General features: G+C 41.7%; 13 protein-coding genes and 1 pseudogene across 27 annotated transcripts; 8 read left to right on the plus strand and 6 right to left on the minus strand.

Annotated features, from left to right (window-relative positions):
* Nucleotides 1-1,100: 1,100 nt before the first annotated feature.
* LOC125767729 (protein SCAI) lies at nt 1,101-15,042 on the minus strand. Of its 4 annotated transcripts, none has more exons than XM_049434572.1 (11): nt 14,839-15,042; nt 12,289-12,596; nt 11,955-12,185; nt 11,748-11,870; nt 9,067-9,195; nt 8,848-8,984; nt 8,564-8,752; nt 8,300-8,498; nt 8,160-8,221; nt 7,884-8,084; nt 1,101-7,813 (listed from the first exon to the last, which is right to left on the minus strand). In XM_049434572.1, exons 2-11 carry the CDS (start codon nt 12,567-12,569, stop codon nt 7,569-7,571), a joined length of 1,797 nt encoding a protein of 598 aa, XP_049290529.1. In that variant the 5' UTR covers nt 12,570-12,596; nt 14,839-15,042; the 3' UTR covers nt 1,101-7,568. The 4 variants fall into 4 exon arrangements, with proteins under 4 accessions (XP_049290529.1, XP_049290526.1, XP_049290527.1 ...); XM_049434569.1 differs by having other exon boundaries at nt 9,067-9,210; XM_049434570.1 differs by lacking the exon at nt 14,839-15,042 and adding an exon at nt 14,449-14,817 and having other exon boundaries at nt 9,067-9,210.
* A 264-nt stretch (nt 15,043-15,306) lies between these two features.
* LOC125767741 (STING ER exit protein) lies at nt 15,307-16,239 on the plus strand. The gene is made up of 2 exons (XM_049434597.1): nt 15,307-15,540; nt 15,615-16,239. Exons 1-2 carry the CDS (start codon nt 15,420-15,422, stop codon nt 16,163-16,165), a joined length of 672 nt encoding a protein of 223 aa, XP_049290554.1. The 5' UTR covers nt 15,307-15,419; the 3' UTR covers nt 16,166-16,239.
* A 675-nt stretch (nt 16,240-16,914) lies between these two features.
* On the plus strand, nt 16,915-19,267 carry LOC125767727 (hexamerin-1.1-like). The gene is made up of 3 exons (XM_049434567.1): nt 16,915-17,055; nt 17,124-17,251; nt 17,330-19,267. Exons 1-3 carry the CDS (start codon nt 16,965-16,967, stop codon nt 19,187-19,189), a joined length of 2,079 nt encoding a protein of 692 aa, XP_049290524.1. The 5' UTR covers nt 16,915-16,964; the 3' UTR covers nt 19,190-19,267.
* A 4,422-nt stretch (nt 19,268-23,689) lies between these two features.
* Nucleotides 23,690-26,049, plus strand: LOC125767728 (hexamerin-1.1). The gene is made up of 3 exons (XM_049434568.1): nt 23,690-23,830; nt 23,899-24,026; nt 24,108-26,049. The coding sequence occupies exons 1-3, from the start codon at nt 23,740-23,742 to the stop codon at nt 25,965-25,967; spliced, it is 2,079 nt and encodes a 692-aa protein (XP_049290525.1). The 5' UTR covers nt 23,690-23,739; the 3' UTR covers nt 25,968-26,049.
* An 86-nt stretch (nt 26,050-26,135) lies between these two features.
* LOC125767722 (uncharacterized) lies at nt 26,136-41,176 on the minus strand. Of its 4 annotated transcripts, none has more exons than XM_049434554.1 (5): nt 40,793-41,176; nt 32,185-36,151; nt 31,968-32,096; nt 31,489-31,886; nt 26,136-31,421 (listed from the first exon to the last, which is right to left on the minus strand). In XM_049434554.1, the coding sequence occupies exons 2-5, from the start codon at nt 35,924-35,926 to the stop codon at nt 28,863-28,865; spliced, it is 6,828 nt and encodes a 2,275-aa protein (XP_049290511.1). In that variant the 5' UTR covers nt 35,927-36,151; nt 40,793-41,176; the 3' UTR covers nt 26,136-28,862. The 4 variants fall into 4 exon arrangements, with proteins under 4 accessions (XP_049290511.1, XP_049290514.1, XP_049290513.1 ...); XM_049434557.1 differs by lacking the exon at nt 40,793-41,176 and adding an exon at nt 36,653-38,010; XM_049434556.1 differs by lacking the exon at nt 40,793-41,176 and adding an exon at nt 36,532-38,010.
* A 275-nt stretch (nt 41,177-41,451) lies between these two features.
* LOC125767745 (dolichyl-diphosphooligosaccharide--protein glycosyltransferase subunit 4) lies at nt 41,452-42,923 on the plus strand. Its single transcript, XM_049434601.1, has 3 exons — nt 41,452-41,580; nt 42,293-42,409; nt 42,675-42,923. The coding sequence occupies exons 2-3, from the start codon at nt 42,309-42,311 to the stop codon at nt 42,706-42,708; spliced, it is 135 nt and encodes a 44-aa protein (XP_049290558.1). The 5' UTR covers nt 41,452-41,580; nt 42,293-42,308; the 3' UTR covers nt 42,709-42,923.
* A 3-nt stretch (nt 42,924-42,926) lies between these two features.
* On the minus strand, nt 42,927-68,675 carry LOC125767723 (tyrosine-protein kinase receptor torso). Of its 3 annotated transcripts, none has more exons than XM_049434559.1 (15): nt 68,366-68,675; nt 57,822-58,424; nt 56,946-57,551; nt 46,683-46,917; nt 46,501-46,580; nt 46,254-46,422; nt 46,006-46,187; nt 45,788-45,923; nt 45,572-45,714; nt 45,143-45,407; nt 44,254-45,065; nt 44,092-44,186; nt 43,762-44,019; nt 43,532-43,681; nt 42,927-43,236 (listed from the first exon to the last, which is right to left on the minus strand). In XM_049434559.1, the coding sequence occupies exons 2-15, from the start codon at nt 58,035-58,037 to the stop codon at nt 43,185-43,187; spliced, it is 3,399 nt and encodes a 1,132-aa protein (XP_049290516.1). In that variant the 5' UTR covers nt 58,038-58,424; nt 68,366-68,675; the 3' UTR covers nt 42,927-43,184. The 3 variants fall into 3 exon arrangements, with proteins under 3 accessions (XP_049290516.1, XP_049290517.1, XP_049290515.1); XM_049434560.1 differs by having other exon boundaries at nt 45,572-45,711; nt 66,775-68,675; XM_049434558.1 differs by having other exon boundaries at nt 66,775-68,675.
* Nucleotides 47,161-53,558, plus strand: LOC125767736 (transcription initiation factor TFIID subunit 11). Of its 7 annotated transcripts, none has more exons than XM_049434586.1 (4): nt 47,161-47,760; nt 48,085-48,293; nt 52,096-52,345; nt 52,425-53,558. In XM_049434586.1, the coding sequence occupies exons 2-4, from the start codon at nt 48,088-48,090 to the stop codon at nt 52,956-52,958; spliced, it is 990 nt and encodes a 329-aa protein (XP_049290543.1). In that variant the 5' UTR covers nt 47,161-47,760; nt 48,085-48,087; the 3' UTR covers nt 52,959-53,558. The 7 variants fall into 7 exon arrangements, with proteins under 7 accessions (XP_049290543.1, XP_049290542.1, XP_049290544.1 ...); XM_049434585.1 differs by having other exon boundaries at nt 47,163-47,760; nt 52,422-53,558; XM_049434587.1 differs by having other exon boundaries at nt 47,165-47,760; nt 52,111-52,345; nt 52,422-53,558.
* On the minus strand, nt 53,643-55,986 carry LOC125767730 (heparan-alpha-glucosaminide N-acetyltransferase). The gene is made up of 6 exons (XM_049434573.1): nt 55,654-55,986; nt 55,440-55,567; nt 55,232-55,356; nt 54,742-55,166; nt 54,392-54,675; nt 53,643-54,324 (listed from the first exon to the last, which is right to left on the minus strand). Exons 1-6 carry the CDS (start codon nt 55,792-55,794, stop codon nt 53,673-53,675), a joined length of 1,755 nt encoding a protein of 584 aa, XP_049290530.1. The 5' UTR covers nt 55,795-55,986; the 3' UTR covers nt 53,643-53,672.
* LOC125767746 (odorant receptor 4-like) lies at nt 58,424-65,774 on the plus strand (annotated as a pseudogene).
* A 3,843-nt stretch (nt 68,676-72,518) lies between the features above and the next one.
* LOC125771617 (uncharacterized) lies at nt 72,519-77,338 on the plus strand. Its single transcript, XM_049442408.1, has 3 exons — nt 72,519-72,959; nt 75,455-75,779; nt 76,130-77,338. Exons 1-3 carry the CDS (start codon nt 72,917-72,919, stop codon nt 77,112-77,114), a joined length of 1,353 nt encoding a protein of 450 aa, XP_049298365.1. The 5' UTR covers nt 72,519-72,916; the 3' UTR covers nt 77,115-77,338.
* A 67-nt stretch (nt 77,339-77,405) lies between these two features.
* Nucleotides 77,406-80,105, minus strand: LOC125771616 (esterase B1-like). The gene is made up of 5 exons (XM_049442407.1): nt 79,295-80,105; nt 79,083-79,210; nt 78,867-79,003; nt 77,908-78,508; nt 77,406-77,839 (listed from the first exon to the last, which is right to left on the minus strand). Exons 1-5 carry the CDS (start codon nt 79,907-79,909, stop codon nt 77,548-77,550), a joined length of 1,773 nt encoding a protein of 590 aa, XP_049298364.1. The 5' UTR covers nt 79,910-80,105; the 3' UTR covers nt 77,406-77,547.
* A 1,211-nt stretch (nt 80,106-81,316) lies between these two features.
* Nucleotides 81,317-87,205, minus strand: LOC125771618 (uncharacterized). The gene is made up of 9 exons (XM_049442409.1): nt 86,649-87,205; nt 86,073-86,554; nt 85,873-86,009; nt 85,059-85,807; nt 83,418-83,924; nt 83,200-83,327; nt 82,956-83,092; nt 81,796-82,387; nt 81,317-81,711 (listed from the first exon to the last, which is right to left on the minus strand). The coding sequence occupies exons 1-9, from the start codon at nt 86,874-86,876 to the stop codon at nt 81,420-81,422; spliced, it is 3,252 nt and encodes a 1,083-aa protein (XP_049298366.1). The 5' UTR covers nt 86,877-87,205; the 3' UTR covers nt 81,317-81,419.
* Nucleotides 87,206-92,800: 5,595 nt separating this feature from the next.
* LOC125771233 (DNA-binding protein D-ETS-3-like) lies at nt 92,801-98,889 on the plus strand. The gene is made up of 3 exons (XM_049441629.1): nt 92,801-95,049; nt 96,626-96,883; nt 96,963-98,889. The coding sequence occupies exons 1-3, from the start codon at nt 95,045-95,047 to the stop codon at nt 97,489-97,491; spliced, it is 792 nt and encodes a 263-aa protein (XP_049297586.1). The 5' UTR covers nt 92,801-95,044; the 3' UTR covers nt 97,492-98,889.
* Nucleotides 98,890-114,417: the final 15,528 nt, after the last annotated feature.

The raw sequence follows: 114,417 nt of genomic DNA on the forward strand, positions 1-114,417 counted from the left end.
CATTTCCACGGCCAAAATTCTCCATTTAGGTTTGCCGTTCGTCTGCTGATTCGTTCCCAAACTATCGTCCAGCTACATGTTATCTTCTTTTTCTTCTGATAGTGTTTCGATCAGGTTCAGTTTTGTGTTATATTTATATTCGAGCGGTTTCGTGTTTGTTTTTTATTAGGAATACAATTTTTCTTCCTTCCTATTCTCTCGATCGCGCTTTTTTGTCTCTTTCTGTTTTCTTCCTATCTTGAATGATGAACGTAACTGTGTTATGAGTTCATCTGTTTACAGCACAATGAACACTTAAAAGCGAAGAAAAACGGAAAACCGGAACACGGTTAACAAAAGAATAAAAACTAACATTCTAAACACGATAGTATTTTTTAAAAAGTACAACATATCAACATGCAAAATGACATTGGAAGTGATCTGATAGTGCAAACGGGTCTATAATGTATTGCACAAACACACACACAGACCACTAATTGTCCTTTTCACATTGCCTTACTTGTGCATGTGCTTTGTTCTATGTGTTTTGTGAATGTTTTTTTTCGTTTCTTTACTTCACTGTATTACTTTCTCCAAAGTTATACGTGATTTTTGCTCATTTTAGACTTTTTACTCTATGTTGTATCATTCGAATGCTTATTTGTTCACTGTTGTTGTCCCTTTTGCGGCAAACGATTCTTGCTATTAATCTATAATCGTTTGTTTTGCTTTCCGTTATCTGTGCGTTTGGTTGTTCTATCGCTTCCGTTGATCTTTTATACGTTATCCTAAGGGGGTTTCGAAGAAATTAGTCAACATTTCAATACCTTTCATTTTGTTTCTTGCGTTTTTCTTTTCTTCACAGTTGTCACTTTGCCACAGCGGTAGTATCGGAGTGGAGAGATGGTCGACCGGAGAGCCTGGCAAGCCCGGTTGTTGATTGATGTGATGAGAAACATTGGAATTGGACAAAAACAAACACAAAACCTCCCAAAAAAACCCCAACGTCCTGCTTTCGGTGGAGTGTAAACATAAAAAAAAAACTTCTTTTCTCAACTTGGCCGAAGTTGGCATTTCTCCCATTTGCTGCTAAACGTTCATCACAAATCACGCTTCTATCATTTGGATTCGTTTCAGGCGCCTTTTATTTTCCTTCGTTTTCTTTTTTTTGGTTCACTTATCGTTTTCGTGTTCGAGTTGAGCTGTTTGACAATTGTTTTTTGGTTTGTTTTTGGTTTTATAGCAATTTCGATTACGTATTTCGGCTGCTTTCGTTATAATCTTTTTTTTTATTATTGCAGACGATTTTCTTTTTTACTTTTGTTTTCTGCTAAGTCGCGTCTCGTTCTTTTCAGCATCTTCTTTGTGTGTTTCTCTTTTCTGTTCCGTTTTTTTTTTGTCAAATATTACGCACTATTCTAAATATGTGATTGTTGGTTTGGGTTTTTTTTTGTTTGTTTGTTTGTTTGTAATGTTTGGTTTTGCCTTCCGTTTTCGCTTGTCGCAACAAATTGTTTGTCTTTGCTGTTTTTTTTTCCTTCTCCCGGGTTAATGTTACCATTTTCGCTGACACTAAACACGGCAATAGAAAATAGGAATTTACTTTTGCTATTCTTCTCCTTTCTTTTTGTTTGTTTTTTGAATAAGGAGGGGATGGGGGGCAATATTTCTATAGTGAATGTTTTGTTTGTAGTTGAATCATTTACTGGCTGAAACCGTATCCTCCCTTGTGTTCAGGTGGGTTGCCATACGTCTCTTTCTTTGTTTCTGTATAATGTTTTTTTTCCTAGCGTTTTAAAGTAAACAAAACAAGAAAAAACATATTTTAAATTTCCTAGTAAAATCAATAAAACCATAGCTAACCAACTTTGGATCCCTGCATGCAACATCCTGGACCATCTCTCTCTCTCTCGCTCGCGCGCTCTTTCTTTCTCCATTGCGTGCGTATGTTTCTCGATGATCGTTCATGAGAAAATATGAGCATACCTTGGCATTATTAACCTGGAATTGTGCATCACTCTATGGTTGCTATGATACGATCACATACGTGAAAAAGTAAGAAACACTAGTGCTGCTTCGTTAGTATACAGGAGAGATGTTCTTTATCCGTGGAATGGCTATTTGCTGTTAGTGTTTGCGTACGGTTGTGTTTGTGTTTGTGATTTGTAGAAAAATCTACGCGACAAAAATCTCCGTTCCCATGCGTGTGTGTGTATGTATGCGCCTGTTTGATAAATTCATATCCTTCTAATTGGCGGTGAAGCTGTAATATTCATTGCTGCATTAGTTTCCCTCGTGCGCACGCACAGCAAAGAGCGACGGAAAACCAAGAATCACCTCTACAGTTACGTTAGTGAACGTTAACATTGTGTTAATGTTGTTTTCTTCTCCGACTTTTGTTACTATTTGTTACTCAGTTTACTTTTAAGTGAAACACTTAGGGCAGTGATATATTGATGTTTTTCAGTGTATTCGGGTTTCGTTCCGTAAATGACAGATAGTTGCGTGTGTGTGTGTGTTTTTGTGTGGGTGTAATGGTTTTCTTTTCTTCTTCTTTCGTTTGCTCCACACTTTGTTTGTTTGTTTGGTTTTGCTTGTTGATTTGATCGTTTTCTATGTTGTTTCCAGTTTTGCTTACAATGTAGTACATTCTTTTACTGCTGCTATTTAGCGCTTTTGTTTTGTTACCTTCTTTCATCATTTCTTCCTAACTCTTGAGTGTGTGGGTTTGTGTCATGTTTTGAATTACTTGTGTTTTGTTTTCGTTTTGTTCTGCTGCTGCTTGCTGCACAATTTCTTCCACTTTCTCTCTCTCGTGTTTTGCCTAGTTTTGTATATTCTCATTAAACACTTTGGTATCACCTTTAGGGTCGCTGTTACTGCATTTTTTGTTGTTGTTTGTTTTACGTTTGCGTTTGTATGTTTTGTTTTACTCGTACACTACACTTCTACGCTACGATGACTAGAGAGTACCGCTTAATCATGTGTTATCGCAATTTTTTGGTTTGTTTTTAGTTGTCTCTCCCGTTTCTTTTTTTTGTTTGCTCCTTTCGTTCATGCCCTGCTGTACAAACGGGTTCGGTTTTGGGGTTACATTGCGCGATATTTAGGCGAAACAATAAATATTACACACGGTTGGTATTCTTCTTCTTCTGCACATTAGCTACCATCTAACAGAAAATGAACAACGAACAACGATGAACGGACATTGCCCTGTCCTTACTCTGTTTGCGTGTGGGTGTGTGTGTGTCTGTATGGTTGGTTGAGTGAGTTCTGATCGATTGTGTGTCTATAAGTGAACGACTAATATTTTATGCTATACGGGGAAAAACGGGCATGAGGAGCCTTTTTTTTGGAGGACGAAGGATGTGTGGGCACGAGAGATGAATGGGGATTTTGCGCTGACGTTTTTTTGTTGTTGTTGCTTTCCATTATCTATATATCTGTTCTGTGTCTATGTGTCCTTTCTTCTTTCTCTGGAACAGAAATGAGGAATGATTTTTTTGCGTATGATTATTATGATATAACTCTGGCTTTGTGTGTTTACATTCAACATTCCGCGCATATAGTAACCTAGAAGCGTTTTATTTCTTATTGGTATTTATCTATTTTGTGATGAGGGGGGTGGAGTTTTGTTGTTGTCTTGTTTTGATGATGTGAGCTGAGCTGCTTACCGTAGCGCATTTTTGTTTTCTTATTGGTTTCATCTACAGTATATAGTTTTTGTTTTTTTCTTCTTCTGCTTTCTGCTTCTGCTTGATTGTTTGGCTTAGCAATCGATCTAGTGCATCCTGTTGCCTTTCCTCTACACTTTACATTCAAGTGGATCACTGTAAAGCGGGTTTTAATATCCCCTTTTTAAACGAACAATACCAGTCATCGGATAGTCGCCCGTGCATATAATACAATCAAACCCGGGAGGAACAAACAAAAAAACGACATCTTTCGTCAGGTTACAACGTGAGTATTCCTGGTACAAATAAAAAAAAGCGGAAAAACGCCTACATACGTATGTGTGCGATCTATTTAAGCGAATCCATCTAGCTGCTACTAGCCCTAATTGATCATACGTACGATCCTATCCAACATCAAAATCGGGTCATCTCAACTGCAATCGATAGAGGAGCGGCGAGCGCAGATGATCGCAAAAACTGGAACAACGCAAGGCACGAAAAAAAAAACGCAAAAACGAAACAACACGAACGATAGTCGACTATGGTTGCTAAGGGTGACAGGGATTACACTATCATCTGCTCTATCTATCTGCATATACTACCTAGCTGTGTATAAACACACGCACACACACACACACGGAGACATCCATCCATGACAAATACGACTAAATCTTGCCACTAGCATGAGGGATTTCCTACGTGCGCTTCGCCCGTGTGGCTGGAAGTGCAGCTTCCGGGCAAAAACAAAAAAATTTCGCTTACATGTTTAAAGTCACTATTATTGACTAAAAGGAGACAAGGATGCAAAATAGAGGAATGTTGTTCTTTGACATGTGGTCGTGTTTTTTTTTTCTATACTGCTCTCAGTTCAGTATACAAGCTCTCTGGGGCCAGCGATGATAATTTAAAATTTTGCAAAAAAAAAATTTTTTTGCTTCAAAATCTCACGCTTCATCGAAATGGAACCGCATTACCCGACAAATAAAAAAAAAAGGAAAGTTCCAAATGTTTTGCTTCTTTTCGCCCCATTTTCTTTTGCTATACTAACAGCTGAAGATAGTACTCAAATTAAGCTTCATTCAAAGCCAGTTTACCTCCTGTACGAATCGTAGCGATTGGTTTTTGGTTTTGTTCATTTATGCTAAATTATATTTCCCTACCTACACCTTTTTTTTTTTGCTAGCGTACCCTTTACATCTCTTCTTTCTGTTGCCAACTGTTTCGCTCGCCTTACGATCCATCCCAAAAAGCCGATGATGATAACCGTGGGATGCGGTCAAATCTACTACGCGGCGCATTATATATGTATATATGTATGTGTATATATATAGATGTATATGTGTATATACCTAAATAACCTTACAAGTTGTTGTCTACAGTAAAGTAAAAATAAATCTGGAAACTGAACAAACTTTTCCCGGTTCCGATCTGTGTGTGTGTGTGTGTTTGTGTGCATGAGTCAACACCGTCCGTCGCTGAAGAAGGTGACGAAAGCACGTGTCCCTCCCATTGTTTACACACAGCGAACGGAAGACCCAAACAAAACAGCAACAAAAAAATCTTTTACGCCTGCAATTGTGTTCTGTTATCTATTATGTATATGCGGCAAGGAGGGGTACTATTATTCCGTTGGTATGTAATCACCGGTATGCTTCTTCACCAAAAATTATACGTTTTCTGTTGTTTGCTTTTGTTTTCCCATCCTATGTGTTTTTGCGCTCTTTCCTTCCCTTTTTGCGTATCTCCTCAGACGTATCCTTGGTACCTCTCTTTTCCCCCGCGTTAAGTGGGGTTGTTGTTTCATTTTTGTTTGTTGTTGTTTTTTTTTTATGTTGTGTTTAAGTTGTTTATTTTGTTTGTTTTCTTGTTTCCTACTAATGAAGCGAAATAGCGGCAGTGATCACACGTTTATATATTGTCCAAATATCGGCTGGGTATCTTCTTAAGTAGATGTTTTTGTTTTTTGTTTGTTTTTTTTTTTATTTTACTTCGTCTTAAGTTTTCCAAAGTGTCCGTTTTGTTTGTTCGTAGTTCTCCTTTCTCCTGTGTTATGCATTGTACGCATACGCATTACGCAGGTAAGAATGCACAGTAAAGGGTTTAAGCGAAATGATACCAGCGTGCCTTCGGCCAGTGCCAGTTTTTATCATGTTGGCATCACAGTAAGAAGTGTGTGAGTGTTCCAGCGAGTAAATGAGCGAAATAAAAATAAAATCAAGCGCTTACAATGAATTGTACTCGTTCGCAAACGTAACTAGTGTAACACATAACGGCACAGGTTCACTAGAACTGATTTGATGACTAGAATGGTAAACCTTTAACAAAGTGAAAATGCTTTGGTTGGATAGGTTGGTAAATGGTGTGCACACAATGGGGCAAAGTAATTACAATGGAGAAGAAATCACATCAAAACCTCAAAACTTAAACAAAGCGGCGGAGTATAAGTACAGGTGTTTTGTTTTGTTTTTGTTTTTGCGTTTTCGGTCGTTCGGTCCTTTCTTTGTCATGTTTTTTTTAAATTTTCTATAATATACGTTTTTAAGCATATGTTTTCCGTTTCCCCTTTTCTTCACTGGCCTTTCAATAAGTATCGCGACTTTGCTACATTTTCTTCTTCTTCTGCTTCCTCCACCCGCTTTTTATCTCTGCCTCTATAAGTATTTTAGTTTCTCATTGCGCAAGCGGATGTGTGTTAATGTAGGTATATTTGTATTTATATATAAATATAAATATGTTTATATATAAATAGATAAACTTTGATATATCTATACTCTCTCACGAAGGTTTTCAACCGGTACCATGATACGCCATGGACCCGTCTGTCTGTGTGTGTAATGTGTGTGTGTGTGGGGAGGAGATAAGGGAAAGGGAGGAAGGGGAGATGGTTAGGAGACCGCTGCCGGTTCTTCTCTTACCACCCTTTTTTTGATCTACGAATCAATAAAAGAAAAATGAAAAACGATTCGAATCGTCACGACTAGGACTGGTCTTTAGCGGGTAAAGTGTTGCTGTGTTCGTTCCATGTTCTGTTTTTACGTTCCCAAATGGCTTTGCCAATGGTAATATTTGCTTTGTTTTTCATTTGCGTTTGTGAAGGTGGAAAATGCATCCGCTCTTACGAGTATCGCCTCACAACTCATAGTACATAGATGCATCATCATCTCCAGGTTTTTGGGAACTATATAAATATGGCCATACAAAAACGCGCGATCACCGTTGTCCCGCCTAACGCCATCCAGTTTCATGGCGCCAAACCGTGGAGAACCCATTCCTTCGCTTCGCATGGTCGTTTGGTTGTTTGGTTGGCCGTCCGAAGCCAAGCACATTCGATAGCCAATGTCGTATAAATAGTAACAAGTCGCGTAAAAAGCTACAAATATATGTTTTGACACCTACAAAAACCGAAATGTGTGTGTTTCCGTGTGTTTGGTTTGGTTTTTGTAATAAGGTAGAGCGAACACAAACGAAAGAGGGGAAATATTCCGAGCACACGCTAAGAAGACGGTTTTTGGAAAGCTGCAAGCTTTTAAACTAGCCATTCGAGTACGCATTACCGCGCTACGTTAATACTTATCGATCGTTGAGCGATCTGAACGTGTGGTGCAAACCGGAACGCGTGGTGCAACATTCCACGCAATCGGACAATAGTACTTTTGGAAGCGACGTACTGTGCCTTCGCTCTATCTGCACAAAGAACGGCGTACGAACAGGGTTGTATACGGCGATTGGACGCAGCACCGTTAAACGATCATGGACGATCGATGCGCTTTGCAGCATCTTCATTAGCAGCGTTAGCATGATGGCGGTCGCACACAGAAACACGTGGCAGCCTACCGTCAGCATGACGCGCTGGAACACGATTGAATCGTCGCTGCCGGCTCGGAACCGTGCGGTAAAGCTCGCACCGTACGTGCATCAATCGCCTTCAGGTCCCTCGACAAAGTGGCCCCTCACGTCGAGGGCTGTTGCCAACTGCAGTACGATGTGCGCCAGTGACGGATGTTCTAGCAGTTCCGGCCCGGGCAGTGGTGGTTCGCAACGGGGCCGCTGATGCCGTCCACGGAAGCCACGATGCAGTCGCAACGCGACATCACAAAACACGAACCGTAGAATGAGCGTTCGCAGGAAATCATCACCGAAGAACTGCACGTATGATGAATCTGACAAATTAAGAGTGGAAAATTTTAGTGTTTGGAAACAGTCGAACGGTGGATGGTGGATTTTCCTTACCTATGTACCCGATACCCTGTTCAATTTCGTCCATCCGGCAACGCGTCACTAGACGGGACGCTTCGGTAACGAACCGGTCCACATAACTTTGACACCGTTCCCAGTGATGTATCGGCACATCGCCGACATTGCAGATGTAGCACATGGCCGTCATTGGAGAATGCAGGAATAACGTAAACAGTGAACCGTGATGCTGCAAATCTGTAAAAAAAAATCCAAAAACGAATTGTAAACGAACGAGCTTATATTCAAGGTTGAAAGCAGCAAACCGCTTACCTTGGTAGCTGGCAGGAACATCCTGTGGTGACATGAGTATAACTAACGGTTGACCGAAATATCTACAATAGAAAGGCATATCTTGCATTAGTGGAGTCGGAGAGACACTTTGAGGAGCACTCTGGAACCACATCGCATACCTCGGTATGTGCTGGAACACGAATGAATTATCCGAATCGATTATGATGAAGAGAGGCCGCCGCGTGTAAGGATACAGATCGCCCGGATACAGACAGTGCGGTTCCTTGTAGCCGGCACTCGATTTCCCACGCACCGATAGTCCACTGTCTACTGCGTCGCGCTTTACACTCGTGGCCAATCCTCCCAGCTCGTACCCATCTGGAAGGAGGAACGTGCCACATAACGTACCAGAAACAATCTAATCGCAATTCGGTATCACTTACAATCTTGCGGATGCTTCGTAGTCGAGAAGCACCCGTCGGCGGACATGTACAGTAGTAGTGCACCACCCGGTGGCAGCTCCTTGAAGCCGCTGGATAAAAACACCATCAGCTGGCTGAGTGATGGTTTGTACAGCAAATACTTGTGTGGATTATCACGCATCGCCCGACGATCTCCATTTTCCACGTATCCTAAAAGTAGTAAAGAGTGAGAGAGAGCGAGAGAGAGATCACATTAGTATAAGGACCAAAAACATGTTGCCCCGAAGGAACCGAAGCCCGTATACCTTTGGAACCTGGTACACCGTACGGTGGCATACGACTCGCGGCTGGACTAGCATCGTGCGGACCACCGTGTGCCATCGGATGACCGATCATCGGGTGCATCGCATCGGTTGGTTCACGTTCCAGCGTTTGTAGCATCCTGGTGAAGTGGACAGTGCAATTGCAAATTTAGATCAATGTTAACTTCTACACCACAAAGCTCGATCGTTTATTATTCTTACCGAAACATGTCCATCGTTAGCTCGGAAAATTTGGCCTGCTCACAGGCGGAACCAACGATCAAAATCTCCTGCAGGCTGAGCGTCATGTGCGGTGTCCGTTCGCAGGGTGGCGTGGTGAGCGGACTTAACCTGGAACCAGAACCACTTCGATTCAACACGGGTGAAGTTACCTTATTCCGTACGGGGAACGACGAATGGCCCGTGCTTTCGACTACATTTGGTCACCCTTACTCGTGTTATTGTTTGTTGTTTGATGCGTGTGTGTGTGTGTGTGTTTTATTTATGTTGCATGTTTCAATTAGTGTGTTTCTGAGTGCAGGTGACCGTGTTTTTACAAATGACACTAGGTGCGCATGTATTGATGTATGTGTGCCCTGTACGACGTGAGTGAGTTTATGTTGATAGTGTTATGATTTTTTTTTTAAATTGTCTGATGAAAGATGTTAATTTTATGAAAGTAATGAAAGAACTGATCGATTGGAAGTTAAATCAATGATTGTTGCTTTATAATCGATTTCAAGATCATGTAAAAGGTGAATGAATGATTACGTTTCTGAATGACTTTTAATATGTTTTTAAAAGAAGATTTGTTTAAACGTCGTTTATCATTGATCTAGATATTGCATTTGCAAAACACACTACAACCAAAAATGGACAAGAAAATGATCGACTTACTGCATATTGGTTTGGTTGGTCACGGTTACTGTTCATTACCGTACGGTAATCTCTGCTCTTTACGACACTACGTACATAAATACATAACGACCGTTTCTCTCTCTCTCTCTCTCTCTGTCTTTGCGCTTTTTGTAACTTTAATTTGAAACCAAACAAATTAACTCTTTCTTGCACACGATTCCAATAATCACATGTTTCGATGGATTACCGTTAAACTTTAATTAGTTTTGTAGATGATTTGCAAACCACGTGATAGCACACCAGTTTATATGATAAAGCGATCAATGTGTTAGAAATGTGACGATTATGAATGGAAATGAAGCTTCGTCGAATGAAACGTCGTGCGCAAGGATGATCCAAAATGAAAGTGAACGGGCCAATATTCGTAAGATTGTTTTTTTTTGCTGTGTCGCTTATTTAAGGGGCTCATATCGTCTTATCAAATATTCAATATAAATCATCCAGTCAGTTTTATATCTTACTCATCTAGATTGAAGTAAGAGCAAAGCGTGGTATAAAATAATTTTGCGCAAATTCAATTAATTTTGAGCGACTACTAGTGTCGGCCGTAAGGTGAATGGTTTCGCCAAATCGTTTACCGAAAACAAAGCCAGAATAACATTGTAAAAAGGTACACCGATCGAACTGTTTGCTCTTACTGCCTTAAGATTAATTAACTTATTTGCTAGGGAATTTTTTCTTTGGTTTGTTTGTTAGCAGCAGTACAAAATCAAACTAAAACAAACATTTCGAATACAATTACGACAAAGAAAAAACCAATCGGAAAATGAAAACGAAATACAATTCGGTAAAGATAATAAAAAGTAGCGTTTAAAAGTGTTTTTTTTTTCGTTCAAACGTTTTGCAACCAGTACAGAGTATCAGAAAGAATCATAGCCAATAATGGAACGATAGAGATACATAGCCAATCAATCAGGAAGCCGGAACACGTAAGGAAGTAAGAACACACCAGCAGACGATTCGCAAATGCAATTAAACAGAACGCGGGATCGGATACAGTTATTGTACACATACGTCCACCTTTGAACGTGGAGGGAAAGAAGTACTTCAAATACAACACTTTGTGATAAGGATCGCATATACTAAGAGAAGAGTAATAACTAAGGAGGGGCAGCTGAATTTTTAGACTCACACCGGATGTGGGTTGGTTTACCATGTGAGATAAAGTTACGCTTGATACGTTTACTACAAGAGAAGAGTATTAATTATTTCATTAGCACAATTTTTGTTCCTTTTTTTCTTGGTAATAATGATGTGTACTGTAGTATAGGTTGAGCGGTATCTTATGTAAGTTTAAATGTGTTTTTCTCTTTCTTTTCACATGTGGTAAGCATTGTACTATTGGTTACGTTAAAGGGGTGGGTACAGAAAAATGGATAGATAGATTGAGAAACTGAAAGCTACCAGTTGGCAAAGCAAGGCGTAAAAAATTACTATCAATCTCATGTGGAACAGACTCTTAAAAAGCTTATTAAAACAAAAAATCCTAACTGAACGAAAAAGGACTATCCTGCTACTTCATGTATAGCACAAATTACCGATTGATTGAAGCTGTTTACGCAAATAAATATTTTAAACTTATTTCAATACTGTTCACATTGTTCAAGTTCACAGTAATTAACAACTTATTAACTGATTCTCCTTCATTTCTTCTGTAGCTACTATTATTCATTAATATATAACAAATATTCACGAAAGCTTTTTGCATTGTAAGACAATTTTTTAAAGGAAATATTTTCCTATGCGAAATAAAACTCCTCTAAAGCTGGAAACTTGTATTGTTATCGCATATAAACGAAAAACGAGTTTACACGAATAGCATATAACTAATGGTAAGAAGCGATTTCACATACATATCAAAACTAATAGCAAACATAAACAAAAGGAAATCAAGGAAAGGAGCTACACAAGAAGAAGTAGGTAATAATCGGAAAGCACGGGCCTAACACTAAGCTACACTACGCATTTATCGGTCAACAACTAACCTGTGCGATAGTACGATCGGATTGGTATCGGCATGCAGCACGGCGACGGCTGATTCTGCCTTAATAAATCCTTTAATTTCCTCCAGCACCAGTGACCACTCTAGCTGATCTTCTGGCTCGTACCTAAAACAAAAGATGCACGGTGTTTATTTTTAATTGTGTGGCAAACGAAGTTTCCTCTCCGTGGGAACCCGCCTATGTACTTACGTCGTGGTGTATTCCTGTATTTGTCGCTCCAATTCAATAACTAACTCTCTCACTAGCTTCATCTTCTTCAACAGTAAACAAACAACAATAAATCTAGCGTAGTAACGTAGTTTCTTAACCATGAGATCCGGTCGGTCCTCCTTGATTGCTCTAGAGTAGTAAGCGCGCCCTCTGATCGCAGCATAAAAAGAGTATGCTTCATTGAGATAATTTGTTTCACTCGTTCTAAGGCTAAAGAAAAGAAAAACACACGCAAAAAAATGAGAACAAATTAGTGTCTTTAGCGTATGAGTGTTGAGCGGATCGGTTAGATCGCTGTTGCATGGGTGCTTACTAATAATGATAATAGAGTTGTCCAATTTTGCTAGCTATTTCTCCGATTTGCCATCGCTTTAAACCATACTTAGAATCTAGGACTAGTCTATGTTGCTGCTGAAACTTCCACAGCTTGGTGTAAACGTCGAACGTTCGACCGAAGTACGCCTGCCACTGCCGATGCCCATACTGCGGCAGATCGCGAAGTCCGTTGAAGAGCTGTTTCGACTTCTCCAGCAAGTGGCAGAATTCTAGCACTATTTTCCTATCCTGTTCCTCCGTTGAAGCCATCTTAACCATGCCGCCAACTGTTCATTGGAAAGCTATCTGTGGGCGAAAGAGGGTAAAAATTATGTCCCTTGCGATTGTACAGCATTCCAAATACTGATTTCGAAGAAATATTAATTATAATGTTAATTGCACGTGTTTGGAAATGATTTCAACGATTATGCTTTATCCCAAATCGCAAAACGAACAAAACATTACAAAAGACTAGGCGCCTCCTTTGATCTAAGGCAGCGTGTTTCAGCTGTCAAAAAATCTTCATCCTTTAGTTTGCTTCATTTTTCATTCATAAATGTTTATAAACTTTAATCCGTTTACATTATTGTTCCACTTCTATTTACGGGGAAAACCTTATTTATACCTATGTTGAAATTTAAATTTTCTCATTCGGACCTTCCCGCGAAACGCACTTGTGTTAATCAAACAGTATGCTATGGGCGGGTTGGGGGGTTGCACATGCTGAGTTAAGCGATGTGGGGAGTTTACTACTATTCACACCACACACCACTACACGCAACACACACTAACGCATTACATGCATTGCCTTTTGGAGCGCATGCAAGATTAAACGACCACCACCAACACACACAAACCGTACACAGTTGTTTCTTCAATCGGATAGTAGTAGTAAATAGTACTACCAAGTAGGTGATCCACTTTGCGTAAAACACAAGAGAGAGAGAGAGAGAAAACACAACATTCCGTTCATACTCGGAATGCACCGAATCACCATTACCATTGAGCAAATGCATCTTAACAAAGACAATTTTTTTTATGCTATCGCAGATTCATCTCACGGTCCTTTCCCAACCTCGATCAAATCCTGGTTTCACATCACATCTCATCACATGGTTTCCTTCTCATACCCCCACCCAAAAGGGGGGTGGGTATGAAAAATTTACTCCAACTCCACGCCGTATCCATGCTTTGCCGCTTTGCCTTATTCTCAGCCATCATCCTACAGGATATGCACTAATGCATTACACGCTCTCGTTCGTATCCTTTTTACACCTTAAGGCCACACATATCAGTACACGTGTATGTGTGTGTGTGTATACACTCTGCTGCAATGGCAGCTGCATCACATGCGCCCTCTCTGATGGCTTTTCTTATCAGCAATAATATCCATCAGGCTCCCCGTATCACTCCATTTCCGTGTCACCGTGTGCGCTTCCTGTCCCTACACAACCCTACCCGGCCCAAACCACTTCCCAACCGAATCTTGCACGTTTCAGTGATTTGTTCTCTTCAGACACTGCGGAAGTTTGTGCCTCATCAACGTTTTCATCCGTCTCGCTTACGCGCGTGCTCACTCCTCTTCGCCCAACACAGCCCTTCTCACCCATCATCACCAATCATCAACATCATCATCATCATCATCACTATCATTGTCATCGTGGAGAACAGCAGCCACGAGCCTGGAAAGGATGTTGAAAGTTTGTGCAGCAAAAGCATTGTTGGGATTGTAGCAAACCATTGATTTTTATCACAAACACTATTTGTCGTACAGAACCATCTCGCCTGTTTCGGCACGTCTCACAACCGCACTACCAATCCACGTGACAGAGAAAGATGTTAAGGACATAGTACTGCCAACGCTGGTTTCGTCAACTATTTTTTCCGCCGTGTGATTCCTGGCATTTCGCCTTTTTTTTTTTTTACTTGTTCTTTTCGTTTTGGTTTTTCCGCAAAAGCCCACCATGAACCGCACCATGCGCGCAGGGGCACAATTCACGTGCGTCGAAACGGTGAGGGGTTGGTTAATGCGCCTCGCGGGACAACAGCCAGAATGAAATGGCACCATACATACTGCACACACACACACACATACGCACAAATACACATACACACAACCATATCGTGGTGCCTGCGAACCTCACAATACTTTACTCACAACTGCTGGTGACAATATGGTACGCTGACTGCCGTAGTAGGTAGCATCATCATCATCATCACCAACATAATCATCATCATGCTCACTATTTTTGCAAGGATTGTGTCTGAAAGTTTGTCCGTCCTATTGCACTTCTAGCCGCCCAGATACTTCATCTGTCTCACATATCCCTTCCAACACACAATTATTGTTTTGGACGATATTCCTTTTTCCTTTGCACAATTTATACACAAATCAGCTTCAGAAAGCGTATGGTGCGATTAAATTAAACGGATTCATACGGACTGCAATTGTGAAACACGGGGGCTGGTTGGAAAACACACCAAGGAGCCACACACAAGGCACACCACCAAGCCACCCGTTTTGAACAAATCTCGATGTTGTACTTACAGCGACCTAATTACTACGCGAATCACACTGCCGTTACTTCCGCGTTTGTGCTAGCGCTCGTTTACTGCCAATTAAGCTACTTTAAATATTATTTTTAAAGGTTTTCTGTGTAAGGCAAAATCTATGTGACTAGATTTGGAGTGAAAAAACTCGAAAACATTACACTGTGGATGGGTACGGCGACCATCCTGAATGACAGCTCGGGAAAACGAATGTCCTTGAAATATGGCCCGGTGCGTAAATTTTGACATGTTGACTGCTGCCAGCCTGAGCGCGATCGTTTTCAATACGCAGCGAAAGAAGTGATTTGTTGACGTTGTATGAACGAGCTTGCTTCTAATAAATTTCATCTAGCTATGAATTCTTAATTATTCATTTGGTTTTAGTCAGTCAGAATAGTTGTTCATATGTGATAATTTCTCTATTCAGCTGAATGTTCCTTAGCATACGTGTAGACGCTGCTTATGGAGACAGTGCTGAATGCGGGCAACTTGACAGCTTGTGTGAAGAAATAGGAATGTAAACAAAACAAATTTGTAGAGCGGAAGTAACTAAAATCGTTCCAGCGCTCCAGCTCAAAAATGCCGAAAGTAGTATCACGTAGTATTGTTTGTTCCGACTCAAAAGACAAGGAAGAGTACAATGAAACGGGCCCGCTTAATATATACTACTGTTTGTGCGGACAAATGAGTTTAATTTTAGGTAACATATGAACCAACTCTCCCATCCTCGGATCGTGTTACGTTTTACTTAAATGTTTTCCTTTTCCTTTGCAGATTGTACACTCGAAAAATTACCTCTCAGACAATTGGATGGTGCACGCGTAATCGACAGTGCGCGCCACGCAAACAAAGTGAACGCAGATCCGAGCGAAACCGTCTTCATCCAGCGGGAAGCGGGTATCGAGAAGCAGCATCGGCTGAAGTGCAAAAAGTGCGGTTTACCATTGTATTACCGGCACAGTAACGATCCGCAGGTGACGTTCGTCATACGCCGAGCACTGGTCAAATGTAAGAGTGAAGCTAAAATTTCAGAAATCATCAAAACGCCAAGCACCAGTCTCAATCCGACACTGGAACCGAAGAAGGTGATGGTCACCAAGCACACGAAGAACATGGGCAAGTTTAGCTCGGTGACCGTTTCCACTATCGATGAGGAAGAAGATGAAATCGAGGCTCGGGAAGTGGCGGACAGCTATGCGAATAATGCCCGTATAATCGAAAAACAACTGGAGCGAAAGGGCGGTAAAACGAACGAAGATGTGTTGAAGGAGAAAATAGAACCACCACCACCGAAAAAGACGCGCGGAACATTGCTCGATACATAGTTCAGATAACTAGCAGAACGAAATTACACTTAAAACCACAATAAGTTGATGGACAAATTGAATCTAAATTGAAATCAATCTATGCCTAGTTCAATACACAATATTATCAAAAGCATTTGAAAGATCTTCAGTCTTTCCTTCATTAACAATTCTGGTACTGTCTCTTGTTCCATCCAGCTTCAGTACAAACGTACCAAGACGACATCAGCTGGTAGGGCTTATCTGTCGAGTGCAGATGATTTAAACATGGCATGACATCATTCATGTGCAAGCGCAGATTAACTGCGCCCATAAAAAAAACTTTATGTTAATTAGGATATAAGTTTTGCCTATTCTACTGAATATCTAACGATTACCTAATAAATTAAAAGTATACTTTAATAAAATAAATGTACAACCAAACTAATTAAAATACGCGCTTCGTTGAGTATAAAGACTACTTTTAATTTTACATGTTCATGACTCTTTCATGACTTATATTTTTTACCTTACATACTTTTATATGCTACTGTAATAGTAATTCGTAGTTGAATTAAATTATTCAATCGAACAGAAAAAAATCGCATAGCGGTTGATAGTACAATCATCTCTGCTGGGATGCAACTCCGGTACCAGGACGATGACCTAAAGTCGAATAAATTTGATAATGCATTTTTGAACCGGATTGCTCCACGCATATTTGTTTCTATGTCTGACCAAGGGACTGATAAGCAAAGAAATGCATTGGAAGTATAAAAGCAATGCCTCCGCAGCCCAAAAAGTCAGTGTCGTGACTGTAGTCAAGCAGAAGCTGGACAAGATGAAGCTCATCATCGTGGCGGTAGCGATCTCCCTGGCAGTTCTTGCCAGTGGATCTTACGTTCCAAGCACCAAATACGAACCGAAATACGGTAAGTCTTCCTCTACTATCGCTTCTTGAACATACCTACAACACATTTACACTCGTCCTTCCCCACAGCGGACAAGGACTTCCTGTTCAAGCAAAAGTTCTTCTTCGAAGTGCTGCGTAACATTCATCTGCCACTGAAGTATGACGAGTATCTCCCGTACACCAAGACCTGGGTATCCGATGAATCTAAGTACAATGTAAGCAACAAAAGCAATCAGCTGCTGGTGTAGGAAGAAAACCATGCTCAATGTATCTCCTATATGTCTCCTTACCAGGACTTTGCTCAAGTGGTTGAGTTCTTTGATTGGTTCAAGACTGGTGCCTTCCTAGAGAAGGGCGAGATCTTCACCATCTACAATGAGCTGTACCTGCGCCAGACCTACTCGCTGTTTACCTTCCTGTACAACAGTGCCGACTGGGACACCTACTACAAGAATCTTATCTGGGCTCGTGACAACATCAACGAGGGCATGTTCATCTACGTCATCCATCTGACTGTGATGCACCGCTCCGATCTGCAGGGCATCGTCCTGCCAGCCATCTATGAGATCTACCCGTACTACTTCTTCAACACTGATGTGATCCGCTCTATCAGCTACAAGAAACTGTACGATCCCAAGTTCGGATTCTACGGCAACGGCAAATACAACGTCGTGTACGCCAACTACACTGCTTCCTACCCGGTGGATTACTACAACAACTTCTACACCGAGGAGTACCTGAACTACTACACCGAGGATATTGGTCTGAACTCCTACTACTACTACTTCATGATGGACTATCCCTACTTCCTCGGTGGAGATAAGTTCGGACTGATGAAGGATCGTCGTGGAGAGCTGTACTGGTACATGCACCAGATGCTGCTCGCCCGTTACAACCTGGAGCGTATGTCTAACTACATGGGCACGGTCAAGCCGCTGGTGTGGCGTTTCCCGCTCAAGACCGGATACTTCTCGCTGCTCAGCTACTGGAACGGAGTGCCGTTCAAGAGCCGTGACTACAACTACATGATCAGCGACGAGTTCTACTACAAGCTGGACTGGATCAACAGCTGGGAGATGAAGATCCGCAAGATCATTGAGGATGGATACTATTTCATGGAGGATGGATCTCGTATCAACCTGCGCCTGCCGGAATCGATCGGTTTCTTCGGAGACCTGCTCAACTCCAACGTGGATGGTGTCGATGCCAGCTACATAGGATTCATTGAGGTGTTCTCCCGTCTGTTGCTATCTGGAAACGACTACAATGCCTATAAGGTGTGGCCATCCGCACTGATGCAGTTCGAGACCAGTCTGCGTGATCCGGTCTTCTATCAGCTGTACGAGCGCTTCATGGATCTGTACTACTACTTCAAGCAGTTCCTGCCTAGCTACACCTACGACGAACTCAACTTCAACGGTGTCATCATCAAGGATGTCACCTTTGACAAGCTGACGACCTTCTTTGACTTCTTCGATTCGGATGTATCCAACGTGCTGCCGATGCCTTCTACCGACAAGTACTTCGACTTCGCCGTCTTCGCTCGCCAGCGTCGTCTTAACCACAAGCCATTCAGCTACACCATGAACGTCATGTCGGAATACACCGGAAAGGCCATCATTCGTATGTTCCTTGGACCGAAGTTCGATCGCTTCTTCGACCTGCAGTACTACAAGAAGTACTTCTTCGAGCTCGATCAGTACATGGTCGACTTCACCTCTGGCAAGAACACCTTCGTCCGTAACTCGCGCGACTTCTACTGGAGCGTCAAGGACCGCACCATGTACACCGATCTCTACAAGAAGATTATGCTCGGCTTCAATGGACAGGAGAAGTTCGCTCTTGACATGTCCGAGGCGCACTGCGGATTCCCGGATCGTCTAATCTTGCCTAAGGGCTGGACCAGCGGTATGCCGATGCAGTTCTACTTCATCATCACGCCGTACACTACCAAGACTTACGAGGAAGGCTACTTATACGACAAGACCTTCTCGTGTGGCGTTGGATCTGGTATGCGCTTCTACGACAGCCTCCCGTTGGGCTATCCGTTCGATCGCGTCATCAACTTCAACTACTTCTACACCAAGAACATGTACTTCAAGGACGTGTTCATCTACCACAACGACGAGTACAAAATGAATCAGACTTACTAAAGGACAACGCACCGTGTCAGATGTTACAGATGATCTAATAAATCAGCAACTCAGCAAATTGGGATAAAACTCACAAAACTAGTGTTACACGTTTCTGGTTAAGTGTTACCTACAATCAATTTCCATCATCACATGTACATCATTCTCCATCAACCGTTCATGTTTATGCTCCTGGCAAAACGCATTCTCAATCAATGTTTAATTTGGTTCTTTGCAAAGCTGTTTCGTTGAGTGTAAGTGATCAGTTTTACGATAACTTAAGTATCATACATACATGTGAATACTGTTGAAATACTCACAGTTTTGGTCATTACGACAGCAGTGCTGAATGTTAAAGTGGTCTATATCATTACTGAACTGTTACTGATGGACTACTTAGCTGTAGCTAGTGTTGGGTCAAGTAGCTCTTTTGCAAGAGCGGAGCGCACTGCTCTCGCTCTCTAAAGTGTGCGGTGCGCTTGAGGTAGCTCCACACGGAGCACTGCACACAGGAGCGATTGTGTGATGCGCTCCCAGGAGCGAATTTTCGCACCACAAGGAGCGCTGCACACAGGAGTGATTCCTGCGATACAGCTACCTCTTTTTCCCGTGGGGTGCGGGAGCTCGCACAATAAGATGACCGGATCGATTGAAATACCTCTTTCACTGTTGACCCACTGGCTATAGCCTTATGAAATTTTCAAATTTTTAGATTTTTTTTATTTTTTTATAATTTTTTATTCTTTTTTTAATTCAAAGCATTATATGAGCGAAAAGAAACTTATTGCAACAAATTTGCATTCAAATATAAAACATTTATAAATTTTGCTATATTGGTCAAAAATGAAGAAAATTTTACATTTTCTCAAACAGGGTATGGAACTTGGTTCCTCGAATAACTTCTGGCACAGACATCTGTGGGCATGGGTGTCCAAGAAGAAAATGTAGCCATTGGTGGCATCTATCGACCACAGGTTAAAGATTGGCCATCCGTTGGATACCGACCGAGTTATAGGCAAAACTTGGTGCAAAAATGAATCTTTTTAAAATTTCAAGTTTTTATAATTTTTAAATTTTTTTCTGATTATTTATTCTTTTTTTAATTTAAAGCATTATTTGAGTGAAAAGAAACTTATTTGAACCGATTGGCATTAAAATAAATCAATTTAATTTTTTTGAAAATTTTCTCAAAAAACCGTAAGGGGTAAGCCTTATGAAATTTTCGAGTTGAAAATTTTTTGTAAATTTTTTTCTGATTTTTTATTCTTTATTTAGCTTAACGCATTATTTGAGTGAAAAGAAACTTATTGCAGCAAATGCGCATTAAAATTTATCACATTTATACATTTTACTATATTGCTTAAAAATGAGGAAAATTTTACATTTCCTCAAACAGGGTATGGAACTTGGTTCCTCGAATAACTTCTGGCACAGACATCTGAGGGCATGGCTGTCCAAGAAGAAAATGTAGCCATTGGTGCCATCTATCGACCACAGGTTAAAGATTGGCGATCCGTTGGATACCGACCGAGTTATAGGCAAAATTTGGTCCAAAAATGAGCCTTAGGAAATTTTCATTTTTTTGAATTTTTTGATTTTTGTATTATTTTTCGCTCTTTTTTTAATTTAAAGCATTATTTGAGTGAAAAGAAACTTATTTGAACCGATTGGCATTAAAATAAAACAATTTAATTTTTTTTGCAAAATTTCTCAAAAAAAACGTAAGGGGTAATAAGCCTTATGAAATTTTCGAGTTAAAAATTTTTTTGAAATTTTTTTCTAATTTTTTATTCTTTTTTTAATTTAAAGCATTATTTAAGTGAAAAGAAACTTATTGCAACAAATTCCCATCAAAATATATCACATTTAAAATTTTTGCTACATTGCTCAAAAATGAGGAAAATTTTACATTTTCTCAAACAGGGTATGGAACTTGGTTCCTCGAATAACTTCTGGCACAGACATCTGAGGGCATGGCCGTGCAAAAAGAAAATGTAGCCATTGGTGCCATCTATCGACCACAGGTTAAAGTTTGGCGATCCGTTGGATACCGACCGAGTTATAGGCAAAACTTGGTGCAAAAATGAAGAAAATTTTACATTTTCTCAAACAGGGTATGGAACTTGGTTCCTCGAATAACTTCTGGCACAGACATCTGAGGGCATGGCCGTGCAAGAAGAAAATGTAGCCATTGGTGCCATCTATCGACCACAGGTTAAAGTTTGGCGATCCGTTGGATACCGACCGAGTTATAGGCAAAATTTGGTGCAAAAATGAGAAAAATTTTCATTTTTTTTTTAATTTTTCGATTGTTTTATTATTTTTCACTCTTTTTTTTATTTCAAGCATTACTTGAGTGTAAAGAAACTCATCGCAACCCATTGGCATTAAAATAAAACAATTTAATTTTTTTTGCAAAATTTCCTAAAAAAATCGTAAGGGGTAAGCCTTATGAAATTTTCGAGTGGAAAATTTTTTTGAAATTTTTTTCTGATTTTTTATTCTTTTTTTAATTTAAAGCACTATTTAAGTGAAAAGAAACTTATTGCAACAAATTCCCATCAAAATATATCACATTTAAAATTTTTGCTACATTGCTCAAAAATGAGGAAAATTTTACATTTTTTCAAACAGGGTATGGAACTTGGTTCCTCGAATAACTTCTGGCACAGACATCTGAGGGCATGGCTGTCCAAGAAGAAAATGTAGCCATTGGTGCCATCTATCGACCACAGGTTAAAGATTGGCCATCCGTTGGATACCGACCGAGTTATAGGCAAAACTTGGTGCAAAAATGAAGAAAATTTTACATTTTCTCAAACAGGGTTTGGAACTTGGTTCCTCGAATAACTTCTGGCACAGACATCTGAGGGCATGGCCGTGCAAAAAGAAAATGTAGCCATTGGTGTCATCTACCGACCACAGGTTAAAGATTGGCAATCCGTTGGATACGGACCGAGTTATAGACAAAACTTGGTGCAAAAATGACCCTTGGTTAATTTTAATTTTTTTGAATTTTTTGATTTTTTTATTATTTTTCACTCTTTTTTTTATTTAAAGCATTACTTGAGTGAAAAGAAACACATTGCAACCAATTGGCATTAAAATAAATCAATTTAATTTTCTTGCAAAATTTCCCAAAAAAAAAACGTAAGGGGTAAGCCTTATGAAATTTTCGAGTTGAAAAATTTTTGTAAATTTTTTTTCTGACTTTTTATTCTTTTTTTAAGTTAAAGCACTATTTAAGTGAAAAGAAACTTATTGCAACAAATTCCCATTAAAATATATCACATTTATAAAATTTTGCTAAATTTCCCAAAAAAAAGCCAAGTCTATAGCCTTAGGAAATTTGCAAATTTATAGAATTTTTGGGGGAGGTATTTTTGGAGACCTTAACTGAGAATGCTTTGGGCCCCTAAAACTCTGGTTCCGATGACGGTGGGGTGCTTGTTTGGGAGCCCTACAACCGACGCAAGAAAATAAGTAAAGTATTACATTATTGTAAGACATGTATTCAATAGCATAGTGGCCGCTTAGTTGGCGTAGTGGATGTTCCGCCTCTGAGCAGGATAATAAATATTATAAAAGTATCCCGTTTCATGTCCTTCAGACTAGCCCGCTTGTTCGCTTATGCAGGTTTGATAGTTAGGTAGAGCGAGCAGTATATTCATTTGGTTAGTTTGGGTGTTGTACACATGTATTCCGTTTCAACGGTGTATCAATGTGTATCAATCGTTTCGTTTCAACTCACGGCTTTACTCTTTTTGCAACTCGACTCACCATGGCTACATGCTTACACTCATGAGTGAGTACAATGACCGAACCTTAACTTATACGCTTATGCCGGGTTTTTCTCATGACTCCGAAATGAGTCGTTAAACGAGCTGACTCCTAATAACGACTCATTCACTCTCATTCTCATCTCTACTTCATTGAATAGTGACAAGCGGCTGACTGCTAAAATAGAGGAACATAATAGAACAATCCCATTGAACCTCATGATGAGCATTATACTATTGGTTTTCAAAATATTTTAGCATAATGCTAGGGACAAGAGTTTCCACATATGTGAAATTGTAGAGTGTGAATGGGTGTAGTAGAACAGTTGGAAACAATTTATTTCATATTTCGAAATAGAATGGTAACATTTGGTTTTATGATATTGTTTTGGTTTCTAGAATGTAATGCACTGCATCTTCTCATTTAATGCACCTAGAAACAATACAATCATTACATTCTTTTCTCATTCTTCTCTGTTCCAACATTCATTGAACTCAAATTGATATGACTTTATCATGAAATGTTTCGCACAAGCATAAATATAAACAATAGGTTGATACGATAATGCTATGCTCCGAAAGATCACACATTAATCGTTAAAAAAGCAGTACCATTGCAAGAAATTCGTATTTGATCTGCTGTGCTGTTTGCCATACTGCAAAAAAGATGATAAGGAAGAAATCAATTTCGTAAAAAATGACTGGAGCGCGGATCATAGCGAGTATAAAAGCTATGCCTCCAGAGCCCAAAAAGTCAGTGTCGTGACTGTAGTCAAGCAGAAGCTGGACAAGATGAAGCTCATCATCGTGGCGGTAGCGATCTCCCTGGCAGTTCTTGCCAGTGGATCTTACGTTCCAAGCACCAAATACGAACCGAAATACGGTAAGTCTTCCTCTACTATCGCTTCTTGAACATACCTACAACACATTTACACTCGTCCTTCCCCACAGCGGACAAGGACTTCCTGTTCAAGCAAAAGTTCTTCTTCGAAGTGCTGCGCAACATTCATCTGCCACTGAAGTATGACGAGTATCTCCCGTACACCAAGACCTGGGTATCCGATGAGTCTAAGTACAATGTAAGCAACAAAAGCAATCAGCTGCTAGTGTAGGAAGAAAACCCTCATGCTCAATGTTTCTCCTTTATGTCTCCTTACCAGGACTTTGCTCAAGTAGTTGAGTTCTTTGATTGGTTCAAGACTGGTGCCTTCCTAGAGAAGGGCGAGATCTTCACCATCTACAATGAGCTGTACCTGCGCCAGACCTACTCGCTGTTTACCTTCCTGTACAACAGTGCCGACTGGGACACCTACTACAAGAATCTTATCTGGGCTCGTGACAACATCAACGAGGGCATGTTCATCTACGTCATCCATCTGACTGTGATGCACCGCTCCGATCTGCAGGGCATCGTCCTGCCAGCCATCTATGAGATCTACCCGTACTACTTCTTCAACACTGATGTGATCCGCTCTATCAGCTACAAGAAACTGTACGATCCCAAGTTCGGATTCTACGGCAACGGCAAATACAACGTCGTGTACGCCAACTACACTGCTTCCTACCCGGTGGATTACTACAACAACTTCTACACCGAGGAGTACCTGAACTACTACACCGAGGATATTGGTCTGAACTCCTACTACTACTACTTCATGATGGACTATCCCTACTTCCTCGGTGGAGATAAGTTCGGACTGATGAAGGATCGTCGTGGAGAGCTGTACTGGTACATGCACCAGATGCTGCTCGCCCGTTACAACCTGGAGCGTATGTCTAACTACATGGGCACGGTCAAGCCGCTGGTGTGGCGTTTCCCGCTCAAGACCGGATACTTCTCGCTGCTCAGCTACTGGAACGGAGTGCCATTCAAGAGCCGTGACTACAACTACATGATCAGCGACGAGTTCTACTACAAGCTGGACTGGATCAACAGCTGGGAGATGAAGATCCGCAAGATCATTGAGGATGGATACTATTTCATGGAGGATGGATCTCGTATCAACCTGCGTCTGCCGGAATCGATCGGTTTCTTCGGAGACCTGCTCAACTCCAACGTGGATGGTGTCGATGCCAGCTACATAGGATTCATTGAGGTGTTCTCCCGTCTGTTGCTATCTGGAAACGACTACAATGCCTATAAGGTGTGGCCATCCGCACTGATGCAGTTCGAGACCAGTCTGCGTGATCCGGTCTTCTATCAGCTGTACGAGCGCTTCATGGATCTGTACTACTACTTCAAGCGGTTCCTGCCTAGCTACACCTACGACGAACTCAACTTCAACGGTGTCATCATCAAGGATGTCACCTTCGACAAGCTGACGACCTTCTTCGACTTCTTCGATTCGGATGTATCCAACGTGCTGCCGATGCCTTCTACCGACAAGTACTTCGACTTCGCCGTCTTCGCTCGCCAGCGTCGTCTCAACCACAAGCCATTCAGCTACACCATGAACGTCATGTCGGAATACACCGGAAAGGCCATCATTCGTATGTTCCTTGGACCGAAGTTCGATCGCTTCTTCGACCTGCAGTACTACAAGAAGTACTTCTTCGAGCTCGATCAGTACATGGTCGACTTCACCTCTGGCAAGAACACCTTCGTCCGTAACTCGCGCGACTTCTACTGGAGCGTCAAGGACCGCACCATGTACACCGATCTCTACAAGAAGATTATGCTCGGCTTCAATGGACAGGAGAAGTTCGCTCTTGACATGTCCGAGGCGCACTGCGGATTCCCGGATCGTCTAATCTTGCCTAAGGGCTGGACCAGCGGTATGCCGATGCAGTTCTACTTCATCATCACGCCGTACACTACCAAGACTTACGAGGAGGGCTACTTATACGACAAGACCTTCTCGTGTGGCGTTGGATCTGGTATGCGCTTCTACGACAGCCTCCCGTTGGGCTATCCGTTCGATCGCGTCATCAACTTCAACTACTTCTACACCAAGAACATGTATTTCAAGGACGTGTTTATCTACCACAACGACGAGTACAAAATGAATCAGACTTACTAAAAGACAACGCACCGTGTCAGAATGTTACAGATGATCTAATAAAATAGCAACGCTGCAATATTGGAAAACGCTCCAAAAATTATTTGTTCTCAAATAAATATACATAGAAAATTTTAAGCGATCCATGATGAACCGTATCGGATGTTTCCAGTATCTGCCTTCCAAAAGCTGCTTTAGAACGTTTATTGTTTTTAATTCACATTCCTCTTCTGGTGCAAATTTCTACGCGATCATCATTCAATACAATGACTGAGCTTACATTTTACACAACAAATCCAAACGTCAAGAGGAGCCATTCCGATTCTTCCATTGCTCACTGAATCAAACATATTTAGACCGCAAACCAATAGTTTGGTATCACCACACACGCACACAGCTAAATATCGATGCATTACTAATATTTTGTTTAAAGTTTATGCTGTCTATTCTTGTGTCGCTGTACTGCAAGATCTATAATTCCCGTGCACAATATGTACGAGCTTCTAATTTGGTAGCGATCTTTTTTTGTTTTGCAAGCATTTGAACATAACTTTGTACAGATGACTAGGCTTGCTTCTGTTATTCTCTCATTTTGTTTGCATTGCATTTTGCGAGACTTTTTGCATTTTAAAGTAGGTTGTATATTGTAGGTTGTAGATCTGTGTTTAGCATAAATCTTTTCTGAATTACTACTATAACATCAGTTGTGTTTTGTTCTATTTTCGTTTGTTTGCAGAGCGGAAAACGATTTGTTCCGAAAACGAATTAAACGAAGCAATTAATTTCTTGATACAACAAAATGACAAACTTCTTAAGTACTAACAATCAAACTTATCCGAATTAACGTAGTGTAAAGTTGGAGGGAATGTATAAGTGTAGCAAACAACACTTTTTATCCAATACGATAAAACTAGGAGAAAAAAAAGAACAAATCAAAGCAAAATTCAACAAAGACATTAACGACGCATACTGAAGATCGAGTAGAATGTAAACTAACGCTACTATAATTAACGCGACGAAACATACAAATTTAAAGACCAGTTAGTTACAAAAATTTTGTATGATCAGTCCATAATATGTGAAATATGTAAATAAAATAACTAATCACCTTTTCTGCGACGATCATCGTGCATTTTGATCTTGATTCTCAATGTAATAGTAACGTAAAGAAAAAACCTATTAATCTTATAAGAAAACATAGAATACTAAGTTCTATGCTATGTGAATGCTATCGTTGTAGGACATCGTCTTCGCAGGCTGGTGAGTAAAAAAAAAGCTCGTTGATTACTTAAAAATATCATTGGTAGAATTAGGACGGTACATTCAACAGCAAACTGATCATTCAGACATGATTGATTAGCGATTAGTTTTAAGTATGCGACGGGTTTACGGTACAGTGTTTCTAAAGTGAGGGTCCAGCAAAAATGCTACAATAAATTACATCCGTATGAATAAATGAATGAATTGTTTTACACTATAACCATGTCTCTGCTTATTGATGCGTGTTAACAAACGAATAGAACAAACCAAACACAAAACTGTTAACACCTACGTACAGTAATGGACAGCAAAATTGTAATGTGAGGAGTGAAATAAATATTTCCATTAATATTCACTTCCTTCCGCAAGCTCTGTAGAACAAATCGACTTTAGAAATGAACAATGTGAGGCAAAGTAGGTGAATGTAATATGTAAGGCAAAAAAAATCTGGCATAAATTAGAATACAGTAGTAACCAAAACGAGGATCGTCATTATGATCGATTTATCACATTGTTTCTGATTAAGCAAATGATGTTATATATATAGAAAAAAAACTTTTTAATAATAATCGATCGAAATAATAAGCGCATGACATGGAAATTTGTTTGGCTCTAAAGGATGCCACAGATTCTTTTCGTATTTCAAATGTCATTGTTAAATTCTGTCATTATGACGCTTAGTATCTGTTTTCATTTTATACTAACATTTTGTAAACTATAGCCTGGATGCAAAAGCGATTACCGAATAAAACTATGGCTTCATTATGATGAATACGTTCAAAATAGAACACCACACTCGTATGGACAGTGATTAGCAACCGAACATATATCAATTCATACACACAACAATTTGCATAACTTTAGTGAGATATTTACGCGAATGAAAACCGTTCATAATCGATTTTATAACTTATTTTGTCATTAGCATCGCCACTTCACATTCTGGGGTCATCATTTGGGGTATTTTGGGTGAGTTCAAATTATATAAATCCATCTTTTAGCTTTCACAAATGTAACAAACAGATAAGTGATTATTTTCTTCTTCTTTAACACTGACTTAACTCATCCGCGGTGGCGCTAAGTGCAGGCGTTTGGCTAGAGAAGCTTTATCGTGTGGCCCAGCGCACGATAATAAACGGATAGATTCAATCATAATAATGGCTTCTTCAAGGGATTAGCAGTTCATCATAGTCTTTTCTAATAGTTGAACCATTTTACGTACAGCATCTTTTCCCTATCGTGTGTGTTAATCTATGCACGTATGTATAAGCATATCTTGCAACAGATAAATATATCGCGTTACTAACGAAATTATTTAATGGTGCAAAAAAGATGCACCGCCACATATCGCACCAAGTTGAGAACCGCTGCAATTCTCAACATAATTTTCTCTCCCTTGTTTTTCTATGTATATGCATATAAATATGTGACTAGACATTTGTGATGAAGTTAGTAGGTGTTTTAAATATGAAATTTAAATTAGAATTTAAGATCATCGCATATGCGCACTATAGCAGTAAGGTTTAGGAAGTAGTTTTTGCGCCAATACGATCATCGCTGAGAGGATGCGTTTTGTATGCTTACCTTTCCATTTCCAGACCGTGGCCTACCTTTGCATGCGATGAGATATTTTACCAGTGATCGTTCGTTTTGTGTTTACTCTAACATCTGAAGCGCCATCGGATTATCGGAAGCGTCGATCGAAAATGTATTCGAACGCTCCAATTTTGATTCGATGCGTTCAATGATCACCGGTACAGCCGTTTGGTCATCCGTCGGTAGGGAGCAATTATTCTCCATCACGATTCCCTTCATTGAGCTTCTAATGTCTCCCGAAACTCCCTTCGTACGATTTGTCGTTGCTCCAGTAGTGTGACCTCCCTTCGGCGTATTTTTATCCACCTTGCGTTCCTGACCTGCATTAGAAGTACGGTTGCTGCCTGTTCCTTCAGGCAATTTTGCCGTACGTCGCAGATGTAGCGTTGTGTTGAATACCTTCCGGGCACCGGAGATCGGTGTGGTGAGCGAAGCAGACGAGCCAGATTTCGCAATATCACTGCCGGATGACTTATCGCGTGTCAGTAGTAAACTGGGCGAGGAAGCGGCTGATTTATTGCTCGAATTTGTTGAGTTCGACTTTGGTTCATGAGTGCGGCGAGCTAAAATTTCACGGGAGCGCTGTGAAAGGAAGCTACGCTTCACCAGTCCCGATCCACCGTTCGAACCAACGCTTGCCGACGATGCCGTACGATTAATTCCATTCGATCGCAAGCTCACTCCCGACGGAATTGAAGATGATGAATGATTCGTTTTAATACCACCGGTTAACATGCGTGTAGTAGCGGAGCTGGCTGACTTTCCGCTGCTCGGGCGTTTTTCACGATGATGATCTTTATCCTTCACCAGTCCATTCTTAGCGGATGGGTGCTGTTGTTGCTGATCGATAGTATTAATAACTTTCGGCTTAAAGTACTCTTGGTAGATAAGCGATTCATGTGACAGGGTGTTGCTCGTTTTGATCGAGTGTGATTTGATCGACTCTGCCAGCGAGTCGATCGATACATCCATTTCGCCAATGGCCGCACGGGGCGGTTTTGCCGTTGCGTTTGCATTCTTCAATTTTGCCGGTGACGACAAGCTGTCCAGCGACAGATTCGATTCGTGACCGTGATTCTGTTGCTGCAGTTTTGACGTAAGCTTGCGGGTGCCCATCGCCGGACTGGACGTTCTGGTGGAACTACCGCTGGAGGAAATGTTGTTCTGCGCGTGTAAGTTGGCCGCATTTTTTGGTTTCTTTGGTTCGAGATACCGCGGTTTAACGTTGCTTAGCTTGGTGCGCAAATTATTCAACGGTTCGGGTTTGCTCGTAAGTACCGGTTTAAGATTTGCATGATCCTCTGATTGCGATCGTTTGTGGGACACAGGCTGGGTGGCGTTGGATGTTTTGGAAGCCACACCCATGCGTATGCCGTGAGCCGCTTGGCGGCCGTTCGTGAGTGAAGCTGACGACTTCTTTCCTCCGTCCGGGACGTGAGTCTTGGAAGAAGTTTTCGAAATACGTCCATTTTCCAACGTATGGTTAGCTTGCTGATGCTTCAACCGTTCGCGCTCAATGACCGGCACCACCATTGACGCTTCGTTATGGGTTGCGTAATGCTTGGCAAGCTTATGCGAATTCAGCAAAGCAGCATTTAACTCGTTCTGATGTGTGTTGCTCGTTTGTGTTTGCTGCGTTCTATTGTTAGTGTGTTGGTTATGATTCGTCTGTCCATTCTCGAGCGTGCGCTTGGTGTGCGCTTGAATAGCCAATCGCACCTGACGCATATCGTTCGAGCGCGAATGAACTGACGACGAGGAGGACGTTTGCGATGAGTAAGAATACCGCGACCTGGACTTTCGTTCATCGGCCGTTTCCATTAGGCAGGCTAGCTTTTGGATCTTGTTGCGCAGTTCTACATCCATCCGCTGCCAGGAGCTAACACGCATCGCTCGGGCACACTGCCGAATCAAGCATTGCTCCACGGCTGATAGGATAGCGTTCACCATTCCCACAAACTCATCACACCAATCCATTTCTTCTTCCTGCAGATTGTAATCCACTTCTTTGCCCCTGCCACCTTCGCTCGCTTTCGTTTGCTTCTCGTAAATGTTTACAACGTTCGTATTATCACTAGACGACATCGGCGTGGAAGTAGTGGTCGTCATGGTCAGCACCTTTGCCTGCAGCAACTTCTGTAGCCGTGTGGCCCTTGGATAGCTTTTACATGCCTGATCCGGGCTGAGATTGTTCGCGGCAGGCAATAAGATAGGCTCCAGGTGCGGAATGGCCCAGCGATAGTTTTGTCCAAGCGAAAGGAAACTGTCGCTGGCAAGCAATGAAGCAAAGTGGTCCGCAATGTAATCGTACGCTGTGTCCAGTATATCGCGCACTACGTTTTCCACCTCGACGGACCACTTGTACGGGTGTAGTAGCGTCAACAGCTGCTCGCTGTCCAGTATAGTCGTAAGAACACTTTCGGAGTTGAGATGGGCCACGATTTGCTGCTTGCAGCGATGAACAACGTCCAGCGGGAGCTGCGAAAATTGTTTTTGTGACCAGATCTTCACGTAGTGCCGACACACCCACTTCAAACACTTGCGATACAAATCGTCCAGACCGTGGTTCAATGTAACTGGCAGCACTTGTAACACACCGTCCGTACAACCGACGCAGGGCTGGCAATGGGGAAGCAGTATGGAGTATTAAAGCAAATCCGTATCTTGCCTATTCTGGCTACCTTACCTTGTGGAAATTGTGACAGTAATTCGTTTTCAATGCGTACGCTGTTACCTCCTTCAACCCCTCGAGACCAAGAAGATCCGACAGTGCGGCCAGCTCCATCAGACTGATGCCTTCCGGTGGATGGGAGGCACCAGAGTAGATGTGGCACAACGCAAAGTGCACCGCCGCGTACGAGTAGCCGGGCAGTGTGATCACGTTGCCCGCATTCTGCACCCAACTCCCGGCGAGAATTGCCGCAAAGTACTGGCAACGCGATCGCAGTATGCACTTATGGGCACGCATCTTCTTCGTCTCGACCTCGATCGTCACATCGGTGGCAATCTCCTGAAGGAACATCTTCAACAGATCCTCACCTAGGCGGCGCGGCTGACGGCTGGAGATCGATTCATCGATTGATTCTAACGGGGTGAAGATGGAAATATGGCATTATTAACCACAACGCACACGTAAATTACGCTCCACACCGTGTGATGACTCACCAATGCCGGATCGGCTTGACGTGATGCTTGAAGTGCAGGAAAAGTCCGAATGCATCATCTCACTACCATCCTGACCGCTACGACCCGTACCATTCATACCTACGTCCGAGGGAAGACTGCTGCTGAAAGCTATGGAAAGGTTTTCGGAGAACAAAACGTAGGAGAAACATCATTTCTGCAGCCGACCGGTGGTGCCGGTTCACTGACAGCAACCTACCTTTCGACAGGTGCGGAAACAACCTGCTAAGCGAACGGGAATTTTCCACCGAAGAAGAGATGAGGCTCACAAAATTGTTACCAGTCGAGCGAGACAAATTCCACGAGTGTCGCTCCATCGACGTTACACCACCGTTCGAGTGATAGTAGTTCGATGCCTTCTGTTGCTGCTGTCTTACCGCTTGGCTGCTAGCCCCGATTGCCGACCCGATCGTGTTGTACTTTTGACATTCGAACAGCCGCGCTACTCGACTGGAACCGGCGGAATTGGACATGTTGCTTCCACCACCGCTACCACCACTTCCTCCTCCACCACCACTGCTCGAATGAAGCTCAAACTTGGTCGTGATGAACTGACTAGCTGCCGATGGTGGTTTATCCATGTCGGACAGCTTAACAAAGGAAGACGTCGCGGTAGACGCGTGTGATTCGACATTCTCGGAGACGGTTTCGAGCAGCTGCTTCTGTTTCTCGATCGTAGCATGCAGCGTTTCCATCGTGTGTTGTGGTTTGTTCCGTGCCGCAGCCGCCGTATGACGAGGCGAACATTCAACTGTCTCAACGATCGTTTCCATCTGTTTGGTGCTGCTACTGCTGGTGCTACTGGTTGTGGTACTAGCAGACAATTTGATTGGCTCTTCTTTTGGTTCCTGGCTTGCAGTCGCATTCCCACCAACGGTCGGTTGCTGAAGCAGGAGCAGTGCATCTTCCTCTGCCGGATTGTTTTGGAACGTTACGTCGTCCGTGTCGGTTGTGGTTGATGTCGGGGAGGCATCCTCGTTCGAAGATAGTATACCATCCGTTATCGAACCTTGGCTGCTTTTGTCGAACGTTTCGTTAATTTTTGCATCTTTGCGTTTTTTCTTCGCTGACGATACCATCATCCCGTCTGCTGGAACTTCCATTGGTTGTCCTTCGACAACGACACCATCTTTGGGTGATACCTTCGATTCGTTGCTCGAGTGAGCAGAATTGGAAGATATCGAATGATTCGAGTAAGTGCTAAGCTCCGACTTCGAGCAGGTAAAGTCCTCAAACGGTGACACCGAGGAATCAATCGACATGCTGGAGGTTTTCGAGAGTAGTGGAATTTTGTCCAAAATGTTCATAATGCCACGATCGCTTGTTACACTCGTCGATCGCTGATAAGCGCTACTGGTTGCGATCCGCCGTTCGTGAAACCCTCCAACGAGCCCTCCTCCTTCACCGACGGTTGTATTCCACGAGTGGCGTTTCGACTCGTGTCTGGCAGCAATTGCTCCGTTACCTGGTGCGTTACCATTTGGACGACGTACGACCGACGGTTGGGTATCGGCCGAACCGACAAACATGTAGTAAGGCTTACCCGTCTCTTCACCCGTCGGTCCAAGACTGCTTGGCCGGACCGATTCCTTCCCGTTGCCAGTACCCGACAGCACAGACTGGGGCATCGATAGCTTACGTGGCATTGTTGGCTTCGCGCTTGTACCGCTGCTACTACCGCCATTATCTCCGCCAAAGTCAATAAACATCGAAAACATGTTCTTCCGATCCGTCTGTTTGTCTTCGGATTCTCCTCTCGATGATCCCGTCAGTGCCGATGCCGAAGGAGGTGGTGTTTCAATCTTAGAACCCCCCAGCTTGGGGGTGGCACTGCGTGTACTTTCACTACCATCGTCCGATAGATCAATGTAAAACCCGGTCGATTTCTTCATCAGCTCCGTGCGTGCCGTACGCGGTCTGCTATTCACCACCGTAATCGACTTTTCCTCTTCCGGCGTCTTCAGGCTACCCAAATCGACGAAAAACCCGAGACTCCGCTGGCCCGAATGTTCGAGCGAGTTCATCGAAGCCGCTGCAGCCACGGCCGATTTTTCATCGTCGGGACAATTTTTCAAATCAACTACCCACGATTTACCCGAACCACTCTTGCTCAGTTGCCTCGACGTTACCGCACGCTCCTCCGATGGATCGTCAAAGCTGATGCTACCGCCCGACACTATAGGACAAGTGTCTGTGCGACGCCGAACCAATGGACTTTCGCATTGTTTCGGAGTGAAGTCTTCGATCGAGGCACCGCCCGATACGATCGGAGCCGATTCGTCGTGCTTTTGCATCCGCTTGGGAATTCTGATCGGAGTGGAGTGTGATTCTCGATCCACCGAACTGGCCCGGCTTGTATCATTACCAGTATCTTCACTCAGCTCTTGCACCTGCCGGTGCAGCGCTATCTGCTGGGGTATGGATGCGGACGACGTCACATGTACGATCGAGTTGAACGGTGTGTTCGGATAGTGTGATGTCGATTCGACGTCACTTGTGGCCTGCGTGCGACTGTTATAATCGGCAGAGCTGGAATTGTACCCACTGGTGCAGGTTCCTCCACCACGTAAACTGTCCATCTGTCCGCTGGCTCTTTCATCTGTTGCCGCACTACAACCTCCCAGCGAATATCGATGATTATCGCTGATCGTGAGTGAGCTATATTCCCCATAGTTTGGCTCACTGCTCGATGAGTACACGCTTGGCAGCGAAAGATCGCTATAAGTTTCCTCCGGCGCAAACTGCAAACTAGAATCTAGCAGATGTCCCGAATATTGTTGAATTGAGTTTTGAAACAGAAATGTACCCTGCTTTCGTTCTGCTTCCTGGCGCGCAAGCACTTCCTCACGATCGTTATCATTACCGGTCGTTTCGGTTAAATGGTTCGATTCCGCTAGCTTCAGTTTGGTCGCGATGTAATCGTTCGACGGACCGACAGAAAACTGATCCTTAACTTCGATGGGTTTTGCTACCTTTTCCTCTACCTTTGAGCCCGTTCGCAGCTTCTCATCGTCGCACAGAATGGTTGCAAGTTGAACACTGCTTTCACCCGTTGTTCCGCCCGCCTGTGACCAATGATGCTGTTGCGTGGGACACGTGCTTTCCTGGAACGATGGATACACAACCTCATCATCGTCGAACAGTGAAGATGCGTCTATAAAGCACGGTTTGGAAGGACCACCGAAAGATGGCGCTGGTGCTAGCATCGCTTCTTGCTGTGGATCGTTTTCCACACCGACTGGTTCTGGTTCGGTGCCCACCGCACTGCAACCGTCCACGGTGACCGGTTCCCACGAATTAGTCGCAGTGGTCGTATCAGAGGAGAGCGAGTTCGATTTCATGATCACTATTTCCTCGTTGTGGCGCTGTTTCTCTTCCTTGGTGGACGACCGCGCAAGATCGAATCGTTTTCGCTGCAATAATTCACCGCCACTCGTGCCGGCACCGGCCGTACCGTCCGCCGCTTCGCGGTTCAGCAGTTCACATTCCGGCCCACTAGCCTCCTGCACTTCGTACTCGATTTCATTCACCGCCTCATCATCCCCACCGGCACTGCCTCCGGCCGTCAGTTCAGCTACCGTTGCGACCGTCGCATTATTTATGCGCACTATATTGCTCCACATCTCGTCCTCCTCATCTTCACCGTCGTCATCGTCGTCACCGTCCACGCCGTGCCCGTCGCTGGTGCCGGACGCAGGTGACTGTGGGCTGCCACCATCCACCATTTCATAAGTGGATGCCGAATCGCTCGAAATGCGATTAAGTCCCTTTCGCAAATGGTCCTGTTCTGCTTCACGTACACCATTTAGCCGGTATTGTACGCCCTCGGTTGCGGTGTCGGCTGTCGATAGGTCGGCCCCTTCCACCACGTAGCAGCTGATTGAATCGGTTTCCGTGTCATCACCACCCGACGGTGAAGACAATATTCGCTGGGATTCCATCGTACCCTGTTTGCGTGCTGCGGTATGGTGCGCGCACGTTTGCGGGACGTTTGCCGATGTCCCGAATCGAGAGTTCTATATCAGCCGATACAACCTAAATGTACCGTCCGTTTTAGCGCCTTTCCCTCGCACCTACTGCAGCTGCTGCCAAGGACACGATGGTCGTTCGGTTGCATTCGCGTGTGACATGATTGGGCGGGGTGTTGTTGAGTGTTGCTGAATTATCTACAACGGAAAAAAAGGTAAAAACAACATCAGAAAAAGACAAAACACAATTAGCACCGGCTAACTAGATTGCTCTTTGCCGACACAAGGAAGTAATGGTTAGAAGAACATACAGATAGGTACATAGGTACGAAATAGGTAGGAAAAAAAGGGAAAGGAAGTTTGCAAAGCCTGCGGTCACAAATGTATTTCTTTTTAGCGCAATCGATTGACCTAGAAAGCTCGCAATCTTTATTGCGTATTTTTAGCGGATAAAGCTAACAGCGTCTTCCAGCTCTGCTTTGATTATCTATGAAACGCTGGTTTCATATAAACCTGGGCCTCATGTTTATTCGTTTTACACGGTCGACCTACGCCTGTAGCAATACATAGTACACTACCGTGTAAAGAAATCAACATCAAAAATTTTTCGCCCACGTTTTGATGCTTCACGCCAGATAACCACGGATGATAAGCGCACGGCATCGACAACACTCGTCTTGGGAAATGAATTATAATCACGTTTTATTCCGCAATTCAACAACTGGTTTGTTTATTTTGTTTAGAATTAGAATCACACAACACTAGCCAGGCGTACGTACATGCCAAACGCGCAACAGTCAAACAGTGACTAAGATTGTTGGAATTAATTTCCCATTCGTTCACCATTTATTGATCGCACATGTAAGTCCATCACGGTCCACACCTACATACACGACCGAACCGTACACATGCCGCTAATTCTCGCGAGTGGAACGCGCTTTCAATTCACGATCAATTCCCTGGGTCTTTATTAAGCTATTAGAAAAAGATCATCAGCACAAGTGTGCTTGTGGCAGGAGCGGGTTGACGCGCAACCCGCAATAGACGACAGACAACCCCGCACATCGACAATCCGGAGAACAATCCGGACTCACTCTAAACCGCTAGGTTTTTGGGTCACAATTTGCCAATTAGCTAATTACTATCGCAATTAAAGCACTATAATCGTTGCGATCTTTAGAAGGGTCGTCTTCATCGGATACCATACCACCTTGATGATGTTTGCCTTTAAAGGTTGCTTTATGATACTGCCAAAAAACCATTAGAATTACCACCAGAAACAGTCCATAGGAGCACCATAACAATTCTTCCAAAATTCTACCACACTGAACAGCTGAAAACAGACGATAATGAAGAATCACAACGGAACGACACAACAAGACAAGGAATGTACGAAAAGAGAAGATGATCTTCTGCTCCTTCGCATTAACAACAAAACTGTTGATGTCTCAAAACGACTGTTTCAGACTGATGATGGACTGACTGATCAGCTCATCGCCTACGGCTGGAGAGACTCATCGTCGTGTCTCATGTCTTTGTCCATCATTGTTGCCGTCTTCATGATGGGCAGAAGACAAAAAGGTGTGTTTGTCGGTTGCTGCTCCTGAAGAAGAAGAGTAGGGGCATGAGTGTTAAAACATGCGTGTATGTCCAATCACTCACTGGGGCTATTAGACAAGTAGGCATGGCAAACTAGACAGCAACAATTTTTAAAAAGCACTACACCGTACACAGTAAGTCAATCTTTTGTTGCACTTTTTGTTGTTGTTTACCACCTAACCAAATGTTGCAATGCATGTGTGTGAGTAAGTTTGTGTCGCACATGCTTTTATGTATGTCCCAATCTGAACGGTCCAAAAAGTAAGCGGACTACCGTTTCCATTACCATAAATAGATTGGGTGATATATTCCACCAAAAATCATAATGGCACGATGTATGTGGGGTGTGCGGACAACCAAACCAGACACCATTGTTAGACGACTAATAGAGATTAGTACATTCTAGGGCAGATACATCATTGCATATCAATCGACCAGTTGCTGGAATCGCAAAACTCGCTGAAGAGTTCCTATGACTGCGATGCGCGATCGTGATCGTACTTTTCAATATTAAGGCTGGTGGCACAGCTCCATCGCTCCGATTTTTTCGCATGGTCCTGTCAAAATTTTGTATGGGATATGACACATCTCAAAAGCTTCCGATTTTATCGGAAGGTTGAAACAAAAATTTTTGTTTCCATCGGAAGGTACCTTCCGATTTTATTTGTCAAACTGAACTCGCTCGTATAAAACTCTCAAACGATTCTTTTTCTCGAAATGACAATGGCAAATGTTTACATTTATTGTAAATACACCATTAACCATGGCAAACGTGCGTTTGGACGAAGAAAATCCATCAAATCCATAGTGAAATCGTGCGGAAAAATCGGAAGAGCTGTGCCATACCTTGCGATTCGCATATGCGAAAAAATCGGAGCGATGGAGCTGTGCCACCAGCCTAAGCGCGTATTATTAAAAAGGTGTAGTATTAAAGGTGCTATTAGACATTCGCTTGCGACATTCCAAAAGAATTCGACGGTGGAAACTAAAACATGTGACCCTTTTTTCTCTTCTTCAGTCTCGGTATTCAACAGGCTATATTGATAGAAATTTAATTTTGAAATTTGCTTGATATTTCTGGCACAAAATCATGGCTTCCACAAAATCGTTTTGTGGCTTACGATGAAGAGTTAGGTCTTTTTGTTAGACTTCATAACTTAAAATCCAGATTACTGATGTTACAGACGGCCAAAGAAAAACTCAACGGCATGAAATTTTAAGGTAGAATAGCAAGAATGAAGTCTGTACAGCCGTGATCTAACTATTTTGCTACGAATGATTCAAGGTCAACACTGGCAATGGGAATTAAACAGTGTAGATCGTTAAATATCGAAAACATAGGAATAATATATATAGGAGTTTCGTATCCGTCTATTTGCACAAATTTTGCTATTTTTTATTGTATAACAATCGTATGCAAACATTTAAACATTCTGGTAACGTGACGGCATTTAAAAGAAGAACCGCCCGTTCAAGCCCCGGCATCGTTTCCATCATCTCATTCAGATGATTAGTGTAAGACCATGATAATCTACCACAATGACCATCGATTACGATGGCCACCAAAAAAAATGCACACACGCGCACGGCGTGCACACCTGAAATAAACTTTTCGGTATGTTGGCACACCTCCTTCAGGACAGGGCCCATCATCGTGGTAACACCGAACCGATGATGATGATGAGCCGGGGTCACACAAGAAGCAACAAACATTTCAAACACGCACACACACACACATACGCGTGGCCATCATCAACATCATAGTATCGTGGCGGCGGTCCTCTCACACGGCAGCTGACATCATCGCCGGGACGTGACGACTATTTATGGTAAAAAAAAGAGTGCCCACGCTCTATACACGCGAAATGATGGATAGACGATGAAGATGACAGAGTGAAGGGCGAACAGCGAATGGCACCCAAAAAGTGTGAAACGATTTGTGCATTAATGATGGCCATCCGTTACGGAAGAGGAGGCTTGCAAATCGATAACGAATGGGCCACAATCAAATTGTACCACCAATCCTTGCGGTATTTTTTATGGTTACGGTGATCCAATAGAGAGAAAATTAAGATATTTTAATAGTGGTCGAAATGACAAAGGAATGCTTTCATTCCTACCGCGTTACTTGAATTTTTAATTTACTTTTCATTATATTTAAATTGAATCTAAACCGAACAGTAAAACGAACGAACTTCAGCGGTTTCAATACCCTGTTCTTTGTTCCAGCTTAAAAAAAAAATTTATTAATTTTTTTCATTCATTATTACCCTCGAACTTTTTCTATCTCTATTACCCTACATCATAATAGTAAACCTAGTAAGCCTAACGCAGTAGGCGACTGTCGGCACTTTGGCCTTGACTTAAAGACGGCATGTGATTTCCTATTTGCATCAAAGTATGCACTTGTTTCCCCCTCCAAGTTTTCAATGGTGAGTATGATGAGGGAACACAAAATTAATTATTCATCGTTCCTCAACGCTTTTGATGGCCACGCAGATTATCGTACACACACGCTGCTTCCCATTTTCGGTGCTATTAGACTCGAATTTTGATGGCGAGGAACCATATCCAGTTCCTTCGCAAAAACACCTACGGATCGCGAGCGGCCGCCGTGTGTGTGTGGGATGCATTCAAGAGGTGGTGGCGCCTTCTGGTACGACCTCTGGCGTACGTGTTTCTGCTAGTGGTTATGGTGCTTTATGCACGATCGAAATGCATCGATCGGTGGAAAGAAGATTGTAGTTTGCATAAATAATATCGACATCTTGTTTCAAAGCTGTCGTTCTATCATTGCGCACCAAGAACACACAGCCGGAACCGACACAATCGATTCAATAATGTTCGAACTGATGTCGTTCCAGAGCTGGTGATGCAATGTTTTCCCGAAACCGTGTCCTTCGTTCCACTGTCCGTCGGTTACATTCATGCCGTTTCGGAAGTGCGTTGGAAGAAAAAGAGCACGGGTAGGCTGGCAGACGGAAAACTGCACACAGGCGCACACAGCATAATGACACCGACGGATAAAGAGGGCGATCTTCACACCACACACACCGCACATCCGTTCTCCGGATCATTGATTCTTCAACCTGCAGCGGTTGGTTTGTTTTCACAGCCCCGTTACTTTGCTGCTCTACCAACGATACGAACAGGCAGAGATTTGAATTCACTAGGGCCCTTTTTTCCACGGGAAGGAACACCTGCTTCCCCTTGGTGGTGCGTTTGTGCAATCAACATTACCTTGATACACCGCAAATCCGTATGGTTTGTTGCGGGATGCTCGATTTTCATCACCAATGGTGACCAATATTCGGGAGGGTTTTCGTAGACTTTCTGCTTTTGCTTTCGGCACTAGCGCGTATCGTTTATCACCTAATCCGTTAGCACCATGTTCGTCGCAGAAATGCACAATTGCACTACTATTGGATAATGTTTATCACACGCATTCGCACTGCACTTTTGGAGTTTTGATTAAACGCGAAAGAATCCCTTCTTTGGAGCGTTTTCTGCGAATGAGGATGGACACTTTCTTCGAGCGAGTAAAAGTGTGTTCGGAAATTTCTCTTTTCGTCGGAGCCAATCGATATTTGGTGAGAAAATGTTTGACGTTCGATGCTTCTTTGCTACTCCGTTGTTTTCTATTTCAAGTGCACAAACGGTGCTGTCTGTTGACAAAAAATATGACAACGTGCGACACGAGTTTACCTAAACTTTTAATGAAAAGAAGCGGAAAATTAGTACTAATACAATTAATATTTAATTTACAGGAAAATAAATTGAATATTTCATCAACAAAATATTTAAAATTATAAAAATAAAGCTCGTCATCCAAGGGATCGTTCTAGGTGTTTGGCTAATCGTTCCAATAACGCAAAACAAAGCATAACGTAACGTCATAACGCCCAGAGGGGCGATGACGTTCCCGTATTCCAGTTGTCGTAAAAAAACATTGGTTGTTTATACATTTTCCGTAGTGCTTGCGCTGTTTCGTGCTCTTTTTAAGCGAATTTAACACTATTTCAACGCACGTAAGTTCAGTTTCTTGTACTTAATGTCCTGCTATCGTTGGGTAATGTGCATGTTATTGTAAATCGCCACGTTTGGTTTATTTTGAAAGCGAAAAATGAATGTACTACGTCCGAAGCGATATGCTATGACGTGTACCATGCCGGCAAATGGATGTTTCAATACACATTAGAACAGTTTATTACATTTTCCTTAAATTTGGTATCAATTAAGTATAATTCCTGGTTGAATATTTCTCTGTTCATACTTGAAATGTATTGTACTGTCTATCCCGCATTCTGGTGAAAGCAAATTGGATTCGAAACGGGATTGCTATTGCCGGATTGAAAGAATTTAATATGGAACTATACCTCAAAATTGATTATGTTTCTTTCCAGCTCAATAACCATATCAAAGAAAACATTCCATTCACCCAGTAGTTCATTTCAGTGTAATAATTCAATTGAAGGAGTTTAAGTTTAATCAGCTGGTCATTCGCTCCGAAACATTCCAATGTGGCTAAATCGGAAAAGTGGTACAGATAAATTTGCCGAAATATCTCATTTTCAATTTCAACAACCAGTCTTCATCATTTTAGCAATACAGTTCGGTATTCGCAAGTGAAATAAAATACGTTTGCGGTTGGTACACTTCATCCGGCTGCCCAATATCGACAGATTTGTAGCGATCCTACTCTAATCCTTTACATCCACAACATCTCTTTCTTTCCGTCAGATAAAACGCATTCATCATGATATCCGATGTGCAGCTGGCCGTGTTCTGCAACGTTCTCGGGGTGTTCCTCTTCCTCCTGGTCGTTGCATTCCATTACATAAACGCCAACATGGGAAGGTATGCAATGAGCGTTCCAAATGCGCTCACCCACTCACTGTTCGCTTCCCACGTTCTGTGTATGCGAATGGCCAATTATGAGTAGAGTTTTTCGTATTTGAACTAATTGAACTATCTTCATTTTACATTTATTTCATCATTGATTGAACTCGATGTCGACTGTTCATCCATCCCCCCTGGGATAACGATTTTATGTGTAATGAAACACACATGGCACGTGGGTGTTTATCTCTTTGGCTGCACGTGTGATATTGTATGCGAGCAGCATGCGAGGCGGTCCCGGATCGAGACACAAATGAACCATTCCGTCCTAATCCTGCACCTTTGCCCTTTCGCGCTTGGAAAACGACCGCAAAACCACACTGGACCGTATCCAACAGCAAACTGCATCAGTTTCATTAATGCAAAACGTTTCACAAAATGTGAACCCGTAACAATTCCTTCTCTCATCCCCGCGGTCAAGAAAAACAAAATGAACAAATAAAATCTCCCTTAAATAAAATGAACAACTACAGCACCCGTTGCAAAACACGTGGTTTATTTGTTTAAAAATATATTTCATCCAAAAAAGAAAATTAACAATAATGCTATACAATATTTCAAGCAGCTCTCCTTGTTTTTTTGTTTGTTTGTAGCGTAGTTCTGGTAAAAAAAAATCACACCTCTTGTTGTCGCGTGTACACACACACCGGGGTGCGGAGGTGACCGATTCGTTGTTTTTACATTACGGCACATGATAATTCTCAGACGTCCTGTGGTGTTCCGCACTTCCGATCTAATACTCAACCGGTTTTAAGTATGAATTTTCTTCTGTAGCATTTTTTGTACTGCAAGTGGTAGATATATAAGAAAAGGAAATTCATCCGATTAAACATTGATGCTAGGGAAATCATGCTTTAGTAAGAGGTAAGAATTGCACCGTTCAATTAATTAAATACGTGTTGAACCAAACGCGAAACCAATCGAGACAATTATTCATTCCAGATAACAGAATTGTTCACACTCAAATGATTTCATTACCGGTTTCCGTATGTCTCAATTAACTAAAGAATGTTCCTCAATCGTTTTCTTGGAAACAGTTGGAAACAGGCATTCGGCACGTGTTCCACTTTTTCCACTTACCAATGGCTATCGGCAATTGCGTTCAGATCGATAATGGCCGGCTCATTCGATGCGTCCTTTTGCTGCAACAATTCGACGGTGTGTACAATTTTGCTGAACGTAGGACGCTCGCCGGGATGTAAATTCCAGCAGGAATACATTAAATCGTATCTGAGAAAGAAAGCAAAAAAAGGCATCATAAGCAGGATCGAACATTACTACAGTTGTGGAGGCATGGAGGATTTGCTTACAGCAGCTCACTGCAACTTTTCGGTCGTTCCATTCGATAACCACTTTCCAGATACCGTAGCAGCTTGTTGGTGGAAATAGATGGATACGGACTACCCCCGAGGGTGCATATTTCGTACAGCAGTATCCCATACGACCACACATCACTCTGGGACGTGTAGACCTGATGTGTCATCGATTCTAGCGCGAGCCACTTGATCGGTAACTTCCCATTGCTCGTTTTGCGGTACAGATTTTCCTGGTAGATGTCCCGGCTCAGTCTGCAAATGGATTGGAAAGCAATTTACAATTTTCCCGCGACAGTCAATCCATTTTCCAGCAATGTTCATTACCCAAAATCAGCAATTTTCACCGTATTGTTATCACACACCAGCACATTCCGAGCGGCCAAATCACGATGCACCACCTTGTTGCGGGCGAGAAACTCCTGATAAAAGAAAATACTTTATTAGATAAATCATAAATCCAAACACAAACCACATATAAAACCGTACCATTCCAAGAGCAATCTGGCGAGAAAATTCTAACAGCTGCTCACTATTCGGTAGCGGATCATCGTCCTTTCCACCGTCCACCGATGGGGAGCAACTTTGATAGCATCGATTCTCAACCGTATTGTGCGTAAGGGCTGAATCGAGCGTTGAACTGTGGCAACTGCAGGGTTTAATCCGTACATTGCTCTTGACACCGTCACAGTCCGGCTTCGGTTCGTTGTCCATCGGTCCACGTTGCAGCCCGTCGATGATTTCTACCGCACTCTTACACGCATTCGTACAGAACGATTTGCGCGTTAGCTTCGATGTTTCGTCCCCCTCGCTGTCTTCGTTAAACAATGGATAGAGCTTGTTTTCGATGATCTGTGGCGAACGCCGGCAACCATCGCTGGGGCCAAAACCACCCAACAGCAGTGTCTGCCGATGGTCGGAGAGGTTTTTGTACGTTAAGGATTTCTTATCGTTCACAAACGATGTGTCGAAGTTAAACACATTTTCCGGCATTTTGTTATTATCCAGCGAAGGTGTTAAGCATTCATGTTCGGCCCCACCGGACCGCACATCGCAATCCAAAGAATCGGGAACGATCGAGGCTGGTGCCGTTGTACGGTTTTGTCTCAACAATCGTTGCCACTGGATGCGCAAATAGTTTAGCAAATTACCCCGTCCACAGTACTCCGTGAGAAGCATCATTTTGCGCACGTTTTTCGTACAATGTCCTACGATACTGACGATGTGCGGATGTGTGCCGACCGACTTCATGACCTCCATTTCACGCCGAAACTCGATAATATCTTCCACACGGGGACACTCTGGGCATTGGGGGATTAAGTAAGAGAGTTTTTTTTTAAAGAAAAAAACATCAAATTTAGAGAATTCTTCACATTACCTTTCAGCATCTTTACTGCCACCGGTTTGTGTGGTGCTCCGTCACTGTCATCCCGTTGAATTACACCCCTACGAACTAAACCGAAGGCACCCTCACCCAGCATATCGTGCAGTTTGATGTGTTCCACCTCTATCTCAAGCTCATCATTAATGGGCGCTATCAAATCCGCCGAGAATGGATGGTTGGATGCAAGCAGATCCTGCATTTGCTTTGACGTCGGTTCAAACTCCGTACTCGGATCGACTGGTGCCTTTTGCTCCAGTTCCTGGAAGTAGTACAAGAGAAAAAAGTATTGGCAGGGAGTACCTTATAAATGATTGCCGTTTGGGAGGGCAGGATACTATTTTCAAATTATAATCAACGATGTTATTTTGAGAGCTGAGTGTCATTTAAATCCAACACCCATGGGAATATACATCAAATACACACCTTAAAGTATTCGCATCGTTCTTCATACCGCTTTAGCTTGGCCCTTCGGCGACAGATGAGTGAGATGGAAATTTTCAACAGTCCTATCATCAGTACCGGTGTCAGTATGATAAAAACCAGCTTGGTCCGTATCCATGATTCTGCTATAAATAAGAAAGCCATGCATAGAGATAGCTTTTGATAAACCTCAGGACAGATGAGACAGTTTACACTTACCGGAGCTAACACGTCCAATTTGAAGCGTTTTAATAGTGCTTTGTGATGATACACCAACAATGGAGTATGCGAATATTAGTACCTCAAAATGTGGTCCAAACATTTCGAACGAATCGATCAACAATCCAACGGCATCCTGCACGCAACAAGAAGAGGAGATCACCGTTAAATCCCTTCAACAACTTCAAGACACTACAGACGCCCATGTGCATACTTACCCCGGTCAGATTTCTCGTCAGGGAGTTGGCGGGATTTTCCGTTTCGGGATCGTGCAAATCGTACACTTTCACCACGTACGCATCGGGTGCGATGGCGGGACGATCCCAGCTGACGTTCAGTTGATAGCGATCACCGTACAGCGGCAACTGTGTAACGCGCACATTCTTGATCGGTTCCGGTGCTACAGTAGAACGAAAGTTCCTTAGTTTAGATTCAAATCGTTCCCTACCCTGTGCCGGACACTTACCGCACATTTGTGTTCCATTCGTTAGGTTGGTACAGCTCGGCGTATGGAACGATTGCCAATGCAGTTGACTTTCTTTCATCGCATTTTGGGTGTTCTTTGATCGGACCGCAATCATGTAGTTGGCACTAAGCTTTAACGCTTTGATGGTGTACTTGTAAAGTACTTCGGGCTGGGGGTGGGAGGGAATAGTAATTTAAATGGATTCTTATCACGTACGTTTCCAAGCGCACCACGCAACACCCTCTACCTGTTGGACATCGATTGGTTTAAGCTGAAAGTCTGGCGAATGGCTGGCGTGACATACGATTTCATAGTGACATGTTTTATCTGAAATATAATAGCAAAAATAAGGCAAATTATTTGATCCATTTTTTACACCAAAAGAAACATTATTTTCCCCCCAAAAGATAAAAAGAATTTTTTTATTACCTTTTGCTGGATTCCACGAAATTAAGGCATCGACCAAACGGCTGTCTTTTACATTCGGTTCAAACCGTTCCACCATTATCTCCGTAATCGTTCCCGGCATGTAGTTTAATGGTAACGTTCGAAACTGATGCTTCTCCACGTAGTAATATTCGTACTCCGATGTGAGCATGGTGGCCGTAACGTTGTACCGTTTATTAGGGGCAAGATTTTCAATCTTTACCAAAGATGCATTGCTCTAATGAAACGAACGAAATGAAAACAAAACCGCATGAGAAGGTTCAATAAGCTAATATGAATGATATTCTACACGCAATCGTATTACAACGGCGCCATTTAAGTCAGCACGTGGTCGAACCAATTCGCGTCCGTTGTCAAGGGAAACGGTGCGAAACGCTTCGCAATACGCCTTTGCTGGTGTGCGTTACAAAACGCTTCGCGGTACGGTACGTCGTGGTGTGTGTGAAATGTTATCCATTACTGACTGTTAAACCGTTTTGCTTGACGTTCCAGCGGGGAGAAATCACAAAACAACGAACAACCGAGCGCAGTGTATGTGGAAATAGTGTAGCTGCAGGCGAACAGGGCAATTATGTGAGTGAGAAAAGGCAACTTCCAAACTAGCGGAAGCTGTATTACGGTGATGTGAATCACTGTGAAAGAATATTCGCGATGACAATGTTACTGAAGCTGGAAGCACCCCATGTAAAAGCAGCATCCGCCACGGTTTTGTGTTGATGCTGTCTGGCATAGGAAGATCCCGTCTTCAGTGTACAAAAGTTCGATTGGAACGTGACTGATCTCCATTTCGCGTTAAGAGACGAAAGTGTGTCATTAAGTTGTGTGGGACCGCTACAATCCCGTTTGATAGATACACGTTTTGAAATGATTTGTTTTTTGTCCGTCCACCACCGTGTCTGTGAACATTTATGTTGTGTTTTGGCGTCCAGTTAAGCGCGCTTTGGAGGTTAATCAATGCACGGCAATGAGAAGTACACGTCGCACCCGCTGCTACTGTGTGATGGAATCCGTCTAGCTCGGCTGGAAGTTGCTACCGCTTGCCAAGCAAGCTCTTGAAAAGGTATTTATGTTATGCGTGTTAATTAGTTCCATTCAATACTACGACAATGTAAAATGTACTACGTCACCACGTTGGCACTCTCTTAATTAGCAACTAGAGGGATTTCCATTTTGCCTTACCTATGCCATCTCCACCGGAGCATAGCATCCCGGGATACGTCATATAACCTCCCCTCACCCAATACGAACGAACATAACCTTGCTAGACAAACGTTTCAGCATGCGTCTTGTAGCTATGGCAACGCACCCCATTTGCTGTGGAAGATGCTTGAACCAATGTTATTAACGCTTCAGCTAACATTATTCTTTTCCCTTCCCATAAAAGACAATGTCATCGGCCGGCTCCACCAAAAATAAACCGAAAAAAAGCAGCAATTTGCGCATATTGTGGATACCGGGGCGCAAGAAACACAACCGGAAGGGTACGTACAACCCGACGAAGAATGGGCTACCCCAAACGTACGGGATGCAGCCGCGCAAGAACGAATCATGGACGCTGGGCGGTTCGATGAATCACAGTAAAATCATAAACGCGTAAGTGTTCATATCCCCCTAAAATGACTCCCGGCACGTTGTTTTTTTTCTGGTATCCTCGGGGTAAGGTGAGAAGAAGGTTTAGGAAATTCCAAGGGTTGTTTGCTGTGCAGAGGTGCTTGGTTGGATTTTGCAATCGTATTTGTTTGAGCAGGAAGCAACCTTAACCGCCCAGACGGACACCATGGTGAGCTGGCCACTTTTTTGTTGTTTCACTGGTGTGCAAAAAAACCTCTTGCAGATATTACCATAACCTGTAACAGTGCCGAATGATTGAAGAGGCAGAATGGCAAAGGATGAGGAGAAAAAGTATTGCAATCATTTTGCATGAATTGCTGATTTAAATTGATTCATTTCTTGGAAAACATTAGTCTCTTGTAAGTAAAGAGAATAAAGGTGATGAGATCACAGCATGTTCCTTCTCGAATAGGAGGTTGCTATGATGTGTTTAAAATTCCTCCTTAGTTACACATTCTTGAAACACGGATTATCCAATCCGGAGTAAAAATCAACCATCCGCAAAACGTGATGCAAATGCAACGTAAATACTATCGGAAGACTCTGTCAACTGTCGCATGTTTATATTTCTGTTTTTGAACTGATTCCACGCTTCCTAGAGTGTGCCAACCAATCTGATCTTAAATAATCTAAACTTCTGCTAACAACACTCGAAACCGTGGAAGAATATTTGTTTATGATTTGTTTATGAGCCCTTGAACCCTCCGCGCCCTGCTGACCTATCCCACAACGAGGATGACACTCGAAGAAATGCCACGGTGAGATAGCTACATATGGCACGCGATAGAATGCCAAAAAAAAAACGGAAACACTGCCCTACACACCCTTCGTACATCGTTGACGAGGCGGACACGATTGACAAACGGAAAGACAGGTTCGACGAGAGTCAGATTCCAATTTCCACATGCTCGCTCGTGACACGATATCACATTCCAGTGCACGCGAAACCCCGTGTCGCCGTTTGTTTGGTGTTCTTTATTTTATGCTCCGTTCCGTTTGCACTTGACTCTACCGGACCCGCATCGCTGAAAGCAGTACGGTTCTGCTGCCTCAGTTGTTTTCAACGCTGTTGTGTGTATGGTTGGTTGTGCTGTGTGCATGCACACGTCACAGCAGCTACCGTCAGCGTACGAGGGTGAGGGTTTTGTGACTATCATCATCGCACCAGTGCCCTATCACATCGCTGGAGACAACATCAACAGTGGAGCAAACTGTAAACACACCTTTTGGAAGTGCGTCTCCACGTCGTTCACCGCGCAAAAGCACCACCACACCATCATCAATTGACTCTGTTCGGTATCGTCGTGTGCGGGTGGAAGTCGCTCGTCTAGGTTCTCCCACCAACGCCCGATGGGGGTAGATTCTATAGGCGTATGCGTTTTTTGTTGTCTCCAACGGTTCGCCCGATTTACGCGCGATTTATAGCAGTTTCGTTCGAGTTGTCGCGGTTGATCGATGGCCGGTGGGGTACTGCGCTCCCGTTTACGATAATTTCGCATCGGGCCAAAGGTGGTGCACTAGTATCCAGCAGTGGCTCTGTGGAGTGTGGACTCAATTGAAGGTGGCCAGTAGGACGTTTCAATTTTGGTGCAATATTTAAACGGGACGCCCCAGACGCAACGATGATGATCATGCGGAAAGCTAGAAAACAGGAACCGATACAACGTGTGAGGGTCGTTTTGCGGTACGTGCGTGTTTTTTTTGGGCTATAATCGCCACACATTCTTCTCTCAATCAATCCTTCCGTTTTGTTTTAGCCAGAAAAGCACTCGAAAAACACTTTACCAGTAGAATGATTGCAATCAACACACACACACACACACAAAAGTAACCGCAACGTCGGCGTAATGTGTATGATAACGGATCTACCGTGTAATTACACCTCATGCAGACGATGATAAACGAGAGCATGGTGTGCTAATTACATTTTTGCTTCCACCGACAAAAGCATACCGAACCCGATCGGAACCGTAACGTAGCAAACAATTCACACAATCGTCATAGAACTCTGAAGCTGTCTTGTACAACCTGGCTAACATGCGACACGCTGTATCAATGTGACGAAACATATCCCCAGGACAGAAGCATGAATTCTATCTCTTGCTAAAATGCCACAAGAACAACCTTTGTTCGGTTTTGTTTGTTTTAATGAAGACGAAAGTGCTAACGATCATAATCGTGCGCGTGTGTAGAGCCGTAATGTACACAATCGTTTGTTTATTTTGTTAGCATTTGGTCCACCGGGAACTGCGTAACCAATTGGTTGATTGAATGCTGGCGATAAACAAAAAAATAGAATTTTTGTAAAATTAGTTCTTTAAACACCAACCTCGTGGTAATGTATTATACAAGTGGTTCTCTTGCTGCTTGCTCTCTTGGGTGGATTTGTGCGAATGATTATTCAAACAACAAGCTATCGTAAACCAGTTTTCATTTTTTGGGCAATGGGGGCTGGTGACCACCAACTTTGTGCTGACTGGAGCGAATGCAAAAAACCCCAGTCCATTGTCGAAGCGAGAAGCACCACAAAGTGATGAATACACACAAAAAACCCTCCCTTAGTCAATTGTGATAGAGATGCCTCTCTGTTCTACATTCTGTGGCAATTTTGGATCGACATACACTTTTTTCGATAAAGATGATATGCTTGTATCTGAATTTACAGACAGCTTTAAAGGTTTTTTGTTGATTCAAGTGCTGTGCTTGTCTCTCTCTTCTTGAGCGGTTAATACAATTTCATAACTTTGATTACTGGCTATTCGACGTTTCTTAACTGTTTTATCTGGTATAACCATCGTTTTATATAGTTCTTATCAGTTAAACGAATTTAAAACACGATTATATTTGTTTTACATGCGACTGTAACATCCTTTTATTTTTTCCACGATTAATTCAATATTAATCATATTCCCACCCGGCTTTTGGGGGGCGTAAAAATATATTTACATACGTTTGATTCAATTATTACGCGATCAAATGTGAAGAAGGGCGATAATATTAAATAAATTTCACCAACTCCCTCTCTCTCATGAGATGCTGCAATGTTGTTACAGTTTTGTTCACTACGCATCTCCTAGCTTCCGTGATGCCAAAACGGGGTAGAGGGCGACAAAAAGCTCGCGAACACAAAACCTTGAAACCGTTTCGCTTTTATTCCCCATCTAGACTAAACAAAATGGCAAAGGAAATAAACGCTATGCGAAGCATCCGTACCACACACGTACTGCCATTTTTCGCAAAGGGCAGCAAAAAAAAAGGCCGAACAAAGTTGGCGACATTATGCTGCCCTTGCTCGAAAGCAGGACGGAGTGTGGGTACGTTTTCACATCCGCTTACGATTTCCGAGTAAGGGTGTGTTGGGCCCTCGGTCTCTTTCGATGGCATACCGTCCAGATCCATTCTCATGCCTTGGCTGTAGCAGAGGATGGTGAAGTCTTTAAAAAAACATCGCATTCAGTCGATCGTGTGCGCTATGGTGAAGCCTTTTTGAAGCCTTCGGAACAGCAGGAAACAGTAAGTCATACGTTACGGTGGAGGATACAGTTGCAAAATGGAGCTCGTCTTAGTTCCTTGTTATCGTTTTCGGGTTACATCGAGCAATGGTTTGCCAAGGTATGCATGGTGTTTAGCTTTCTGTTGGAACATTTTTTTTTGCGTATCCAAAAATAAAACAACACCATTGTATGGAAAGCAAGGGATATCAGAATAAACATAGCAATACGTGCGATATTTCGCATCGGTGACGTCCGATTTTTCGACCCTACAGTACCAACAACTGTTGTAGTAACTTTTATTTCAGAGATCTGCACGAAAACAACATAGACGTGGCGAGCATCGTGACGACAGCGGCCACCGGTAGTGCGATGGCTGCTATGGTAACTACAAATGGGCCTATCGCCGAGCAGCACGATCAACTGTCGCTGGAACCATGTCCGTCGACCAGTTCCGGGAAAGGGCAACAATCGCCACAGCCACAGATAGTGGTAGGCACCATTGAGCTGAATAATTTAAATGGAGATGTTGCTAGCAACAAGGTAACGTGCACGCTAATGACACACTGTTTGTCCACTTTGAAGCACTAATTAACACATATTCACTACCCTTTTGCAGCAGGAGAAGGAAATCGGTACGAGTAACCAGTTCGAACCACTTACACTGATCGACGAGGATGATGAGGATAAGGATCGGAACTGTTCGAATGCCCATTCGTCATCGTCCCTGCTCTCGTCCAATAACGATAATCGTTCGACGGAGGAAAATAACCTGCACAATGCGAACACACTATCGATCAGTGAACAGCACAGGAGTCGGAACAGGCGTCGCAGCAGTCAAAAGGATCGTCGCAGTGCCGAGGATATCGATTCGATCGATCAGGCAGACAGTGCGGTTGACGTAACGCACGAGGAGGAACCGAATGTGTTTGACGACGAGGAAGAAGATGCCCGGGAGAAGGAGCACAGTGCTTCCGGTGCAAACCACATAATGACGGTGCACAGGCGCAAAAACAAACTATCTCGACAAAGACGATCGCCGGTTCTGCCCCATCGGGACGTGGTAGATGGTGAAGAAGAACGAAAAGAACCGTACGATAAGGCGGTGACATGTCTGTATTGGTCGCTTGCCTGTTGGGATTGTAACATTTCGTAACCCGTTTTGCCAAAAGCGTGCGTTGAACGACAGCTAGCAACATAGTAATTAAGGAAAGAAAAAAAACAACTCGTCACTATTGGCTTCATACCAGCACGGCACTTAAATGAGCCGGAACTTAAAATAATTCCGCTCAAGAAGCAGAGATACATTCTGGACAAGAAATTGGTTTAAGTGAGCAAAAAAAAAATGAGTGATTGTGACAACAAAATTAACTTAAAACTGTTAACGGTAAAGTTACGAAACCCCCCGAGACTTGTGTGTGATGGTCGTTTTTTGATCGTCAAACTCGAAGCAGCAATACAGCAATCTCAGTATTTTCGCATTTTGCACATGAAAAACAGATTTATACATATTTTTCGGACGTAATTTACACAAAATTAAGCGCTAAAGTTAGTGAAGTAAAGCAGAAAATAATTTATACGAGTTTGTAGCAGGTGAAAACACTTGAGCAATTAAAGGTGACTTCCACTTGAAATGTGAACTATGTAGAGACTCTTGAGCCCTGCTGGGCAATGATTACGATGAGTAAATACTATTTATCAAGGCAGCCAATAAATGTAGAAACTAGTTTTTTTGTATAGAAACAAACAATATGAATCGGCTAGAGTATTCTTTTATTTCTTGTAAAATATTCCAGAAATTCCATTATGTTAGAATTCCAAAAAAAGAAAATTAGACTTCAGTCCTTTTGAAGTCAAATTTTGGCATGATTCATAGATTATAAAATATCTTTCGCTTGTACAGATAGAGAGCAATCAGATTCCAAAGCACGGTATTCCAGAGTGACTCTAGCGTGAGCATAAAGTGCGTATTCATCGTGCCGATACGCCAGTGCCACGGTAACATTTTGTGAAACACCGTATGGCCCACGTACAGGACGATCGCGTTCATACCGGCATACACGAATGGTCGACCGTTCCAAGCACGTTTCACGTCGATCACATAGTAGCACAGCATGAGCAGTAGATACGCTAGTGAACCCGTCGCCAGTACGTACGACAATGACCACAGATTCTTATTCACCGGAATCCAACCGTCATTTTTTGAGAATCCACACAAGATTCCTGCAATAAGACCGAGCAGGAGTGACCAGATGGCAAAGCGTGTAAGACGCTGACGATGTTCAGTGAACCCGAGGATGGTGCAACCACATTGAAGACCTAAAAACACTTGTAAAATCGTGGGAAGACACCCGAATGGACCCTCCGGATCAAATGGCATCGCATCGTAAACGTAGCGTGCTGTCGGATGTTGATATAGATGCGCCATACCAAGGGCAAATCGGTCGATGTACCCTGTGATGCCACCGGTACAGTTGGGAAAAGCATTGAAAAGATGTTTCCCACCCGGTCCGAAGTAAGCTCTAGTGAAAGAAACAATACACGGCTCATAAGATCCTAAGTTGTGCATTAGTCTTCATCGATGTTTACCTTGGACAACCGGGTGCAGGTACGATGCAAATCACCACCAGATACACGAACGTGATCAGCCCGACAATTAGCCATTGCTTTTTTAAGCGAAAAATGTCCTCGTTTGCGCGTAGAAGCCGGCTTTGGGATGGAACTGTCTGTTCATGGCAGAAAAGATGCACGGCCGATACGACAAAGTAAGCAATACCGAACCGTTGCAGTACGCCGAAGACACGCAGATTCGCCATGCTCGGACCATTGATCGAGTTCAGGCAAAGTCCTATTACAAACAATTTCAGCGAGCGCTAGAACCAAAAAAATACGTTAACTTTCGTGCTATAGTTTGCTACAAAAGCAGTAGAATCACTTACAACGGCTATGTGAGAAAGAATCGTGCGCCGTGGAACGTTCCGATTAATTTGACCACGCAGCGAAATCGGCACACATACGCCCATGATGAAGAGAAACCACGGAAAGACGAGATCGGCCACATGTAACCCATTCCAGGTAGCGTGCTCGATCCACCAATAGTGACCACCACCACTGTTGACGAAGATCATCAACATGATCGCAATGCCGCGGAAAGTGTCCAGACTTTGGAGGCGTTTTCTAGGCGTAACCTGTGCAGACGTTTCCGCTTCCTGCTTATCGTGTTCTTCCGTTGTTGGTGCGTCACCAGCTTCTGGCCGCGCAGAAGGCTGTGGAAAGCCAGCCATACGAGAACGGCGTATGCCATACCGTGCCAATCGAATGATTCCAAATGCGACAAACGCGATAAGCACAATCGTAAGAAAAGCTACAAAAAGAAGAACCGCATTTGAATGTTATCGTTAGCCCCAAAACCAGCAATTGTCCGCTTACGAAGATAAATGTTGACTGGTTCCTTGGCTGTCTCCAACGTACAGCTAGCACCGTTTTGTACAATGCTTAGATCATAAACTCCAAATTCGCCCAATTGGGCATTGCTAAATTGACACAGCACGGTGCTTACGAAAAAAGAGAGAAAGTAAATGACACAGAGAATCGTCATAATGGCCAAACTGGATCCATTCACACGAATATGACCTACTCGTTATCGAAAGAATAATTCCCGACATCTCGATCAAGGATACGCAATCCGATTCGACGTGAAACATCGACTTTTAGTACAGTACTCTTCTTGACCGCCGAAATCCGTTGCAATTTGGTGAAGGGGCACTAAAACGAGGATCCCGAGAAATGACAAATGTCAGTTAGATTTACCGATTAGCGAATCGGGGTCATTTTACAACGGGGCAACCTACCTTATCACACTCATCCGAGAGTGTGTAGAGATAATAATCGTTAGCAGCACCCGTGGAATGAGTTACGTTAAGGAATGCTTCGTCCACCGCTAGTGACCACAGGTCCAGCCCGCGAAAGAATCGCACCGTGTACTCGATCATTGCTGGAGCGTAATTTTGCACTGACCGACACTCCTGCACTTACTTATGCCGCGAAGCGTCTGGCGAAACTGGTTGCTTCGAAGGACGGCATAAATTGGTCAATGGAAACAACATTTGCGATTAATACGCCCCGCCAAATGTTGCGCGAGCGCAGCGGAACACTGAAGAGAGGCTGCGTGGTGTGATGCGTGTGTTTACGTATCACCAACAGCTGACACAACAAAACAAACACAACGCTCGGAAACGTCAAACTCCCGGTCTAGGCAACTGTCAAAATGCGACGTATACTGCGAGAGAGCGAGAGCGAGAGAGTACAAAATGCACGTGCAAATACAACAATTTCTCTTGTTGCAATTGCATTGGTATTTTTTGTAAAAAAAAATTAAAAAATTATACAAGTTTTTGCAATACTGTATGGTACAAAGAGATGATTCCAGAACGGTGTCCTAAAATAAATAGTCAAATGGCGCGGGAATAAAACAACGCACGAATGTATGCTTATGAAACACGTGGCATACTTTACAGCTGAAGTGCATAAATGCCTTAAACTAAAAAAAATGCTGGCAACTGCATTCCTTTGTAAAGGTATTTGGAAGAGTGCATGCAAGAATTTTTCCGAGTAATAGCTAGTATGTTTTGTATCTGTCGTATCACTGATGGAAGCATTCTTGTCACACAGGTAAATTGTGCAATATAGACGTTTTTTATGAATTTAGTAATTAAAACATGTAAGCTCGTGTTCCGTATAATATGCACAACAACGTAGCCCGTTATTATAGTCAGCAATAAATTCTTCTCATCATAAGATTTTTTATTAGAGTCCCTATTCGGGATATCGTGGAAAGTATTTTCCTCAGAAATAGATCCTTTCCACATACGAAACAGTAATATCCCTTAAAACCCAACGAAAGAGTGGCTTGAAAATGTATGTAAGTGCACAGCGAAGTTGTGGGTGTCACATTTCCAGCATTAACCACTTGAATGCACCATTTTATGGTCCCATAAATGAATCATCAACTTTCCCTTTTGTGCCCGTGACATGGTTGATGCGTATATTGTAGCATCTTGTCGTATGTGCACTTCGGGCGAACGAAATCTCTACCACCGTACTACGAAATTGGTACACAATGCAGGATTAATTAACTACTCACCATATAGACGATTCGGTCACCGAGTTCCTGTTCGCTTTCCTGCACCTTTACCAGATAGATGGGCACCGAACGCACACGCTTCGTTGCCGGTAACGTTCGCGCGTAATTCCCGCGTTCCGGCAAAACCTTGACCGCGACATGAACATCGTCGCTGCTGCCCGACCCTCCAGCCGTGTTCGATGAAGATCCATCGATTTTCGTGAACCGCTCACCCGAACCGCCCGGTTCCTGGAGCAGGTTTGCCCGCGAAGCGGCGGAAGCTTTTTGACGTTCGGTTAGCAATCCGGCGGGTAGTGGTCCATCGGAACCGATAGCACGCCTGTTACGGGACGGTACCGATTCGGTCGATTCGACAGCTGCATCGAGAAGTGCACTTAATTGGTTCTGATTTCCCTCGGGTGAGCTAAGCTTCATCATAGCACGGGCATCATCATCGTCACGGATCGGTCCACCGTTGCGTTCCGGTTTGATCTCGATGATCAGGTTGGTGCTATCGCGGCAGATGAGATTAATGCGTAACGATGGGTCCTGGCGCTGTACCAGCGGTTTCCACGCGGACAGTGGGCGTGTGTCTTCCGAGCACAGCTTATAGCAATGTCCGATAGTCTGTGCATGGTGTCCGGTGTGCGAAGCATAAGCCCGATAATGATACGTCCGTTGCAAACGAGGGCCACACGCGAGGGTACGATCGAGATGCGTGCAAAAATGGAAATGAAAAGAAAGAACAGAATAATCAACCGATAAATCACGGACGTTTCGCAAGGTTTTCATTCGGCCACTAAAGCCACTTCCACCTTCTTAAAATGTCCTTTTCGCCTTTTGGCTATTTTGGATATTTCATCAAGGAACCGCATCGCACCGGAGATTGTGACCCACCTTGAGTTGCTCCGGGTTAGGTAGTATTGTCTCATTCCGTTCCCCGGTATCATCTACATCCGTACCGGCCATGCACGCGGCCGTACATGCACCGATCCGGTAGAGCTCTTGGTCCTCCTGCTCATTGTGCAGCAGCAGCTTGTCGCAGTTGATATTGTTCGAGAAGAAGATGGTAATGCACAGGACTTGCACGTACTTCAAAACGATCACGTGCATATTGATGATGCAACGGTGCTTTTTGTTTTTTTAAATCGATTCACTAGCTGAACTGATAACTCGACCGAGTTATTCGTGAAATGTGGCTTAACAGGTGGTACCACGCGTTACTCTTTATGCGGCACGAGTTTCCACTGATTACCGGTTCTGTGGTATGATGTTGGTTTCCTGTTTCCTTTTTTTTTACTTTACGGGCTCAATCACCCTGCCCACTGACGGGATCGGTCACCGATTGTTGGGCGTCCTGTAGTCGCAGCAAAATCCTTCGTCGGAACCAATCTTCGCACATTGCTTGGGCTCTTGCTTGGCTCTGCTTTCACCGCGTTACGCCTGGAGAAATGTTAATTGGTGTGATTTGTCTCGGTATCGCTTCGTGCACGTGATTATCTGGAAATAAGGATGAATAAGGAGGGTAATTAGCCAAAAGTTGAAATTTAAAAAAATCAAACAATAATATAGCATTTTTCTACATAAGTAAAAAACTGTAAAGCGTCAATAAACTAACATTTTACTACGGTTTTTGGGAATTAAACATATCAAATCTCTTTTGTATTTTTCGATGATTTTTTCTGCTTATAATAATAGAAATATGGACCGCAAAAGTGAATTAATTCATTTTACAGCTAGTCGAAAAAGGTAAAAGAAATTCAATTGAATTTCAATATCATTCAGGTCCTCTTCATCATTTGAATCCTTCCAACAGTCTGTTGTTCCTTGATAGATATTATAGTGAATTGCATACAGATTGCGCTAATCTAATCCATGCGCTCCCAATTGCTTTCTCTCTAAAGTCCCTAAGTTCCCTCGAAGTCTAAAATGTAATGGGACCATAAATGACAATTGCCTATTTTCTTCATCAATATACAACTGAACTTGTAATTAAATAAATATCTTAAATATAACTAAATAATTTAAATATCTCGAACGCTACACAGTGGTACTTCTTTAGTAGTCCAAAAGATAATTTTATGCATTTAATCGATGTGAAAAAATTTGTTCTAAAACATTGATGTACGCCCTATATAAGGTCTTCTTGATTTATAAGCTTTATTAAAAAAATTTTTAGAATGAAAAAAAAATCCTCAATATTGAAAAAACAAAAAAACAATAGTCCCAAATTGAATAGTGCTATATTTACTACATTTTTTATGTATGTGCTATAAATGGCGGCTCGGTGGTGTATGTGATAAACGGCCAGTCCATTCGGCAGGATCGGAGTTAAAAATCCCATCCGGACCGTCCCCCCGTAGCAAGGACTGACTATCTGGCTACGCGGTAAAAATAAGTCTAGTAACCCAGAAATGACCTTAGAGGTCGTTAAAGCCAACAAGAGAGAGAGAGAGAGAAATGATCCAAGAAAAAAAACTATATTTATTCTGGTGTACCGTTCTCTAGAATATCAGAAAACCAACGTAACGATGTATAAGTAACAGAGAAAAACCATAATTTTCCTTCGAAATTTTTGCTACATTTGTTTCATAACTGCCATTTGAATCACGACGACAAATGCAATCATTTCCGTTCTCAGAACTAGAGAGACAGAGACAAAGAGAGAGAGAGAGAGAGAGTTAGATGAAGCTTAAGCGCTATATAACAGTGTCCATTAAAATGTCGAAACCAGCGGACGCTTGTCACGTGTACGTACGTTGAGGTTTAAATCAAGGATAATTTAAGCGAGGAACCATAATATTCCTCGAACGTACGCCGATGTCAGGTGTTCATAGACACGTATGCAATAATTAAATTATTCCACATCTATCCACCTTCGAACGCATTCTTTTCTCTCAACGATAGAATAATTGTCACATATGCACACAGCATATGGCGTATATGCCGAAGGATTACCATATCTGTAAGCAATGAAATAATTGCTTCCAGCAAAAGCATTTATTACCATATGTACGGTCGCTCGTCATGCCTTTAAATTTGTGCGTCTAATTGAGCACAAACTATACGGCACTGTTTCGCAGATGATTGGCGGTACGGATAAATATCATTGCGGAGCGCTTAATTAATAAGAAATTGTACCGTTTACCGCGTACTACAGTCGGGAAGGATTCGACAGGATAAAAGAGCTCAGTAAGCCATTCACGAAGGGACAGGAAATAAATTCCTTCAGCAGTTAAGGTAAAATCTGTGCCACCAGTTTGAAGCCCGCTATGGAGTACATTTATCGGTGGATCTTACGCGATGATACGTTTGCCGAGGAAGCATATATAAAGCACAATTTTGCAAAGCTAAGGTATGAGCATTGGTAGACAATATCAGCCGCTAGAAGTAATCGTCATTCATCGCTTCCTCAGACTGCTTGGCATGCATAAGGATGCTTCGAAGGCTTCACTGGCAAGCCGTGCAAGTTTCTACGCCATGGAGCTATTCTTTCTGCTGCAGATCAGCACCATCGTGTGGGATTTGGCATCGGTTTTGAACGACATTGGTCTGTTCGGGGACGACATGTGCATACTGGCCGGGTTGTTGTTAACGGTGGCAAAGAAGTGGCACTGTGTGCTAAACATTAACGAGCTGAGCGAGTGTATCGACCAGTTTCAGACGTACCACAAGCACTATCTGCAGCGTGGTGAAGCGTTTGTGTGTGTCATGCGAAGTCATGATTTGCAGGAACGACTACTGCATGATGCTTCGAATCTGCTTGCCATGGTGCTTGCGACAGCTCTCATGGTTTATGTAAGTTTAGACGTTCTTTTACACGCAGGAGATATGAGGAGTATATTAACATGCTCAGTATATCATTGGGATGTAAGAAGAATGACATCGATTAACCAATGTATGATCGTTCACTCATTTCACTACTAACTCAGCTTTACGATCATCCTTTCCCAACTCCAAGGCATTATTCTCGAACGGAGAAACACTTATCCTGAGGGCTATATATCCCTTCAGTACGACCACGACTCTAGGTTACGGCTGTGTATTCGTCTGCCAAGCAATTCTGATTGTATACGGGCTCTTCAGCATAGTGCTTATCGATTGTGTAGGCGCCCAAATTCTTAGCCAGATGTCACTACTGTTCCGTCTGCAGCGGATGGAGTTTGAGCTAATCGGTGCCAACCTTCAACTACCTTCCGATGGTTCCCAACTACACGGTGATCAGCAGCTTCGTGAGGAGATACACAACCTCATAGCATCCCATCAGCAATTACTATCGTAAGTATGCCTCTCAGCCTCAGCTAACTTGAACTAGTGAATCTCTATGTATACTCTGGACGTAGATTTTGCGATCGTCTAAAGCGCCTGTACGAACCAAACATTATGGCACAGTTCGTCTGCAGTATGCTCATCATCTGTCTGACCGCGTTCGAGCTGATGTTCGCTAAGGGTGATCCGATGCAGATGATTCGCTTCGGTGCGTATATGTTGACCGCATTTTATCAGATCTTCGTGTGGAGCTTCTTTGGGAATCGAGTTACGCATATGGTAAGAACCAAACCTTAAACGCTGGAATGTGTTTTGAAACTTTTTATTTTTTTTGTAGTCCACTGGCATTAGCGATGCAACGATCAGGTGTAACTGGATCGTGCTGGATGATAGGTTAAAGAAGGACTTACGATTTACCACAATGCGCTCCCAGAAACCCTTCGTTATAGACGTATACTGGTTGTTTCCATTGACGTACGAAACATTCATAGCGGTACGTGGGTTCCTCCAGGCGTCTGATAGGGGGAATAGTTTAGGATGATATTAAAAAAGCTTTTCTTTTGTTCCGCTGTTGTTTTTTCCGTCTCTTCCTATTTACCGCAGATTCTGAGCCGTTCCTATTCAATATTTACGCTGCTTCGTACAATGATTGAGTGAAGCGAAGGAGACCGGTGTGGAGCGTTGTAGATGCCAACGGAATTGTATTTTTCACTACAACCAGGTTTTTGGTAGAAATCATCTGGGAAATAGCAAAATCTTTAAGTGTTGCTATCATAAAGTCTTTGTACGGTGGTAATATCATATTGATTTAACTATAAATCCTTAAACCAGTTACGTCCACAAAGTAAATTAATTTTTCCTGAGTGGACAACGACTTCTTGAACACATCCTTTCGGTAGAGCCAACAGCTCTGGTTTCACATATTCAGTTTAAAATAGAATGTACTTTTTCTACACCAACTTCTACAGCATAACCACGAATAGTATTTGCACACATTGGAGCAAATAAAAAAATAGCCACCGAACAACTTCATCTTACCATTGTAACAGCAATAAATAGTTTTAATTTGTTTTCCGTACACATTTTCCCATCGCAACAGTAAACGAGATTGACTTCGGAACGGACGTGGTGGAAATATTCCGATAGGCATCTACAACAGCTGGGTAACTGGATTTTCGTTTTTTTTTCGTTCTAAAACTCGATACGAACGTAAATCACAAACACAAAAATGGTTGCATTTCACTGGAAGATTGAACAAAACAAAAAAACAAAAATGGAAGGTAAAGGAATGCAACAAAATGGCAGCATTTATGCAACAGAGAGCCATAGTGTCGCTTTTTCCGCTGGACGGAAACTTTTTCTACCCGTCAATGGAAAGCCTTGACACTGGTCGCAGAATCGTTTATGCTGTTGTTACAAACTTTTCTTCGATAAATGATGTTTCCAACAAAGTGGAGAATAAAGGTTGCATCTATGTAACAAAATGCAGAAGCATATGTTTTGTAGGGGTACAATTTGTGGACATTGTTTTTAAATCATTAAAGATTGTATAATAAATGTTTGCTTTTCAGAAAAAAAACAAAAATTACACAAACAAGATAACAACATTCACTCGTGCACCTAATTCTATAACGACTCGGGAACAAACTATCAGGCGCCTCCATCGGTTTCGGATAATTTGCAATGGATGGAAAATAGGACCTGTGCAATGGTCGGGCTGCACCATGGAGCGTATGGCACACTCATTTTTTTTTTTTGTATGCATGTGTATGTAGGGGGAAAAGTCTTTATTTTATTGCATAATGTACTTCAATGGGAACGTGGAGCGAAATGAATGAAACATTTTTAATCCGATCAATGAAACGGGATTACGAAGCTTGTTTTACTTGCACTCAATTAATTTTGCTCATGATGGTTGTTTGCTACGCCATCAAATAAAACGAACATAATATGTATATGCTAGTTTAAAAAAAAATATTTCTAATGAGTGCTAAATTATGATAAGTATTATGCGGCAATGAAAATTAAATTTAAACTGTATCAAACTAAATAAATTAAAAGCATCATTTTTTGCCAGAATTTTTTTCTCTTCAGAATGGATTTGTAGTAACGTCTTTATTGTATAATAAAAAAAAACACATCTTTATGTAGAGTTTGTACTAAACAAAAACCACATACATTCATAATCACACATCACTCAACATCCTAGCCATAAATCGAAATGCCTCTGGAAAGGTGCAATCGTTGTAGTTCCGTTATCCACACCATTATGGAATGTTTGATCGCTTTTCAAAACGTAGCTTCCTTTCGCAAGTTGTCCTTTTATCGACTGTTCCTGGCAACAGTTCAATTGATCCGAACAATGCGAGTTACAAAAGGAAAAGAAAAATCTGAAACGCTTTTTCCTTCTTCAATGTTTTTCCTCGCATCGATACAAAACAGGACTCGATCTTCATTTCTAGTGCATTTTGCATTTTGCACCGGCATAGTGCAGTGATTGGGATTGGGATGGAAAATGGAGAAAAACCTACGTTCAATAATTGGTGCACGCTACAGTTGTGGCCCTTTCTGCTCGTTTAAATAGATAGAGCTGAAGAAGTAAGACTTGTAAGGCTGTTTTTCCTGGGTGTTGCTTTACATTAGAGAGAGGAGAAAAAAACACACAATTGTTTCGTAATGATGAGCAAGAATGAAAGGGTTTTGTGCAGTCTGTGTCTTTGTTGGTGGTGTGTGATGGATCATTGTAAATGATGGAACAACAACACAAAACCATCGTACCCGAGATAAAGTATTGAAACCGTTCGAGTAGCCTAACTGGATGCTGGGAAGGACGATAACAACACAGCAGAAGAATGACCAAGTGGATTCCGTTTTACATTTATATTGGATGGCTTTATTCTGGCATTGGTTCTAAGATGAATATTAAATTTTGATTGCTGGCATGCTGGTTCGGTGAAGCTGTCCATTGTGCATTGAATATAACCGGCAATAGCAACATTCCCTTTTGGCTCACTTGACGTCGGAGCACCGAGCAGTCAATCGTGCGGCAACAGAGACATTTGTACCCTTGATGTTTCTTTACAGGAGATGGAAGTTACCTCATTAAACCTTGTGTCAATCAGCGATGTGCGAAATGATTAGTTATTCTTGCAGAAGTCGATCAAGGTTTTCAAGGATGTGGATTTGACAGGTATCTTACCTTAAAAAAATAAAACCTTATCATACTTCACTGCACAATTTCGAGAGAATTTTCCGTTTGATAAGATTTTAGGAGAAAACAAATTTATTAGCAAAACGACCACCCCTTAAAGTTGGTGCGATCAACCTTGAAATACGTTTTTGGATTATTAAAGCAAATGTAACTCCTTTACTAATCTATAAGCTTGAATGAATCATTCCGGACAACTGCAATGTCCAATGTTCTCAGTAAGTTCTCCGAATTCACTCCGTTAAGCACCAATGATTGATGTGCAGCTCGAACCAGATGCACCGAGCGGAAATTTTGATGCCAGCACATTATCATTAATGCATTTGGTGCTAAAAATGGTACGCTTCTTGTTATCAAATATGGTGGCCCGCGTATGTTCCGAGTATAGGGCAACTTTAAGTTCAATTTCTATTGCTTCCAGGTGGAACGAGTTACCAACAACTGCATCGGATTAGACGGAAATGAACGGTAGCCGTGCATTGCGCTAATAACAATAGCATCACTAAAGGTAAACTTTCACCCGTTACCAATTGGGGGAAAAAAGGAAGGTTGAGAGATGTTCAGGTAGGTTGAACAAATGGGAATACCGCCATTTGCTGTAATTATAGCCGAGAGAGAGAGAGAGAGTTTTGTTTCCCGGAATTATGGCTCGATGTGTGGTGTGTTGAGTACCTTTTCTTGCATAGTTGTAGTTTAGTTTTCTAACAGTTAAAATGTATGGTTTCCTCGTTCTGAACTTGACATATATAAACCTCTTTAATTTATTCAGCGTATAGAATGTAATAAAAACTTACTGAAACCCCGAAATAGAAGCGAAGAGATCATATTGTGAAGTTAGCAGACTATTTATTACATGAACTGTTATAGTGTCAATCAACTAATCAGCTCAAAAAAGTAAATGGTAGAAGAATTCTTCTAATGACAGTTTATTGGACTAAGGGCATATGTCTTTTAAGGACGTACCCCGTCACTAAACGCTTAGCAATTGTCGCGTTTGCGAACGCAATTCAGCATTTTTTTGCGAAACTCCTATAAAAAAAATTGTGAAAAGTCGCTATACGTGTATTATTTTATATTACTGAAGCGCGACTTGATGCCATGCCAGTTATTTGTAATAACAAGGTAAGTAATTTGTTTAAACAAATACAACTTCAAAAATAAGATCGATTGAGTGTCATTGGGTATTGTAAAGTTTAAAAAAAATCGAGTGCCTTTTTCTTTTTTAAAGTACGTACGTGTTGTATATAATTATCGTGAATGTAAAGATTACTTGTAAAACAGAAGAATGGCTGTTAATTCGAAAAAATCTCATCTCGTGGACATTACCCAAAAAAACAATCTATAAATATGCCAATCTTTTAAGGCTTCACCCTTTTTTGAGTAATTTAGCAAAATTTTTATAAAGTGATGTATTTTAATGCGAATTTGTTAAAATAAGTTTCTTGCATTAAATGCATTAAATAAAAAAGGATTAAAAAATAAGTAAAAAAATAATAAAAATTCTTTATATTTGAAAATCTCCTAAGCCTATAGCCTTATCTGTTTTTAGGGAAATTTAGTAAAATTTATAAATTGATGTATTTTAATGTAAATTTGTTGAAATACGTTTCTTTCCACTTAAATAATGCTTTAAATAAAAAAAGAATAAAAAATAATAAATTAATAAGAAAATTCTAAAAACTTGAAAATCTCCTTTTTCCGGAAATTTATCGAAATTTATAAATTATTGTATTTTAATGCAAATTTGTTGAAATAAGATTCTTTTCATTCAAAGAATGCTTGAAATAAAACAAATATAAAAAATTTTTAAAAATGTATAAATTTGAAATCGGTCGCAATTGCGACAAACGCGACAATTGTTAAGCATGTAGTGACGGGGTTGCATGAGTCTATCATTACCCAATTTGTATTCAAGTTAAGCTTTTCCCTATGTTTGTTTCTTGATCTGATATTCACGATATTCTCAAGGATCTATGTCTATGATATTCTCAAGAAGGTCTATGTCTGATTCCTCAATAAAGTATAAAATATCGATGATCCTACAATTGGATCTCGTTCGTGTATAATAACTTTACTTCCAAACCGGCATGTCCTAAGCTATCCCACGTGTCTAAACTGGAGTAACTTCCCAATAGCTAATGGTGACTATCCGTTGATGTAGAAGACTTGTGAATCGGTATCAAATCTGTACCTTGTATCAAATATCTATCGTGGATGTAGCACATTTTAAAGGTAGAATTTCTCGCAACGCTTGTGGACAACCATAAAAATGGATACATTTTAAACCCTCAGAGATTAACGCTACCTACGGTGGATATCGTTTTAAAAAGCTGGTTAAAAAACATTTAGCTACAATGTGGTCAGAAGTCTTACCTTGTTCTGACAGTCCAACACACGTGACCTTAAGGGGTACCGCTAGTTCGGTACAGGACGGCAAATCAGGGTAACGAAAAAACAAAGAAGCAAACCTCCAAACAATCAAGATTCATGCACCCCAATGGCAACGGCAATGGCGACAACGGCGACAACCATCCGTCTGCTCTAGAATTCCAATTCCGAAAAGGTTACACTCAATTTGCGTTTGATTTCTATGCCCCGGCAGTGGTTTTTCTCACTCCGGTTAGGCCCGATCGCGTGTAGCCGCCGTACCCAGTAACCGTGGTTTGGCGATGAGTTTTCGATTTCGATTTGATTATATTAACCCACCGTTCCACACTAACACTGGGAAGCGCTCCGTTGCGGCGGGAAATGGTCGTCGAAATAGTTCTGTTGGCGGTACCCGGGTTAGGATGGCAAAGAATGTTAATTACGAACGCACTACACTACGCCCATGTGCCTGAAAGCTCATTTAGGGTGTTGTGATCGTTTCGTCAGGTTAGGGTTTTCAGCTTCAGCTAAAAACGATCGATGTTTTATCGTGGCCTGCAACAACAAAGCACACTTTTTCTTTTGTAACATCTGTACACAACATCTGTATACACTGTATCTGTAAGATGAATGCTTGTGTTTAACAGCACTGAACCATTAGATATTAATCGGTGCTGAAGAAAATGGAGGAAAATAGAGATCTTTTGTTTTAAGTCGCTTTAGTTGATAGTTGCAACACAGAACAAGTACACAGCACTGAACAAATTTAAGCTAGATCGAAGCATCGCTGTGTCGAAAAAAAAAACACTATACGGCAAGTCAATAATAGGGCCAATGAATTTATGCATCAATTTACAATCACAACAGGGTTGAGAAGTTGAGACATTTGTTGCTAGCACGACCTAGAACGCAAAGATGGACGGCACCTCGATACACAGATTTATCCGGCAGCACATCAACACACACACACATACAACCAGTGCTGAGTGTAGAAACAGATTTTGGAATAGTAGATCATGAAGCTGTTTCATACGCACTTGTACGCACTATCCGGCTACGCAAAGCGATCGATTGATCGCCGTTGACAAATATTGGTATCAAATCCTAACCACACACATACACACACTGACGATACGCAGGCACGCACACAGGATTGGAATGGGTGCTTTGTTTTTTTTTTTGCTTTGACCATCCAAATGTAATCATCACCTTTACACTCTTCAGTTGTAAAACACGTATTAAACAAAACAGAATAACACTGGCAAACGTGCCTCAGCTTGTACAATAATGCAGAACGAAGCACGATGATCGCAATGAAGAAAATGGTAAAAAGGAATGCAATCCCGTCTTCGAGGACACACAAACACCGAAACCGAAGATCACACGTTTGAATAGAAATTTCAACACCTCGCACCGTTTGCAACTACGAACGTACTGATCATGATCGGTGCAACGCAGCAGCAGGGGCTAGGGATGGTGCATAACCCCGGTAGCAAGGGTAAAACAAATGGCGTTTTATTCGGGTGTGATGTTTTGCTTTACTTTTGTGTTTTCACCTGTGTATTAGTTGTTAATGTGGTACGGCATTGTTAACTACCTTTATTTTCAAACTCACCGTCGGCAGGTAAGGGTCGAAAAGCGAATTTTAAGTATCACTACCTCACACACAGCTTTTAATGACCGTCTGGACGTTTCCGGCGCCCTTTTTTGGTACGCGCAACGCTTAAATTTGCCGCGGCCCTGTAACGACGTAACGTAACGGTCTGGACACTCTTATTCCGGCTCCGGGTGCGTACGCTTTCACACATGTACGAGATGGACCGTATCACAGGTAGAACCACGTAAGCGCCCGTAATATGCGTGATGCGTCTTCGGCTGCACACTATCAACTGATAGTGCCATCGGTACGAACACATTGTGCGAGGCTATGGTACGGTCTACTGAAATCATTGCCGAACGAACGTACGATGGCTTTTTCGGGGGGGGGGGGGGGGGGGGGGGGGGCTGGGTGATGCGCGTAGCTTTGCGGAATCCCATACGCGCGTCGGGAGTTGGTAGTTCAGGACATTTAATAGCAATCAATCTACCTGAAGGTATGCAATATAACTAGCAACCACTCGCATACGAAACTTCATGATGTGTAAACATTTTTAAAGTAATTGAGTTGAAGTTTAGACTTTGCTTTATTAATATTCTCCCACGATGGTGCGAGCAGATGCGTGTTGGTAGCTGAGAGTTTTCCCATTTTGCAACACTGCTCACTGATGGAGAGCGTTTCCATGGTACCTTGCACAAAATAGTTCGTAAGGATGCGCTTTACAAAACCGAGCGAGCGAGAGAGAGAGTGAGTGTGAGAAAGTATGGATGCGAGCAACTGGGTGCAACAGAGAGGACCAATTTGCATTGAGAAGAAAATTGGAAAATTCCTCTGCAGGGGCAGATATTTCCGCATTTGTGAATGAGCGTAGTATTTTTTTTTCTCCCCCGCTTTTTTCCATTCACTTGCTCATGGGCTAGTTTCACGTGGGCTAGGTCGGGTCCGGTTCTCTAACCAATGTTGCCGAAGGCACGGCACGGTATGTAACAGTTGTGTACCCTTTCCCCATTTCCCCATTTGTGGTCGATTTTCATTCATGCCGGTTTTCAGGTGGGTTGATTATGTGTATGAATCGGATAATTGATGTAAAAAGGAAACAAATGAGCTGCAGAGGTAGTGATAATGTTGTTCTTTTTTTTAATAGATTTATTTCGTAGGTGTAATAAATAGAGCAATAACAATATGTTGTTAACAGCACCCTAAGAAGCTAGCCTATGGAAATAACAAGGGAAGAAGGACTCCAATTGTTCGTCTACAATGTTATATCCACTGCAGAAAGAACTTGAATTATAAGGAACAAAAAAACATTTATTCAACACGAGCAACATGTTATCAATATGCTTCTAAATATATACACATTTCGTGGAAACCTGTTCGGTTTCTGTTGGACACGACTGTAGAAGTTTTTTGTTTGCCATTTCATATGAATTAAATTCTGAAGTTATTTTCAATCGCTTTATGGATCACGATCCACATTGTTACGATCTTCCGAAAGCTAGACACTATCTATATCGATTTTCAAGCAGTATTCGATAGCCTTTACCGTGTACTTCAGTTAGCCAAATTATCAAAACTGGACTGTGGATAGGCCATAATTGTTTGGCTCTCGGCGTAAAAATTGGTCCTCATGTTTCTCTTGATGTTTATCCTGCCCTTCCTCAAGTTCCTGGTGTTCCTCAAGGTATTGTACTCAGTTCTCTATTGTTTGTGCTGTTTGTAATGTATGTTGTATGTTTCTTTATAATGCTTTGCCTAACGAGAGTTATCTCCTTTTTGCCGATGACTTCAAATATGTAATGCTATCTCATTAATTTTTTCCTATTACCTGATGACTTCCAACTTCTGAATATATCTCCATATTTTTTCCCCTATTACCTGATGATTGCCAGCTTCTTCAGCAACATCTGAACTCCTTTTCTGACTGATGTTCGTCGAATTCTTTTTTATTCCTAATGTCCTGACCAATTTTTGATTACGTCCTTCACCCATCCTCGTTACTTTCCTCAGGCACAGACAGAGAGTAAATTAATGCACAAATCCATTCAACCAGTTGTAATTCTTACCAATATTGGAAAAGAGGAACAGCCCCAAAAGATGTGTATGTGTTAAGTGGCGCCAGTTTCCATCCGAGTCCTCCCAAGTTTAGTAAGCCAGAAATGGTCTGCATGACCTCTAAGGTCAAGCCAAAAAGAAGAAGAAGATTTTAAAAAATAATTTTTTAAATATTTTTTGTATGTATCATTTAGTACACGCATTTGCCCACTGTGAGTTTGTATGCAACAAGCTTGTATGGAAGTGTTGTGTGCAACTGTGCTGGGCGGAAGTGACTTGCAAACAACAAAAAACAACAATTTCAGTGAGAAAGCAAAGAGTGAGCAAATAAAATGTTTTATTAAAAAAAGAACAAAACAAAATTAATATATATATAAAAAATATATTTAAAATATATATATAAAATATATATATAAAAAAGTAAAAAAGTGAAAATGGATTATGGAGTGAATGTTCATGAACACCATGTTGCTAAAGAATGCCCAAGATGCAAATATTTCATCTTGAATTCACTTTACATATTGTTCAATAAATAATTCCTTTTTATAAGTTGTTTGATTAATTTTAGAGGTTGATTTGAGTTCAGTCTCGGTCACGTCTATATTGCCATATGTTTGATAACAAATCATACGCTGTGTTGTGGTTCATGTTCGAATCGGAACAGTTTACTCGTAATGATAGCTTTCAGTCGTGCACGCAAAAACAAGGAAGTGATTCACGTTGCAATACCAAGAACACTATCAAACTGCCCAGACCCGCGAGTCATTGACATGGCACGTAGATGCAGTTTACATCATGTCCAAGTGTTTAGATTCTAGCTAGCACTATCAACTGCACCAACTGATCGACCGCAACCATTAGGTGCAACTGCAATTTTCACCCTCGAACCGGTTTATATTAATGTGTCAGTACGACACAGTACCTGGATTCGCCTCGACCAAGTAAGGATAAAAAAATGTATACATTCTCCCCACCAAACTGAAAACCCAGCCGCTGATGATCGCAATGAACTTGAACTCGACGCCTTCGTAGCCCGCCATCTTGGCTTTATCTGGTCTGGTTCCTGTTCACCTTTCCTTGCACCGCATGGTTCGTTACACATCTTTTCTCCGTTTTAAACATTTGTTCATGATTGTTTAAATTGTGACAAAAATACAAAGAGAAATACATTCGGTGTATGGCTTCAGGAGAATTTGTTACTTTTTGTTAGCATTGTTTTTCTCATTATCCATAACGAGTACATCCACATCGTTTGTGGTTTATGTAGTGTAAAGGGCATAGAAAAGATGGCAAATATTTGTATCCGGTGGCTGTCTTTTAAATGGTTTTACTAATAAGCAACCGAAAATGGTACAATGCAGAGAGATCTTTGGGCGAATGAAGAAATAAAATTAAGAAAAAAGGTTTTTTTTTTACAATTAAAAAACAATCATATTTCACAGTCTGCTGACTGTCTTCTTATTTAAACATTTATTCATAAAAATTCCACCCAGCATACAGCAATGGCACTATTTAATAGTCCGGAGCACATTACGCAAGCTTGTAACTTCCACTGGAAGCTTCCATTTCTGAGACGGCACGAATAAATTAGAATCTTGCTAAAGCTTCTCCTCTGGAGTGCTTCCCGAGCGACGCAGAGGGATGTTTAGTTTTGCAGTTTCGCAGTGCAATTTTAAAGCGCAAAATGCAATAAACAAAGTAACAACAAAGTGACTTGTTTCGTTTTTTTTGTGTGTGTATATCAACGCTGTTTGAGCAAACTTTACTTTCAATTTAAAATCGATTGAGTAAATGGATGCCCGTCGCCTTTTTTTTTGTAAACAGGGAGAGTAGGGAAACAAGTCGTAATATGTAACCAACTGGGACCAACCAAGGTCCCAGGGACAAATGCATTGTATAGATCAAGGTAAGTTGCATTTCCTGTGATCGATCGAAAAAACAGTGGATGATCTTGAAAAAGGACCATGGGGAAATGTTGCACTCGATCCTCTTGTTGATAAGCTTGTTGTAAAGCTTCTCTTTTTCTCTCTCTCTCTCTCCCTATCTCTCCGTCTTTCGCTATGAATGTAAAGGCACTGTTTGGATGCTAAATCCCGCTTTATTTGCTCACCATCACGTTCGTTCGTTCGTTCTAGGTCGGGTTCTCGGTGCGTTCACCAACGGACGCTGGTTTATACGAGTTCGGTCCCGCGACGGCAATAGACTTGTGTTCGCGTATGCGCTCTGTTGCAGCTGTTTGCAGCAGCAAAACAAAGCCGTGTACTTATTTTGTAGTGCCGTTTTTTTAAATAGTTTAATTTCATTGACTATTGCTTCAACATTTATACAAAGGACTGTGTGTGCGCCACCGAAAAGATTCTATTACAAAAGGTTGTGAAATTTGGAAAATTCTTTATTTTTCTTCGTCGTTGCTGTTACGGAACTATCTGCCAGTGACCAGTGTGAAACGATAGGGAACCGTGTAAGCGTACAAGGGACAAAAAAGACAGCTGCCACACGATGACGGTTCCGCCCGTGATGGAGCTTACGGAGGAGGAGAAAGGTAAGCGTTTGGGGAGGGCGGAGGTGTGTTTTTGTCCGTGACAGTGAAAATGCATCCTAAAGAAAAACAGACAGTAAGGGAAGCGCATAATCCACCGGTGAGGTTCGTTGTCAAATTTGTTCGAAATTTTCCTCACGTTCGAATTTTCCACCCTCGGCAAGATTCTGCGCAATCGAACCCAAAGTGCAAAGTGTCACATTCAAATGCTTGTTTTCCTTTGTTCAAATGGCATATGGACGGTTTGCAACGTTTTTTTTTCACATCATCGTGTGAAATGACAATCTCGTTAGTTTACGCGTGTACTTTTAGACAAACAAAAAATCGCAACTTCACTAACAATTAACGCCCAGCCGCGTAGGAAAAAGTGTAGGAAAAGTGATGATTTCCTCCACACGCCATCTCTACGAGCAGCACGCGATAAAACTAGAAAACCCAGCTTGAGGAATATACTTAAATGGCTCTATTTCACATTCATACGATCATGCTAATCACAACGATCGGCCGTTAAATAGTGAGATCGTCTGCTTTGTTCACTCACCGGCACTGTGTTCTAGTCGTTGGGTGTTTTGCAAACAAAAAAAACAATAATAATTACATTTAAATAAGCATGTAAGCGATCCGTAACGGTGGCTAAAAACACCCGATTTGGTTCAGTAAGCTTGATGCATATTTAATTGAGACGCTTCGTTTGCGTTGTTTTGTGTGTTTTTTTTTTGAAAGCAGAAGAACATGCCACCTAAAGAATCGTTAGTCAATATTTGTTTTACTATCAAATTAATTTAGATTCAATGTCTGTATTAAAATAGAAACAAATAAAAACACACTTTACTCCAAATGTATTGAGTTCGGGTCTGGAGCACAAACGACGCTGATAGTTTAATCAGCTGGCGCAAAACTGGCTCGTGTGATAGTGTACGATGATAAGATTGTATACGTCAATGATGTGTAGTAACTTTGAGTTCACATGTTCGTGGAGTAAATTTACTCATCTTCTACGCTTCCTTTGCATACCCTATATCAGGGAGATACGCCGCGGGATGCCAACGATCGATCTGAGCAAAACACAAGCCCTCCATTACTCATCCACAAGCTGTGGCGTTCTTATGTAAGGCTATTCCACACAACAAACATGGGCTAAATTGTATTGAAGGGATCGAGGTTCATGCACAATATAAATGATCCAACTATTGCCATGAGAGGCAGGAACAATAACAAAAAAACGCGGCCCTATCTTACCGCCATTTGCGAATTACACAACGGGGTGTAGTTATTCTTCTGGATGCGAGAGATGTGAAAAGAAGTTCCTGATTGTGTGCGGCTTTTTTTTGGTTTCTTCTCCATTTTTCCCAATTCCTTACTTCTCCTGTCACACTTCACTGTCCACTCGAGAGTTGAAATTTTTGAAGATCGACACAAAATGCTTGTGCCAAGAATAGCACACAATAGTGACCATGACGAAGGGCATTCGGCGGCAAGTATCGGCGGTTCGTAATGAGCTTTTCGGCGTACGAGACACATAAGGTGGAACGTTCTCACTGCTAACCGCAAGCAGGTTGATTTTCAGCGAAATCTCAATCGCATTCGTTCACGTGTGTAGAAAATAGGCTTGAAATTAATTGTTGGTTAGTGATGAGAATGCGAATATAAGCTACCCTTCATAAGGGTGGTTCGTAGTGCTGGTAAAAGCTGGCACAAAACGTTTTTGGTGCGCGATGTGGAATGGTTGTTGTTATTGTTGTTAATCGAGTTTATAAATCATGTTGGATGAACGTAATTAATTGCCAATAACTATATTTACTTCCTTGTTTATCACACACCAGAGCTACTTTATGATCTTCTGAACAGTTTTATAAGAAACCTTATAGGGTAGGTTGTCCAGTTGTATTCTACTGACTGATTACTGATACTTATTTTAGTCTGGTATGCACTTATTTGTTACACAATATGTTTTTCATGTAAATTGAAGCCCCAACAAAGAGGTTTATCACCAGTTTTAAGACAGACCCATATATGTAGGGAATATGTGCCAAGTGTTAACATTGCAACTGATTAAAGAGCATTGTTATTGTGGCGAATGTTCGCTGCGAAGATAATTGACGTTCTGGAAAACTGCAATATCACGATCGCCTATGAGCACTATACTCCTCTCAATTTCACAGTTGTTTTTGATAGTGTTCTTGGCTCATTTTTTCATTCATTCAACATTCTGAGAGACTTTATCATCTGCGAGTTCCTATTGTATAGTCCATCTGGTGGCATGCTAGAATTTTTATGCATGTGTCAGACATTGAACTAGTTTTAAGAATATAATGGAATTTTGTCTGGAAAGATTCACAGAATGTCGGGTAAGATCGGGTTATATTCTAGCGGAATGTAAGTGGTGGGTTGAAGGACCTCATTAAAAAAGTTTGGCAATTCCCTTGTAGACTTAGAAGAATTTTCCTGAAGTTCAATAAAATTACAACTACATTTCCTTCTTCTCACTTTCACCACAGAGGCAAAGCAGTATTTCATAAGTCTTTTAGAGGCCTTTTCCAAACCGTGTGACGTTGGAACTGGAGCAGATCTGGAGATGCGTCTTCCAGCCTGGTTCGACGAGACCAAATTCAAGCGCGGCCAAAAGTTCTACAACGACAACCGGTTCGGTATCCTTCAAGCCAACTTCTGTAGCCTGTTGGTATTGTTGGCCGATCCGAAAGGGCTTCGCATTCTGGAGCACACGAAAAAATCAAGTACGACGGAGACAGCCCGCAAACGGTACATATCGACGTTTCTGCACATGAGCGATTGGTACGAGTGTGACCTGGTGCCAGGATCGAAGTAAGTATTGCCCCCATTTACTCCGGATTGATGGGTACTCCGGAGTGGATCCATCTACTCTGTCTCCGACGTATAAAAACTGGAGTATACTCCGAAGCAATTACTTCGGATTAATTCGGATTTCACTCCAGAGTAATTCCGGAGCAAATACTCCGGAATTACTCCGAAGTTTACTCCAAAATTTACTCCGGAGTTGACTCCGAATTACTCCAGATCTAACGGATCTAACGGACTCTGGAATGTCTCGGATTCGGATTACTCCCACTCCGAAAAATTTGAGGATTTACTTATCAATAATCCACTCATTGCCCATAGCTTTCTTAATGATGATCACTTGTCTAATTTTGTAGATCATGGAAATCTCTCTCGCAAGTACGCCGTATGCATCTGAGTGCCTCGAATAGCGCGAAAAAGCGTAACCTAGGATTCATCAGCCAACCGGAGATGGCACTTACCACGTTTGGATTCATGGGATTCGCCCTGGTACGACCGCATCTGCTTGGCATTCGCTACGATAATCGCGAGGATCGCGAAGCATTCATCCACCTATGGGCTGTGCTTGGTTTTATGCTCGGTGTTCACGACGAACACAACATGTGTCTGTTCCGGCTGGAGGTTGTCGAGATGATCTGTCATATTGTGATTCGTTACGTGTTCGTACCAGCGCTCCAACTCGAAACACAACTGCTGCGCCACATGATGGGAGCGATCGTGGATGCGTTTATACCTTACATGCCTTTCCTGTCGTACGAAAGCATCATGTTCCTGACGCGTCGTCTTGTTGGCATTCCCGGCTATCAGTACGCGTTGGACTTAAAGAAGGAGTACATCTGTCGATCGTTGATAACGAAGGAGGAACTGGACGCAGTAGTGGACTACCTGACACCGCGCGATGGTTACCGACAGGTGGAAGCGATGTATCGTGCGATATTCACTGACCAGCTGCGGCTGTACACGGTTAAGGAGCTGCCGGATGAGATTAACCAGAATTACCTGGACACGGTAACAACAGGAACGAACGGTACGTACACACAGCTCCCAGGAGAGGAAGAGGGCAACCAGTCGCAACATACAAAATCGTCCGAACATCAGCTGCGTGAAATATTGGGCCTAAAGCACAATCAAGTATTGGTAGTGACGACGGTTGAGGACGAGAGTGAATGGAGCACGTATAGAAATGACAGCAAGTTAAAGCTACTTTCGGCCCGCGATCAAACTAACGTTCGATTTACGGCGCAGTGTCTCAATCTCTGCTACACCACAATTGGTCGCTTTACCAACGAAATGGCCCTATCTTTCATTCTTTATCGTTTGAAGCGACTACACGGAAAGTGAGTTGGAGTTCTTATAAAAAGTCGCAAGAAAATGTGTTTGCCGGTAGTACAAACAACAACGAACAGGGTTATCGAAAAGCAATGTAATTGAGAGTTTATATTCATAATATACTAGGGTATAGATTTTTATGAAAAGGTTTCTTAGGCATGGGACACAGTTTAAACGAGACAGGGAATAAATGTAGTTCAAAGCAATAAAATGACATATTTTACGTAGAGATTTTAGGCGAGTGTGTTGGGTGAATAGTTTATTTAAATAGTATCTATCTACTTTTTGAAAAAAAAACAAGAGTTAGTATAAACTGTCAGACATTTAATATCTGTTTTCCATTGTCATGTACTTAGTTCCTTAGATGCAACTCTAATGTCAGGGAGTTACCTTAGTCCGCTTACAGCTACACATCCACCGCTTATCACAATCATTCTTCCCACGTTCAAAGGTGATCCTTTTGGTGCGCTTCTAGTAGTTCACGCCAAAAGTGCGCTCGTTCCCTGCACGGATCGGTCACCATTGCTGGTTGCACATTAATCTCGAGACAGTCGAGCTGGAAGTTCGTCGAACCGTCGGTTGGAATTTTCCTTACCGGATGCCACTGCACATCAACTACATCACGCGAATCAACCGACGGATCGCCATGCTTGGCGAAGCTGGTCCACAGGGCGACAAAATTATCTCGCACACGACACTCATCAGTTGAAGGTGTAAAGTTTGGCAAAAACTTGGGACTGTAAAAACGAAAAAACAAAACTTACATATGACAAAAGGAAAAATGCAATGATCCGTTGTTACTCACTTAAACATGTACAGCACATCGTCACCGTGGCATGCTCCCGTAACGGTCGCATTAAAGAACAATCGCTTCAGCAAACTAAACCGACCGTCGTACGTGAAACGGTAATGGTAATGGCGCAGATTCGGTTGATATTTGGCCAACCACTCGGCATTAATGGCGGAATCGTTCATGAAGATCACATCCGTGAGCAGATGCTTGACCTGATCGATAGACCACGCGGACGGTGGTTCGTCGGAGAAGTAAAACTTGCGTACCTTGTTCGTCACCTCGGTCCGTTCCGCAGGTGTCAGATGACGGAACAACTTGGCCGTCATGCGGCCGGGAAGATGGCGCATATCTTCCACGCCCGCCTTGCGCCGTATAATGTACAGACCGAGTATGCCTTCCGCATCGTTACAACCTTCGAGCAGCGGCATATGGAGTGTGTCATACGCTTTCAGTAACACTTCTGGGGGTTGTGTTATAATGGAATGGTCCGTAAGCGTTTGTTCGACGACTGGGAGAAAGATAAAGACGAGATCAGCCTGTTTTTCTGCAAGTTGTCCGAGGGCTTTACGTTGCTGGGAGGCTAATTTTTTAGCTGGAACTTGTTGCAGGGTTTCTGTAAGATAAATACGGAGAAGCAAAATGTAAATAATATTTCGAAATTGGTTAATTTAGAACTAGTTTACAATTGAACCGGATTCGCTTTTATGGGATTTGTTAAATAAAATACAAAAATTTTTGTTTCGATATCTGTTATGTTAACAAAAATTTGAATCGAATTTGGGTTACTAATGATGAATTGATCTCCAAAATCATGCCTCATTGAAACAGGGTAAATTTACAAATTATTATTATCAGCCGGAAACCGTTTTTTCCACATCATAAACTAACCTTTGTTTCAAACACTTTTCCATCAAGCTCCACAATCAAAACACCCCGAAGAAACAAATACAATTACGCATGTTTAAACCTACCTAGCGCACCCTGTTGACTTGTGCCGCTGTAACCAAAGTGACGAGCGAGATTCAAGGCCATCTCTAGCGGGTTTGCCTGCATAAACGAACTCGAGCAGACAACGCCACTCTGGCAGATAACTCGATGAAAATATTTCCTACGTTGGATGAAAATCATGTTAGCAACGGTCTCTGGTAAATACGATCGTGAAAGGCAGTTTCAGTCTCGAGCGATACCTTGAGTTTGGTGAGAGCATGTGCAGATAGGCCGAGAAACTGCCAGCACTTTCACCGAACAGCGTTACGTTGGTTGGATCGCCTCCGAAGCATGCAATATTTTGATTGACCCAACGGAGTGCCATTAGCTGAAGCGAAAGAAAGACAGAAAATGGATGATTGCAATTGCAGAGCCCTTAGATCGATGCATTCCTGTGCGCCGGAGCACTTACTTGATCTTTGAGACCAGCGTTACCCTCGATACCGGCTTCGGGTAGATAGAGGAACCCGAACGGACCCAAGCGATAGTTAACGGTAACGACCAGTACGCCACGTTGCAAAAAGTATTCCGGATTGTAGAACAGACTGCTACCACTGCCACAAGCAAAGCCGCCACCGTGTAGAAACACCATAACGGGTAATCCGTTTCCACTGCCCGGAGTCTCTTCCCCATCCATCGGAAGTTGTGGTGTGTAGACATTCAAAAAGAGTCCATTTTCCGACCCAAACACAAACCCGGAAAAGAAATCGAGCTGTATGTAGTCGCTCCGTTCGGCGTAACAGTTGAGCATCGGTTTACGGAACTGTTCCAAAGGAACTGGAGCTTTGAACCGTAGCTTCCCGACTGGCGGTTCCGCGTACGGTACTCCCTTGAAGTAATAGTACCGAGCGCCATTTGGGAGCCGTGCCGCAATACCACGCAACTGGCCCTGCCGTACGGTGACGACCGGACAATCACGTGGAGGACGTAACCGCACGTGCAGATGGTGCATCACGAACGCGATGACCCCTCTGCCGAGTCGCACCACCGCTAGCACGAATTGCCACAAATTGTCCCATTCCACCATCGTACCAACACTCTCTCACACATGAAAACACAGGTAGGTGGTACGCACGCACCCAAGCATGTACACGCACTTGACGGGCGATCCTCGATGTGGAACGAGCGGGTACACACGCACTGCCTTCGGTGCGACTGATCAGCTGCCAGTTTACTAACAAACTGTTCGGACAAACAAACCTCACTGACCGACTGACTGACCACCCTTTGGGAGACTTGAAGGGTGGGTATGGACGGTTGATTTGTTTATGTATTGTTTGTGCCGCGAATGGTGGCGCTCCGTTCAAAATGCGTTCGCGGCAGGGTTACTCAACTGGTGTAATGAGCTTTGTAACTATTTCTTAACATAATTTATTATTTTTCATACAAACAAGTTACAAATAAAAAAGATTTAATTTCCAAAATATATCTCAGTAACATTGAAAATTATTAATTTATTGAATATTTTGTTATGACAAGAAATTATCGTGAATGTCTTCTAACGGTAAGTGCTTAAGTGTTTCTTAGTCTTCGATCGTATTTTAGCCATGCTTTGTAAAACTGCTTACAATACAAAAATGTTACAGATATATTACAGAATTTCATACACTTTAGTACACAAATTACTCAATATGTTAAGTTGAGTTTAATGTTAAAAGCGATACTTAAAATAAATTTAATTAAATCTTTACGTTTAATTCAGCATAGCGTACTGAAACATTTCTTCTCTAGTACGATTTATTATTATTTTTACATTAATTCACATTGATTACTTCCCAACGTGAGAATCCCTGAACGAAATGAGAAATCTTGTTTAAGTGGGGAGCAGGGAAACTACAGCTGGAACGCATACAAATGCATCGGTGTTGGACGCCACCGTGGCTTCACTGTGATTGTCGACACACTAAACAATTGGGTTGTGAGGGGTTGTGCAAGTTTTATGAGACGTTTATAGCGCTTCAGCGCAAAAGTTTTTGCTGTAGCATAAGTTCATCCAAAATTAATCTACGCAAAACGCGAATGTGTTTTTTTTTTGGGAGGAAATATAAATAACCTTCAGTTGTCCTGTAGATTAACAGCCATTGAGAGAAGAGTTTTTAATCACAGCTCTTAAAAAAGGTGCTAAAGTAATCCGGAATTAAAAGATAACAACTTGAAACAGAACACAAGTTTGTTATACGCTTTGTTTTATGCTTTTTTTGATGGACTGGAACATAAAACCAACACTTGGCAGGGATACAAACAAACTTTCCTAGGTACTTGCATGCTGCATTTCCCACCCTTAGTAAACTGCCCCGAGCTGCCATCGCATCGATGCATTTGTTTTAAATCCCGCGCTAATTAATATCCAGCCGAACAGCTAGGACAAATATTTGAAACATCGCAAGATGAAACAAAAAAAAAAGAGTCTGCTTGTTATATAATTTCACACCCGACATTTATTTGGTAAGATGTTTTACACGCATTAGCACCTCGCTGTTAATATCGCCATGTAGCTTCCCAGGGTGATACTCGGCTGACACGTTTTTGGGGGCGTGTTACAGATAGTCGGTACGATACTTTTTCAATAGATCACGCCAAAACTTTATCCGCCCAGCGCCCGGGTTTCGTACCATTCGCGGTACGGTGTTAATCTCGAGACAATCCAGCTGGAAGTCGTCCGAATCGCGTGCAATCTTTGAAACTGGTTCCCACCGTACCGGGACCAAATTTGAGGGCACTTCGCGCGTTGGGTCACCGTGCTTTGCAAAGCTGGTCCAAAGAGCAATGAAGATGTCACGCACACGACACTCGGCACTATTAGGAGGAAGTTTCGGCAGGAATGCGGGACTGTGGATGACACATTTGGATATTAGATTAGAATAGCTACACTACATAACAACTAAGATCTAGTTCTGTTTCCAGATAACGTACTTGAACATATACAGCGTATCATCACCATGGCAAGCACCGGCCACATGGGAAAGCATGAAGAGCCGCTTCAGCAAACTAAACCGACCATCGAACGTGAAGCGATAGTGAAAGTGTGGCGCATTCGGTTGAAACTTTGCCAACCATTCGGCACTGGTGACGGAGTTGGTGATGAACGTGTTGTCGGACATAACATCGCACATCTTATCGATCGTACGTTCGTTTACGGCGCGATCGCCGAAATAGAATCGCTTGATCTCACGACCTACGACACTCCGGTCCAGATCCGGTGACCTACCCAACAATACCGGTACAAACCGTTCCGGAGCTTTATCGAACGACTTCCATCGTTTGCCCAGGCTGCGCAAGGCCAAAATACCTTCGCCATCGTTACAACCTTCCATCAGTGGCATTCGAAGCGTATCGTAGGACTTGAGCAGATCCTTCGGGTGCTTTGTGATGATACTGTCATCTGTCTGGTGCTGTTCGATTACCGGGCGGAAAATGAAGATCAGGGCCAGTTGCTTTTCTGCCTCGCTGATCGCTTCGTTTTGATGTTTTGCCAGCTCTTTTGCTGGTACCTTTTCGAGTGTTTCTGGAGGAGTAAAAAAGAAAGAAAGGGCACACCGATGATTGATGGTTACTGACACTAACAAGTGTGACACGCGCCGGTGAGTTATGTTTCCATGTTTCCATGTTTTTTTCCGACAATTAAGCTTTGTTGGAGGACGTTTTACGGACGCGTGTAGTGGCAGTGCTGAAAGACATTCAAATACTCATTTATTAAACAAACACAATGGGGGTGCGTGAACAATACCGAGCGCGCATTGTGACTTCCAAATGGATTGACACTGACATAATATGGGTTAGTTACTTCACTGTTGTATTGGATGTCTTGTTAACGTGTCCTTACATCTGAGAAGATGTTCACAATATTTGGAAGTCATTTGCTTAAGATCTATGTAAGATCATGTAGAATCTTCCGTTAGCTAACAACGATAGAATTCTTCAACTATTCCGAAAGCTGTCATGACTAACAACCCTTTTTAAAAGCACTGTTTGGTTAGCTATCGTTAAAATCGTTCAAAGTCATCCACGATGATAACCTTATCGAACAATTTATCGTATCATAGTTATCAAAAAATCAGCAGCTTCATACTCACCAAGCACGCCCTGATCGGTGTTACCGGTGTAGCCGAAAAATCTTCCCAATTTGCGTGCCTTTTCTTCCGGCTCGACCTGGAAGAACGAGTCCGTAATGGCCACACCGCTCTGGCATATTACCCGATGGATGTACTTCCTACAATAAAGCAAATGTATCAAAGGTTAAACACATCGAGCAATAGTGCTGATTATGGTCGGCTCATGCAAATACTTAGTCATCGTTTCGATTAGCAAAACGCTTACCTCGAGTTTGGCGAGAGGTAGTGCAAATATGCCGACATACTACCGGCACTTTCGCCAAACAATGTTACATTGTCCGGATTGCCACCGAATTGAGCAATGTTTTCATTGACCCATCTCAGTGCGAGTAACTATCGGCGGGGAAAACAAATAACAAATTCCGGTTACTGATCGTTAACACTTTCCATTTTTTCGTACACGACGCGCAGACCACATAATACCTGATCTTTAAGGCCCGCATTTCCCGGGATACCGGCGGACGGCAGGTAGAGGAATCCGAACGGTCCCAACCGATAGTTGATGGTGACGACGAGCACATCCTGTTGGATGAAGTATTCCGGATTGCAGAAGAACCCGCTACCGCTACCACTCATGAAGCCACCACCATGGATGTACACCATTACTGGTACCCGGGGAACACCTTTGGTAGTATCGGCTTCGCCGGGTAAGCGGGGTGTATACACGTTTAGGTAGAGGCATGATTCGGCACCACTGACATACGACGAGAAGAAATCTTTCTGCACACCATTGATCCGCTCGGCGTAACAATCAACGATCGGTTTGCGGAATCGTTCCAAAGGAACTGGTGATCTAAAGCGTAACTTCCCAACCGGTGGCTCAGCGTACGGGATGCCCTTGAAGTAGTGATACTGGCCACCGTTGGGCAAGGTCGAGGTAATGCCACGTACCTTACCCTGTTTCACTGTAACCAGCGGACGTACGGACGGTGGCCAGAATCGTACCCATTTGTGATGTGCCACAAATATAATCAATCCATACGCAAAGTGTAGCAGACTTCTAACAAAATCGAGCAGAACACGTGCTCTGGTCAACATCATGTTTTTCGTTCTTTGACTCACTGAAATGTTCACAAACCCAACCACTAAACGCGCCGACGATCGGATCAGTTCCGTGCGCGCGGTGAAGTAGAACTAATCGCAAAAAAATCCGCGTCTTTGCGCGCGAACATATTGACAACCGAACCGCAATCCCCCGGGGTAGGGAGTGGGACACACACATGAACAAAGCCATATATGTATACACATTCCCGGAGTTGATGCTATTGCCTGGTGTACCATCCAAGAGGAGCCGAACCGTATCTTATCGCTGGAAACACTGGTAGTGCTTCATTGAGACCAGACCCCGTACCGCTCGAGTCGCGAGACATTGCGGACGAGGCATATTGTCCATGGAGGAGAGGTACGAGTGATTTCACCAAGCCAAGCGATTAGCTATCTTCACTAGCCGCACGCAGTTGTTTTGCGACCGACCGGTTACTGTGGCAAGTTGTGACGCTGGTTCGATCCTCTTTTGCATGGAGAGGGAGAGGCTCCAGCTGGGTCCAGAGTACAAACCAACGCGGTCCGAGTGTTGTTGACAGCATGAATCAAAATAATTGCTTTGTCAGCTTCATTGGGGCTGTGGCATGTGGTGGCAGATAAATTTAGACCAGATTCTTCACATCGGGACAGTCCCATTAGATGACATTAAGGCAGGAAAATGGAATAGTTTACGGTACTTGAGAATGGCATGGGATTATTTTATTCGAGTTTTAATACAATGTCGCAAGTGATCTTCTTACGACCAGCAGTATGTATGATCAATACTTGTTCAACGCAACCAGTACTTAGAATAGAGTGAAAAGATTAAAAGATTATAAAACATACTCAAAGAGATCGAAGCATTAGGAGACTGTGATACGCCACAACACGTCCCTACTCTTACTCTGGTAACATTCTTGAACCATATCCGTACGTCCGGAACAGATCCCTCCAAAAAGTGCTCCGCTTCAGGAAAGGATTCGGTACCATCTTTAAGCTCGCATCAATCTGTAGACATCGTAACCGAAAGTAATCCTTCCCGCATGGTTCTACCGGGTCCCACCGTGTCAATCCCTTTGATCGGTCACCATTGTCCGGTGTTGGATCACCTAGGTAAGCGAAATTGCTCCACATCCTGACGAACGCTTTACGAACACGGGTTTCATCCGCATCATCCGGCACGGTCATATTTAGGGCAGAACGAAACATGTAGAACACATCATCTCCATGGCAGACACCCGGTAGCTGAGCCATATTTAGCAGTTGCTTCGTATTTCCCAACCGACCATCGTGCGTGAAGTAGTAACAGTAATGTTTCACCTTTGGTTGATATTTGGCCACCAGTTCTGCTGCCGTAACTGTTGCGGTAATGTACTCATTGTCCGATAGGACATCCATCAGCGCTGGTAGAGTGTCGTCACTGATTGGACGTGTTTGGAAGTAGAATTGTTTTACTGTTTTGCCCAACTCATTTGCATTTGTCCCGGGGGGAAGGTGTAACATGGGAGGAAGTAACCGTTCCGGGTGGAGATTGTATTCGTGGAGATGGTTCTTAGCTTTTCCCAGTGCGACCATACCTTCGCCACTGTTACACCCGGTAATCAGGGGAATGGGTGGATCAAGTTCAGTTTGTAGAGCATCCAGAGGATTTTGAATGATAATGGCACCAGGATGGGGCCTCTCTATGACGGGACGGAATGGAAACTTTAATTCTTGATATTGTTCTTCGTCTCCTAAAGTTTCTAGTTGATGTTTTAATAGAGCCTTGGCCGATGCTTTCATGAGGACATCTGCAAAGGCAAAGAAAGAAAATTAAAAGTGAATCAAACTGTTGAAAGGAAGGTCCTGTTCTTACCTAGAGCTTCGCTATCAGAGGAACCGTGATAGCCCATACATTTCGCTAGCTTGCGTGCCTTTGCGCTTGGATCGACTTGCAGGGCGAAGTCGGAACAAGCGACACCACTTTGGCAGATCACACGATGGAAATATTTCCTAAAAATGAAACGTATTCTTCTTTAAACGATTGGTCTTGATGCCGGAGCGCTGACACACTACCTGGAAACAGGAGAAAGATAGTGCAGATAGGCCGCCTTAGCACCTGCACTTTCTCCAAACAGTGTAACATTGTTCGGATCACCTCCGAACGGGGCAATGTTCTGCTGAATCCACCGTAGCACCAGTAACTGATCTTTCAGTCCCGCATTTCCTTCAATACCGGCCTCAGGGAAGCTTAGAAATCCGAGCGGCCCGAGCCGATAGTTGAATGTGACGATCACCACACGTTGCTCCATAAAGTAGCTTGGATCGTACAGGAACGAGTCACCACTGCCACTCAGGAACCCTCCACCGTGTACGTACACCATCACGGGAAGTCCGGAAGAGTTTTCACCGGCCAGTTTTGGCGTGTAAACGTTAAGAAACAAACCATCCTCTGATCCAACCAGCACGTTAAGAATCTGATCGTACTGTAAACATTTGCTGCCCTCGACGAAACACTCTAACACAGGCTTTTGGAACGTTTCCAGCGGTACGGGAGGCTGCAGTAGGCAAGGGATATCGTTTGAGAGGTGTGTATGTCATCAAAACAATCGCGTACACTTCACTGTCAACGCACGGCAAACGATCACTCACCATAAAGCGTAGATCACCGACTGGAGGCACGGCATAGGGAATGCCCTTGAAATGATGGTAATGTGTGCCATCCTCCGTCACACACGTTAGACCACGCACCTTACCCGGCCCGATCGTAACGGTGCAGATGTTTGCCGAAGGTGGTCTCAGCTGAAGCCAAACACGGCTCAACCAAGCCTTCAGCAGTCCGACGCACAGCCGCAGTACAGCCGCTAGGAAGGGTTGCATTTTGCTGACTGAAGGTTTGACTGTACGATCGCGTTGAAGTCTTTACTAAATGCCAGCCTGGCCGGCACATTGATCACACTGGGCTGCGCTAGTAGTGTTGGTGGTGAGCGCTTGATTTCAACGCTTAGCGCAAATGCAATCGTTTGCGTGAGCTAAAAACTCCAACCAATTTGTTACTGGAAGCGAAAGTGTGTGATGTTTCTTTTCTTTTTTTTCTGCTGACTGAAGCAGTGAATGAAGAAGCATTGCAGCAGCGGCTGGAAGAGAACCATAAAAAGTTTGTTAGGAAAAAAAATCGTTAGTCGATTTATTTGGGTTTATTTTTATCACAGTTCAACGCCACTTTCCACACTGCAAACATGGGGAAATACAGCAAATGATGTCTAAAATTAGGTTTTCAAAACCTTTATTGACGAGAATAAAATCAAACGAATCAAATTGGAACCATAAATTGTGTTTGTTTTTATTAGCTGTTTCAGGGTTCAGGTTGTGCTGCGAAAAATGTTAATTTTGGTTGGAGTTTTTTTTTATTTCTGTTATGGAATAAATTGACTGAATGAGTTAAACAATCTAGACTATTTCTTAAAATAATTATTTTAGAAATTTATTATTCATCTCCTATAATTTTAATATTCTCTCACCACTACAAGCAGCTGATTTTCCCTGTGGAAGAAGTTCCTGTACCGTTTGACGGGAGATAGAAATATGTTAAATCATAAGTGACTACTACAGGCCCATTATACTGAACCGCTTTATTGACACTTGGCACGAAATCACGAGCCCCTTGCATTTCTTACGCCAGTCAAACCACCAACTCATCTAAACATACAAAACATTCATCAACCATAAGGGTTGAAAAGCAACAAAGTGAAAAACCACCTACGAACGTGTATCCCTTTTTGGAGGGAACGAGCTCACATTTTCCCCCTTTGCCCTAATCCTGGGACAATGTTTTATGATCCTGTTGGCAGTGTTATCTGCAACAGATAATCGCTTTAGATTTTAACAAAACATTTAAACTGCCTATTAGCCACCAACGAACGGGGTCACATGAAAAAGGATATCGGCAAGAAGTACGCACCCTCACCGAAGGGGTACATACGGCACCGATATGTGCCTCGGTTTGTGGGTTGGCTTTTGTACGTGCTTGATTGAGGGGTTTCGTAGTTTGTGCCATGTACTCGGTACCTTCTCACCTGGTGTGGTACACTTATTTTGATGAGTTCTCACCCACCCGTTGTATCGCCTTGCCGAACCGCGTTAGGGTGTAAAGTGTTTCGAGTGAGGATCATTTTACCGAAGACAACCCAAATGAACCTATCAGCAGTACATCAGCTTAGACCCTTTTGTGGTGTGTTAATGTTACGAAACATATCCGAACCAAGAAAAAAAACACACTTTTATAGATCGATTGTACACACCAAGCATGGGAGCCTCTTCTAGAAGATTGTTTTGTCCCGGGCAAGCCTCAATTTTCCGCGAAACTGCGACCATAAATTTTCGCCTCACCTCCATCGATGGTGGCATCACCTGCTTATTATTGGATCATAAATTGGGGTTACTTTTACGTGATGTGTCCGCTTAACTGACACATCTACTAGCGGGGGGGTGGGGTTATCGTTTTGAATAAAGCGCCATACCTCGCTGCGCTGTCAATAGCGCTTTTCACAAAGATCTGTTTTATCGCTTCTCACTCAAGTGTTGCCTTTGGAAAAGAGAACAACGCGCTGCGTTTTGGTTTTGGCCTCCTATCTTTTCCTTCAACCCTCGACCGAGGTCCGGAAGTCATGTGACAAGCCTGATCGAAGTGATTCATGTCGTGCAGCCACGAGGAACGTCGTATAATCCTGTCCCGAATGCTAACCATAATGTGGAGTACGTACGTATGTTGCAAAGGGAAAAATGTTACTACACCCGTCACCCGATTAAGATATGCACTAGGACACTAGAGCTGGCAAGGGGGAGGTAGTGGAAAAAAATGACAACGAACGTCACCGGCTTTCGGTGTGTCGGGACTTTTGATAAGTGACGCATGAAATTCGTAATTGCTCACTCCTAACGATGGTCCCGTTGTGGGCGACGTTATGCGCGAATGCTTCTGAACGGTGGCCGGAAGCAGAATCTCGCCCGCACGTCTGTGCGCTTAGTTTCTTTTTATATGAGCGAAGGCAAAAAAAAGATCCCCGTAATGCTAATAAAGAAAAGTTTCTTCGGTTGTGTGCGGCGGTTTCATTGTTGTGTCGAGTTGCTGAGCGTTTGTCTGAGCGTGTAGAGATTAATGGATGAAGCAATTAGTCTTGCAAATCTGGTTCGGTTAGAAGCAGAAGAACATCTGGAGTATTGCAGCATACAAAAGATCCGTTCTTGTTGTGCTAGAGATATATAGTAGGCAAAATAATAAATGAGATTAGGGATGATACAACTATTACGTAACACAAAACTTGTGGTTTTTTTCACACCTCCGACCATATTGTAACAAAATGTAACGCTGGAAGTACTCCCAAATTTATAAATTGATGTATTTGAATGCGAGTTTGTTGAAATATGTTTCTTTTCACTCAAATAATGCTTTAAATAGAAAAAAGAATAAAAATTAATACAAAATAAAAAAAATCACAAATTTGTCAATCTCCTTAGGCAACAGTTTATAGCTTTTTTAAGGAAATTGAGAAAAAATTATAAATTGTTATATTTTAATGCGAATTTGTTAAAATAAGTTTCTTTTCACTCAAATAATGCTTTATATTAAAAAAGCATAAAAAATCAGAAAAATAAAATTTTGAAAAAAATTCAACTCGAAAATTTCATAAGGCTTACCCCTTACGTTTTGTTTTGAGAAATTTTGCAAAAAATTTAAATTGATGTATTTTAATGCGAATTTGTTAAAATAAGTTTCTCTTCACTCAAATATTGCTTTAAATTGAAAAAATAAAAAAAATAAAAAAAATAAAAAAAAATCTAAAAGTTTAAAAATTTTCTAAGGCTGTAGTCTTACCTTTTTTTTTGGAAATTTAGAAAAAATTATAAATTTTTGTATTTTAATGTGAATTTGTTGAAATAAATTTCTTTTGCATAAACTTATCACAAAAAATAAAATAGGGCTTATAAAAGGTTTTGTAACAAACCTGCTCGATACTTTTGATCTGCCGTTATCGATCGTTCAATGATCGTATCACAGTGATTTCTTGTGAAAATAGCACAGAAAGTTTGCTGTATTTGTATGTATCTAAAATAATTTTGAAATAAATCGTAAAACGTAACCCCCCAACCCCTTCCGGCGTTACGTCGTAGTTGAATGATCCCTTATCAGAATGGTTGCCACAACTTGCTGTGGAATAATTACGCCTAAATGTATGTAATTCGTATTACAAACTGTTGTACTTCAACGTTAATAGGCGTTTTTAAAACTATGTGTTAAAGCGAAACTAATATGGTTCTCAAGAATTCTCTAAAAATATGACCAATTTACAAATTCGATAAAATGGCACTTCAAATAACGTATTTTGCCCATTGCAATCCGACGAGTTTTAAGGAGCAAGTAATAATTTTATACTCAAAAATCAATCTCTCGTTTTGCTAGTGTTTCGTTCCCTATCGATCCAGATTTAAATGAACCAACTTCACGTATCCTTTCCCATTAAATTGCCTAGTGGCACTCATTTTACAAAGCCACATATGTTCACTTGTTCCTCGTGTTTTCCAATCGTTATTGTGAACTACTAGTCCGTTCTTTAAATCGACTCTGGGACACAACGAAATATGCTCCAGCCCGAGCGTAAACAGGTTCACCTGTATTTTAATATATTCCACGTGTGTGTCCTTCCTTCGTACCAGCATCTACTGTATGTGTTCCAGTTCTTTTTTGTTTTTCGTTCCAGTCATGTTCAAACCCTTCGATCGCATTGATTCCTTCGTGCACGGAGGGGAAGCGCAACAAAACGAGCACAATAAAGGATGCATGACATTTTAACGACTCGCCTAGCCAGAACCCATTTGTGCAGGGACACGAAAATAAAGCCATAACGTTCCCTCAGCTCCAACATAACGTGGTGACAAAAAATGGACGACCATCACACACGAGGTAAGGTTTTGTGTGTGTGTTTAGTATCGCTGTCACGGTACATGCTACAGAAGCTGAATGTCGAATGAGTAAAAGTGAAATGATGCCATTTTATTGTAGCAAAAACACGCAGATGCGACGTTTGCTGGGAGGATACGGAAGATACACGCAGAAGGGTTTTATTTTCTATCGTACCCGCTATAAACGAGCAACCTGTTCATCACTATCAGGACACCAGCGAGCGAACTGTTCGTAGTCGACTAAAACCAAGGTATTTACACAACACGTTACAGGGTGGGATGCAGCAGCTGGGGGAAAGGAAAATGGCACTATCTTACTCCATGATGCAACTGGCGCGAAACAAGGATGTTTTTAGCAATCCAGTAGGCCACGCCTCGTTCGCCAGCAAACGTTACCATGCAACCGTACGCGCCGAAAAGCGATGGGATATGGTAGTTGCGCGCCTGCTCTGCATCATCTTCCCAAAAACGGGGGTCGCTCTTGTAAGTATCATCTCTCATTCCCATCCACTAGTGCTGCACTGTTCCAACACACTGTCACTGGTGTGTGTGTGAACCGGAGTCGGAAAAACTCTTGTCCGGTCGCCATTACTGGAAAATCCTTTACCAACTACCACCACGCGATGGGTAAGTAGTATACGTGCGGTGCCATCCTTGTTACTCCTTTTATTAGTGTAACTCTGAGAGGGATATGCGGAGAGAGAGAGACATCAAAATGAGGTTGGACGGAGGGATGGAATGTTTCGCGTAAAGGAAAACCTCATCGAGTGGATGATCCTTCCTGTGGTCGGCTCACGGTCTCGCAAGCGGATATCCACTTTACAACGCGGGTCCCAAGGTCCCGCGCGAACCAGATCCGGTGGCATCCGACATTGAAGAGTGTACCGTGTGTTCGAGAGGCTGCGTCTTATCCCGCCGGAATATCCGCGCTAGGTTACAGCACTTCCCGTCGGTATTGGATTCTAGTGTTGGTCATCGTTTGGACGGTGCGTTATCTTACCCAAAGTTGCAACTTCGCTAATTGCTAAAACCGAACTTTCTGCTAACCGTCTAGAGTGCGTTGGGAAATGAAAAACAATACAGTGAATGACAAGTGAATGTGTGTAAAAAAAGGTGCATCCTTCAAAGAATTTTCACCATGTATACTACACCTTCGGTGATCGGTTTGCTCTGATAAAACACAGCGAGATTGTGCTGTGGTTTTTTGATTTGCGTTACCTTTGCGGTTTTGGAAGTTTTGCAAACGTATTCGTGAATAATTTGTCATGCATCGGAAACAGTACTCGATAGTGGGGAATTGAGTCAGACTTTACCATCGAAGGCGTGCTACAGTAGAAGGAAAAAAGTGCAATAAAACAGAACAGCAAAAGAAAATAAAAACAAACGCGAAATGCGAAAGTGAAACAAACATTTGCGAACAGGAAGTGCTTTGGTGCATAGACAGTGCGATATCTCCATCGGTTCGGTTTGTGGCAGAATCTTTGCTTTGGTCGTTTCTTTATTAATTGACCAGTTGTTGCATTCCGTGGTGTATTTTTTTTTAGTGGCCAATGATCGAAGAACAAATGATATAACCATAGCAAAGCATAAACCATTTGCAAGGACAACGGGTCCTCGGTGTTTTCGAAGGTTTTTGGGTGGCAAAAAAAACAAACAATTTCTTTATCATACTGATAAGAAAGAAGGTTCATTCTGAAGCTAGAGAACCATGAAACGGTTTTAGTAGTGAGCGACGGAAATTGGTTTCCGTAGTGCTTTGATTTGCGGTTTAGATATTGATGTCCGATTGGAGTACATTTATTGTAGCTGAATAATTGATTTACGAAGAAAAGGTGAGTTCTACGATTTATTAATAAGTAACAAATAAATAAGTGTTATACTCGAACAATCTTTCACTTAAAAAGCTGCGCTATTATACTAAAGAAATTTATGTGTTAAATGAATAAGTGTCAATCAGTATACAGTAACTACAAATTAAACCTTAAACTGTAAAGATTAAATGTAATTTATGTAAAACATACGTCTGAACCCTTCCAAATAAGATACAAATATGTTTCATATGGTTTATCCTCCAGTTTTTTTAATCAGTAAAGACTGCATTATTGCATTTTGCATTATTCATATTTTCTCCCATAAATCAAACACCCTCGTAATTTTCATTTCTACATGGTTCAACTGACGGTAACACTAGCCATAATCATGTTAGCTGTTGGCAAATATTTTATTCATATCGCTTATTATTCTCATAAAATATAGCTTTTTCCTTTCGAGAGAGAAGAAACACGTTTTTTCTTGCAATTTACTTAAATAAAAGTAAATACTTATCCTCCTTGTTTTGTTGTTTAACGAAGTGATGTTTTTCAAATTTTCACTTATTTCACTTATCTTTAGTGATCCGAATGATCCTGATTAAAATGTATTTCCTTCCATTTGCTAATGAGTATGAGTTAGGAAAAATTTTCGAGGGTTGTGTTTTCCTAAATGTTTCTCGTATTATCTAAAAAAAAAATTATTTTCTATGTTGTGAACAAATTATTATGAACAAATGGGATTTTTTTTGTAAATGTATTTTTCATTGTTTCAATAACATTTTGACACAGTTTACAGTGCAGTTTAATAACTTTTTGTCATATCGGCTTTTTGGTCAATGTAGAGCATACACAATCAATAAAACATGATTGGTAAAATTTGATACATAATATTAATCTGAAAGAGAATAGAAAACTGCAATCGTAGCATTTAGCAAAAAATCAACTAACATCTTGTGATTGCAACGAGTGCGTTTGTTTCATGCTTCAAGAAACATAAATTTACAAAATTGAAATTTATATACTAACAGTGGGTGGAGATTTCTTGATAAACGGGACCGGTTCCGCACGACATGACCAGGTATCAAATCCCATCATGGGCGGCATGACATTAGAGGTTGTTAAGTAAATACGCGAGAGATACTAAGTGTGGCTACTATTTTTTTACTGTACTTTCTTTACTGTGTTTCTTTATTGTTTAACTGTACTACACTATTACTCGTTTAGTAAGCAATACAAAATTTTACTGAGATTTAAAAAAACACATTTGTTTAGATTAATTTACAAAAATGCTATTTAAGTTTAATGAATGCATCATTAATACTTGTACTAAAAAGATGCTATAAAAACTTATAAAAACTTATAAAACTATAAAAACTATAAAAACGGAAGACTTCTTGTTTTTTAGGGTATACTTAGCATTTATAGAACGATTGCAAGACGTTTTAGGTCGATATTTCGAAAAAGCTTAGGCGCAAGAAATAAGTAAAATTAAAAATATGTATTTACATTTTTAAACGTTTAACGATGAAGTACCCAACTCAACAACCCTTCCCTGTAAAGTGATCGTTGCACTTTTTTTTTCGTTCTTCCATTTGTATGTTTGTGATAAGCCAACACGCTACGATACACAATATCACACGCACCAGCAAAACCCAAAGGCCGGCTGGTGGTGTTTGTGTTTGAAAATTCGATTTATGTCCGGCTACCGGAAGCACTCAATTGTGCAACAAAACAGCTTGCGCTGCAAATGCCTACAGTGACCGCGGGTCACTATGCAAAACCCCCGAAAGCAATGGGTGGTTTTGTCGACTGTTGGAGCTACCCGTTGGCGTGTGTTTTGTTTGTACACGCGTTTGTGTGGTTGATTGGTTGTTGTTGTTATTATTGTGATTGTGGTTGCATGTGACATAGCGCAAACTAAAGTCGTGTGCGCGGGCGTGTTTCCAACGACGCACTTGTTGAGCGTTAACATTATGTTGACATTTTTTTCTCTGTGCTGCTGCTGCTGCTAACGCTGCTGGAATACCGTTCCCATACGACAGGCCATGGGACAAAAACGGGCAGTTGCTTCACGATCGAGCCGGCAATCGAATGCGTTTTGTGTGGAAGTACACCGGTTTTTTTGGAACTGCAGTGAGCCGAATGTTTTCCTGTGTTTAAGAGGCCTCTTGAGATGTACGATACCGTGATCGATCTTAAGTAGTTAGCGTTTTTAGTACTTAGTGTTAAAAGTGCCCATGTATTGAGGAAATAGTGAAAACACCTTTTTTTTAAATCATGAGGTAAATAAAAATTATTTATTACTTACTTTAGTAAAGGCAACAAGATAAGCAAATAAACAATATTTAAACAATATACTATAACGTTCACTAATCACTAAACCATAAAGATACTAACAAGTGTAACTTCAGTTAAACTTCAATCATTTAAAGTCACTGTAAATTTAAAGTTGTTAGTTTTTTAGGATTTAAAATTGCTTAAACTTTTCGAATAGATGTTGAATTTATTTACATACAATATTCTTGTAATGATCCACATTTGTCCTTCAGGTTTCAATTCGCTTCGCTTCAGCTTTCAATTGCGCTGCAAATGTTAACTCACTGCTGTCCATTGTGCAATGCTAGCTAAATTACCTTTATAGTTAATTAAATTTACCCCATCATTGCTCGCACGGTCCCATTATGACATAGCACAGTTTGATCCTTGATGGTTCCCAACGATATCCACACACTCGAAACCGTTCCGTTCCATGCAAGCTTATCGCAATAATTGAAGCGAATTTATCTTAACATTACAACGACAACCAACGATTGTGCCGTTCCATTCCTCTGCCTTTATGGTACATCCACCCAAAAGCCGCCTACCCACCATTGCTAGCAATTTTAGCAGATCACTTCGTGGAACGGCCATTTCTCGCCAGTTGGTTGGGATTTATCTGTCGGTGCTAATCGCCAACCGATTCGGCGATTCAAATTTCCAATTCATTTGCTTCATGCCGACGCTCGCTGTAAGCGAATGGCGAATGTCCCACACACGCGAATGCACGCATATCCTGCATAGAGTCCGGACCGTCCGACCGTTGGGCGGAAGCCGGTGCATACATTTTCCTTTCATGATCATTAAATGAAACGCCCGTTCAACCGAGTCCCGGAACGTCCGTACGGGTACGCAAAAAGGTTCAATGGATCGAGTCCACTTCCTCGGAGGATGTGCTAGATGGCTGCAGGCTGCAGTGAAACGTGCGCGGGTTAGGGAAGACACTCGTCCAATCTCATCCCGACACGACCAACAAGGCACCGCACAAAGACACGACGGGAAGGCAACTCGAGTCAAGCGTGGCGTGAGGAGATTTATGCACGTAAATCAAACTTTCCGCTTCCGGTGGTATTTTGAATATTCATGATAGTGATGAGCGCAAGGGGATGACCTACCGGGTGAAGGAGGACCCTGGAAACACGCGCTTCGGTGCATGGTAGGCTCGGCTACTTCTGCTGTACTTGTTGGTAGCTGCTGGTCGTAAAATGGCAGATGGGCATTTATCATCGGTGTTACCGAGGACGGGCCACCGTTAAGTTTATCTACTTGTTTATCTCAATGAGGCATTGTGTAGCACGTGGATCTGGACCGAAGGTTCTTAGCATTTTGGATTAAAGTGTACGATTCGTACTTGCAAGCTTAACAGGAGAGAAGATTTTATTGATTCTATGGACATGCCCAGCTTCAGGAACGTTAAAATTAAGTAGAAAAGGTTCGCAAGCATTTGTAGATCAGCATTCCTGCAGGAAACACCCTCTGGATATTGATGTATTAAACACTTCCGTTACAATGTTCCACTTTTTCGCTCGTTTATTTTCCCAGGGTTAAGCGAAAGTACGGCAGCAAAATGTACGAAAGCTCCTGCTCATACCAGACGGCGCTGGATCTGAAACGGGGCGCTTCTCCGCTCGTAACGCACCAGGTAAAGTCGGAAGACTGTCTCGGTTTGACACAGTGCACCGATTGGGGTTCGTACCGTTTCCATCAGTCAACATTCGAACAGCTGAAACAAAGTGTTGAGAAAGCCAAAGCCGCCCTACAGGATCGGACATCTTTCCTCGGAAGCTCCAGCGCATTTAGGTAATAGTGATGTAACGAAGTTTGTGTTCAGCATAATAATATTTAAATTTCGCTTTGTCTTTTATTTCTTTACACGCAGCGATATATATTCATCGCCGAGATTGACGGAATCGCTTGAAAACGTTATTTCTCACACCACCGGCAACAGCAACAACAATGGTACGACTAGCACAAACCCTGTCTCGAATGGTAATGCTAGCGCAGAAAGTAACCCTGCCAACACTAACGCTACTAGTAACGCTGGCAGTGTACTAAACGTCAGTGGTAGTAACACAGGTAGTGGTACGGGGAATGGCGCCAATACCAGTGCCAGCAGTGGTGGAGGTGGTAGTGGAGGAGGTGGTGGAGCAAGTGGAACTGGTGGTGGTGGTGGTGGTAGTAGTAGTAGCATTAGCGTTATAAACGCAACTTCACTCGTGTCACCATCGAATCTGCTGGGTAACGGGTTGGCAAATCAACGTCACCGAAACGATCTGCTGGGATCCGGCAATCTTAATCTGGTGTCTTCAACTCAGTCACCGACAACCACCTCGACACCGTCATCAATTCTGTCCCAAAACTTAGAGTCTCCGGTGGACGTCAAGTCACGACAAGGTAAGGCTGAATAGTATTTTTAGTTTATAAAAGAACTTTTACTTTAGAGTTTCGAGAGAATTAAAAAATCTATTAATGTAATTATATCAAATATGTAAAACATACAACACTAGGTACTGATCTGATTAAACTACTCTAATCTGGTGCTGAAACTTCTGGTGGAAAACTCCTCCTTAAACGAAATTTTACATTTCCTTTTGATAAGGTATCATGCACTACTACTACAGCGAGATTTGTGCTCAATTTTCTGGCATGTTTCATGTAAAGCCTGACACAACATTCTTGTAATGAGAATCGACTCAATGCGCATGTTTCCTGCAAAGGTAATTCAACAAATAAGAATATTGGTAGCCATTGTGGAAATGGAAACATGCAACGTTTGGTTGCGCTAATGTTTTAATTTTAGAGTTCTTTCTCCCATTAATATGTACTAAAAATAAACATAACCTGAAAGTAATGATGTCTATTTTAATACAGTGCATTATGGCATCAGCATGTTTCTCTCTTAACCAAACAAACGATCCCAAAACACACACCAAAAAAAACTATACTTTGTGGTTCATTTTTATTGACCGTATCAAAACTCAAGCGCTTCGTAAACAGTAGATTATGTTCCGTGTCACCGATAATCCTGTGTGTAACGTTCCTTCTGTGTCACACTTCCGCGTACCAGAAACGCAACGAAAACACATGTACCTTCACGCCAATTAAACGATTTGATAGGCTACACCCTATCAATTACTAGCGCTCGTTCGTTTCTTTGCGACGCAAACAAATCCCCCGCCACTCCTTATCACACTTTCTCATACGTGCATACATTCAGGCGTTACGTTTCGTCCCAAAAGTCCTCCTCGCAGTACACTATCAATAAACACATCTAAACATGACCCTATTAACGAATCGGGGCTTATCGAATAGATACTCCCTAGTTGCTTCCCAGCCGCTATTACCCGCGCTTTGGATTGACATCATAGGGTGGAACTGGTGGAAAAACTGGGCCGTTTTCTCGCACACCCGCCACAAATCGTCATCTTCCCAAAAAGCTGAAACGATAAACCATCCACCCTTAGCATTTAGGGTTTTTTTTTGTTTGATGCATCAAACATACCAAAATAAAAAGAAGGCTTCCCCTAACGGACGGACGATGTATTATCCGTACGAAGGATTGGGTGTTTCGTCTTCTGATACGCAACAACAACTACAATAAAAATTTGCCTCCACTCCAGCGTCCACTTTTCTTTTCCCACCGTAAGCGGAAAAGCAGCCAGCACAACTTCCGCCGATGATGGCCTTTTGTCTGGCTCGCGCGCGCTCTAGCGCCGGTGTCCTTTTACGCAGCCAAAAAGGGGGAACGAGCTACACGAGGCATTTTTATTGTTCCGTTCGTAAGTTTTTTTCTTTTTTTTGTTGCTTGCTGGATATTGGAAAACAGAGTTCGCGAAACAAGGCAGGAAACGAATGTTCTGATCATGGGTGATTTTTGTGTGTACTTTTACTTTCTACTACAAATACTACCACTACCGGGTTACTATCGCTTTTATGACACGTCGAATGTACCACCTTGCAACAGGAAAATTGCTTACTATAGTGCTGAAACAAACTCAACAAACAAAGACAAGTTCGATCGATACACATCGATGGTTGTGGTTGTGGACGTGTCTCTTTTTTTTGCACCCAAAAAATTGAAATCGATCCTAGCAATTCTTCACTGGAATACCGGAGGAAATAGGCGGTTTAACCATCAACCGGCAAAAAAAGCTTATGTCAGCCTCACCCAGGGTCAGTGATGTGCATTTCCTGGTGAAGTTCATGTTACTTTTTTTTCCTTACTTCTACGGCCACGTGCGCATTTAAAGAGTTTGATTGTATTGAACTTCTTCTCGCTGGGTGGTGTAACATTGGGAACGGTAGTCGCGTGCAAAGACAGTGCTGGAGATGCTGTGTGCTTGGGTCACGTGCGTTCCGTTTTGATGCAATTCACCGATAATTTATGATCCCGGGTTAAAGTTTGCAAATGGGCAATCGTTTGAAAGTAACTCATCCGTTTGAGGTCCGTTTTTAGTGAGTTGGGTAATTTATTTGTGCTACTGTTTGGTAATGGTTCATTGTAATGTTTTGATCATGTGTGGAAGGATATTCGCGAACATTAAATATGTGTTGTACTGATTTGATTTCAAATTTATTTTAGGTTTTTGTTTCGTATTAACTTTATTAAACTATCGTTTTTGTGTGCAAAATAAAAACTTAAGAATTATTCTTTTATTTAAAAAAGATTCCAAACTACATAGTACGAAATTATCGTTAAGTTTTGTTTAGTTATTGGATTTGTAATTTGAATATGATTTTGCATAAAAATGATTATTTTACATTGCTCGTGGCTGCATAAAAACCAATTTTTAGGTGTCAAATCAAATAGCTATTAATCATACTCATAACTTTTTATATATCTACTGAAATGCTTTCCATTTTTAAATGATGTCAATGTTGATCTCTAGAAAAGGTTTAATTATATCTTTAATATGGCTTTTCTCGCCTTTCAACTCAATGCTCTCACAGAGCCTAAAAGTAGGCAATCAGCACATTTTTTGTTGCTTATATGATTGTTCAACATTATTTAAACAGTTTATTTAGTGTATTTTTATACATTAATATTTTTATGTTATTTCTACAAGAAAAAAAAGAGATTTATTTCATAGTTCTCATAACATAATCCCACAACATAAAATGAACTTTCACTATGTTGCTTGCAGCTTTAACAACAATTGAAGTACATTTTATTAATCCATGACGGATCATTAAATGAAACAAATCAATTAAATACATGCACGCTTAATTTTCTTTGATTCATCATGATTTCCCACCCAATTTTCCCACCAAAAATCGCGTTCAACCCACCCGTTCGACAATGCACCACAAAAGCAGCCGTAAATCATAATAATGTGTGCATTACAAATCGATACCACTTCAACTTGAGTACCCTGGGAGTGGCCAAAGATTTGCAAAAACAACAACACTTCCATCCAGTTCGGGCTTTATTAGCGCCACAGGTCACCATTATGTACGCTGCTTAAGGACCCTCGGTGTAATTATGTTCGAACCGTAACGAAACGGTCGGTGTGCAGTGCATTGTCACCAGTAAGAATCGATCGGGATCGTGTGAAGGATTTGGTAGTGCTGGTTTTTTTTGCTTATGCGATGCGTTACTAATTGAGAAGCGTGCAGTCTAAAGATTTCCGTCCATTTGCGCTAGGTATGTGGAAAGAATGCGATCATCCTTTCACAAAACAAACCTAACGAATAGTCCTTTTCTGTTCAAACCCCACTTTTGAGACTTGGTTCGTCCATTTTTACCATCGGAAAGCAAGCCTGAAGGATATTTAAATTTGCATTAGAAAAGAACCAGAATAGGCACATTTCCTTTTCGGTTACAGAAAAACGATTGATGGTGGGGAATGGAAATAACAAAAAAAAATCCCCAAAATGCAAAAGAAAAATAACATCTCAAGGAAGCTCCAATTTACAACCAAACCTCACCATTCCGGGTTGGATAAATGACAAGAAGCAACCAAAAAAAACGAAGCTAAATATCGGATGTTGGTAATGAATTTTTATGTCTTCTTCTGTTTTCGACCCGTGCCTGTCCGAGTTTAGACCGGCGTGGTTTCTGTTTCGCTAATAAAAACTAAACCCATAAAAGAAGAAATTATTCAAATGAACAGCATTGCCAAAAAGCAGAAACGAGCCAACCAATGTACCCATTCCATGAAAGGGAAATGATAATAATAGCAGTTAAAAGAAAATTCATTACACGATCCCCAAAAACTACCTGGTGACGAAGAGGCCACAGGCGTGGGGGCCGAAATTGAGGGCCTTGGGGGGAAAACATAAGAAAAACGAACCAAATTTACATCCGACATTTTGGCCAAAAATTTGTGCACAACCCGGGTAGGTGAAGAATAATAAGGGGTGGATACCCTTGTTTTTTTTTGCTCTCTGGCACGGAATAGTTTTCACACAGGTCTATTTCTAACGGTTGACATCAGTTTCAACGAGAGCAAGCAGTTCTCATTACTCGCGCAAGGTTCGTAATTTGAATAAAAATTTCCATTTCCATGTTGCAAAACATTCCTCTGTGGGCTTCACTGGTTTGGTTCATGTATAATCTATTCAATTGTTTTTTGCCTGTTTGTTGCCTGCTAGACATTAGGAGCCCTCGCTTACATGACTAAGGAGACATTTCTTTGGATTTTTGGACTATTGCATTCATTCATATCCGTTGACGTAAAGTTGGAAGGCGAATTTCGGTGCACTTATTCAAATTTAATGGGAGTTCCATGAAGGTAGAGAAAACATGATTTGTTGTGGAGTTATTTTACATAAAACACGATCTTTCTACTAAATTCTTCGGACGAGTACTTGAAGTGAACGTTTTTGACAGTTTTGAAGGAAGTTTTGAATTAGTAAACAGAGTACATCTTCAAGAAAATGTTTTGATAATATAATTTATCGTCAAAAGAAAAACAAATTTTCGTATTCATCATTCATGAGAAGACTGTTTTTATCACTAGAAATTGGTGCACTTCAAGTGTCAAAGTTCAAGTCAAAATAAAGCGAACTCCGATTATACTCTACTGCTAAGTAGTCAAGTCATCTTTTCCATAATCATGCAACGTTCGATCACGTGTTTGTTACCATCGCTAGCATCGGATGACAAATGGGTGCGTAAATATTTTGACAGTTCTTTCAGTGCATAAAAGAAGCAGCAACTTTTTTTATTTGCACTAATGGTCTCACGCTCTAGCGCACCCGAAATGACGCGGACAGAATCATTTATCATGCTACTAATCACTCGTTTGATCGGTTTAATCATCAATCGTTTTCGGGGAGGAAAAATATCAAACCCTGATTGGTGAAACCGTGTGTAATGCGTGAAGAAAATCGAATGATGGAAATTGGCACACAGTTTTCCATTCGCTTTTAATGCGAAATTTAGTAGAAAATACTATCGAAAACAGATAACGAAAGGTAGCAAAAAGCTTCATTCCACAACGATTAGTGTGGCTGAGAATGAAACCGCACGACAAACACTAACAGCTTGAAAGTCATTTTTCATCCCATTCAAGACACTGATTGAGAAGGATGAATGGTTTTACTAAGATGGTTGCACGACGAGTAAAGCGTCCGCCTATGGGAATGGCAGATTACGTTACGACCCGTTTCGCGGCCATTTTGTCCTGTCACGTTTCGGTGCGTTTTGCTTCGGCTCTTTTATCGCAGCATCGATTGAAATTTACTGCTATTCGCGTTTTGCAGCGCCAATAATAATCAACATCACCGTCGGTGCGCCGGAAACGGACCCCTAAAAAAAAGAACGGTTTCGTAGATCTTTGATAGAACGATTCACGTCGTATACGCCGTTTAGCATTCCTTCGCACATTGGAAATTTTCCCTTGCGCGAAGGAAATTGTGTGTGTGGCAAGTTTCAAGGGAGGCATAAGTTAGATAAGCCGGGCGGGATACGGGTGTGCCAACAACAACAACAAAAAGGATAACGAGAAAGAAACATCAACTCGGATGCGCTTAGCTGTATCATGGTTGTCCAATCGCGGGAGCATTAGATTGCTGCATCGGAGGATTGCTGCAAAAAACGAGGGAAAAGGAATACTTTCGTTCGTATTCTATTTACTAGGTTTTTGGGTTTTCGATAAGCATTTATTTAAACCCTTAAGGAGATAAAAAAAGAGTTCATTTAAGAAATGTAATTTTTGTTTCGATTTGATATGAAACATCAAATAACCCAGTAAGAAAAAATCAGCTTTAGTGGCGAAACAGCGGCTTATTGTCTCTAAAATACCTCCTCCGAGCAGAATACAAGCTTACCCACTCTAAAACTTCTCTTCCGATTCTAACTCTAGCATCTGAAAGCTTGTGTTATACTTTGAGTTCTACCTAACAGCATCCAGTTGCTAGTGTGCTACAGCAGAGCATCCCGTTAGCGCCTTTAAGCTTGTGTTATACTTCGAGTTCTACCTAACAGTATCCAGTTGCTAGTGTGCTACTGCAGAGCATCCCGTTAGCGCCTTTAAGCTTGTGTTATACTTCGAGTTCTACCTAACAGCATCCAGTTGCTAGTGCGCTACTGCAGAGCATCCCATTAGCGCCTTTAAGCTTGTGTTATACTTCGAGTTCTACCTAACAGCATCCAGTTGCTAGTGCGCTACTGCAGAGCATCCCATTAGCGCCTTTAAGCTTGTCATATACTTCGAGTTCTACCTAACAGTATCCAGTTGCTAGTGTGCTACTGCAGAGCATCCCGTTAGCGCCTTTAAGCTTGTGTTATACTTCGAGTTCTACCTAACAGCATCCAGTTGCTAGTGCGCTACTGCAGAGCATCCCGTTAGCGCCTTTAAGCTTGTGTTATACTTCGAGTTCTACCTAACAGCATCCAGTTGCTAGTGCGCTACTGCAGAGCATCCCATTAGCGCCTTTAAGCTTGTGTTATACTTGAAGTTCTAGCTAATAGCAATCAATAGATTGAACAAGCCGTCCATTTCACTTATTGGTCCTTTAGCAAGGGTCTCTCATCATAGTTTAATAGCTCATACCGTTAGACCATCTAGAGTTTAACATTTGGATTAGATAGACAGAGTTCAATTCTCGATAGCCTCCAATAGTGTAAATCTGTTAGACTCTCAAAATTTAATACTGAAATGAAGAGATAAGGCGCACTTAGTCATAATTGATATGAAGAGAGCATATTCATCAAAGAAAAAGAGAGAAGAGAGATATTAGAGAGAGGAGAGGGAAAAAGAGAAATAAACTTTTTTTTCTCCAATTCTACTTTCGGCTTAAACAGCGCTTAAGCAGCGCTCTTTTAGCATGACAGTTGGCTCTAAACATCGCTGTATAACAGAATCCAAATTCTGTTAAGCTGCGCTGTATAATTACTGAAATTATACCGCTAAGGAACTTCGATTTAAGCGATGCTTAAAGATAAAATCTTTCATATTTTCTTACTGGGAAGGTATAAACATGGGAAAAGAATTATTCGCTGGTAAAAGAAACGAACCTCAGAATTGAAGGGTTAAGAAGAAAATTTTCATTACTTTATCTAAAAGTAGTAAAAAAGAGGTTTTTCTTCCATTTTTATTACTTCAATTTTCGATTTTCTTCACACACACACACAAACGCGTCCGCCCGTAAACTTTCCCAGCTTTTCCCCACAAAGTGCTGCCACCTTCTTTAAATCCAAGTTCTCAAGCTCCGATCCATTATATCCCGGGAACCGCCATAAATCATCTTTTACTAACAATGATAAATGGATCGGCGCTTTTCGCCTTTTCGCTTCCCGGTTGACGGTTGATTTGACTATCCTTTTCTGGTTTTTTGGAGGGCGATTTTCTTCGAACGATTCGGAACGGTTCGAGCGTGGAGTTGTGCGCACCCTTACGGGGTGGCACCGATCCAACACTTTTAACAGTGACCCAGCGTAATCTTCTTCCTTTCATGGGGATGGTAAAATAGATCGAGGGAAAAAGGATCGGCGTTATCAGTGAAATTGGAAGTCATGGATAGAGAATAGTATTCGCTTACTGTGGGCTTCTTGTTTGGGTGAATGTATATATATTTTTTTAATTTATTCTATCTATCAAACCGTGGTGAAACATTTGCCAGTTCATGCTGAGACGGGTTATTGTAAAGGAATTTCATATTACAAAGCGCGAAAAAGGCATAATCAAACAAGCGATTAGGCGGATCAATCGATACTAATGGGTTTTATGGTTAATGCTAATGATGTCGACTTAAGGACCTTTACACTTTTTTATATTTAGCTATTTTATGCATCATGCAGATGAGTTTTTGTTTTTTTCCCCAAAAGTATTTACAAATATTTTCTTGCTAATGTCTTGTCCAACTTATTTAATACAAAATGCTAAAAAAATCGTTAGAAGAAAATATTAACAACCATGAATTATGATGTAAAGCAGTATTATTTCACACACTCATACTTCTACACGCGTCGCAAAGAGTCCTCACGCATAAAAAACAAATAATTGGCCTACGGATTGGACTCTACTGCTGCTGACGGTGAATAATTAGTGACGCTAAAACGCTTCTGACATAATAATATTTACGATTTTCCGCGAAGAAGTGTTAACATAAATATTAATAAAAACGCTTTCGCAAACAGCACGACGATACGACTAAGACCTCGTTGTTAGTTCCATTTTTTTAACCTACGGCACTCGACACGAAATACGGGTGGAAATGTCCTCAAAGCTTGTACAGGTGCTGTGTTTTTTATCCTTGTGCAGTGCAGGGATGCGAGTGAATGTAAGGCGGGGGTCACGCGGTCAAGCTCGGTAAGCGTGAAATGAGCGGAAAAAATAAACCCACATCGTGAATGTTTGTTGGAGTCTTTTCGGACATGTTCGCGAGTGAGGAGAATGAAACTGCCGTCCCTACCAGAAGCTACTGCCACTAGCAAACTGGTGGGTTGAAAATGTTTCGTTGAATTTGTAGTACATTCCCGACTGTTTGGCGTTTTCTTTCACCCTTCGAGAAACGGACGGTCTATTACTAGACTGAATTAATTAGTCCAACCGATGGCGTCGCCTTACAAACGATCTTGATGTAACATCGGCACGACATCCGTCTGTTTTGTTCTACTCCTCCCACGAACGTTTGTTCGCGATTTCTCACCGTCGGGATTAAATCACCGCTGAAAATGGTTAACCATCAGGACGGTTCAAGCTATCCGTTTTTGGGGGGAAAAGAAACAACGACAGCGGTCATAATTTCATCGGCCGAACCTTTACGAAAGGGTTAGATTTTTCAATTAAATACAAAACTGCACTACCGGTGAGGCCTGATGAAGGCTCGGACCGAGTCCGATGACTTTCATGTGTCGATCATAAATCACACACACTCACCTCGTAACACCCAATGTAGAGCAGTTTTTTGTGTTGGTTTTATTTCATTTAATCTTCACGTTCCTTCGTGTGAACGGGTTACGCCTCGACACGCGAAGGTATTTAAAATTCATAGCTATTAAATATAATTCAATTTTTATCTATCGTTCCACCCATACAATGCTTGTAGTTTTCATCTAGGGGGTGTGCATCGTTGCACCATGATCCTATCGGGGGAAAACTGGGAAGAACCGAAATTTTTAAAACACTCATTAGGTTGTTTGATTAATGGATCTTTTCTGATAGTCGGGATCGCAAAAGAAAGCATGAAAAAATATTTTAATGGAAGTTAAACGAGATTGGGATGATGTTGAATGCGTACTTATTTTGTTAAAATTTACAAATATTTTCCTGGACAAAAACGAAAGGGTATTCTAATGTTTTACAGACCAAAAATTTTTAAGTTATCAAATGCATCTTATAATGATAGAAATAAAATTAAAATTGGTTTTTCGCAATCTTCACGAAAATTATACTTTAAAACATCATTTCATTTTCCGTCGTGAAATATTTCAATGTTTATCGCTGGTTCCACTATTGCCCAATAGATGTCACCACTGAAAACCACATGTTGGAAATTTCAAAAGTAGCAAGCAAAAATGCTCATTTCTGTAGATTTTTTACTGAATTTTGATACAATACTGTAAAGATACTTAAAAATTCGTTTTATATACTGTTTAATTAATACATTTAAAATATAGAAACACAAACAACAATCGATGTAATCATGGAAGTTGCAGCTTGCAGAAAGAAAATATAATTCTGAAGTAAGTTTAGTATTTTAGAACGTTTATTGTATTGCAATGAACATATCAATGAACTCATCTAGAATTAAGAAAACTCTTGGCACATTAAAGTTTAACCTTTTATTTTACACAAGAGATGCGGTTCAAAAATTTGTTATTACTAACCCCGTCTACCCCCCCCCCCCCCCCCCCGTTTTTTGCGAAACTCCATATTACAAAATAGCTCGATTTTGCTGGCAATAACAAGGTAAACAAATACAAATTCTAAATTTAGATCGGTTGAGTGTCATTGAATATTGTAAAGTTTAAAAAAATCGTTTGCCTTTATATTTTTTAGTACGTACGTGTTGTATATAAATATTGTGAATATAAATACTATTTTTAAAACAGAAGATTGCCTGTTAATTCGAAAAAAAATTCATCTCGTGAACATTTTGCAAAAAAAATATTAATTTGATAATCTCCTAAGGCTATATATAGCCTTAGCATCTTTTTTGGGAAAATTCAGCAAAATTTATAAATAATTTATTTCAATCCGAATTGGTTGAAACAAGTTTGTTTTCACTCAAATAATACTTCAAATAAAAAAAGAAGAATAAATATTAAAAATTAGAAAAAAATCTATAAATTTGAAATTCTCTTAAGGCTAGCCTTAGCCTTAGCTTTTAGCTATAACCTTAGCTTTTTTTATTGGAAATTTATCAAAATTTTTAAATTGATGTATTTTAATGCGAATTTGTTGAAGTAAGTTTCTTTTCATTCAAATAATGCTTAAAATAAAAAAGAGAAATAATAATTATATTAATAATAATTAATAATTAAAAAAAAATCTATAAATTTGCCAATCTCCTAATCTAGCCTTAGCCTTTTTTGGAGTAATTTAGCAAAATTTATAAAATCCTGTGTAGTGGATAAAAACTGTGTCTGAAGAATGTGATTTTCTTTAAAATATTGATCGTTTCCAAGTTCTTCTTAAACATAAAGGCATATGACTCACATTAAAACAGATAAATGTCACAACACAATCAACATTGCTCTGTAAGGCAAACCAAAACATTGATTAAATATACCCTTAAGTCACTCTCCGCTTCGGTGCGAAAAACCTTTTAAGTTCAGCCCGGAAGCGGAAGGTCGTTACTTTCCCACAAAACTTCCTACATTGCAATGTTTTTTCCAGAAATAGCATCAGGACGCTCTATAAATCTCGTACTCGTTGTCAGTTCCCTGTCGAGCAGAGTAACATTTAGACCTCAGAAACGCAAGGACCAATAATCGAACATCTTCGTACCTTTGCATGTCGTCACGGCCAAACGATTGTTTCCCGTTTGCAAACTCCCTCCCGAACTGGTAAACAATAATTAAAAGTCAATTGTTCGTATCCGAGTGAAACATTAGAAGAAGAAGGAGCAGCAAAAAAAAATTGCTGGACTTTCACAACCGAACAACATACGCTTTACTTCATTTGCACCGACCGTAATCACAGACAATCGATTCGTCGAGGGGTTGATCGTTTGGTGTCTCGTGTGTGGCATAATACCTTTGTGCCTTCTAAATTACTGGCACACTTCTACGGGGGTAGGTCGTTGCGATACGTGCGCTTCTGCTTCCTTTTTCTATTGCCACGGTATCGTGGATAGTTGGTGGTTCCCACGCCAAAATAACGCAACACTTCAGATCACAATCGTGCCGACAGTGCATGATCTGTTTCGGTAGTCTTTGTTCGGTGTTGCACCCCCTGCCCAAAAGAATTATCACTCTGTATTACAGTGAGGGACACATTTTTTCTCCCTCCACGCAATGATTATTTACTGTGTGTTAGTCTTAAAGGATTCAAATATATTTGGTTTTTATTGTTGAATTTTAAAATAAAGCTGTAATTCCATTTTATTGTTTTTATATTTCGCTGCGCGCTTGCATCGATTTGTATAAACACATTAAATAAAATATTTTTTTATAGCACACTCTGAAAAGGTGTTGCAAATATTCATAACTCACTGTATATCCTGCAAAGGTGCATTTTCCTACCGAACTTGGTGTGAGCAAAAAAAAAATGTTTCTGAAGGGGAGAAAAGAATCCCTCCGACCTTTATTGTCGTCGTTCTCTTTCCCATCAAACCAATAGAACTGTGTGTGAAGAAGGGTTTTGCACGCAGCAACAATATAATCGATGCACGGTTACCATCCCCTGTGTGCTAACGTGCGTTAGCATTTACTTACCAAAAGTTACTCACTAATCGATCGGATGAGGCCGAAACAATATTCCCCGCACATCCGCACACTCAATTGTTCGGTGTGATTGTTAGCAGACAATTGCATTATGTTACTGTGTGCTCAATGTATACCTACGGCCACTGTTCAACTATTATCTTTAGCGTTACGCTGAATAGACCACCAGTCGAGGGTTAAAAAGGGGTTACAAATTTCTTGTTCGCTCTCGGGCCGGGGGAAGGTGTTGTTTATTTTTTAAATCTGAAAATTGTGCTTACTGTAAACATGATTACTGTACCAGCAATAAGAAACAATCATAGTAAACATTACCATTACTACCATACACCGCGCACACCGAAGCTGTCATTGCTGTCAAAACGATCTGTCATTTATTTAGTACATATTTGAAAGACCTACTTAGATGTTTTGCATGCTGTGGTTCAATGGACATCGGAGGTTGTTTACGCTTTCGGTGTTAATGTTTGTTTGTCATGGCGTAACGACCGAAATCAGTACGCTTCATTTGATGATGTATGAATATTTATCACACTCGTGCCACATCCAAAACCATCATGGAAATGGATCACGTTTTTCTTCCCCCAAAAAACAACCAAACATCGTATCAGGGTACTCAATTTTACGATTTTCCCAAGGTAGTAGCATAAAATCTATCACTCGTCACCCTGCTGCCAAGGATAAAGCCTTCGAAAGTGGAGAAGAAAACTCCCTATCGTGGTGCCAGACACATCCGCCGTATCGTGAAGAAAAAAAGAAAATATGTTACACAGATTCCCCACATGTTTTGGGTCCTTGTTTGTGGTGGAGAAACATAAAAAGGACTGACAAAGATTGGCGCTTTAAAATTGTGAAATACACACACATGCTCCTGCTTCACGACCGAAGTTGCCTTTAGCAGCATGTGATAAATATTTATACATTTGTTATAAGCTCGTTTTGAATCGTTACGGGGTAGACGAACCAAACCACCGGAACCGTACGTACCTCCCTGCCTGTGTAAATGTGCGTTTGTGTGGAAAGTGTTACGCATGGACGAAGAAAGCGGAAAAGCACGTCCGTGTGAAAAGCAAAGAACCAAAAGAAAAAAAACATCATACATATAAAAAGTTATTGTTTACTTTGAAGATGGGCTGGTTGGAAGAAGTTTTGAATGAAGTTGGTAAGGACTCGATTTAGAGATGTGTATATGTATTTTTTTATTATTATTCAGCTATACAATCGGTCCTAATAATCATCATTCATCTCCCGGGCACTGACACGAGTCATTTTACGATGATTCAGCAACCTTTTGATAATTTATCTTTTTTTCTTCTCGTCTGTCTCTCTCTCTGTCTGTAGTGAACCATGCCCTACCAGTGGCCCCTTTTTTTCAACATCAACACCGTAAGTGGTGATGTGGAAAATATGTTACTTAATATTTATGATCGCCACCCGTTCCAGTTGCACCCGTTTTTGGGTGGGAGAACGCGGCGCTCAGTTACACCCAATGGCGGGAGGAAAAATCGATCTGGTTTATGTGAGTGTATAGGTAGAAGGACACACACACTCACACGCCGTGGGATTATTATCACTTCAACATTCGATGGGATGACTTTTGGGCACAAAAGTCACTTAACGTGTACGAGATTCTTATGAATTATTGTTGCACCATCACCACTCTGCCGGGATATTGACATCACCAAGGGGAAAAAGACATTTATCCTATCTGTCCGCTCTGCTCACCAAACGGTCCGAACGGTCGAACTCAGTGCATCCAGTGCTAATGTAACTTTGTATCCCTATCCACACTTGGTCGGATGCAGTGTGAAGTGTGAGAAAAATTATTTTCCACCGAGGTCCTGCTGGGATTAGGATTTTTGTGTTGAATTTATTGGTGGTATTCGTGAAGAAGGGCTGTGAGGGAATGAAATTTGATCGTTTTAGCAGAAAGAAAAAAACAGATTGACCAAGGATTGTGACAACCGATTTAAATCGGAATTTTTCTTTTTTATTGGGTTTTCTCTAGGTTTCTCTCAAACAAATTAATATAAGAAAGCAATTTTTAGTATAAAAATTATTATAACACTAAAAAAAATTGTTTTCATTCTTGTTTCCTTTTATTTAACTAATAAAATTAAATTAATTTGTTTTAAAAATATTTAAAAAAAAATTCTCCTGAACATCCTGGAAGATGAAATCATTTTATCTTACTAATTTATCACATCAACGAAAACAACAGACAAGCTTTCATCTTCTTAACTGGACGATGTAATTTCCTTCAATTTTTTTTAATTAAAAAACTTCAATCATTTTCACTCTGTTGTCCACAGCGATTCAATTATGGTGCCCGTGCGTCGTTAGTGGTAGGGAACGCGCAATTTTCCTCACGAAAAGCTTCTTCAGTTTTCTTTAAAGATTGCCCACGCTTTCGCTAAGAATTAAAAGCAAGCAGCACCGTAATTATTGGCTCCGTAAAGGTTTAGCGAATTATGATTGGATTACGACAAAATTATGACATACTTTTGATGGTTTTTCGTCGGATCCTTTCCGACCTTTCGACGGTGCAGCATGACTTCATCTTAATCGTTGACTTTGTTTCGACCATTTGCAGCCAATAAACAATTCCCAGGGTATATTCCGGTGAGGGGTATATCACATACCCTATCATCGGTTGTGTACGGTTCAAGCCCACTTCAGACCAAGCGCAAACACCAACACAAGCCAGCAGGATGATTAATACTCGCACAGGCTAAAGTTTCAAGTGTCATACAGATAATGCACTTCGCACCACTCGACCGCACCATACTAGACGGGTCACCCCAGCATACCCATTCCCACCAGCAGGACATTCCATTATTTTCGCATTATCACTTCGGGCTCATCGTTTCCCCGGATTCTGTTTTTACCGGTCACCACTAACCCCTACGAAAACAGACGTACAAATCTTCCCCGATTTTTCCCCTTCTCGCTGGTAACACTGATGATTACAGCCTTACAGCCGGTCGGTGACGAAAACGATGGTACGGCCGAAACGGTGACATAATCTTGGTAATGATTTAATTAAAAAATCTCTTCATGACGAGCGAACAACCACCGTGAGGGTGGATACGGTTGTCGTGTTGTTTTCACTCTCGCTCAAACCAACGAATAAATTCAAAGGAAGGAAAATTATTAACAAAAAAAAAATCCCGGGAACAAGCCAAAGAAAGAAACATCCGTGCCGGTAGCATATTTTCCATGTTGCATTAGTCGCGCGGTAATAAATTCTAGGGGGCCAATAATCAACTACCATAATTTCGCACGTGGCTCACGATGACGTATGAATGACGCAACACACGCCAAACGCGGCACGTGTACCTCCCGGCCGCCCACGGATTGTGCATTTCATTTTTTGCTGTGCTTTTGGCCGATTTTTGCCTCGAACCCGTAAGTGCAATGAAAAGTGTACGATACAACTTCGACAACTTCTCTATCGCAAGTGTGTCGTATTTGTAGCTCGAGAGTTTGCTACTAGTCGAGTGGAACTGGATTACAGTTTGAAAAAATAGAAGGTTTTGTTTTTGTGCTGTTACGATGTTTATCTCTGAAAAAACCCTCCCGCTTAACCATCCCTTAATAGCACCATCGTATGCCAATGGGACGTTAGTCAAGTTGTTTGATAAGCGTGTAAAATTGTTAAAGTGTTGCTTTAAGGTAGTGATTTAAAAATGTTTATGTACTGATAAGTAGCGATTTGTTTAGGGCGTATTATTGACAACATTTTATTTATCTTCTGCTTCGCTTGGAAATTATTGATCAAAAAGAAACTTTTTCGATTTGTTATTAAGATGTTATGATGTTATGCAGTTTAAATCATAAAGGAATTTAGAAAAACGAAACAGCTAATCATTATTTCTTGTATCTAATTAGTGGTTAGGCCGGACAAATAGTGTACTAGACAGCACAATACTTTACAATATCTGAGTTAAAATATCTGCTGAATCGTGACCTTCGTGACGACATTTCTCGCAGAACTGAATGTTCTAATAAAGCTATTAGTAATTATGCTATATTATTAAAAGCATTTTAAGACACTAACTAACAACGATTGTGGAGATTAAGACTTCTTCAGTACACATAGGACTCCATAGACATAAAGGGAATGATTTAAGCTCTCCACTCGCTCCACTGACGCACTTGTTGACGGATCCACACTCTGCGAACTTCTTGATGCACTTGATAACGTAACCGCATTTGCTAACGTAACGCTCTGATCGCCCTTACTAACGTAACGCTATGGTCGCATTTGCTGACACATTTGTAGACTTAGTACTTATAGATTTAGTGTTGCTTGACGGGCAACTCTGCAGGTTTTGTGAGAACTGATCCCATGACAGGGGCGGCCTGGTGGTCTGTGTAGTAAACGGCGCCGGTTCCACACGACAGGACCGGGATAAAATCTCATCTGGACATCCCCCTCGTAGCAAGGACTGACTATCCGGCATTAATGTAAGGCAAACATGATCTGTAAGGTCATTAAGCCAAGAGGAAGAAGAAGAAGAAGACTCCATGGCTATCTGTGCAGAAGCCGGACTCCGTCCCTCAGGTGCATTTTAACACCTGCAACAGGACAATGTCGACCCTCCAAAAAACGCACCTCTATCCATAATTTTTTTTATTTGTATTTTGACAAGTAGATTTATAAAAACTTCAGTACAATTCTTCTTATTTATAAAAACCCTATCCTTGCTGGTAGATTTGTTGTCATTTTAGTTTAAGTCCTCTTTTTAAACACCATCTTTAAACCTTATCCAGATGGAGTAATAGCGATATGTTTGTTATAATATCTGTTTAATACTCAACATTACAAAAAATATACATGATATTGCTGAAACGTTATATATTTTTATCATCTTAAACTATTATCCGCCGTGGGTGGACCTGTAATTAATTCATTTTGTCATTTTAGTACAAGTCCTTCTATTAAACTCTACACGAATGTCTAGCTTTGTTGTTGCGTCCAGCAACGAGCCCTTTC

Source organism: Anopheles funestus, chromosome 3RL, assembly GCF_943734845.2.
Source record: "Anopheles funestus chromosome 3RL, idAnoFuneDA-416_04, whole genome shotgun sequence".
Classification (NCBI taxonomy): Eukaryota; Metazoa; Arthropoda; class Insecta; order Diptera; family Culicidae; genus Anopheles; species Anopheles funestus.

Coding starts and splice junctions, on each gene's coding strand:
- LOC125767723 (XM_049434559.1), bottom strand. CDS start 58,037: ATGCACGTGATCGTTTTGAAGTACGTGCAAGTCCTGTGCATTACCATC. Junction 46,423..46,500: donor AACCAATCGATGTCCAACAG/GTAGAGGGTGTT, acceptor TCCCACCCCCAG/CCCGAAGTACTTTACAAGTA. Junction 43,237..43,531: donor GCAATTGCCGATAGCCATTG/GTAAGTGGAAAA, acceptor TACCACTTGCAG/TACAAAAAATGCTACAGAAG.
- LOC125767736 (XM_049434585.1), top strand. CDS start 48,088: ATGTCATCGGCCGGCTCCACCAAAAATAAACCGAAAAAAAGCAGCAAT. Junction 48,294..52,095: donor CACAGTAAAATCATAAACGC/GTAAGTGTTCAT, acceptor CAACTGTTGTAG/TAACTTTTATTTCAGAGATC. Junction 52,346..52,421: donor GAGATGTTGCTAGCAACAAG/GTAACGTGCACG, acceptor ACCCTTTTGCAG/CAGGAGAAGGAAATCGGTAC.
- LOC125771616 (XM_049442407.1), bottom strand. CDS start 79,909: ATGGTGGAATGGGACAATTTGTGGCAATTCGTGCTAGCGGTGGTGCGA. Junction 79,211..79,294: donor ACGCTGGTCTCAAAGATCAA/GTAAGTGCTCCG, acceptor CTTTCGCTTCAG/CTAATGGCACTCCGTTGGGT. Junction 77,840..77,907: donor GATGTGCTGTACATGTTTAA/GTGAGTAACAAC, acceptor TCGTTTTTACAG/TCCCAAGTTTTTGCCAAACT.
- LOC125771617 (XM_049442408.1), top strand. CDS start 72,917: ATGACGGTTCCGCCCGTGATGGAGCTTACGGAGGAGGAGAAAG. Junction 72,960..75,454: donor GCTTACGGAGGAGGAGAAAG/GTAAGCGTTTGG, acceptor CTTTCACCACAG/AGGCAAAGCAGTATTTCATA. Junction 75,780..76,129: donor GACCTGGTGCCAGGATCGAA/GTAAGTATTGCC, acceptor CTAATTTTGTAG/ATCATGGAAATCTCTCTCGC.
- LOC125767722 (XM_049434554.1), bottom strand. CDS start 35,926: ATGGAATCCCAGCGAATATTGTCTTCACCGTCGGGTGGTGATGACACG. Junction 32,097..32,184: donor GTTTCCGCACCTGTCGAAAG/GTAGGTTGCTGT, acceptor ACCTTTCCATAG/CTTTCAGCAGCAGTCTTCCC. Junction 31,887..31,967: donor GTCAAGCCGATCCGGCATTG/GTGAGTCATCAC, acceptor TCACCCCGTTAG/AATCAATCGATGAATCGATC.
- LOC125767730 (XM_049434573.1), bottom strand. CDS start 55,794: ATGATCGAGTACACGGTGCGATTCTTTCGCGGGCTGGACCTGTGGTCA. Junction 55,167..55,231: donor ACCAGTCAACATTTATCTTC/GTAAGCGGACAA, acceptor TTCTTTTTGTAG/CTTTTCTTACGATTGTGCTT. Junction 54,325..54,391: donor CCTGCACCCGGTTGTCCAAG/GTAAACATCGAT, acceptor TTCTTTCACTAG/AGCTTACTTCGGACCGGGTG.
- LOC125771233 (XM_049441629.1), top strand. Junction 96,884..96,962: donor GGAAGCTCCAGCGCATTTAG/GTAATAGTGATG, acceptor CTTTACACGCAG/CGATATATATTCATCGCCGA.
- LOC125767745 (XM_049434601.1), top strand. CDS start 42,309: ATGATATCCGATGTGCAGCTGGCCGTGTTCTGCAACGTTCTCGGGGTG. Junction 42,410..42,674: donor ATAAACGCCAACATGGGAAG/GTATGCAATGAG, acceptor GTATGCGAGCAG/CATGCGAGGCGGTCCCGGAT.
- LOC125767741 (XM_049434597.1), top strand. CDS start 15,420: ATGCCGAAAGTAGTATCACGTAGTATTGTTTGTTCCGACTCAAAAGAC. Junction 15,541..15,614: donor ACAAATGAGTTTAATTTTAG/GTAACATATGAA, acceptor TTTCCTTTGCAG/ATTGTACACTCGAAAAATTA.
- LOC125767727 (XM_049434567.1), top strand. CDS start 16,965: ATGAAGCTCATCATCGTGGCGGTAGCGATCTCCCTGGCAGTTCTTGCC. Junction 17,056..17,123: donor CAAATACGAACCGAAATACG/GTAAGTCTTCCT, acceptor CCTTCCCCACAG/CGGACAAGGACTTCCTGTTC. Junction 17,252..17,329: donor CCGATGAATCTAAGTACAAT/GTAAGCAACAAA, acceptor TCTCCTTACCAG/GACTTTGCTCAAGTGGTTGA.
- LOC125771618 (XM_049442409.1), bottom strand. CDS start 86,876: ATGCAACCCTTCCTAGCGGCTGTACTGCGGCTGTGCGTCGGACTGCTG. Junction 85,808..85,872: donor CTCTGATAGCGAAGCTCTAG/GTAAGAACAGGA, acceptor TTGCCTTTGCAG/ATGTCCTCATGAAAGCATCG. Junction 83,328..83,417: donor ATGCGGGCCTTAAAGATCAG/GTATTATGTGGT, acceptor CCCCGCCGATAG/TTACTCGCACTGAGATGGGT.
- LOC125767729 (XM_049434569.1), bottom strand. CDS start 12,569: ATGGTTAAGATGGCTTCAACGGAGGAACAGGATAGGAAAATAGTGCTA. Junction 8,985..9,066: donor CTAACGATGGACATGTTTCG/GTAAGAATAATA, acceptor CCACTTCACCAG/GATGCTACAAACGCTGGAAC. Junction 8,499..8,563: donor TACGAAGCATCCGCAAGATT/GTAAGTGATACC, acceptor TCCTCCTTCCAG/ATGGGTACGAGCTGGGAGGA.
- LOC125767728 (XM_049434568.1), top strand. CDS start 23,740: ATGAAGCTCATCATCGTGGCGGTAGCGATCTCCCTGGCAGTTCTTGCC. Junction 23,831..23,898: donor CAAATACGAACCGAAATACG/GTAAGTCTTCCT, acceptor CCTTCCCCACAG/CGGACAAGGACTTCCTGTTC. Junction 24,027..24,107: donor CCGATGAGTCTAAGTACAAT/GTAAGCAACAAA, acceptor TCTCCTTACCAG/GACTTTGCTCAAGTAGTTGA.